The 121,896-nt window shown below is 32.3% G+C and overlaps 6 protein-coding genes across 8 annotated transcripts; 4 read left to right on the forward strand and 2 right to left on the reverse strand.

Annotated features, from left to right (window-relative positions):
* The first annotated feature begins 4,797 nt into the window (after nt 1-4,797).
* Tps1 (Trehalose-6-phosphate synthase 1) lies at nt 4,798-24,351 on the forward strand. The gene is made up of 12 exons (XM_088277194.1): nt 4,798-5,087; nt 17,165-17,321; nt 18,386-18,655; nt 19,445-19,562; nt 19,648-20,095; nt 20,609-20,851; nt 21,166-21,360; nt 21,474-21,663; nt 21,910-22,047; nt 22,176-22,362; nt 22,452-22,558; nt 23,675-24,351. Exons 1-12 carry the CDS (start codon nt 4,981-4,983, stop codon nt 23,933-23,935), a joined length of 2,421 nt encoding a protein of 806 aa, XP_088133320.1. The 5' UTR covers nt 4,798-4,980; the 3' UTR covers nt 23,936-24,351.
* Nucleotides 24,352-25,753: 1,402 nt separating this feature from the next.
* On the forward strand, nt 25,754-29,533 carry LOC148312535 (protein YIPF6). Its single transcript, XM_088277199.1, has 6 exons — nt 25,754-25,879; nt 26,292-26,414; nt 27,402-27,480; nt 27,584-27,758; nt 28,395-28,552; nt 28,632-29,533. Exons 1-6 carry the CDS (start codon nt 25,859-25,861, stop codon nt 28,745-28,747), a joined length of 672 nt encoding a protein of 223 aa, XP_088133325.1. The 5' UTR covers nt 25,754-25,858; the 3' UTR covers nt 28,748-29,533.
* Nucleotides 29,534-30,060: 527 nt separating this feature from the next.
* On the reverse strand, nt 30,061-34,789 carry LOC148312536 (uncharacterized). 3 transcript variants are annotated; one of them, XM_088277198.1, is made up of 7 exons: nt 34,772-34,789; nt 33,968-34,072; nt 32,654-32,843; nt 32,310-32,444; nt 31,280-31,466; nt 30,948-31,054; nt 30,061-30,702 (listed from the first exon to the last, which is right to left on the reverse strand). In XM_088277198.1, exons 2-7 carry the CDS (start codon nt 34,006-34,008, stop codon nt 30,568-30,570), a joined length of 795 nt encoding a protein of 264 aa, XP_088133324.1. In that variant the 5' UTR covers nt 34,009-34,072; nt 34,772-34,789; the 3' UTR covers nt 30,061-30,567. The 3 variants fall into 3 exon arrangements, with proteins under 3 accessions (XP_088133324.1, XP_088133322.1, XP_088133323.1); XM_088277196.1 differs by lacking the exon at nt 34,772-34,789 and adding an exon at nt 34,426-34,496 and having other exon boundaries at nt 33,968-34,195; XM_088277197.1 differs by lacking the exon at nt 34,772-34,789 and adding an exon at nt 34,426-34,490 and having other exon boundaries at nt 33,968-34,114.
* Nucleotides 34,790-38,183: 3,394 nt separating this feature from the next.
* On the forward strand, nt 38,184-41,230 carry lmgA (anaphase promoting complex subunit lemming A). The gene is made up of 2 exons (XM_088277202.1): nt 38,184-38,330; nt 40,805-41,230. The coding sequence occupies exons 1-2, from the start codon at nt 38,312-38,314 to the stop codon at nt 41,041-41,043; spliced, it is 258 nt and encodes an 85-aa protein (XP_088133328.1). The 5' UTR covers nt 38,184-38,311; the 3' UTR covers nt 41,044-41,230.
* A 4,843-nt stretch (nt 41,231-46,073) lies between these two features.
* On the forward strand, nt 46,074-117,125 carry LOC148312538 (uncharacterized). The gene is made up of 2 exons (XM_088277200.1): nt 46,074-48,750; nt 111,733-117,125. Exons 1-2 carry the CDS (start codon nt 46,711-46,713, stop codon nt 111,952-111,954), a joined length of 2,262 nt encoding a protein of 753 aa, XP_088133326.1. The 5' UTR covers nt 46,074-46,710; the 3' UTR covers nt 111,955-117,125.
* A 1,553-nt stretch (nt 117,126-118,678) lies between these two features.
* Ccdc85 (coiled-coil domain-containing protein 85) lies at nt 118,679-121,433 on the reverse strand. The gene has a single exon (XM_088277255.1). It carries the CDS (start codon nt 120,956-120,958, stop codon nt 119,579-119,581), a length of 1,380 nt encoding a protein of 459 aa, XP_088133381.1. The 5' UTR covers nt 120,959-121,433; the 3' UTR covers nt 118,679-119,578.
* Nucleotides 121,434-121,896: the final 463 nt, after the last annotated feature.

Raw genomic sequence — 121,896 nt, forward strand, 5'->3', positions numbered from 1 at the left:
GTAAGAAAGTTTGAATTTAAAAATGGAACATTTTCAATATTAACTGTTGTTTAGAAAGTTTGATTTTGAATATGGAATATTTTCACATTATAGTGCTATCAACAGCTTTAGTTTAAAAGGTTTGTAATTAAAAATGGAACATTTTACATTATAGTAATATCAACAGGTTTAGATAAAAGGTTTGTATTTGAAAATGGAATATTTTCACATTACATATAGTTCTATAGACAGCTTTAGTTAAGAAGGTTTGTATTTAAAAATAGAATAGTATAAGATTATAGTTCTATGGACAGCTTTAGTTAAGAGTTTTTTTTTATGGAATATTTTTACATTATAGACAGCTTTAGCTTAGAAGGTTTGCATTTAAAAATGAATAATTTTACATATACTGTCACTAACTTTGATGTAGCATGTTTTTATATAATAACATGTAAAACATCAAGTAGAAAATTATCAGTTGCCTCCTTTAAAAAGAAATAAAAATATTTTTTAAATGTTAGGAGAAAGTGCGAAGTAGACGATATATAAGAGTATACATATATATATATATATATATATATATATATATATATATATATATATATATATATATATATATATATATATATATATATATATATATATATATATATATATATATATATATATATATATATATATATATATAAATATATATATATATATATATATATATATATATATATATATATATATATATATATATATATATATATATATATATATATATATATATATATATATATATATATATATATATATATATATATATATATATATATATATATATATATATATATATATTTATATATAAATATATATATATATATATATATATATATATATATATATATATATATATATATATATATATATATATATAAATATAAATATATATATATATATATATATATATATATATATATATATATATATATATATATATATATATATGTATATATATATGTATATATATATATATATATATATATATATATATATATGTATATATATATATTTATATATGTATATATATATATATATATATATATATATATATATATATATATATATAAATATATATATAAATATATATAAATATATATATATATATATATATATATATATATATATATATATATATATATATATATATATATATATATATATATATATATTTATAAATATAGATAGATAGAAATATGTGAAACTTCATCCCAATAAAATACTACATATATTAAAAGTTCATCTGTTTTCATTAACGATTGAATACCACTGATCTAAGCAAATGCAATTAATTACCTCTTTATCACGTTGGTCCATGATTGATGCTGTAGGTATGTTGAAACTGTAATACATAACAATGTTTCTAAAACCAGTTTTTATTTCAAAGTAATATTTTATATAAATTACTTATTCATAAACATCACTATTTTAACAATGCTCCTAAAAAAGAATCCATATTTTATGTTTCTCTTTTTTTATATTTGCTTAGATAATTTTTAGTGTATCAATTATTATATAACATTATAACAGTCAGTACCAGGCTCGCGGAGATTCTCGATATGTTTGTTGTATGAAAATACTGTGCAAAATAGAACAATAATTTAATTGAGTATATAACGGCCGATAAACTTTTATTCCGTGATAAAATTAAATATAAAATGAGTTTATTTACCGTGGTAAATAAGTTGTGATAAAGCCATTAATAAAAACAACGAACTCGATACATAAATTTAATTCTTAAATAATCTACTGGATGTTTATTATATTTTTGTATTGTTTTTAATTTTAGCATCAATGATGATACGTCCATAATTTTATTTATATGTGGCTAATTTATACAGCACTTTTTTTGCAAAATATTATCTCAAGGGCACTTTACATTTTTCATTCTATTTTTTTGTCATCTTATCATAGATGAAGACCTCACATTCAAATATAAGAGTTTCTGCTCAATACAAAAAGATACCAATAGATGTCTCTAGTGAAATTCTAGTGATTAAAGTACAATGTTTCGAAATTTTATCATACATATAGAACTTTCAAGAAATTGAGTAGGGTGGTTGTCAATCATGCGTACAATTGGTGAACGTTACACGTGTGTAAAGAGATCACTTAAACCAGCCTATGACGGTCGTAAGCCCCGTAAATGCCCAGACTTCTTCACCAGAATAGCAGAAAATGTCTTCTTCATCGGAGAAGTAAAAAAAATCATATGAAAGATAACTCCCATTTTTAAAATAACGAATGTTCGTTTGAAAATGCTATAACTAGGAGAAAAAATTGTCACAATGATAATTTTTTGTGTGTTTTTTTTTAATAAAATACAACTTAGTGGACTCTTAAAAATCTTAGTTTGGTTTAAAAATTAATACATTAATCTATCTTTATTCAGTTGAAAAAATGGGAGATTTGGAAAAGTTGAGTCTTTAGACGTGATCGTAACTGGTTGGGATTCTGGATTATCCTCAAACGAGAAGACAAACGGTTCAAGGCATCAGGGTATACCAGTTCAAAGGCTTGGTCCCTAAACTTGGTGTTAAGTTTAGAATCCATACTTGACTCGGAAGCTGATCTAAGTATGGATTGTTAAGATTTAATATATTTGCCGACACATCAGACAGGCACCATTCTGATGATTTTGGTAACGACGAAACTCAATCACTGGTCAAATAAAATACATGGTCATTTATTTCTGTTAAATATGCATTTATGCCTATTTATTAATACCTGTTTATTGTTTTTATATTTTGCCTTGTTGTATTAGTTTTGGTTATTAAAAAATCTTTTTTGTTACTTCATTATTTGAATTCCAGTCTTGTTAACCTTAATCCCATGTCCCAAAATGAGAAATAGAAATTACTCATCGGGAATATTATATGTAAATATGAAATAAATAAATGTGGATAAAACTATATAGTTATTATTTTATTGTATATAATGCAATTCCACCAAAAAATGTCAGTACAAAAGTTGAATCTAATAATTTAAAATTGAGTTTAATGATATTCAAACTACATTTATTTGTTTACAATAATATTTAGATTTTTTTCTTGGAATTATATAAAAATGACGACTCAAAATGAATGGAAAAATACGTATATGTATACAATATATACATATAACGCTGATGACGTTGCAATGACTAATTTAATGTATTGGATACCTAATATACATTACAAACTATGTAGAGGTAAGTGAAAACAGTTTCAATAATTGATTCGGCAGTCACTTTGTGGTTTTATAAATTCTTTTTTAATTGAAGTTTTTCTTGGTAAATACCACTATTTATTGAAATCTATTATGACGCGTGTTTCGATGTAATCCGCATAATTTTCAAACACGGTGTTTAAGTAAAACTTAAATTTTAAAAAATATATAAAATTATTATATTATAGTTATTATATTATAAAAATATATATTATGTATTCAAATACATACCATTCTCAAAGAATATATTAAAAACAATTCTTAAGAAACGTTTTTTCTTAATATTGGTTACAAAGTGAGGTATACTCGATTATAATAATTAAAATATTTTAAAAATAAATATCTCTTAAAGTTTGTAAAGATAAAAGATTTATAAAATTTCTTTGATCATTTTTTTTACTATTTAAATTTCCTATAATACTCGCAGACATTAATTTTAAAATAACATTCAAAACCACATTTACAAAGTACACAGGTGTATACATATAAATATGAGTGTACATATGTATATTACATTAAAGTAAAGTATTGTAGAGTATTGTAGTATGTAATCCTATTTATTTGATATGATATGATAATGTAGTGAATTCGGTAAACAGAAGTAATTCGAACATTCTCGAAAAAAGTCGATAGCAACAATAATAGTGCTATTTTTAATTTGACATACTTACTTAGTTTCAATTCTTAAGTTTTTTTCGAATATTCGGGCAAGAAGTGATCCCAGTTATCTCCGAAGTAAAACATTTGTTCTGTAATACCTACATAGGTATTACAATGCATATTTTTTGTGAAATTGTGTTACGGTCGCGAAGAATTTGTATTCCTGAAAAAATGTTCTTTTTCACAAAAATTAGACAACTTGTAAAATAAAAACGAACGACTATATTTTAAAAATCGTGAAAATAACTAAAACAGTGCATTATACTACTAAAATTTTGTTAAAAGACTATAAACATTGAGTTAGTGAGAAATTTTGGAGTATCGTGCTGCACGCTTATTTTAATATCTACATCATATTTCCTCAGCTTCCTAAAGCATTAATTCGTTAATAAAATAGTTGATCCTCTTCATTTAGAGTTCAATCAATATTTGGAAGTATAAAAACGTATGATTGACGATGCACCTTGACTACCATTGCGTTTGGAGATAAATAGAGTCAATTATAAATTGGATATATAATTTTTGATAGCGTAGTACTTGCGATCGTTGAATTGTAAGTGTCTGACGAGGGACACCGCCTCCAGACCGACAATCGAGAAACGAGACAAGACGAGAGTCGGCGGCCGCCCCCCTACGGACCGGAGCCGAGACGGCGAACGAGGATCTTCGTAATTCCGGCCCGATAAGGCTTCTAGAAGCGGACGGATCCCCTTATCGCCGCCGGGGTCCAGCGCGCGGGAATTTTCTCGTTTGTTTTTCTCCAGCGAGAGATAACCCTATCGGCCGCCTGGGTCATAGCCGCTGCCGAACTTTGACACCTCAGTGCAGCCGAAGCGACCAGACGGAGAGGATCCAGCGTCAGCGGTCGCGCCGCCATATAAGCCATCCCCTCGCCCTTCGCTCGTCAGTGCCTACCAGCTCCCCGGCCGAACGTTATCGCTCCGGAACGCGCCAATCTTGAACTTGGAACACGTCGATCGCCGACAGTGTGCAGCGAGGTTTCCGCGGTTACGGTTCAGTTCGCGAGTCGGTTGAGGTGGGTCGCGGATACTAGTGTTCGCAGTAGTGCCAGGAGCGCAGACTGCCGCCATGGGTGAACTCAAGAGCGTGTGCAAGGGCAGCATGATAGTGGTGTCCAACCGCCTCCCTTTCGTGCTCTCCCGGAACGAGGAAGGCCGCCTGGAGAGGAAAGCCAGGTAAATAACGGGACCTTCGCATTCCTTCTTTTCTTTCTATCCCATACACAATTCAACATTTTATAAGAGGAAATAAAATAAACTGATATAAGCCCTCCGTAGGAAACTCACCGTACCTTATTACCTAATGTTGATGGGTGCCATACCTAATACTAATTCAACTCAAATTTCTAATGCCCTTCAGCTCAATGGCGAACTTCATGACCTCATTCGTAATTATTTAGTAGTACCTATGTGTGTTGACATATTAAAGATGTTTCAGAATAATTATTGGATCGTAGGTAACTTAAATAAACAAAAAAATTAAGTAAATAAATAAAACTTTTATCGTTATCATAAAAAGCACTATTAAACTCTTTAATGAGAAATTCAACATTCTTGTATTTCTTCTAATAAACAATTGATTTGGTTCAGGATTTTCACATAAAACTCATAGTTGATCAATTCCTAGTATTATAGTGAACGTATAAATAAATGTTCATTAAAACCATAATATGACAAGCTAACTTCAAAACATGGGATGCTACAATCGAACCTATAAATAACCAATTTTAAAAATAAATATAAGCTGTCAAAACTCGGTCGTTCGACTGATATTGATATTTTTCATCGTATTGAATATAATTTAAATACATATATGTTTTCCAGAATACATGTCAATTTGATAAACAATCCAAACATTTTTTTTAAATACAATAATAATAATAAAAATAATAATAATAAAATATAATACTTGTCTAACTTATTAAATATTGTAATGTCTTTAAAGGCTCGTTACAAAGAGTTCATAATTTATGAACAAAAAAATCCTTTATTTAGAAATTAATATTAAGCCTACTGTTTCATTTAAAAAATGCTGTAAAATTTAGTGAATAAATTACGGATTGAAACAATAATGTAGAACTTCTACTAACGTTTTAATCAATCAAAGTTTTATTTATCTTTTTTGTATTTTCGTTCATTCCAAAACACCATTGGTATGAATAGATTTTCTTAATTGATAGAAAGAATCTAAAATATATTTTTTTAAACACAAATATTTATTCGTACAGCCATATATACATGTAGTGAAATATAAAATATATCTCATTATAAATTAAAACAATAATATTTTAAATGTTTTAAGGTTCACGGAAAGTTTATCGACATAGTATTATAACGACTATATTGTGAATAAATAGTATGACGCAATTGACGCAGAGAAAACTGCGATAAGTAGAATAAATAACGAATTCTCAAAGGATACAAAAATATTTATTTAACGTTTTTAAAATACGCCCCGAAGAACTCAAATAAACCATTTCAATTTATATTCACTTAAACAATTTCCTAAACTTTATGTTTACTTACACACAATTAATAAAATGTACCGATAATTCATTGAAAAACATATTTACTCAAACCTATTACACTGGCCAACACTTTACAACTTTTATTTTGTAACTAGCTTGAGAATACCTGATCTCTTTGCATTTCGCATAGCTGAATTCAAAATCGAAAGCAAAAAAATGTAGCACTTTAGATTTTTTAGTTATGGATATTTATAATTCTGATATTGACTAAAGTTTATCTTATTATTTATGCATATATATATATATATATATATATATATATATATATATATATATATATATATATATATATATATATATATATATATATATGTGTATATATATATATATATATATATATATATATATATATATATATATATATATATATATATATATATATATATATATATATATATATGTATACAAACATATATATTGTATATATATATATATATATATATATGTATACATATACATATATATATATATATATATATATATATATATATATATATATATATATATATATATATATATATATATATATATATATATATATATATATATATATATATATATATATATATATATATATATATATATATATATATATATATATATATATATATATATATATATATATATATATATATATACATATTATGCTATCGTATTCAATATTAATAAGTTAATATATTTCCACTATTACTCCATAATTATCAATACTTTTTTAATCACTTAGACCTTAGACTAAAACATGTCTAGATACCAACCACTATTACGGTTTCAACGTATGGTGTCCATACAAACAATAATATGACTGTAACATCAAAACTTGACGTGATACAAGCCTTTCACTATATATACTTTGAATAAGAACGATTAACTTAGTCCAAATCAGTCATCAAAATTTCAGATACAAAATCATTGTTGGCAACTAACTTCTTTAAATGAGGTGTAAAAAAGTCGCTTTAGAAGGCAAGTACTAAATGACATAAATATGAATTCGAGCACGTGTATTTTTTTTAATTTATCTAACATTTCCGTTTATGTTTTATATGGTCATGAAAATATTTGGACAGACCAAATAATCTAAGTTTAAATTATTGATAACAATTTTTCGGTTGTTCGTTTTGTACATGTGAATTATTCAGAATATTTGCACACGTACAGAATTACAAAACCAAAAAATATTTTTATCCATGTAATGTAAAAACGTAATAATTGGATGAAAAAACAATATTTTCGAGTTCTCTTGAACGTGTTTTTGTTTGCGTGTGTAGGGGTCATATATAATATTGACAATACATTTTAAAGCTGACTAAACAGCATCTTGCTTATTTATATTATTTTTTTATACGATTAGATGTCAAAGAATTATTACGACGCTTTTCTTTAGACAAACGTTTCTATTTACTTCCGTCAACAAAGGCGCTCTGACGATTTTCTGACGTCACCTAAATTAAACAAGACAATGTCATTCGAATCCTAATTGTTTTTTTTTTCTTCATAAATATTGTAAAATATCTACTTCTTTTGATGATTATAAAAAAAAATATCGTAAATTTATTTATAGAATATTGATAATGGGTTTACTCTACGAAAAAATAAATAACGGGTTGTGGTCCGTTGTTGTGTGTCACTGAGTCAAATTTTCTGAGGTTGAATTCACTCTTCTACAATTTGATACCTATTTTTATTAATTAGACTGATGTAAATTAATGTAAATTTCATTATTTATGGTAATAATAAAAACAAAAAATATTTTTTTATAAATAAATAAAAAATCATGTACAACACAGAAACACACTATTTTGGTTAATTTTTGGACCAATTATTATTGTATTCTTGCTGTTTCTAAATAAAATAATTAGACAGTAAAATAGTTTTAATTTTATTACGATTAAGATTTTGACACGAATAAACTGACGATTCAAAAATATAGTTTAGTTTAGTATATATAACAAGCAATAATTTATTTATTCATGAATATAAAGATAAGACAATATGGGATATAAAAAGTCTATTTCATTTTACTAAATGACACTAATGAATGTGTTAACATAAATTTACTGTTATTATTCAATCAATCGAGAATTACGTTAACATTTTAAAACGGATCAAAGTTATAAAAATAATTGTGATCGATTTCTTGAAATAGAATTTATATTTACATCCTTTATTTTACAAATCATGTTTATTGACTTATAGCCTCGTGGCTTAGTGAGATCTAGGTACCAGATTAAAATTAAATAACATTTTGTTAATCAAAAACCATAAAGATAAAACAAATTATTATGTTCATAAAAAAAAGTTATAATTATTTATATTCGAAAAAAACAACGAAAAAATTCACGAAAGCAATAAGGATATCTAGAATCTGAAATTCAAAAGCATCAATGGTTACTAGGCACTTTATATTTTTGTTCTTATTTTATACACAAATACATAAATGAAATATTATTTTAACAGGCCTCCCTCTTCTTCCTTGCTCCATCTCAACTTATCGTCTTTGTAAACTATTAAGGTTAGCTCTCCTCGTTCTCAGGTTGTTAGTCCTTAAGTCATATACAACGTTACCAAGATCATGCCTTCGAATCATTTCTGTAGCATCCTTGATTTTTTTGGTCTTCATCAAGATGTCTTTCGATGAAGATCCATGGCCGGTTATAAGAAAATTAATAAATTAAAACATAAATAAAAAAGAATAGTTGTGTTACAGTGAGCCTGAACCTACAAATTTTCATTCGGAGGCACGACACTAAACTGTGGAACCACAATCTGACTTTTGACTCAAAAAATGGAATTTACTTCATAGAATTCCATGGAGATTAATTTATAGTAAAATAAAATAAAGTATCTGTAATGACACTCTTACAATCTGAAATAGATTATAAATAAATAAAATACATTTTTTACTCTAACATGTATTGAATATCACCTTAAACGAGCCTTTTTACCTGAAGCGCAAGACTGATCGATCACCTTGGTTTCATTTAATTAACGTCGATATAACGCAGTGCCCTATGCACCATTTGGTGCATATGAGGGTGAGAAAATAAATAAAAATAGTGAAATCAGTTTTTTTCATATTTAATTGCAAAGTGACCATTTTCGAGAAATGTGTGATTGAATAAATACTTTAAATTGACTGGTAAATACTGTCATTAGTCAATATAAAGCGTTAACCACATTTTTTATATTATTTTAAGTATAACTAAATTACCAAGTATACCTAAAGTATAACATTCTGACCCTTAACCCATAAAATACGCTTAAATGAGATTATAAAAATACACAGGATAAATATGAAAATGTACACCTTCCTTATAAATTAACTTAAAATTTTTATTTAATTATTATTGCTGAATCTCGCAAGTCGTCTTTTCATGGTCTCCATTTTTATCTTACTTACCAAACCAGAATTTATTCGGTAACACACATGAGTTTTTATTATTATTAAAAACAAAATACTCACATATTGTCCTTCAGGGGTCATACACCTACATTATATTATATTACTGCGATGATAACGTATGGAATTGTCAACATAAGGAACAAATATCTTCGACTAATATTTTAACGACTTGAACAAATATTTAATAAATCGAGATTCATTTAATAAGTATATTATTAGCTAATAAAATTATCTGTCTATAAGGTTTAGTGTACATGTATGATAAATAAAATCAAATCATAATTACGTACAATTTTAAGGTAATGTACACAACGTGATTTTAATTCAAATACATATAATAGTATTTAAACTAAATAATTATTAAGATCAAAGATTCCCAAACTTTTTGATTCGACGCCCATTTTTAAACGTCTATATTTTTCATCGCACCCCTTTTGGAAAACTTTCCTATTTCGTTTAAGCGTTTTTTTACTTCCCCAATATATTCATTTAACGTACATATTTATTTATTTATTATAATTTCACATTGAAAGTATGGTAAATGAAATAATTTTGAAGTGATTGTTTATATTTATTTGAAAAAATAAAATAAAAAATAAAAACAATTTTATAAAAAAAGATATGTATATCTTGAAAAATAATATTTTGAGACTGTGGATTACTTATCTAAATAGGTACCCATGCCTGAAAAAGGGTGAGGCTTGTAATATACCTTTAAACGCGTTTTATTTCATACAAAAAATATTTGTTTTAAACAAAATATATAATGCTCAAAAGATATTATTTTTTCAACAATTTGTTATAACCCATTTGACTCCTCACATCGCCCACCGAATTCGCCCAAAGCCATTATTGCCCACCAAGATTCCTTCATAGCCCACAAGTGGGCGAAATTGACCACTTTGGGAACCTATGATTTAGATAAACTTAATCTCAATTGTTTGTAGTATTATTTTATGGAAAAGTAAATGCATTCAGTGTGTAATTGTTTACGTAAATTATTATTAACGAGTATATATAAACATTTTACTTGTACTTACAAAACCATTATTTTGTTTAGTTTTATCCATACATCTAAAAAATACTGCGAAAACTGACCACGCCAAAAGGGTTTGAAATGAATTGCCTTAAAAATATAATTTCTGAATTGCGGTTATAAGCTCAGAAAAAAAGTTTTGAACCTAAACAATCTGTTACAATATAACAGAATTTAATGAACAAATTCAAAAACAAGATTCGCATCTTTTTTATAAATTTGAACAAGCTGTCATGTCAACATTAATTGACTTCATTGTTATTATTTTTTGATTAATCCTGTAATTGGAGATAATCCAGATTTTGTGAACAAGTATTTGGACACACTCAAAATGTTGACTTCATTGTTATTTGTCACTCACAATATACAGTTTCCGTGTTTAGTTTTATTGACAGCTTCCATAATAATTATTCTCAAAGCGTAAAATAATCGTCTTTTAATCAACCATGATGAATAAAAACGACTTCCTTATTTCCTTATTTAGGAATAGTAGATAACGTAATATAAATATTAAGAATTTATATAAAGCATTAGAGCATTTTTTAAAAATATAATGAAGTTTATTTAATTTTGGTATCATCTTAATTTCTAAAATAATTAAAATAACATTTTTACTATAATACGATGTTGATTTTACTTTTACAGTATTTTTTCGTATTCCTTGAACATTTTGTTTAGGACTTTTTTTGTAAATTCAATTTTTAATACCAAGGATTAGTAAATAAATTTCAATTTAGTTTCGTGTGAAACTTAATTGCCCTATCATATAATGAGGGATAGAGAACAAGTCATTATGAATTTGTTGTTAAATTACTCTTCATATACAACATCCAAGAATTGAGGCAATATATATATATATATATATATATATATATGTATATATGTATATATATATATATATATATATATATATATATATATATGTATATATATATACATATATATATATATATATATATATATATATATATATATATATATATATATATATATATACATAAATATATATATATATATATACATATATATATATATATATATATATATACATATATATATATATATATATATATATATATATATATATATATATATATATATATATATATATATATATATATATATATATATATATACATATATATATATTTATATATATATATATATATATATATATATATATATATATATATATATATATATATATATGTAGAATGTTATACGTAGTTATCTTGTGTTTAGTTATGGCCAGAATTCTGAAAATCACAATGCATAAAGTGATCACTTTAGCCAGCCAATGCCAGGTAGTAATCCGTGTGAACCCGTAGACTCCCACATTTCCTTTTTATATCAATGTAAAAAACATAAATCTCAAAAGGCATAGTCATTATACTCAGTATATTAACGGTACATGATTTATAAACATTGTCCTTGCGCAAGGTCGTAAGCCCCGTAAATGCCCAGACTTCATTATTCTTTTTCATCTATGTTGAGACGTAAAAAAAATATGTAAATTTCAATTTAAAAATTGTTTAAATCAAAATGGTAATACATTTCTTCTTATGTCTCTATCAACGGTTTTTATTGAGAAAAGAACTAAAAATATACAGACAACGTCAATATTATTTAAAAATAATAACTGACACGTTTTTAATCAAAATAATGTTTTTTTTAATAAATCACTAACCCTGTTTTTTTATGTTCTGGTTATCAGGATTTTTTTCTGTTATTCACCCAAATTATCGACACAATTTATATTCAAACAAAATTAATAAACTTATCTTAATGACTTAGCATTTTTACGTAAGCACAGAGTGTAATAGGTATTGCGGGACTTTCAAAAATAAATTGAAAAAATCAGAATACCTACTAAAATAAAAATTAAAAAATATTTGTAAACTATTTATGTATATTTATAATATTAACATATTTTCATTGGCTGTATTATTAACCTTGTCTATAATAGTGGATTCCTATACTTTTATTGCATTTACTAGATTAAAATACTAATTTACGGATATATTCATAAGATGTCGATTGTCACTATGCGTGAAATATTTCCATCACTAACGTCCTCGTCAGATGTCAACAGACTTGTTTACAAACATACACATTACAGTAGAGTAACCACTGTTTACAATGTCAAGATGTTTAGTTCGCATGTGTGAATAATAAACTGCTTCTTGGAGAAACCACTCCGTACCTACCTACTGCTTATTGATTGTTGTATACAAAATCAGTGCCTTCTAAATTAAACAAGCCTTGCGCAAGTTCAGAAATGTCGCGTTGGCCACTATTCCTAAACCGGTTATTACTTCATCTTTGATGAGATGTCAAAAAATAATATGAAAATTAAATCCTATAATTGGAGATAATCCAGATTTGTGAACAAGTATTTGGACACACTCAAAATGTTGTAAAAAAACTATTGTATTTCCAGGTTACGCCCGTAAATATGTTTTTTAAATTATATTGTTATTTAAGTAAAATAGAAAAAAATATTGAATCTATATAAAATAAACATATTTAAAGAAAATGCTATCCAGGTTCTACATATAAATTTATGCATTGTGATTACCAATAACATAAAAGAAAGTGAGACATTATTACATTATATTAACTACCAAGGTACCCAAACATAAAACTGATTCAATTTTAAAGAGATAAGCATTCAATACGATATATTTGCATAGGGCACTGCATGTATTGAAGTAGCATTGTACTGATTATAAACTAAATGAAATGATCAGAGGTCATTTTTTTAAGATTAGATCAGATCATACATTATACCATATTCATAATGGTAATACAATGCATGTGGTTAGATACCAGATTGCAAAATTGATATCTCAGGTTCTATTCCGGCTTATTGCAAATTAAATTCAAGAAATATTAATTTTCAATTGGGCTGGGTCCTGTGACATACTTTCACACTCCCCTTACCATCTTTCTCTCTTACAGACTTCTTCTTCTTTAGCCTTCTGTCCTCCACTGCAGGATTATCGACACAATTTATATTCAAAATATATTGCCCTTAGTTTCTACCCCCCATAACGGCTATTTTGTCAGCCCATCTTTTTCAGGTCTTCCGACTCCTCTATTATTCTCCCAATGTCTCCATCCCAAAATTTTAGGGGTCCTGTCTTGCAACATATCTATACAGACAAGCTTCTAAAACAGAGGTCGTGTAGAATGAACGTATATATGGTTAATAATAAAACCCTTATCTGCACCCCAATGGTGCATAGGGCACTGCTTCATATAAACGCAGTGTTATCTTGATTGTTTACACATGAAGGAAAGGTAATCAGCCCTCCGCTTCAGGTACCAGTCCAGGGTAGTATTGAATAAATATTACAGTGAAAAAAAGCCTATTCGTCCGCCTCCGTAGTGTAATGGTCAGCACGCTCGGCTACCGTTCTGGAGGTCCTGGGTTCGATAACCAAGGGGGGTAGAATAAATATAAATGATTTTTTCACTGCAATATTTATTCAATACTACCCTGGACTGGTAGCTGAAGCGGAGGGCTGATCACCTTTCCTTCATGTGTAAATGATATGTGGTTACCAAAACAATATTGTAACACTGCATTGTTTAATTTATTTTATTTTGTTTTGGAACTGTATAGCTTGTAGATTGATAATGATTAAAGCCAATTGAATAATTCCACATAACATATATCGCTCACTCCTTTCAAGAACGTCATAAATCAAAAAACTTGATTTTTCAGGAGAACATTTTTAAAGTTTAAAAATATAATACAATGTATTAAAAATAAATATCAAGCCGCTTATTGAACTTTTTACCGTGCAACAGATCTTTTTAGGTAAAACCTGAAGGTTTTTTCTCCATTTGAAAAATATTTAGTATATTTAATAAAAATGACTAAACAATACCTTTTCTTCAAAATGCAAAAACAACACTCTGCCCTGTAGCGGGTAAATATTAAGTTAAAAATATGCTGCTTTTGCTGGGATATAGTACATTTTCTGGGCATTCTGAAAACATGCACAACTGAAAATTGACGATTTTTGATTTATGACGTTCTTGAAAGGAGTGAGCGATATGTTATAAATACTGTTGTATATTAAGAGAGAAAAGAGAAGAAATCTACAAAATATATATATTATCTAGAAAGCACAATATAAATTGCATTCAGATCTCAGGTCTGTACTTGGCCTTCGAGCATATTCTTACTATATTGCGCATACAAAATTACTTATAACTTGTATACCGTACACACGTGTTAAGTATGTATCACATACTTCCTGAATCCTTGACTGCAAAGTTTATGGTTGTACGTATATTCTGCATTGCATGTGAACATTAATCAATCGTTAACTTTGCTTATCAGTAAACAAACAGTAAAAATATCCAATACATATATATTTTCTATATGTGTCACTTGAATAAGATAAATTTGTCTTTATGGCTTTCATTAAAAATAATTATTTGTAAGTGCTTTTCTAATTAATTTATACACCTCCATGATGTGATGGATAACGCATTTGACTACCAAGCTGGAGATCCAGATTTGATTCCCACGGGCATAAAAATAAATATAAATAATTTATTAATCTTACATTTACGTTTACAAGAAATAGAATCCAAAAAAACTTTATATATTCCATTAATAATGTTGATCTTAACTCTGTTAACACAATTCTAGATCTTGGAATTACTCTACACTCGCACTTCACATTCTCCAAGCATTTCAATAAAGTCAAAGAAAAATCATTAAAAATGCTGGGCTTTATATTTAGAATAGCTAAACCTTTTAAAAATCCAGCATCACTAATCTCTTTATATTATTCATTGGTTCGTAGTAACTTAGAATTTGGATGTGTTGTCTGGTCACCTCATTATCTGACTTATGTAAATATGATTGAGTCTGTGCAGCAGAAATTTCTTCGTATGCGCATGACATTTAAATGTCACCTAGGCCGAACTCTGTTATGTTATGAGGAGCGCCTAGAATATTTCAATATTGACAAATTGGAAATCAGGAGACAAATTGCAGACTTTATAATATAACCTATCTACAAATCTATCTTTATAATATAACCCATGGTAACATTGATTCAGCATTTTGTGTCGAGAAGATAGCAATGAATGTTCCCTCTCGGCGGTTAAGGAGGCACAACACATTTTCTCTCCCAGTATATAACAATAATATGGCACACTTTAACTCCATTTCTAGGATGCTAAGATTGTATAATAATTTAGAAAATACTGATAATGTGACCATCGACATATTTAATGATGGCACGGAGAAACACAAGAGGACTATTACCGGATTGATGAAATCAATTTCAAATTGGTTTCACCAATCTGGTGGAGTCTTGAATTTTGTACCTTATGTAGTGTACTTTAATTTCACTTTTAATTTTTACTTCTAATTTTTATTTTTATTTTTCTTACTTCATTACCTTTAATTGTTATTACCCTTTTTTTTACAACCAAATTACTATTCTTTATATATGTGTTTACCTGCACCTTTATTGTTTCTGTAAGCTTGTTGTGTTCCCATCTAATTGATGAAAAACATAAAAACTATTTGTATTGCACTGTATTTCGTTTATTGTAACATGTTTTTCATTGTTTGTGAACTGTAAATAAATAAAATAAATTTATTTATGACCCCGGACTGGTATTTGAAACTCGGGACTGAGCATTCATTGACCTTCATTTCATCGTCTTATAAGCACTTATAAGTTACTAACTAACCATCATGCCACTTCTCCGTAGGGGTAGGTAGAGAGAATAAAACGCCACACCAATCTGTCTTTACAAACAATCTTGGCCCTATCAAATTCATGCATCTCCTCATATATACCCACCGGTTATTTTGACTTCTTACTTGCCCATTTTCAAGTATTTGAAATTCTTTACAATGCCAAGTTTTCCTCGGTATTTCTCTACTTGTATTACCAATTACAGTCGCCTCATAAACTTGTTTCACTTTTCTTTCTTTACTGATTCCATTCACACGCCCAAACCATCTCAACACACCTTTCTTTATTTTATCAATAATGCTTATCTCAGGCTTGCATTCTTTTCTTATATCACCATTCTAATAACTAAACTAATAATAGTAATTAGTAACTTAATTAACAATTCAATTATACACATTCATCACCGTAAAATCAAATATTTACTCAGTCTGTAAGGAATCACATAAAGTCATACTTTTATTTTATTTTTCCTAATAGCTTTCAGATCATCACAAATTGTTGAAAGCGAAGATTGCAAATATTTTATTTCTTAGTTTTATTAATATCTTTTTCAGTGCTGGAGGACTGGTAACAGCAGTAGCTCCAGTGGTGATAAGCGGAAAGGGAATATGGGTTGGATGGCCAGGAATCCATTTGGATGACCCGGATGAAGAAATCCCCGAGTCTGACCCTAATGATCAGACACCAACAGCCGGGCTGAAGTCTAACAAGGTATGGAAATAATATTAAACCTGTAGCCATTTGCGGTTATCATATATGTTTTGTATTTTTAAATAATTACAAAGGAGCTTGAATTAAATTCCTGACATTGTTATCCATATTATAACTTACTTAGTATTCTTGTGATGTTTTATTTTTCTTAAAGAAATTACACAAATCCTTACATCTTTATACATATACCCCGGGCTTTTTTTTTAAACAAAAAAAGTCCCGGAACTCACTTCATGTCAAGCTTTTTACCAAAATAAAAATATATTAAAATATCAGTTAAATATTCGTTACAATACCATATTTTATCATTTTGTCGAATTTTATAAATACAGATTGTAATTATGTAAGCACAAACATTGTTTTGTATAATTGATTTTGAAAATTAAAAAAAAGAATGCTGTTCCACCATGTTACATGGCACAAAAGCCCTGCATATGCCATGTATGTATGTGTATGTCTATATATTTAGACAGGAATTACCACGTGACCCATTACTAACTTTTTGTGAAATAAATTAATTTAAATGAATTTAAAATCAAGTGAATTCCTCCTTTAATTATCACTATTTGTAGCCATGGATTTAAGGGATTTGAAAGTTGATTCGAAAATTGAATAGTTTTAAGTTTTCTTTTCTGTTGATTTACTGTATAATTTTGTATGCATGATATTTAAGGCTTAGAATTATTGTTAACTTCCATCTCAGTGACAAGTTGTTCTAGGAATAGATTTTTTTAGTATCTATGAATTACTTAACACATTGTTTGTGGGAAACGCTTAAAAGCGTCTTTTACATGCTGTTGGTAGAGAGCGGGAGACGCTTATAGGCGTTCTATTTGCTTACTTTTGGTAGAGTGCGAGATGAAAAAAAAACATTGTACAGATCAGAATAGGGTTTGAGGTTACTTTTGATTAGATTACTTGTGATAAGCATACGACTCTAATGGGGTCGGGGTTGATGAAAAAGCCACCTGCCAACAATGTGTTAAGTTTACAAATGGATTTTAAACATGAATATTTTGATAATGTTTTATAAAAGTTTATATATATTTTTTTCTGATTTTCAGGTCGTCGTAGTTAGTGCAGATCGAAAACTTTTTGATATGTACTATAATGGTTGTTGTAATGGTACATTCTGGCCACTATTTCACTCCATGCCCGACAGAGCCACGTTTATAGCAGATAATTGGAAAGCTTATGTTAAAGTCAATCAAGCATTCGCTGCCAAAACTTTTAAAGCACTGAATATGCTCGTAACCGAAAAGAAAAACGAACCAACACCCATCGTGTGGATTCACGATTACCATCTTATGCTAGCTGCCAACTGGATAAGACAGGTATAACATTTTCTTTATTGTATTATAAAATAAACTATTATTAACAACAGCCCTTGTATGTACCTAATGTATAATTACATGAAGGCAAGGTGATTAGTTCTGTGCTTCAGGTACCAGGTATAACACAGGTTGGTTTTAACCCTTTGAATTTTATTTGGAAAAAGGGCAGGAATAATTTATTTCTGATAATGAAATAATGCATTTTTGTAAGGCATCAAATAGCAATATTTTTCAGCATGGCAGATTTTATGATTTGTTATGTTTTTATTAAATGTTTAAGCCAAGAGAATTTTCGACAACTTTGAAAACTTATCTTAGATACACAAAGGTTTACCATTTAGTACTTCTAGCCCATAACTCCATTATAATCTACTACTTTCGCCGTTACTATGGTAAAGTCAGTTTGAGGTATTTCTTCGCTGGAGTGCCCATACCAAATATGGGCGAATCCGCAAAGGCCCTTTTTTACCGGTATGTGGTATGGGCAAATTGGGCTAAGGGTTAAATAAGTATTAAACTGAAATATCACAGATATTTACTTCGACTCCCCTGGGAATCAAACTTGAGACCTCCAGCAAAGTAACTAAACACTCCAACCATTTCACATAGATTAGGACAAAACACATATAAACAGCACAATATATGAACTTTAAACTTTTCAATATACATTTTCGCATGCGAATTTCTGCATGCGAATTAAATTATGTACACTATTATTTGTTAGTTTTCCATCATTCATTCAAAAGATTGAAAATATCTAACTAAATAATTTTAAATATGAAATTCTAGGCAGCTGAAGACAATAACATGTCTTGTAAAATAGGATTCTTCCTTCACATACCGTTTCCTCCTTGGGATATCTTCCGTCTTTTCCCTTGGTCTGATGAAGTTCTGCAAGGAATTCTAGGTAAGCTTTCTAAAAGTTATCACCATTCTTCAAATCATTTATTTCTAATTATTATTAACTAATAACTTCGGTTGTCTAATTTCAGGATGTGATATGGTCGGATTCCACATCCAAGACTACTGTTTGAATTTCATAGATTGCTGCCAACGAAATCTCGGATGTCGTGTTGACAGAAAGAATCTGTTGGTGGAGTTGGGTGGGAGGACTGTTCGAGTCAGACCTCTTCCCATAGGAGTTCCGTTTGACAGATTTGTAGAATTAGCGCAGAATGCCAAACCACTACTGCCAAGTAATCAGAAGTTTGTGCTGGGAGTAGACAGGTTAGACTACACCAAAGGATTAGTCAATAGATTAAAAGCGTTTGAAGTGCTCCTTGAGAAGCATCCTGAACACAGAGGGGACGTCACATTATTGCAAGTATCTGTCCCTTCTAGAACAGATGTGAAAGAGTATCAAGATTTGAAAGAAGAAATGGATCAACTTGTTGGTAGAATAAATGGGAGATTCACAACACCCAGTTGGTCACCAATAAGGTAATATTATATATCTCAATATATCTATAAAGTACCAGTGCTATTTTCCAGCAATATTAGGCTGAAACTAAATTCCTGTTTTTTTTTGTTCTGTTGTTATTTCATTCCCCATTAAAATACATTTCTGTTTTTCGTTCATCTTTAGTTGCAGTTTTTATTTGCTTTGCATGTGGTATACAAGGCTTATATTCAGTTTGAAAAAATCTAGCTAAATAACTTTGTGTGAGAAAGGAGTAGAATGGTCCGATGTGATCTATTCACGGGATCATCTTCGCATTTGCATTACTGGTGAGATATATATGTATACAAGTACCTCGAGGCAATTACAATCACCATGTTTTTCTTCCATGAAAATAAATTTAAATCCTCCTCTTCCTAAATATTAGAACTGTTGTCAGAGCGTTTACTTTTATTTCTTGAAAATAGCACTTAAAGTAACAAAGTGAAAATATTTAATTTATTCGACATCATAAATTGTCATATTAATTTGAAATATTTCCCTGGTTTTCACAGGTATATATATGGATGTGTTGGACAAGATGAGTTAGCAGCCTTTTACAGAGATGCTGCAGTTGCATTAGTAACCCCACTTAGAGACGGTATGAACTTAGTCGCTAAAGAATTTGTAGCCTGTCAAATCAACGTTCCCCCCGGTGTGTTAATTGTGTCACCCTTCGCTGGAGCTGGTGAAACAATGCATGAAGCCCTTATCTGCAACCCGTATGAAATTGATGATGCTGCAGAAGTTATTCACAGGTACATATTTAACCATCAATTACTTATCTAAATATTCAAAAAGGGTAGTATAGTTAAAAACTTTAATCAGAAGATAACAGTTCTGTGTGTTAATTGAGCTATTGATGACAGTTTTGCCCTCAACACACCGCATGTTGCATCTGAGAAGTAATGTCTCTTAGGCAGTGCCACAGGAATATTAATTACACCAACAACAAAAATATTTTAATCAATCAACAAGTATATGTCTGTCTCCATAGATCAGTGGTTAGCACATTTGGCTTCCATGTTGAAAGTCCTTGAAATGACTTAAATTTATTTTTTTAACATTTTAGAGCCCTTACAATGCCTGAAGATGAACGAACACTTAGAATGAACCATCTTAGAAGAAGAGAAAGAGTTCATGACGTTAACCATTGGATGAAAAGTTTCCTTAAAGCAATGGATTCTTTGGAAGAGGAACGAGATGAAATTGGAGCTACAACAATGCAACCTGTTACAATTGACGATTTTGATGACTATCTTTCAAAGTATGGTTTTTGTATTGTTTTTTTTTTAAGTAATAATTAACAGCAGCGTGACCAGTTGTGATTTTTTCATTCATTGTACTAAAATAATCTAAATAAGATTGTTTTCTTCGCAGATATATAGGGCACACACATAAATTAGCTTTACTACTGGATTATGATGGCACTTTGGCACCTATCGCTCCTCACCCTGACTTGGCAACATTACCATTTGAAACTAAAAACATTCTTCAGCGGCTTTCCAACTTATCCGATGTATATATTGCCATTGTTTCCGGCCGAAATGTCGACAATGTCAGAAATATGGTAAGTTATGTTGAAATTTCAATGAAAATGTATCAAAGTAAATAGATTTTTAAATAGTTAAATCTGTCCATAATTGATAAGTATGTATGATATCTCATACTAGTGAGTCCAATTTAGAAAACAGAGGTATCATTAATTTAATTTTGATAATACCTTATAGATTGAGAGAAACTATATTCCAATAACTATACATTTCAATAAATAAGAACTTACAAATGTTGAATTTATTAATATTTGCTGTTTTAGGTTGGAATAGAAGGAATCACTTACGCTGGTAATCACGGTTTGGAAATATTGCACCCTGATGGAAGCAAATTTGTACATCCCATGCCAGTTGAATTTGAAGATAAAGTCAGTGAACTTCTTAAAACTCTCCAAGATCAAGTTAGTATAATCATAAACTAATTATGTAAATAGTATTTCTACATAATAAAATATATCTAATATACAGTATGTTTATTTGTATGAACTGTTAGAAATATGCCTATAAAAATTTCATTATCTATTTACAGGTGTGTAAAGATGGTGCTTGGGTTGAAAACAAGGGAGCTTTACTCACATTCCACTACAGGGAAACTCCATTACATTTGAGAAGTGCACTTGCAGATCAGGCTAGGAACATTATCCAAAAGGCAGGATTTAAAGCAGCAGCTGCACATTGTGCTATTGAAGCCAAACCACCTGTACAATGGAACAAAGGTATATTTTATAGAATATTTGTGTGATTTTGTGCATTTTTTTCCTTTCTTTGTTATTCATTCAATTTAATTGTTTGTCTTTGTCAACAGGCCGAGCCTCTATATACATTTTAAGAACTGCTTTTGGAGTAGATTGGAGCGAAAGAATCAGAATTATATACGTGGGAGATGATGCAACAGATGAAGATGCTATGCAAGTATGTATAAATAAAATATTTTGGATAACTCAAAATAATGATATTTTATCAAACATACTTTCATTCGATAGAATAATAATACAACTGATAGAATAATAAAGCTCGATTCATGTATCTATGTTAACAAATTTGATCGTACTATTTTCAAAACAAATAATTCATATTTTCTAGTGAAAAATCTAAATACACAGAAATAAAGTAAAATTTGTTGGTTTTCATCACTGGGAATTTCAATGAAGTCCACTATCAGATTGGATTATTTAAGCTTATGATTGTACCTAACTTCTTTACATATATTGACTTGGTAAAACCTTTACCTTTAAAATGATTATCATGTTTGCTACCATGCTGTAGGTCCCGGGTTCGATTCCCAAGGATGTCAAATAAATATATGAGAATTTCCACTATAATATTTATCTCATTTTAGTCTTGATTTGTACCTAACGCTCAGGGTTGATACCCTTGCATTCATATTATTTTGATCAAGATGAAATTGTGTCATTCTGATGCAGTCCCCTATGCACTATTGGGTGTGGATATGACTTCTTCTAACCCTTATTCACACCCAATGGTGCATAGGGCACTGCGTCGTATTGATGCAGTGATATCTTGACCATTACTTACATAAAGGCAAGGTGATCACTCCTGCACATTAGGTACCAGTCCGGAGTAATATTAGTAGTAGTAGTAAACCCTTATTCGCACCCCAATGGTGCATAGGGCACTGCTTCACATGAACACAGTGTTATCTTGATCGTTTACACACGAAGGAAAGGTGATCAGCCCTCCGCTTCAGGTACCAGTCCAGGGTAATATTGAATAAATATTACAGTGAAAAAATCACTAATATTTATTTGACCCCCCTGGGAATCGAACCCGGGACCTCCAGAACGGTAGCCGAGCGTGCTGACCATTACACTACAGAGGCGGACAATATTAAATAAGCAATATTAAATAAGCGGAGTAATATTAAATAAGACTTAATATAAGAAAAATTAAACTTTCTTTCCGTCCATGGTGAAATATGTATTGCTCAAAAGGGTTGCAAAAACCTATCATTTTTTCTAATCAATTGTTTTAAAGTTATACAAACATTGTTTTCATTTTTTATTCAAGTCGTTGAAAGGGATGGCCGCTACATTCCGTGTGGCATCATCACACATCATAAGGACATCGGCAGAGAGAAGATTGCCATCAACGGATTCTGTTCTTACTATGCTTAAGTGGGTGGAACGACACTTCAGCCGAAGAAAGCCAAGAACAAATTCTCTCACATATAAAACTACTCGCAAACGGGATGTTGTAAAAATGCATATGTCTTTTGATATCAAGAATGGATTCAGCGGTGGCAGCTCAGATGATGCTGGTTCAAATTAAAAACTCACTTTTTTCTAAATAATTTTATTGGTTACTAAATATTTCTTGTATACTAGACACAATCAGTTGAATTGATTGCATATTCTTATATTTTTATTTCTATGACTGTTCCACAAAAAAAAATTAATGATTAAAACTGAAACAGGACAATTTCTTTATTATTTATCAATTGTGTATAAGCATAGGTTGTAATAGATAATATTATTGTCAGTAAATAATTGTGATGTTTTACTTTAATAATTGACATAGATTTTATAATTCAGCCATATTTTTTTGTAATATATAAGTCGGAATGTTGTGGAGCATAAATAAAATTGTAAATATGAATAATGAAGTGTAATACTAAACTTTTCTATATTTGGAACTAATGTAATGATTTCATTTCATTTTTCAAATAAAGAGAAAGAAAATTAAAACTTGTTTTTTTTATTGTGTGTATTTATAAATAATAAATAAGTAGTTTTAATATGTGGCAACACTTTTTTGAAAATAATTAAGTTATGAGTGAAAATTAAACAAATTAATAAAAATTTGTCATTTGTTCTACCTACTAAAAAAACTTTTTATTTATTCCTCGTAAAGTTTCCTTTGTACTGTATACAGTAAACTTATTCTCAAGATAGGTAGTTATATTTAATTATAGAATAAATAAAACTTGTGATGTTTTTTAGCTTTTAAGTAAATTAATATTTTCCTGTTACAATTTTTTTAATAATAAATTGTATCAAAAATGCATATTTAATATTCTTGATTTTTTATTTCAAAACAAAATCAGCATGAAAAAACCATGCTCTTATAGTATTTTCGTTTATTATTTTTATAATTTATTATCCTAAACCTGGTTATTCCTTTTGTCGGGTTGTGGTCCTGTAGTTAGTGTCGCAGACTGTAAATTCAGAGTTTCTCGGTTCGAACCTACTGCACAACTTGATACCTATTTCTAATAATGAGCCGCTTAGGCTCACAGAAATAGTAGAAAATTGAAATGATTGTGTAAATAACAAAAACACAAATATTTATCTTTTTTTTTAATTAAAACTATACAAACAATACCTACTTATGGTTTGATATGACCATGTACTAAGAATATATCTCCCAATTTTGGGTGCTTTGTCAAAAAAATAAGGACATATTCGTAAAGTTTAATATAAAATTTTAACACTTTCTACTTGCACATAATACATTGGGGAGTGCAGCCATTATTTTTGTTCACAGTGCTCCATAATATTTCAAATTAAAATAAATTTAACCAAATTATGAAATTCATAATAATATAAAATATTCTAAATAATTGTAATTATTATTATACTTGTTTATTGAGCAGTGGATGCAATACTAATCAGCTATTTTGTTTACAAAACATAATATTTTTAGTACGATAACACAATAAAATTAAACAATTTAAATAATAAATAAAATTTAACAAAAAACAGGAAATATTTTTTATCCATCCAGAAAACATAGTGCGATTAAATAATGCAATATTGCATTGCGTCAGTGCAAAAAAAAAGGATTTTTATTTGTATCCGTAAATCAAAAACTGTTTTATGGAGCATATTCATGAATAACCAAGTGATGGCTGAAAAGATTGATGAATTTGAAGCACTTTAATATAATAAGTAGGTACTGGAGTTGAATGATTGGTGCCCTGGCTGCCCTCATACGGGCGTCTACCACATTCCGTTTTACCTTTTATGTACCACGCACACATGTACGAATATTTGTATGGGGTTTTTGAACAAGAAATTTCGAAAGCGGAAAACGCCCGTGTACTTGGTACCTTAGAAGACAAACAATCCATAATCCATAGACAATATTTTCATTTCATACGACTGTCAAATTGACGTTTTGGTACATAATAGTGAGCTCCCACGTAGGAGTTTAATTACAATCCGTTCATTGAAGTAATAAGCAGAAATAATCATGAAAGAAGCGAAATTAGACGTGAGCTATTTTTATTTGTACATTTATCTTAATATATTAACTATATGAAATAAATTATCCATATTAAAAAAATATAATATTGCATCGCTACCATTACTGATCCTTCCATATCCACGTTAATCTAACGTTGATTTCAGTATTTGCGATAGTGTTTTTAAAGTGCATTACACATATTAATTTTAAAATATTTGAATACGTATAATTGTCAATATTTTAAAGTATAATAATTATTGTTTGTGCCTTCAAATTTGAGACCCAATTATGAAATTCGAGATAAGTAACAATTTTAAAATAACATTTATTGCAGAAATAATAAATATGCTGTCTCGATTCCTTCGTACCTAAACTACTTCAATACGTAAAATTAATATTTATTTCTTTTTTATTATGTATTGTTATTAATATTTTTTAGATGTTTGAGTCATTCTCTGGAAGTGTAGAAGGCGATATGGTAGTCCCTGGCTCACAACCTGTAATGGGGCCTGATGGGAAATTAGAATTCAATACCCTGGATGAACCGATCAAAGACACTGTGGTAAATATCTAAAGGTTTTCAATATTTAAATTCTTTATCTTCTGGTTGTTATCCGCACCCAATGGTGCACAGAGCACTGCATCCAGTTGGCAAAATATTTACTGATCATTAATTATTTCCCGACAATGTCCTGCTATTTGGGTATCAGTCCAGAGTAATATTAAAAAAATACTAGATTGAAGATTTTTTTTCCCTTTCTTGGAATCAAATTTAAAACCTCCATGATAATAGCCAAACACACTAACCACGACTCTAATGTCTCCGCCTATAATTATTATCCAACAAAACGATGTATGATAGATGTTTGAAAAGTGAAATAAGGAAGGAATGCAAAGCTGAGATAAGCATTATTGATAAAATTAAGAAAGGTGTGTTGAGATGGTTTGAACATGTGGAACGAATGAGAGAGGAAAGAACGGTAAAACAAATTTACAAGGCTAATGTAGTTGAAAAAAGAAGCAGAGGACGACTGAGGAAAACTTGGCACCATCAGGTACGCCAAATACTTGAAAGCGCTCAGGTTAGGAGTCGAAATAATCAAGAGTAATATCAATAATCATAAGAGGAGATGCATGAACGTGGAAGAGGCGAAGAATGTTTGCAAAGACAGAGGAGTGTGGCTTTCTATTCTCTCTGCCTACCCCGGCGCAAAGCAGCGTGATGGTTAGTTAGTTAGTAGTTAGTTAGTTAGTAATACAAGGTGTGTATTGTATAATTTCATTGAATACACTGTTTCATTTTACAAAATGGTTCTCTAAATTACGCTCTAAAATCCTCAAATTGGAAACAGTAGAAAATCAATTCAATACTCACCTGGCAGTTACTAGTTTAACTAGTTTCACCACTAGTTTTACCATTCATGAATATTCTGGATAGTCGCTTACGTTGGCAAGATAATTTATTTGTTTTTTTTTTTAATTAAAATTTATAATCTTTGATGTGATTTTTAGTAAAACATTTCATTTATCCTAACATAATTTGTTCCAGGTCAGAGATCTACGGGCCGTGGGAGTAAAATTTTTACATGTCTTGTATCCTAAAGAAAAAGCTAGTCTCCTTAAAGAATGTATGTATAAGTATTTGACGATTTTCAAAAATGAATTGATTGCAAAAAATGCGTATTTTTTTTACTTTGCCTGCATTAATTTGATTTTTAATAATTATTCCAGGGGATCTCTGGGGACCCTTGCTGTTATGCACTTTAATGGCCACCGTTCTGCAGGGATCTAGAGATGTCGCCGACAACTCCAATGATGGAGGTCCTGAATTTGCCGAAGTGTTTGTTATTGTCTGGATCGGATCAATGATTGTAACTCTCAATTCTAAATTACTTGGTGGAAATATGTATGTATTATTTGTATCATCGTCATCTAATATGTACGCATCTAATCTTCTGCCATACAACATGTTATATAAAATTTGTCTTATAATAAGCCCCCTAGTATGAACTGCATTCGTGGTTATTGTCATTGATGTTTTCAGGCCAATGAAATACAACTTTTTGTAAAGATTGAGTGATCAAAAGTCACTACCACTTTTACTAATTCCTACTTTGATATTGTAGAATGGCAGAGCCTTCATTATCCAAAATAATAGAGAATTAACATCTATTACGAGCATGTTTTATTAAACTATTATTTCACATATAAATGTTTACAGAAATTAGTTTAAAACTTGCTGTCTTTTTTGAAGCTCATATGTTGTCTTAAGTCAAACTCCTCCTTAATATTACCTGAATAATCACGGAAATAAGTCAAATAAAACCAGTATGGTAATGACAGCAATCATCATTCTTGTTTATGCTAAGATAACACAGGCTACGCCTAGAAATCCAAAATATATCCTATAAATTATTTATAGCATATATAGTTTATATGTATTTTACTATATAAATAAATAAAATGAATAATGTATCAATAATCCGTAATATCCTGAATATAAAGCCTTTTTTTATATGATTTTCTTTCTTATTTTTTGCAGATCATTCTTCCAGTCAGTTTGTGTTCTGGGATATTGTTTACTGCCAACAGCTGTTGCCCTTTTGGTGTGTCGTATCATACTGTTAGGAACACAAACTCCATTCTTGTTTTTCTTAAGACTTGTTATTACAATTATTGGATTTTGCTGGGCCACGTTCGGTAAATATTTAGTAATACATATCTTGTAGTATTTCTTACATAATGAACTTCTAAAATCAATTTATTGTTATTGTTTCAGCCTCGACTGCATTCCTCGGTGACAGCCAACCTCCCGGTAGAAAGGCATTGGCAATGTATCCAATATTCCTGTTTTACTTCATTATATCGTGGCTCGTTATATCGCACACATCATAGTTACTTAAATAAAAAACATTTATTTTTCTATCAATGTGTAAATGTTTGTGATGATAACTCTCTCTCCAGTCAAAGATGATATAAAATTAGAGCTACGTATTTCTCAAAAATTGTAATGGTAAGCTAGATATTTGCTTTGAAAAATAAAGAATACTGCAATATCGAACTTACCTATTTTACTGAGTCAAGGAGCTAAAATTGTGTCATATAGGTGTATTTTATGTGTAGTATAAAAGAGTTTATAAATTTTATTTAACCCAAATTGATAGTTTTTGTTTTTTATTAGTTACTCTAAACTTATCTTTATGGATTTCTCTGTTTTAAGTACATTCATAAAAACTACTTGCACAACATGGCCCAATGAAAGGCATTGCATTCATAAACTTTCTGAAATATCATATTATGGTGAATTAATCATGACATTTCAATAATAATATGACATGATCCAGTTTTTTTTAGAATTGATAATTCTGAATCTTGTAAAAAAGGGTCATTTTATATCATATAATGTCATTGGTGGAATTCAAAGCACAACACCACTGTTCTCTATATGAACAATCAATAACTACATATTTGTTTTATATGGTTTTCTGAAATTAAGTATATAAACACTGTATTTATTATATGCTTAAAACATTCCATTTTTTTACTTTCCTAAAGAATGTACATATATAGGAAAACTTCTCTCCCAAATCTGATTACAGCATATTTTTTAAAAATACATAATATAAGTACATTGTGCCCTACAAGTGAAACTATTAAAACCTTGTAACAATTTCTGAAAAATTATGTAATTTTTTTATCACCTTTAATGCATCCAAATACATGTGTAAATTTATTTATATTTCATATTATAATTGCCAATTTTTATTAGTAAAATTAAAATCATAATCTTTTATTATTATAAATCTGCATTTATTTAAATAATAATTTGCATAGTTATATATTTCCAAAAAGATTTTTTAATTCCTGTACCTATAGATATTTGTTATTTAATGTTAAATGAAATTAATCTTAGAATCAGATGTATAGTCATAAATGTTGTAGTAAACACACACCAGTAGTTAATGTAAACAAAACATTACAAATTACATGAAAATGTTTAAATACTTAATTTTTTTTAGATAACTAAATTAAAATAATATAATTTTCTAATGTAAAAATTATATCATATTTGAATTTCCCTTTATTATTTGTTTTTACAATAAAATAAATGGAATGTTTATATTGTATGTATATTAAACAATATTTAAACATTTTTGTAATTTACCAATAAGTATTTTATCTTATTTTTAATAAAGATTTTCTTTAAGTTTTTTTTGTGTAATATTTATGATTTTTTTCAACCATTAAATATAATGAGTATTATCATTTTATTTAAAAAATCTTATTTTCTCTATGACTTTATTATTGTGACATAAAATTTATTATTTTAGCGATATAAAAAGGTATCTGGGCATAGAATTTGATTAAGATACTATATAAGAGATATATTTATCTAATATTTATCTACATGATTTGCTATCGGGTGTACAAAGTGGGCCTATATTCAGCTTGTTGAACAAAAACACGTCACCAGGAGGATTTGATTTTAAAAAGTTCTTAAGAAATTTTACTATCATGCTACTTTATTTCTTCTCTCACTTCCAAATTTTTTCAACTGGCAAGGGAGTGGAGTTTTACTTACAAATTATAGTAACAGCACATGTGCAAAAAGGTAATGGAAAATAAACGCCTTTTATTATTCGTCCCTTAGTATTCTTGTTTCAACAGCCCCTATAGTAGATCCGACCCTATTTATATACAATTGCTTTAATTTACTAATTACAATATTGGTTCTCTATCCATTGCAGTACTGTGATAACTTCCTGTAGAGTAAACAGTTGAAAATCAGCAGCAGTCTTCACATCCTTTGAAGAGGCTACCCGGAATGTTGTTATCTTTCCTTTACAAAGCTGAAACATTTTATAAAAATTTGATCAAAGGACCATACAATATTGAAAGTCACCTAAAACTAATGAGAATAATGCTAGTACGTATATAACCAGAATATTCGTAAAACTTATGAAAGTTATTTTGATAGAATTAATCTGTTCAGTAATGAGTTAGCGAGTTCAAAATAAAACACAATTTTTTAATTACATAAATTTTCAAATTAAACTTAGTTCACTCAAAAAGAATAACAAATAAAAGTACGTACTTCCATTAACTTCTCATCAGAAATGTCATCACCAATAAATATTGCTTTCACTTTGTTATTCCAGTCCTCTCCAAATTTCTTTTTCAGTAAATATTCGCCAGCATAACCTACGAAGAATACAAATTAATCTCATATAATGCAATGGATACAAGCAAAGCTAGCAAAAGGATGATTTACAAGATGGTGCTCTTTAATTGCTACTCTCAATGTACTGGGAAGGATAGAGGCACTGCTCGTGCCTGACATCCCGCGAGACTGTAACTCTTAGCATTAACCAAGATGAAGAAAAAATCTCCGTAGTAGATAAATAAATATGGAAGCCAGTTCCTCACCTTTGTTCCATTTAATAGGTGGCTGAACCTCTACAGCACAAATGGCATCTGTGGGATTCAGTCCATGACTTCTAATAATATCCTCGGCTTGTTTTATTAAAGCAGGTCTAAGATCAACAGGTGTATCTCGATAGTGAAACGTAATTACTTTTCCTTTGTTTTCTACCCAAGCTCCATCTCTCGATACCTTAAATAGAGGTATCAATAATAAATATTTTGGGTGATTTTATATAAGAATAATGTCAACAATTCCTATTGTAGACCTGTTTCGATTTCGAAAACTATGAGCTTAATAGGTGCTCCAGTTTGCAGTCCATTCCAAACCACGATAATAATATTTTGGTCCAATTATGTAAATACTTCTAACCATTATAATTTTATTCCTTTCATACGGTTTCTCAAACCGTCTACAGTTCACAAGTGTAAATATTATGTAGAACAGTAATTCTCAAAGGAGGCCATACTCCCCTTTAGAACTACATATTTGTAGTCGTGCGACTTGAAGGCATTTATCAAAGATATAATTTATTGGAATTTCCTAATTCTTACCATGAAATATTTTGGATTTTTACAAAGAAAATTGATACAGCATCATGGATAAATAAATATGGGTAACATCATGGGTATTAGACAAAAGAAATGTGAAACACAGATATTCATGTTGTTCATTTGAATGAAAATTTATTTAAGTGCGCACTAGAATGGTGTTGTGGATAAAAGTAAAATAGACATTTGAAGCTGTATATCAACTGTGACTGCGAACAAGTATCACTCATTCCTAAGACGCTGTATTTGACAGTGATCTTTATTGGTAATTACGTAAAAGCAATGTGATATGTCCTACACTTCAGCTGGCAGCCTAGAGTACCACTATTATAAATACTGTTAGATGACAGTTGATCATCGCCAAATATTATACACTAGGTTGACTCTTCAAGTTCAAGCCTGAAAAGTAGTTTGAAACAACCACCTCTATGTCTATATTCATATTCTCTATTTAAGTATGTAGAACCCAGCATGAGATATTTACCTTTTTCAATGATTCCTGTACATTTTTCATTTTGTTTAGGTCATCTTCTGGCACACTGTGTTTGTATCTGGAACCATCGGTATAGATAATTTCAAACCCATGACTTCCTGCGTAAGTGAAATTATCAATACCCATCTGCAACATATTTGAATTTTATCTTTGAAATAAAATAAAGGTAAATTAATATTTATTTTACGAAATAACTACTCAAATCAATATCTCAGACTACAAGTATCCATCTTAAGAGCATGTACATACTTACCATGAAATATATGGTCATATGGTTGCAAAACAGTCCAAAATCGAAATGTGATATTTAAAATAAAAACAAATTGATGCCTAACCATTTGTTTAGCGTTATCTGCTTGCCTTCCAGAAATAATCGAACAGAAAATGTTTTCACATTTTGCAAGTTTCTCTAAAATCGATCTAGTCTCAGCTGGCAAAACTGCTAAATCTGGATGTGGTGATATCGGAGCCAGGGTTCCGTCATAGTCCAATAGCAGTGCCAATTTATCACTCCTTCCAATATTACTACAAAAAAGTACATGGTAATATTAAATATATTATTGGGTTTTCTACCCCAATGGTGCCACATCGGATCGGTATTGACTAGATCAATAAGGAAAATAATCTTGAATGAGGCAAAAGGTAATCTGTCTTTTGGTCCGGATTCTGGGATCTGGAGTGGATATAATACGATAAAATATAATTTTATAAGATACAGATGAGGTAAATGAAGAAGCTTTTAATAAAGGAATTATTGCTATTTTGAAAAGGAAATGAGGGAACAATAAAAAGTACTGAGTACACTGGTATAAGCTTGTGAAAATTGGACAAGCTACTGCTAATGTGTAAGAGTCCCTTGAGATGAAACTGATGTAGTTAAACAATTCAAGGTACACAAATCATGTTAATTTTGGTATATATATAATCTGATAAAACTACTCCTCTGCCTAGCAAAACTACTCCTTTGCCCTCGTGTAATTAACAATCAGAATAACACACTTCGATATATTGCAGTGCCTCATGCATTATTGGGAATAGAGGAAGAAAACTTTACTAACATATATCGCTCACTCCTTTCAAGAACGTCATAAATCAAAAATTGACAATTTTCAGTTGTGCATGTTTTCGGAATGCCCAGAAAATGTACTATATCCCAGCAAAAGAGGCATATTTTTAACTTAATATTTACCCGCTACAGGGCACAAAATGTTGTTTTTGCATTTTGAAGAAAATGTATTATTCAATTATTTTTATAAATAAATTAAATATTTTTCAAATGGAGAAAAACCTTCAGGTTTTACCTAAAAAGATCTGTTGCACGGTAAAAAGTTCAATAAGTGGCTTGATATTTATTTTTAATACATTATGTTTTATTTTTAAACTTTAAAATCGTTCTCCTGAAAAATCAAGTATTTTGATTTATGACGTTCTTGAAAGGAGTGAGCGATATGTGAACTAAAAAATTGGTGTAGAGTTACCATTTGAATGATTTTATTGCTACATTTCATCATAGTATTAATTAATAAATATTTTATTTTATATATTATTTCTATAGAAAATAAATAAAATGATACTTATTTTTCTATAGTTTTTAAACTGTCACAACAATATTCGGAATGCTCATGTTTAATATTGAAAATGTGACTTACTCTGACAAAAATTGTTGAATCTTTTTCGTTTGCTCCGACATTATTTCTGATTTGTTTTAACGATAATACCAGCGACGACGACTCACTTGAAAGTCTGCGAAGATACTAATCACAGACTACTAATTATATGACACTAATACTTATTTCCTTAACATTTAATAAATTACACAAATCAACATGATAAAAGCAATGGGCTTGAAGGACTATAAACAGTTTATTATTTATGTTCTATAAAACAGAGATAAGAAATTAATAGTACTAACATAAATTACTAAATTATTAATTACAAGTGTTAATATTTTTTTATCCGAAATAATAAAATCATTTATTCATAAGTTTGTACATTAATTATATAAAACGTAAATTTTGTTTTCCGACTTATATATTGTGGATATTTGATATGAATATAATCGCTATAGGTACGTTTATTTTTTTAAAACTTTTTGTTCATTATTTACCCGCCAAGCTATCGCAAACTATTAATTATTGCAACTACTATACCACTGCACGCAAACTCGCGAGTGATTTTTCAAGGTCATATTATTATGTCATGTCACTGTACTGCAATTTCATCACACGTCTAAAATCAATTTGTACTTTCGAAATAACTAATACATTAGGCATAATATTTATGAAATGATAACAAAATTGAAGTAACAGATATCAAATAAAGATTTTTGTTTGGTTGTATGGTAAATATGAATACATAAATCAAAATATAAGGCAACGTCTTTGGGATGCGAAGGCGTGGCGACAAAAGTAAATTCAGACGGTAATAACTCTTGTCAATTTTGATAAGATTACCAAGGAATGTACGACGACTGTATAACAATGCAAAAGGAATGTATGATAAGACCCCTTTCTCTAATCAGATGGTGCATAGGTCACTTCACTGAATGGACGATTTATCAGTTTGATCGCCAATCACACGAAAGCACGCTAATTTGTACTGCGCCCCAAATTCCTGAATATGGGATGAGAACAAATTCGAAGGAGTTAAAGGAAAGAACATTACTGCTATACGGGAAATGAAATGGAGGAGAAATAAGAGAAAAAGCAAAATTACAGGAACGCTTAGGCCACTCGCGATTGTATATCTGTAATCATACTAGCTTATGTAACCTAACACTGCTAATAGCATTAAAAAAAACTAACTAACCATCACGCCGCTTCCCCGCAGGGGTAGGCAATGAGAATAGAACGCCACACCACTCTGTCCTTGCAAACATTCTTCGCCTCTTCCACGTTCATGCATCTCCTCATACATACCCGCCGATTGTTTCGACTCCTAACCTGACCACTTATTTAAAAATTACCTGTTAATTTAAGCATTAAATTGACTGGTAATAATTATTAGCTACCGATTACTTGATGCTGATCATATTTTTCTTTGTATAAGTATTCGCACAGAGTATTATCGGCGAATGTGCAATGTGCATAAGTATATGTAAAATGTTGCATAACTAATGACGTAGAATACCTACCTCTAGACCTCAACACATATAAATTCACCTTTCACCTAGATATTTATAATTAAAACATACCAACATGCCTTTTAACTATCTCATAGAGCACTCTCAGATAATTTACCAGTATCGGATCAACCGGTAAGAATATTTTGTATTTCGAAAATCAATTACGTAGTATTTTGCTAAATTATTTTAAGAAAATGACATTCATCCGATCGAGAAAATCAGCTGGTGTGAAATAGTATTTTGTTGTTGTTTTTTTTTAAATAATAAATTGTATTATTCACATGCGAGATGAATGAAAAAAAATAATAATAAAAAAGCAACCATGTTATGTCACTCCTCTTCGATCTAATTCAATTTGTGTGCGTAACACATTCGTTTGACATTTTCAGTAAAACGATAGATTTTTTAACTAATATCGTAAAGAAATCCGAAAAAAGTTAAATAAATTCTAATTATTTGCACTAATAATATAAACTAATGGTCAAAGTGACTTTTCTTGAACTAATAAAAATAAAGAAATATAGTTTTTTTTAAATTTCCCATTACTGTCGTGTATGCATTGTTGTATCTATGTTGATGGTAATTGGTAACCTATAAGTTTTTGTGGGATATGGTTAAAGTGATCATACGTCCCGTTTTGAACGGGACCGTCTCGTTTTTAGATAGCCTATCCCGTTGTCCCCAAGTAAAGTTTCGGGACGTCGAAATGTCCCGTTTTCAAAAAAAGAGGAACACAAGGTAAAAATAATTTAAAAAGTGCAAAAAAATCGACGGTAGTTTGTAGTATAGCCGTTTCATTCGGCGGTGTCTTACTAGAAAATTTATGAGTTTTAAGGTAAATGTAGGATACAGGGGGTGAGGATCAGCCTAATTTTTAGTTTTTGTATGGACTTTTCATACAAGGTTAACATGATTTATAAATACGGTCTATAAATGTAACGATTTTACTGCATATTTATCCAGCGAACGATTTATGGCAGAGTATTGAAAATTGACAACTTGTAACTTTTATTTTATCGTCGGTAACGTCTTTTGTTTTTAGTTGTGACCTGTAACAATCAGTTTTCAAATGTTTGAATTCCAATAGGAAATTGAATTAATTAATCAAAATATCGTGTCTTTAACCAATTAGATTTGGTTTGCTTATCCTGTATATTATAGTTTACCTCAAGATTTAGTTTTAAAAAATATAATTATTAAAAATTAATTAATTTATCGTGTGTAAAGTGATCACTCAAACCAGCCTATGACGGTCGTAAGCCCCGTAAATGCCCAGACTTCCATATTCTTCTTCATCTTTGATGAAATGTCAAAAAATAATATGAAAATAACTCCTGTAATTGGAGATAATCCAGATTTTGTGAACAAGTATTTGGACACACTCAAAATGTTGTAAATAAATTATCTGGTCAAATTATAAGCTTAATAATAAAAATGAAAATGGTATTTTCTGGCGTTTCTCATGTGTGTGATTATAATCCGGGATTCGGATCTCACATACTAATATAAGAGTTTCTGCTTAATAAAAAAGCTTCTTTACATCTCACCAATAGATGTCTCTAGTGAAGTTCTAGTGATTCAAGAACAAAGTTTCTAAATTGGTTCATATATATAGAACTTCGAAGAATTTGAGTAGTGTGGTTGTCAATAATGGGTAGAATTGGTGAATGTTACACGTGTGTAAAGTGATCACTCAAACCAGCCTATGACGGTCGTAAGTCCCGTAAATGCCCAGACTTCCATATTCTTCTTCATCTTTGATGAAATGTCAAAAAATAATATGAAAATAACTCCTGTAATTGGAGATAATCCAGATTTTGTGAACAAGTATTTGGACACACTCAAAATGTTGTAAATAAATTATCTGGTCAAATTATAAGCTTAATAATAAAAATGAAAATGGTATTTTCTGGCGTTTCTCATGTGTGTGATTATAATCCGGGATTCGGATCTCACATACTAATATAAGAGTTTCTGCTTAATAAAAAAGCTTCTTTACATCTCACCAATAGATGTCTCTAGTGAAGTTCTAGTGATTCAAGAACAAAGTTTCTAAATTGGTTCATATATATAGAACTTCGAAGAATTTGAGTAGTGTGGTTGTCAATAATGGGTAGAATTGGTGAATGTTACACGTGTGTAAAGTGATCACTCAAACCAGCCTATGACGGTCGTAAGCCCCGTAAATGCCCAGACTTCCATATTCTTCTTCATCTTTGATGAAATGTCAAAAAATAATATGAAAATAACTCCTGTAATTGGAGATAATCCAGATTTTGTGAACAAGTATTTGGACACACTCAAAATGTTGTAATTATTGATTCATTAAAATAACAAAATTTGATAATGAAAGAATGTATAAATTAAGAAGCGTTATTGAACTTACACGAAAGTCATAACAAATTAGACCACTTTCAACCACTTAGAACAAAAATTATTTTAGATTTATAACAGACGATCCTAATACAAACTATAAAATATACCCCCAGTCTCTATTTACTCTACATGCCTAGTTAATATAAAGGCTTTTTAAAGTGTGCTTATTAAGAATCACAATTATTGGTATTTTAATGAAAACAAGTTGATCAATGAAAAATGTAGTTTATTTGAAATTATTTTTATTTTTACTTGCTTACTTACTTACCCTAATTTGTTTTAGGCTGGTACTTACTTACGAATTCCATATTTCATTTTTTCTATGGATTACGAAAAAATGACAGTTGAATGCTAAATCCATAGAAATGTTCGATTCCCGGATGTCTCGTTCACTCGTTTATGTTTTTAAATAACTTTACTTTCGCGTTGCTTTAATTTTTTTCAATGTCGTTACTTACATCAGTTTTATTGTTTAGCAATCTTATTTTCTATCATGAAAGTAAAAATTAAAAGTAAGTTTTCTTTTAGTATTACACCAATAGTCGTACAAAATACTATTTTTGACATACCACTAAACTGATTACTTATTATTCTTAATCTAATAATATATATGTACTGCCAATACCCGTTCACGTGCATTCATTAAAACCAACATTATAAACCCTATATTATTTTTTTTACCGACACTAACATTACGAATCCTGTACATATCCCCTTTTGACTTTGTCTTTTCCAAAACATCTACCATTGCGTACTTATAGTGAAATTTGTGATTTTTTGTGCAATCATCTGTAAAACCAACTTCAATTTTTTTATTTCAACCGAGTCTATTTGTTTTGGAAAAAGTAATGCATATCAATTGATTGTGATTACATTTGTATTCACAATATAACTACTTTTCATTCTCTACACCTTGTTTTCTTACATCTTAATCTCTCATTATTTCTGAAGAAAATAGTGCTTCGTTTAATCTGTAAAATGCTGATGATTAACATAGTTTATGTTTATAATGAAACAGTTTTTTTTTTACATAAAAAAAATATTTAACTAATATTTCCAAATGATTTACAATTATCGTCCATTCGATATAAGTCTGTATAAAAGTAAATACTGGCCTATACCGCATTAGTAGTACAAGGAACAAACTATGTTTTAAAAATATTGCCTTTTTAATCACTCATCAAAGAATATATATAACCATATCCGCTCCCTAGGTGGAGCATATGGAGTCCACAAACTGTCTCCAGGCTTTTCTGTCAGCTGCCAGCTCCCTTGCATCCTCCCAAGTCAGATCCGCGTCCCGAAGTTCTGACGAGAACTGCCGACGAATTGTCAGCAGTGGTCGTCCTGGGCGGCGCGAACCTGATGCCTTGTAAAAGAGGCAAGCTTGATTAAGGCTCTCAGGAGGCATGCGGAGTACATGGCCAAGCCAACTGAATCGCCTTTTCTTGACGACAGTTGTGACCAAGATTTGCTGCGTCCTACGCCTTATCTCTTCATTCCTCACAAAGTCAAACCACCGCACGCCTAAGATTCTCCGCAAACACCTATTCTCAAAGCTTAGTACACGGCTGCTCTGGGCCCTTGTAAGGTGCCTTGTTTCACAGCCGTATAAGAGAACAGGAGCATTGCAGGCATTGTATAGGCGGCATTTGGTTTTCACCGAATAATCAAAGAATAATCAAATGTAAAAAGAAAATTGATATAATGTGAGAATTATTACTGTCAAGGGAAATTATTTTACTAGCTCATTAACTCCACCTTCTAAGCAGAGAGCTGCGCAAGAGTATTTGTGTATGTTAATAAATTATGGCCATTCTTATCTTTTGCATAGTTTGGAAGGTGATTAAGCTACCTGTCCCACTGATAAGCACAAGTCAAATAGAAATACCCTTCCCGCACATAATATGTTAAAATGATCATAAAAATGTTACAAACTCATATTATGCTCCCTGAATTATAAATAAGCCTCATATGATGCCCTTCTGAAATGACTAAAAAAATAAATAGGTACCTTAAAAAAATTCAAATATTCTGCTGCTGTGTCTAATTACCTACATAAATTCCACGCTTGAGATTATTTATCTTCTTCTAACCCAATGGAGCATAAGGCACTGCATCGTATTGACGCAGTGTTAACTTGATCGTTACTTACATGAAGGTAAGGTGATTACTACTGCTCTCCAGGGACCAGGCTAGGGTAATATTAAATAAATATACAGTGTAAAATCACTAATATTTATTTTCACTCCCCCTTAGGAATCGAACCCGGGACCTACAGCACGGTAGCTAAACACGCTAACAATGACACCACGGAGGCAGACATAATCCGTGTTTAATTACCTACATAAATTCCACACTAGAGATGTTTATTTTAAAAGAAAAACACTTATTTTATTTTATTATGATGACTAGTTTTGGAAGCTTTGTTTCCATCTTCAAGTCTAAATATAAACTAAAACATAATAAATAAATTTCATCATGTCTTACCACAAAGTGAATACTGAAACAATAAATAAAAGAGATGTGTATACTTTTTTATTATTTTTGACATCTCATCAAAGATGAAGAAGAATATGGAAGTCTGGGCATTTACGGGGCTGACGACCGTCATACTGACGAACGTCATATGATCACTTTACACACGTGTAACATTCACCAATTCTACCCATTATTGACAACCACACTACTCAAATTCTAAGTTCTATATATATACCAATTTTTAGGAACCTTATTCTTGAATCACTAGAACTTCACTAGAGACATCTATTAGTGAGATGTAAAGAAGCTTTTTACTAAGCAGAAACTCTATTAGTATGTGAGGTCCGAATCCTGGATTATAATCACACACATGAGAAACGCCAGAAAATACCATTTACATTTTTATTATTTAAGCTTATAATTTTACTTTTTTTTAAATATATGTATTAATGAGAGGATGAGAGGATTAATGCTTGGCAAATAAAATAAAAAAAAATTCTTCCAGGCTGGACCGGAGTGGCGACGTGGCGGTGGATTGCCAACGACGACAACTGCGGCATCTGCCGCATGCCCTTCGACGGGTGCTGTCCCGACTGCAAGCTGCCCGGGGACGACTGCCCGCTGGTGTGGGGCGCCTGCTCCCACTGCTTCCACATGCACTGCATCGTCAAGTGGCTGCACTCCCAGCCCGTCCACCAGCAGTGCCCCATGTGCCGGCAGGACTGGAAGTTCAACAATAAGTGAACCGAATAAACTGGACAAGAAAGACTCCAGTGAAAAACATACAGTGAATTTTTAGTACATTCTACTATGTCACTAGATTAATAAATAGCTCAAGGGTAATTGGAATAGTAGAAAACGTACCAAGAATTATTTAATATAGTGATAAAATCATCTGAATCTTCATAGTGCTAAACAGTGTGTGCAAATTTTGAAGTAAGTATTATTGTATAATTTATATTTGAAGCACTAACTTTGTGATTTTCCATTTTATAATTGAAATGATTAAAGAAAACACTTCGTTTATTACCACTTGAGTTTTATTATAGACTACATGTTTCAGAAGTTAAACTTCCATCATTCAGGTCTGTATAATAACTAAAATATAAAATATAAAATTGTTCTATAAATAAGGAGAGGGTAAAGTGAGGGGAAGGGGTTAGTCAAGGAACGGAGTTTGAAAACAATTTCTCTCCTTATTTATAGAACAATTTTATATTTTATATTTTAGTTATTATACAGACCTGAATGATGGAAGTTTAACTTCTGAAACATGTAGTCCATAATAAAACTCAAGTGGTAATAAACAAAGTGTTTTCTTTAATCATTGTAACATGTCTTACCACAAAGTTAATGCCGAAACAATAAATATTATAATTGAAATGTTACCTTGTTTTAAAATCACTATAAATATTTAATTATGACTTAATTATAATGTCTACCGGTTTCGAAGCTAACCGCTTCTTTATAAAGACTGATTAATACTAAAACTCTATCTACTAAACAATATTCAAAATATTTTGACGGTTAGGGAAAAAAGCTTAGGTAGATCTCAAGTGGCTTTATTTTTTGCTATTTTTTATTATTTTATTTAAATGAATATACAGTAAGTCCTTTATTTACGCAATCAATTTGTTGCAAAGTATATTGAAAAATCGCAAAGATCAATCAAAAAAACTGTGTTTTTTTTTGTATATGGTATGTAATAATATGCGCTAGTTTCAAAAGATATAAGTACATATCGCTCACTCCTTTCAACAATGTCATTTTTCAAAAAACTTGATTTTTCAGGATATCGTTTTTAAAGTTAAATTTTAAAAAATTAAAAATAAATATCAAGCCACTTATTGAACTTTTTACTGTGCAATTTATCTTTTTAGGTAAAACCTGAAGGTTTATTCTCCATTTGGAAAATATTTAGTAAATTTAAAAAAAAGAATTATACAATACCTTTTCTTCAAAATGCAAAAACAGCACATTCTGCCCTGTAGCGGGTAAATATTAAGTTTAAAATATGACGTTTTTGCTAGTATATAGTACATTTGCTGAGCATTCCGAAAACATGCACAACTGAAAATTGATGATTTTTTATATAAACATATATTTTAATATTTTTGATATTGTTGAAAGGCTATAGGAGCGATATGTAAAAACTGAATAAATCTAAATGCATACATTTAATAAAATATAATTATTATTTATTCAGATGCGTACATAATTATTTATTTTATTAAAATTAAACACTTGAATATACCACTTTATCGAGTTTTATTTTTATTTACGACTAGTTTCGAAAACGACAGATGTTTTCGAAACTAGTCGTAAATAAAAATAAAACTCGATAAAGTGGTATATTCAAGTGTTTAATTTTAATAAAATAATCATGTCATTCCACAAAGTTAATGCCGAATCAATAAATAATAAAATCATTTATGTGTAAATACAGATTTACATACAAGTACAAAGTATGTACTTAGTATGTACCTCAGAGAGGGAGGATCCTAGTGCCGTTTCTCTCTTTCTCATCCCATCAACAAAAAAGTTTATGTAAACAAACGACTTGAGAATTTTTTTTTATGTAAGTACGAATTCAGAGTAATTGTCCTTGTCTCGGGAAGTTCTTAACAGCGCATCGAATGTCCTGATCGCTGTCCAATCTCGTATATTCCGGAACCTGGAGATCTGTCTTATACCCACAGCTCGTCGATCCTCTATTTGGTCTTTTATGATTAGATACAATAGCTCGTACTTCTCTCTCAGCACTTGCCCCAGATAGGACACCTTCCGGACTTAATATCAGTCAGCAACTATCTCCCTGCTCTTGCTCTTTGGAGCACATTTGCGTTGCTGACCATATCGGTCCATGGAATGCGTAGCATTCTGCGATGTAGCCACGTTTCGAATGCCTATTCAAACGCTTTACTCCAATTGACATCTTAGTACAGTCATCCCCTAAGTTTTTTTTACTACTATTTGACAAAAGTAATCATAAAACCGTAATTATAAAAATTTGTTTAAAATACTTTGCTTAAAGTTTGACTCCTACATAGTGTAGTGTGAAGCTCGTTCAGCTACCATGCTGGAGGTCCCAGGTTCAATTCACAGAGGGGTCAAAAAAATGTAAGTGATTTTCACTTTCATGTATATTTGATATCACCCTGGACTGGCACAAGAAGCGCAGGACTGATCACCTTCATGCAATTAATGATTAAGATACTCTGCGTTGATACAACGCAGTACCCTATGCACCATTGAGTTGGGATAAAAGTTGGACAAAAAATAATTATTAAATTAAATTTAGCCATACTCTCTTTATAAAATAATTGAGTAACCATTGTATATGATTGCATGTGATCAAAATCACACAACGCCTTTTTACAGGAGATGGTAACAGACAAATATCTCTGTTAACACACTTTGGACAGGAAAAGTGTTTTTACCCATTCGGTCGATTGATGCTTAAGGACAATAGGGTATTTTTACCTTCTGCGCCGGCCTCATTTCAAAGTCGAAATCGCATATTTAAGGTTTTCATAAGAATATTATGTTAGGTCTCTTTGTTAAGGTCTTAATTATTTGTACATAATTATCAAATCCTGTTGCTAGCGGTCTGCATGCCTAAAAAACACCTGTACTTAGTGTGTTGGCAAATCACGTAGCATTGCATATTTTTCATGTCTAATTTGAGAAACATATCCATTGAACAGGTTGTTTTTTATGTAAAATCTCAATTAGAGTTTGTTGGGCTGAAGTGTAATCTGCTTCATAATGGTTCGCGCCTATGCTATACTTAAGTATTTTCTAATATACAATTATCACTGCTTACATAGATTTAAAAATATTATATTTATGAAAAATAACCATTTTGTTAGTGAATAAAAATATTCAATAACATAATGTATTAAAATTGAATCATTTATTGATTCGGCATTAACTTTGTGGAATGACATGATTATTTTAATAAAAATTAAACACTTGAATAATCCACTTAATTGAGTTTTATTTTTATTTACGACTAGTTTCGAAAACGACAATTGTTTCCATCTTCTGGTACAAATTAAAACTTAAATTATTAATTGTTTTAATTTGTACCAGAAGATGAAAACAATTGTCGTTTTCGAAACTAGTCGTGAATAAAAATAAAACCCAATTAAGTGGATTATTTAAGTGTTTAATTTTTATTAAAATATTGAAATTGATATTCAGTCACAACATTTTGAGTGTGTCCAAATACTTGTTCACAAATCTTAATTATCTCCACTTAGGAGTTATTTTTACATTTTGACATCTCAACATAGATGAAGAAGAATATGGATGTGTGGGTATTTGCAGGAGTGATGACCTGTCTTAGGCTGGTTAATTGATCATTTTACACACGTGCGACATTCACCAATTCTACCCGTGATTGACAACCACACTTCTATTTTTTTGTAACTCCTTTCTATATTTATCAATCTCAAAATTATGTAATCATTGAAAATGTCATTAGTAAGGTGAATATTTTTTTAATCATGTTTGTTGCATAAAATAAATTTGTATTTACACATACATGTGCGAGTATATATATATATTTTTTTTTCTTAAAAAAAATCACATTTTTTGATCTTTTCAAAATAGTTTTCTTTTGTACCCAGTCACTCAAAAAGTTGGCGACCACTGGTATAGACCATTGAGTCGATAAGGTACTCAAAAAAGGTTTTCATTTAAAATTATTTTTACGCTTACTTATAGATTAAGATACTTAGTAATAAGTACTTTTCGAACCAACAATATTCTTAAAATCATCATCAAACCCTTATCCGCTCTCTAATGATGCATAGGGCACTGCATCATATAAACACAGTGTTACCTTAATCGCTAACACACGAAGGAAAGGTGATCAGCCCTCCGCTTCAGGTACCAGTCCAGGGTAATATTGAATAAATATTAGAGTGAAAAAATCACTTATATTTATTTGACCTCCCCTTAAGAATCGAACCCGGGACCTCGAGAACGGTAGCCGAGCGTGCTGACCATTATACTACGGAGGCGGACAGACACTGAAGTAGACATATTCTTAAAAAGAGAAAACATTATTTTATCATAAAGTATACATGTAATTTTATCATAAAGTATACTTGTCCGCCTCCGTGGTGTAATAGCGTGTTGGAGGTCCCAGGTTCCATTCCCAGGGGGAGCGAGTTAATAAATATTAGTGAGTTTACACTCTATTATTTATTTTACATTGCTCTGGACTGGTCCCTGAAGCGCAGGAGTGATCACCTTGCCTTCATATAATTAACGATCAAGATAACATCGCGTCAATACAATGCAGTGCCCTATGCACCATTGGGTGCGGATAAGGGTTAGAAAGAATACATGTAATATTAATACAATAAAATAAATTGAATTTCAAAAAAATAATTAGTAAAAATATATTATTTACATCGGCTACGGCCGTTAATTTTTTTTAATGGAGGAAAATCCCAAGCATAAATATTATTAACGTAAATTAGGTCAATTGCAATCCACTTTGGAGTGATATATCATTTTCTCAAAGACGTTCTCCTAATGGGTGCTATTGTGAAGTAATGAAAAAACCATAAGTCATAATATCCCATGGTGGGCTCTATTAAATAATCATATCGAATGGACGGCATACAATGCATTTGGTGACGTCAGATCAGAGATCTCGCGCTTCGAGGCCCGGAGTACCCGGGGCCCTCTCTGCAGTGTTGTGTATCGGTATTGACTCACTCCGTCCCTCGGCAGTCGGCACTCCGCAGTACCAAGTTAGTCACTCCGGCAGTCTGTCGGCGGGAGGTCGCGAGTCGCGAGTCAGGGTGTCGTCCGCCGGCTTTATTCCGAATTACGATAGTATCATTACGAGATACCGAAAAGGTGTCACACCTCCCAGGGTCGCAGTTCGATGTTCGTTATTTATTTACAATACAGTCTATCGTATCGTGATGCCGGCACATTGTCAGTGATATCTGGAAATCTTTAGTTGCAACGGTATACAATACAGAAGCAACTTTAAGTTTATAAACACGGCAGATTGCGATAAATGTTAATCACAACGGTAAAATGCAAGACGCAAAATAGTTTTCCTCGGCTATTGTGAACAGTGAACGAAAATTTATACAATAATTGTTATTGTGTCGTATTATATTAAAATCTCCCGGGGTTTTTTTGTACCTAAGGTTAATGTCGAGATTGTAAAAAAAACAATGAAACACACCTAACTCATTACTAAATTTTTACGCGTGACAAATTTAAATAGGCCTCGATCCACATCGTGATTTTCCGTTTGCGCAAGTACCGTCTCGTTTCGCCACTACAATCTAGCGATGGTCGCAGTCGTAAATCACTTAACTTAATTGATGGCGCTATCAAAACTGAAATCAGTCGAATTAAAAGCGTGATTGCGGCATGCTAACCATGCGCGGCGGCTCTCAAGTCGGTAATAACGGGGTGAAGATGGCTCGGCCGCCCCCCGTGCCCCCGCGGCCGGACAGGAGCCTCGTGGCGGACGCGCTCGCCAGGTCCCGCAAGGTACCCGCCCCCGTGCTGCCCCCCGGACTCCAGAAGGACATGAGCCCCAAGGCGGTCGACAATCCACCCGCACTCGAAACTCCCAAACCCAACACTAACAAATTGCCTTCGCCCAAACTCAACGGACTATCCCGGGTGAAGTCTTTCATCAGGGACGTGATGAACGAAAAGAAAAACTCGGACGATAAAAAAAATAAAGAGAAAGATGACGTATCCAATAGCAAAAACGGAGGCGTTAAATCTCATATTCCGGTCCCCCAGTCTCCTAAAAATAAAACGCTAGATCCGCTGTCTTTGAACTATCCCCAAGAGGAATCTGTAAAGAATCAATCCAGTCAGTCTGTCGTCAGATCTTTGTGCAGCGTTTTGATGAATTCCGATAAAGACAAGGCGGCGGAGTCTAAACCCACCGTGAAGGTGGTCAAATCTAACAGCTTTGCCGAGAAGGCTATCCCGGTGAGAAGAGCGCCACCTCCTCCTATTTCTCCTAAACCGACAAAAAAACAAATAGAGGATAAGATCGCTCGATCTCATGGCCCCGGAGATGGCTTTTCTTTGCGGAAACTTTCTGCTAGTTGCGAAGAACTGAATAATACGTCATCGCGACCGGTCGTTTACCAGTCCGCGGCTGCCGACAAATTGTCGAGCCCGATGTTTTTTAAAAAATGCATCCCCCCATCATTACCTTCCGGTAAACCACCTCCACCCGCCAAAAAGATCGGCAATAATAATTCACCCGTTACACCCGATTCTAAGATTGCTAGCGCTTTTTCTTTTAGGAAAAAGACCAGCTCCGAAGAGCATCTGAATAAACCTAATCAAGATGTTTTTTCGAAGAACAATCGCGAAGGTCTAGATTTTCGCGAAATCGATAAGAAATGTCTCACGGAAAAATTGATATCCGAAATAATATCTGCCAAAAATGAAGCGTTGTTACTCAAATATGAAAATGGAGGGAGTAATAAAGCGGAAACTGTAACGAAAATCATCGAAAATGGCGGGACTCTCGAAAATAATATTAAATCTGAAGAGATCAAAGTCGTATCGTCCTCAAACGAAGATCGAGTTAATTTTGTTAACATATCTTACGAAAATAATTCTTCGAAACCTCACAAAGATAGTGTCAGTAGTTGCGGTAGTGACAGCAGTGGATCGGCAACTGGAAAAACGATTTTATTCATAAACAGCGATACCTCTCAAACGCCGGATTCCATTTCTCACGACGAGTCCCCCGTTTTCCGTACCATCAATAGTATTTCGACCAAAACGAACAATGTTGAATCTCAAAAAAATCGACTTAACGATATCGCCAATCACGAGTTGCTCATCGCGGAATTGGAAGATATGAGACGCGACGCTTTCAAAGATCGCGTGAACAAAAGGCAAAGGCAGCCCTCCACCGAGCTGGGTTCGTCCAGCCCCGACAGCATAACTGCGGAGACTCAGAACATCCAACATTCGGATTGGGTCCAGGTGGAAGACAACGGACGGCAAGTCCGCTACTCCAGCTGCCAGATCGTTATCGAGGACCCCTCTTCTCCCGTGGACGACTCCGGGATTTGTCTGGAAGATAATAACTTCTATTCGGAGAGCTCGTATTCCCTGTCCCCGTCTTTGGTTTCCAGGCTGAAGGAGCAGTACTTCGCCAACCTGAAGATGTCCTCGCTGCAGGGTCTGCCGCCCCTGCCGAAGAGCCTGAGCGGGTTCAACGTGTCGGAGGGCGGGCCGACGCAGGGCGCGGGGGGCCCGCCGCAGGGGCAGCCCCCGCCGCCGCCCGTGCCGGCCCGCACCCCGGCCAGCCTGCGCTACGGCCAGGCGGCCAGGGCAGACCAGCCCGCGCTCAACGGGGACACGCACAGACAGCCGAGGAAGCCCACCACTCTGGATACGCAACTGGCCGTGCTCAAAAGAGAAATGGTAAGAAGCCTTTCACAATTTTATCAAAGACTTTTCGGCTGTCCAAACATTTTTGGACAATGTAGAATCTACTTAGTCCAAAAAAGCAAAAAAAAACATACTACAAAAAAAGTCCCTTACTGTGTTTTGAGTTTGGACAGCCGTTTTGTTTATTTAGACATTATTTATTGACGATACTCGTATAGTACTGATTACTGAAAATGAATTGACAACAAAATATAACATGACCATAAATAAAATAAAAACTTTTTTACGTTATTTTTTGACATCTCAACAAAGGTGAAGGAGAATATGGAAGTCTGGCATTTACAGGGCTCACAACCGTCATAGGCTGGTTTTAAGCGATCACTTTACACACGTGTAACATTCACCAATTCTACCCGTGGTTGACAACCACACTACTCAAATTCTTGAAACTTCTAGATATATTTATCAAACTCGTGACACAGTATGCGCGAATTCACAATACCCATCGATGGTGGGATGAGGAAAGCCTTTATATATTGTTCTTCATCTGTGTTGAGATGTAAAAGATTGGAGATAATCCAGATTTGTGAACATGTATTTGGACACAAATCTGGATTATCTTTATTATATTGAAATGTTGTAAACGAATACTTTAGATTGAGTCTGCATTCGTCTGCTTAAAATGTAATTAATCGTTGTTTACTACCTTTTTTAAATGCTTCTATTAATGGGTAGTAAAGATATATATTTCTAATATATTTTTTCTATTCGATGATTATTATATTACTCAAGGTAATATTACTTCAAAGAATGATGACCTTGTGCGTCATATATACCTTCAAACATAGATCTTGTTCACATTGGCTTTAAGTTCTCGGGTGAATGGAATTTATGACGGTTTATGAAATATCCGCGACATTTTATTTATTCAGAAAAACGACTTTATTCTCACACATTTTTATCTTACACACGTTTTACTCGGTATTATTATAACGACTTGAATATTATTATTACATCTTAATGCAAATAATATTGGGCAACCTATTCTTTTTTATAACCTGCGTGTGGAATGTTGTGCTGTCGGTTTTTTTTTTATTCAATATTAAAGAATGTAATCTGTTACACGTATTTATTTATAATGTGATGTTTAATTCAGTTATTAAAATACAATTTGAGTTTTCTTATACGGTTGATTACAATACATGTAATAGTTCGGATAAAATTCTAATGACTATTTTTCAAAACGGAAACATTTTCATCACTCACAATTATTTATTAATATTTTCTGGCAGATATATGGGGTATATAAAATCAAAACTCACAGACTCCACCAACATGAAATTAGGAGAAATCGAGAAAAACTGGCATTTTATCACAATCTGCATTTCTTTTTTTTAATAATTATTTTAAAGTGATAGATTTTTTGTTTTGTTTTTTTTTTTGTTGTTGTATTTATTAACATACATTTATTTAAAGAACAATTATAAACTTTTTTTAAAATTGCAGAGACCCACCAAGCCACCTTGTGTGTCTTGTAGGAGGATTTCTTTTTACATACATTTTTTTTTGTTTTTATCCATTTTAACCTAATATACACACAAAAAAGAGAGAAAAAATTAAGAATATAAACTATTTTACAATTTTCATAGAATTAACTCTTGATACATTTACCCATTCCTTTATTTTTCCTGATATTGAAAAATAAATAACACTTATTATAAATATTACATATTAACACTAACAAAATAATAGTACTTTTCATTAATTGATTCGGCAGTCACTTTGTGGTAAAATCTATCCATTTTTAATTAATGTTTTACTTAGTAAATACCACTATTTCTTAAAATCCACTGTGACACGTGTTTCGATGCATTCCGTATCACATACTGTGTTTGAAAATGACGCGGAATGCATGGAAACACGTGTCACAGTAGATTTGAAGAAATAGTGGTATTTAATATTAAAACATTAATTAATAATGGATAATTTTCATAGAATTAACTCTTGATACATTTACCCATTCCATTATTTTTCTATATATGGAAAAATAAATAACACTTATTATAAATAATATATATTAATACTACCAAAATAATATTTACATATTTATCTCATTTTTCATATATGGTGAAGTTTGTGAGTTTTTATTTTATACCCCCATATATATTTTCATCCAAATAGACTCTAACGTCATCTACATACATTTTTACAAAACAATATTTTTATTCATAAATAAAATATTCATTACTTTGCTGCATTACCTCATTTTTCAGAATTTAAACCTACGTGCTTGCATTGTGTACTCGGTACCTACATATGGTATCTTGCTAAAAATCTAAATGCTCTTTTCTTTGTGTTATAAAATAATAATAATTGAAATGTTTTTATTTATTTAAGTACAGTTATATCAATTTCACGGTAGTGGTTCTATCTTATTTCGCCGTAGACGTTACACATCAGACGTGGATCGTTAGTGAACGACCGGATCTTAATGACTCGTTCGGGTCCAGTGATTTGAGTGACCGGTTCTTAATTTTGAGTGAATCTCGTTCACGAAAGCTAATCCGTTGATAAAATTCGATTTAAAATTGAACCAAATCTGATATGATACATATTTTTTTTTAAAGAAAGAACGACAAAGTGAGTGAAAAGACCCCATCGTCAAATCGATTTGGTCTTAGTACTGATCCACTGATCCGCTTATCCATTGATCTTTTGAAACACGTCAGCGATTAGCACGTTAGATTACATATTAGCACTTTTTCTTTCAATTTTAAGTTGGTAATCACATTTATTACGTTTAATAAAAAACAAGCCTCTTGAAATGCATGTTTAAACATAGATTTTCGAACCCACTAGAGTTTGCAGCATTTTCCAATACAACTTTTATGTCTAAAACATCTGGACAATAACGTTTTGTGATTCATAAAAATTATCTATTCGGAAATACACATGTTTAATTCGTTATCAGCATCGTTGGTTTTTGACGATATTACGTATATATAATGCTAAAAAACATATAGATAGGTACGCATATCCTTATTCCGACTACAATATTCATAAGGCACCATATTTTCTACCTAAACAATACCACACCTCATATATCCTACTTGAACAAAAAATGGTATTGTAGAATTATATTCCATGATGTAAGATCACATATTTTATAAGTTTTTAACAATTGTTATTTTTTTAAGTTTTATATTAATGTTATTACTATAAACATGATGTATGGTAACTGTGTGTGCATTTTTTCAACCATTTAATATTGCGGCTTCAATGTTTTGAGCTGTATTCTTTAAAAAGACCTAGGTACTTTAAATAGAGTTTTGAAAAATATGTTTGGATAATGAGAACGTTTCTCTTAGTGGCTTCTCTTCGTCTCGTCCCTTCCACACGATCTCGAACCATTCCAATTCACTACCCCTCGGAAATTTATCTTTCAACCATTTGTACTCAGGCAATGTCCTACATCAAGGGTGGCACATCTTTTTTTTCAAATCTCACATTTTTTCCTTTAGTGTACACAAAACCAGCAAAAGAACATTCCATCGTGCGTAGTTCGTATCTGATCCCATATATGGGAGTATTTCACTATCCTGACGATTTCAAGACCCATAATGGCGTCAAGTAGCAACTATGTTGGACTTAAGAGAAGAGTTACAGAAGAACTGAGAAGTTTCTATCTTGAGAAGTATAACATTAAACGGCATTACGAGGCTAAACATGCAGATAAGATTGAAAAGTAACTAATAAATATGTTTTTATAAATATATATATATGTATATATGTATATATATATATATATATATATATATATATATATATATATATATATATATATATATATATATATATATTTATATATATATATATATATATATATATATATATATTTATATAAAATATATACATATATATCTTGTTTGCTTTGAATAAAAATATATTTTTTCTTTTACGGTCCAGTAGGAAATCTCATTTCTAAAATCTGGCCCGGCTACTGAAAATGTTGGCCACCCATGTCCTACATCCTACCCAATTACACTTGAACCCAGCGATGCTTCGGACGAAGCGTGTTTATAATATTTAGCATTGCCGCAGACCCATTCATTTCTTCTTTTATTTATACGTTATTCCAAACACACGATGTATACATACGTATTATGACGATACCTGCGATATTTCAGAGTTTTTTGTCCTGTCAATACGGTAGCCGAGGTATTATTTTGATTGAACATTACTCACGTTTCTAAATAATCGAGTCTGTTGTTGGTATATGATATTTCAGAATCCATGGGTACGTGCTTACATTTATAATCTAGAAAGGCTCTTTAGCCACTATTTCCTTTAAGCATTTTGTTGAATTTTATACACAAATGACAGCTTAACAATGATACAAAATTGGTTTCAAATAAGTATAAAGTAACCAGTGAATTGATTTACATTGTTAGCAATAACTGACTTTTTATAATAAAATAATTCAATTCTTTCACTATTTTCCTCGGTAATATCCGCTACAATCACCAATCATTGGCGCGTTATATATTTTTTTTTATAAAAATTTGGTAAATTTATTTTTACTCTCCGCCTCCGTAGTGTAATGGTTTGCGCGCTCGGCTACCGTTGTGGAGGTCCCGGGTTCGATTCCTGGGGGGGTCAAATAAATTTAAGTGATTTTTTCACTCTAATATTTATTCAATATTACCCTGGACTGGTACCTGAAGCGGATGGCTGATCACCTTTCGTCATGTGTTTACGATCAAGACAACACTGCGTTTATATGATGCAGTGCCCTATGCACCATTGGTGTACGAATAAGGGTTTGAATTTTTATTTTTATTTTTACTCTTGTTTTCATTATCTCAAATAGCAGAACTGGTAACTGAAGCTACATATTTTTAACCCTAGTTATGAATTTTTTACATTAAAAATTAAGGTAGTAGTATTTCATTAAAATGGCGCCATATAAATTATCCATAATTATCTACGTGTGCTGAAAACTATAAAATCACAAAATTTAGTAAGAATGTCAGATTATTTCTGTGTAACAAACGATAATATTTAATAACAGTGATTATATATTACTAAAATATGTTTGGTATACTTATATTATTATTCAAAATAGTCAGGAAAGTATTAAAAATATTCATTAATTTTCGATAAAACTTTAAACTACTTTATCGTATGACAAATTTACATGAGGGTTACGTACATGGAAATACAAAAGGTTACATTACAATGTAGAGAAATGGGTTTATTTTATTCACGTGCGCTGTAAAATGTACATTATTTTGGAAGGTGTCCAATGATATTATGTGCATTAATCTTAAGTTTTGATGGCAGTGCGGCACTTATTACCTGCCGGAAAATGCGGGTCGAGTGAGATCGTAACTGCTCACTGCAGACAATGTTTATTATTACATGTGGTACCATAATATCTAGTGAGTCTATTCCACCGCGTTCCTGCCAGATTCCCACGCGTTTACTGTTTTATCTAAATCCATCTTTTTTATTATTTTATAAAGCAGCATATACCTTTGTTGACAAAAATGTATTCTTAATATACATATATTCTTTTGATGCACTGTTGTTGTTCTTAAATTACACAAATCTTTTGTTTTCATCTCAGTGTATGGGATATTACCGTTGTATTTTTCTGTTTTACGCTAAACTAATTTTTTCATTCACCTTGCCCTGTTAACGTAATACCTACCTACTATATATTATAATGTCAAGTGAAGATTAAAATAATGGCCACTTTTTTAGTAATTACAACGCTAGAAGATTAGTGTAATATTTTTTTATACAAATGCTAAAAAAAATATTTTCAAGGAACTCTAGTTACTCAACACCTAAGCTTTTATCGTCATATTTGTGTCAAGATTCTTTATGGGCACTTTTTATAACATTTTTTTAAAATTTGTTCATAATATGATGTTTTGTATATAACATTTAGTGTGTGTATATTATAAATAATAGCGAAGTGAAGTTTTTTTTCTACGGAACTAAACCACAAATATTTCGCAAATGGTTTATTTGGGTCTTTTGACAGCACACAAAGGCAAATGCTGGGAAGTTTCCATGAATGGGGCCACACCTGACTATCCTATTTTAATAAATATATATATAAACCTTGTGTATCATGAGCAAGTCAAATAACTTAAAATAATAATTAATAAATAAATGATACGTACTCGCGCGACCAAGTTTATATCTGCTCTGAATTTAATTTATGTCGATATATTAGGAAGATGCAAGTCAAGGCATGGGCGTATTATTCGAAAAACCTAGCACTTAAAATATAAAATTCTTTAGTTTCTGCAATCCTTGAAATAAGCCATTAATTAAATCCTCCTGACTTTCCGATATGGATTTACACGTTATTTATTTTAAGTGAATGTCAGCCGTGCGCTATTGTTATATTATTATATCTATCAAATAAATGTACCTCTGCTCATACCGTTAGTCTTGAGGTAGATAACAATAATGGATGCCATTTTGCGATATGAATTCCTTTAAAGATAACACAAGGAGTATAATGCCGGAAACCGAGGAAACGCGCAACGAACAATCATTATTTTACACAATGGTTTTTTTCTTGGCTTGAGAAGCGACAACACAGAACGCAGGAGTTCGTTATACTGCGGATTTTTTATAATAATTGATTATATTGAGTGCTGGAACAATAAACATCCGACGATTAAAGTTTGGTTTTTAATTAATTAGAGTCTCGTGAACAATTCGCATGTAATGTATTTATTGATAATTTATTGTATTTTATCCATGTCTTAAAGGCCAAATTTTGCAACTGTATTAAAAATATTTTTTTTAATGATGCAGTATTTCCCAGTTCATCACTAGTCATGTAGTTTTTTAATTTCAATATTTATATTTGAAAAATATATAAATATCTCGGTTCAGAAAATGTTGAAATTTTCGCTAAAAACATAATATACATTTTAGAATTCTTCAATACAAACATTGAAATAATCCTCCAAAAAACACGTATTTCACCACGAAAACATACAGCATTTATTTATATTTGAAGAATGTATAGTATCTCTATTCAAGAAATGTCAAATTTTTCGCTATAAACATAATATGCATTACAGAATTCTTCAATACAAACATTGAAATAATCCTCCAAGAAAACAGGCTTATGAAAATAAAGAGCATTTAGCCTTTGAAATGTGTTTTGCTATGCGCTTGTTTTAAATAAACAATATACGGTTTATACGTTTTTCCTTTTTTTAAAGTGAATTTTGTTTTCTTTCAAATTTTATCCGCACTTAATGGTGCATAGTGTTTTGCATAAAACAGACGAAATTATATGAGGTCCTGCGCTTCAGATACCAGTCTCTTCAAAAAAAAAAGTCAGTCAAAAAAAAAAATGTATTTATTTTAGCGGTGGACATGCTCTGAAAGCATTCGAACAGTCCCAGGTCCGGTAAAGAAACTCTTGGTTTCCATTCAGACCTATCTATTTAAAAAAAACTATTTTTTTTAAATCTTTTATCGGTATTTAATCAATCATGCAAAGATTATCGCGAACAAAGATAAAAATGCTTACTAGTGCTTTCAAAGTCCCTATCACTGTCAGCGGGGCATGTAAGTTAATACTTACTACTGAGGCGACATACTAAGTGAAAAATACATCGTAATTATTTAATATCCTACTAATACATACAATGCCGTACGAGTTAATACATTTTGTTTCTTAATCGATACACCATGATGTTCACATGTATTCAACTTATCCCCCCTGTTTTAAATGGGTGTAAGGAACTCCGATTGACTTGCATTAGTCCATCAAATCCTAATGCATATTCTCGTCTCCATATTCTTGTGTCGCCTGTCCCCGCCCCTGGGTATTCGTCGTGTCACTATTATTAGAAGCTCCAGGGACCGAACCCTGTCACGGAGAGATATGCCGGATATATAATGTAGGAAAACCTCGCCTAGCGCTAGTTCGCTTTACGCGGTTATCAATTAGCGCGCCTAACCAAAATAATATCATTTCTCGCTTTTGGCGATTCACATACCTCTTTTTAGTCAAAACAACTTTGATTTACTTTTCAATAAAGTTTTACAACCTACTTCTATTTTCCATAAAGACGTTTAAAAAAGAAACTAAGTATAAAAGAGCTATTCATAAATGAAAATTGGAAGTGGATAGATCTGAAATAGATCGCATCATTCGGCCATAGCGTATTTGATTGCATGTTTTAAACAATTTTCTTTCATATAGTTATATACAAGTTTTGTGCCCCCGACACGAGATAACGGTGAAGGCGCATTATTCTAATTTGTATTATGTGTATGGTGAAATAGAAATGATCGGTCAAAGAAATAACCTTCCCAACTTTGTTCTTCTCTTTCATAATTTGAGAAATTTATTAGGCCCCCCAAGAGCTACGCTGGAATAATCGACTAATGGAATCGGCATTAACTTACGCTTAGTAACGCTTCTTAATTTATTATCATTTAATTGACTCGGTTAAAAGTATTACTAATTTATGATTACACTACTAGTTTTAAAAACTGGCAGGACTGTTCTTTCATAACTGTGCAACATAAATTATTTTTTATTATTACGTAGTTATTCAATGTAAATGGATTAAATCATGAGTAAAATGATATTCAACTAAAATGTCAGTGAAGTTACAAGGAATTAATACATTTTCAAGAAGTCAACTGCAAAAAAATAACAAATTTTTTAATAATTACGGAAAAGGTGTCGGAACTGGTCGAAAAAAATAATGCACTAGAGTAGAAAAGTGAATAATTCAAGCCCTGTTTGAACGCAATTGCTCTTACACTTTTTTTTAAGCGTTAATGATGTATCAAATCATTAGAGATCTACATATTCGACATATGTATCTTATTGTTTACCATAACGTGTATTTATTAAATTACAATATGGCAGATTCAACCAATCTAATTCGGTTATTTATAATATTCGATTTACGCGATTTCGGTTAGCGCGAGGCAGGTTATTTATTAGCTTAATTAATCGCGACGAACTAGGTTTTCCTATATGCAGTGGCCCGCCGCGTGACTCGGGTTACGACATTTCCTAACTACTCTTAGAACCAGATTCTTACACGTTTTAAGACGTGCCTTTAATTAATTTCATTTGGTGCAATTGATGCAACACTCCGTGATCCGTATGCATCACAAATGTGCAACGCCGTGGAGATATCTGAAATAACAAACTTTCTTGGTGACGATATATTCCAACATACAAACGCAATATTTACAAATTACATTCTCAAGTCAGTCACGCCAAAGAAATGTCATGAAAATCGCAACTCAAAGCATTTATTAGAAATATTGAACAATGATTAGATTTAGTTTGCAAATCAATTCTTACATAAGTACCTAAATTATTGTATGTACTAAGATATAAAATGCAAACTTGCACATAACTTATAAATGCCTGTACTGTCGGCATTTTTTTCCAAACGTATAAGAGATGTAAAAATTAAATAACTTATAAATATAAGCATATTTAAAATATTCTCACATCGCCGGCTTCGGGTGCAAAACTACCAACTTTCTTTTGCATTTTAAGCTTGCTTCTCTAAGGAAACCCAGAGGTTTAGTATTTTTGCACTCCGAGCCATTGGTAAAGTAAAAAAATAAACACAACAATACATTATCAATTTATTGAATTTAGACGATACCTTTTTGTCACTTTTGTCTTTTAATTATATGAACCATTCAAAATCTTGTTTAAATAAAATTATTATATTTCTTCTGGCACCTAAGAGGTGCATAGGGCACCTGAGTTGATGAAGCTAATGAATGATGGACTAGACTGCTTTTCGGGAAGAAAAAGAAAGAAGAATATTTACTACCATACTTTAGAAGAAGAAAAGGATGGCTAGCGCACTCGGGGTTACATACTCGTAATCTTTCTAACTTGTGTAAGCTACAACTGACCCTTATCGTATGACAAATGGATGCTATATTATGTTGATGGTTAATTATATTAAGGTAAGGTGATCAATCCTGCGCCTCAGGTCCAGGGTAATATTAAACAACTATTAGTGAAAAAAAAACTTATTTATTTTGAACCCCTGGGTATCGAACCCTGACCTTCACCTTGCTAGCCAAATGCGCTAACTGTACACGATGGAGGTGGTTATATGTATTAAGAGTCCCTCGAGGAGAAATAAAAATATGTAGAAAAAAATTGTTGTGGTGCATCAATATTAAACACTAAGAAGAGTTTTTACTGTTTCATGTTTTGACCTTTAAGCGCTTTCGCCCAAGAAGTCATTATCATAATAGCCATATGAACAAAAACAAAATGTATTGTCTAATCCGCGTTTCTATCCGCCTCCCGCACGCGACAAAATTTCTCATTAATATTTTATTCGAAGCCGCGTGTCGCAACGGTCGCGTCGCGTCGCGTCGCATCGCTATAATCGCGCCCTAAGCCGCTCTTGCACCGGATCTATTTTCGCCGTGGCCTTTGATGCACTTTATCTCGTTCCCTTTTCCGGCGTCACCGCGCCGCGCGCTCCGGGAGGCTGCGTCCCGCGTTATATCTGGAGCGGTAAGTGGTCCACCCGGTAGTGCGGTGTGCTCGGTACCTACCCCGATCTCATTAATATTTCGTGCACCTAGCCGGCAACAAGCCAAGCCTACCTGTGACAAATGGGAAAACACAAATATAAGCCTGTTTCAGGTCAAAAGAGCGCTCCGCGTTACTCGGAAGCTCCGGAGAATTCGTTGCATGGTAATTTACCTTCTCATAGCATTTTGGAAAGCTACGTATTTCATTTTCGGACGACAGGACGATACCCTATTGTTGAACTAAACGAAAGCTTCACAACATTTATCGCGTGTCCACTTGTTCACAAATCTGAGTTTCTCCATTTAGGGGTTATTTTATATTTTTTATTATCTCAACATATAAAGAAGAAGAATATCGATGTTTAGGTATTTACAGAGCTTGTTTAAGTGATCACTTTATACACGTGTAACATGCACCTTCTACCCATGATTGACAACCACACTACTCATGGTATCATATGATAAAAATAGTAAAGGACATGGATACCATAAACCAAGCTAGGACACAAAATGCCGAGCCCTCTTCTAGTGGAACGGAAGGTCTGTTGACGACAGTCAACATTCCGGCTTCTCCTGGGGAGTTTTACGCGGTTTCCTCCCAGCAATGAGCAAATGCTGAGATGTTCCTGACTAGCCCACACTAGATTATACCTCCTGTTCCCAACACAGCTTAAAATAAAACATATTTTTTAGTTACAAAAAACAAAGATCCACTTAATGATCTATAAACCTTGTACAACCTTGTAAGCAAGGTAAATAATAAAACTCCTACTTCAAAATAAACACACTAGTAAAATTTCCAATATGAAAATCCAAGACGATACACGTAGCACTGATTTAACCAGTTTCCTTCTGACGAGCCGTACGATATGTCAGATTCCTTTGATTGAACCACGTTTCCGCTATGAGTCAGTGTGTAGTATAAGGTCGTCACCTTTTGAATACCACATCTAATGAATCTTAAGTAACCTATCCATTAAATTGTATTGTGATAGAAATACGTACGACTTTTAATATTCGGCGGTAAACGTGGATCTCTATTCAGTCGGCAGATTCCACGATTATGTTCCGTGCTAGTAATATTTCTCGTATCGCCAAGTTGTGTTGGCCTATTTCCTCAATCATTTTACAACGGAAGTATAATTTCCTGCACTATTGGTAAGTCTTTCTACAAGGAACTTAGGTCGATATGACCTGTCGATTGCTCCTTTTCAACCATATACGGAATATGCAATCTCAACGAACTTTTCCAAATATTGTTAATTACTCTTCAATTCGTATATTTATTTGATTTTTTATTGTTGTTTTTAAATCGATTTTTGTAATGAAAACTGGATGAATAATCCATTTTTTTTTGAGGAAAGATTATGATTTTCCTGGGGCTTGTTAATTTAACCCCGATGAATGCAAGATAAATTTATTATAAGTAAAAAAATACACAGTGGAAATGAAAAATAACATAACTTTTTTTAAATGCAATATCGACCTTGAAAAAATATAGCATTGCCATATTTTTTTACCCTATGTGCAGTTAATATGGCGACACACTCGTCAGGTTATAAATATTATAAATAACGCCTTTTCAACCGATTTCGAATAAAACAAGCATATATTCCTTTTCTAGATCCAAAAATACGAAACGACTGATAAAAATACGAAAAGACTGATAATTAGCGATGAATTGAAGAATTCATGAATTGATTTGGTAGTCACTTTGTGGTAATATCTATCAATTTTTAATTTATTTTTTACTTGGTAAATAAATACCACTATTTCATGCAATCTATTGTGACACGTGTTTCGATACATTCCGCATTATTTTACGATGTTTGAAAATGATGAAAAATAATAAATAAATAACCTAATAAAAATAAGAAGCAGCTCCTACCCCCTCTTCAACCTTCAACATCCCAAGGACACAATATTAAAATTTAGACCTAGTTTCACATACGGTGTTTGAAAATGGTGCGAAATACATCGAAACACGTGTCACAATAGATTTTAAGAAATAGTGGTATTTACCAAGTAAAACTTGAATTAAAAATAAAAATTATCTGCTGCATTTGTTTTCTATTTTCCCGCAGTTTGCACGCACAATCGCTCGGCCTTTTTTATGGCCATTTGTGCAGCTAGTTGTGGGAATAAGCCAGGGAAACCTGTCAACGATAACCGTTTAGCTTGAATCAATCACCCTGATAGAGTTGTTTTGGAATTCGTTGTATCCGGCACCCGTTTCGTACGAGCGTGACTTTTTGGCCCATTTATTTTGATCAAGAGTTGTTATCCGAACCTAAACAAGTTTCAAATGGTTCCACGAATTCTATTCGAACGCAGCGCTTGGCGTGGCCATGGGGCCAAACTATATTTATTGAGTGATTCAAAACATTTATTAATGATTATATTAGTACTCGTTTTTTTCTTATTCATTAATATGTAGTATTACCAGTTTAAAGCCTGGTACAGTCATAAAGAAAATATATATTGTTATTATCATTTAAAATATTTATATATATTTTTTATTATTTATTTAATATAGCTACAAAAAAATACACTCCAATTCATTTTCTAGACATTTCTATGTACTTTTAACGTGTCTTATACTAGTTACGCTGTGCCCCTCCAAAAAAGACAAAAAGCTCTTGTGCTTGGAGAGGGACTTACACACTATGTTTATTATTTAAATTGAATTAATGTCGTAGAAGATTTTTTCTTTGTATTATTTTTTTGTATTTTTTAGGGCATTAGCCTTGTAGTCTGACATTTAAAAAAAATGTTAATTGTATGTTATCACCGGTTTCGAGACGTACTCGTCTTTTCACTAGGACAATTACTAGGTCAGTGTACAAGTAACGCTATACCCCACTATCACACAACTGTTCACACACACACACACACACGTGTGAAAAATATTTATCATGTGCTTTATAAGTCGGTCTGGAAAGCAACATGCACTAATGCTAAATATTTGGTTTTGGTGTATGTGAGTTAATATTGCTTGGTAGTGGTGTATAGTGTTGTTTGAATGCTGGTATAGTGGTTGTCCTGAAGAAGAGACAGATACTTCTCGAATCAGGAAGACTTATAACTAACATTTAGTGAACACATTTTGACCTGCTTGACTTGATAGCAAAAGTATTCAATCCATTCATGACATTTAATTTGGTATTCAATACAAATTTATTATGTTTTAGCATACAGTTAGTGCTTATTTAAAATCGAAGTACGAATAGAAAGTCGTTCTATTAATATTATGTACTTACATTACCTTTAGGTTAGGTTCTTTTCCTACCATTATAAAAATTACTCCGTGTTTCAGTACCTAATACAATTCGTTACATTCGCTTTTTCTCACGATATTTCAATACCGTCGATACGCAATTTCATATACATACTTGCCTACTTCTTGTATTTTTCAATAATATTTTATATCCCCGAATATTCGAAATAAATAGTTCATTGTTTAAAAAATAAAAATAAATTGATTTGGGATTACCTTTGTGGAATACAATACCATGATGATTTTAATATAAAAATAAAAATAAATCTGTAAGACCATTTTTTAGTTTATCAATGTAAACACGACTAGTTTCGAGAACTACAGATGTTCTCATCAACAGGCGAAAATACAAACATTTAACCATTATCCACATATTCCGTGGAAAAAAATATGCCCTTCTATCCCCAGGATCGTGTGAAGTTTAAGGAGATGGTCGCCAACCTCCGATAGGAGAAGTATGAGAAGATGAAGAATCGTTTGCAGTTCTCGAAACTAGTCGTGTCTACATTAGTAAACTCAAAAAGTGGTCGTAAACAAGTGTTTTGTTTTTATATTTAAATTAATATGTTTGCTTAATCCTTGATAAAATCAATTTTATACTGTTTTAATAGCAACCAGTCCAGATCTATTTGGCAATACTTTGACCGACCGTGAATACTGCATTGGAAATCACATTTACTGCGGGCAATGCCAGACGTTCTCTACGAGCAATTCGTATACGATTGCCATAAACATTTCATAATTTTAATTCATCAGTCTAAATGTACACACGACGCATGTTTTTATAATACTAAAATACACATATCCATTATCCAACCTTCAGTTGTTGCTATTGGCGCGTGGGCGGGACAGAGAAACGGGCGCGCAGGATAGTCGCCTCTTGCATAACGATTCTCGATGGGGCTTCCGAAAGGAAAACAATCACGTTGTCCGGATTCGGAACCGCGAAGAGCAAAGAGTCGCCGCCTTTCTAAATGCCTGGTCGGGCGGCTTGGTGATACCGTTATTCCTGGAGGTGTCAACTTCACAGAGAACAGCCGATCTCGCTACATAATTATCGGCCGAATCTCAAGAGTTGACACCTCGTAATACGATACATTTGTCCGTCTCCATGGCGTAATGGTTTGCGCGTTTGGCTACCATGCTCAAAGTCACCAATTCCCAGACGAGTCAAAATAAATGTGTATTATATCATTTATTGATTTGGCATTAATCTTATGGAATGACGTGTAAATTATTTTTTAAAAATTACCTGATCATCTTGCCTTCAAGTGTTTAACGATCAATGTAACTCTGCTTCAATGCGATGCAGTACCGTATGCTCCATTTGGTACTGATAAGGGTTGGAAGATGAATACGATGCATAAACTTTTTACTCTTGTTGATTTATCCTAGAGAAGTGCATAAGATGGTTGCATGTATTTTATTATGATCGATATATATATATATATATATATATATATATATATATATATATATATATATATATATATATATATATATATATATATATATATATATATATATATATATATATATATATATATATATATATATATATATATATATATATATATATATATATATATATATATATATATATATATATATATATATATATATATATATATATATATATATATATATATATATATATATATATATATATATATATATATATATATATATATATATATATATATATATATATATAAACGGTAACGGAAACATGAATACTTGAAATGCATTAGTGCAAGAGTCGTTAACAACTTATCATAATCCTTTTTCGTCTGGCCAGATGCACATTTCGTGACCGTTGTAACAAAATATAAAGCTTATCATTCTCACAATGACGTCAAACTTTACCACATTTGGCAAGCACTAAGCGAAAGACCTGAATGTAGCCCTCCAGTTTCTAATATACCTAATGGGGGCATAAATTCCTTGATAGCTTTTATTTTCCTTTCATGTTGTATTAGTGCATTTGAATAAATGACTATTATTTATAGATTTCATCTCATGTATTTTTAGATTTTTCTCTTCTTTTATTTTTGTTGAGTCCGCCTCCGTAGTGTAATGGTCAGCACGTTCGACTACCGTTCTGGAGGTCCCGGGTTTAATTCCCAGAGGGGTCAAATAAATATAAGTGATTTTTTCACTCCTATATTTATTCAATATCACCCTGGACTGGTACCTTAAGCGGATGGCTGATCACCTTTCCTTCATGTGTTAACGGTCAAGATAACACTGCGTTTATATGACACAGTGCCCTATGCACCATTGGGGTGCGGATAGTTGTTTTATATGTATATATTATTTATTATTGTTAAATGTGTGAGTTACGAGTACTTTTTTTTAATTCTTATATATTTTTGTTGTTTTTTTTTGTAAACTTGATTTATTTACCTGATGACAAACTGCTTGAATTGTACTTTAAAGGCATTTTTGTCTGTGATTTAAAAAAAAAAGTAAAAAGTGGAAATACATATTGATCATCCTGTATATAGGTTTAATTACAAACGATTAAGCGTTAATCGCAAGAGACATTTTCCAATACACTATCAGGTTATGTCATGAATTCTTCGTTACATGTTTATCTTAAATGGTCACTTTCTATAGTATAATTTTCTATGTAATGTTCGATTTTCTTGCTTTCTAAAATACCTGATTTGATGTTTTGTATGGTGAAAATAAACAAGAAAATGACGTTATCGTTTAATGATATCATGTAAAAACACGCATATATTATTATTTTAGACGAATATCCCGCTAAGAGAGTATGCATATTTTGAAACACATGAGCCTATTCGCAATTGGCCTTAAAATTTGACATTACGAATTCCATCTGCTTTCGCTATTGGTTTTTGACATACTTACATACCATTGGTACTGAGCGCCGGTAATTTGTTAAGGAATATGATGATTTATACTGGATAATGGTAGGATACAAGAGGTGCACGTTGCGCGTGGCAATGAGAATAGCCAAGAGCGACTGGTTGTGATCGGTAGCCTGGAGGGGAGAGGGAGAGGAAGATCCCCACACGATGCACGGTGCGTTATATTGGCAATCTAGCGGAACTTATTATTTTTTTCGATGGCTTATATTTTGAAAAAAATTTATTCCAATAGAAAACAAACCATTTTACAAAACTGTTTAATTATTTTTAAATTAAGTCATTCCGAAAAATACATAATCGTATCGGAAACCCGAGCTTCAGCGCGCCGTTGGGGGTGAGCGGTTTTAAACGAATGCGCATCAGTCGCTTGAGTCATCATATTATAAATTTGTGTTATGTATGTGTAATATTTGTTTTTATGTTTATAGTATTCATTTATCAAGGTATACTGTACGTGTTTTTATTTGAGTAAATATTATTTCACTAGCCTGCAAAGTCTTGTTGAACTTATAGCTCGTAAATATAAATTATAATTGTTTTATTCCAATTATAACTAGGCTTTTAGTATGCCATACCCTAAAATACCGTACTATGACAGTATTTTTATAAAAGCTTAACTTATATTCTTATTAGCATATATAATAACTTTTTGCTTAACTTGCCATACCCATACATTTTTTTCTCAATTTCAGAATGACTACGTAAATTTCTCGTCAGGCTATTTTTGACATATGGGTCGTAGATTCGAAACGCGTGAGAGTTGAAGCCATAATTGCATATATTTTGGAGCAATTTAATATGTTTTCAGTGTTATTTAAGATTTTGACTAGTTTTAAAACAAAAATCAGAAGTGTTTGTCAAAAAATTGGGCAAAAGTGGAATAAATCGGGTAGATCTCGAAAACAATTCTTGAGTTCAAATTCTTTATAGATTATTCAAGGAAATCTTATGTTTTCTAATATTTTTACTCAAGTTCTATCAAGTACTTTGAAAAGTAGCTTAATTTGTAAGCCTTGTAGGTTTTTGAATCGTGTGCATCGAAGGTCAAAAAACGAAAAATACAAAATCATGTTAAATTAACAACCCAACAAGAGTTGTCCTTGGCCACAGTAATCAAACTGAGAAAAACTGGAAAAAGAGATTCTGCCGCCTTCATCAGAGTTATCTTCTGCCTTCCTTACAATAAAAAAATATCTCAATAAAAAATAAGCCGAATTATCTGCGGATTAAGCACTACCTATAAAATAATCTAAAAACCCATCAGTATGATATCATAAGGCAACAAATGATAGATATAAATAGGAAACAATATCCACCTTACTAAGCGAAAGAATCTGTGAAATTCTCCAGCAATCACCATCAACGAAATTTCAGCTGAAATTCCGCTTTAGTCACTTAACGATCCCAAGGTTCAAGAAGAAGTGCTTGAAACTCTTTGTTACTCGAAAAACATTAGTTAAAATAAAATTCTAAAGTGGGTCTGTCATGGTGCCGACAAAATAGGTACCGACAAAATTTTCAGAAGACCATCATACAGACAAAAAATTGTTTAGTATTACTATGATGTCAATACAAATATGTATACTTATAGTGGAACTGTTAAACACAACAAAAAATATATTTGGCAAAATCGTGCACCATTGTCGACTAGATATTGGCACCCCATTTAATTGGTTTTTATTAAAGAAACGGTGAACACAATGACTACAGAAGTTGATGAAAGAAAAAAATTTGAATGAAATTACGACACTTTCTCCAACAAAAATACTTGTGAATTAAATAAAAATGCACGTGAAGCTTACGATGAATTTTGTATGATAGACGGTAAAGTATCCGATGCCATGTGATCATGTTTATCTATTCAAACAGAACTTAAAATATGAGTTTAATGAATCAGAAGAATATTTAAATAATAGTGATTCTGAATAAAACATAACTTGAATATTCTCCATTTTCAAATAATTCCTGGCCTCATATACGAATATATACCTTTCTTTTACAAACATTGGTGATGACGTTTTATGCATATATGCATCTACAACAAATATTTAAATAATATTAATATCTGCCAAAACATTTAAGTGTAATACAAACACATTTAACTGTGACCTCTTTTCATAAAGCATGAAAGTTGTTTTAATACCCATTTTATCATATCTTTCTAGAAATACTATAAGATAAATACAAAATGTTCACTCAATAATGTATTTTATAAGTGATAGTATCCAAAAACCTACTAAAACCGATATATTTTAAGCGTAATAATAAAGTACCCCTAGATTGCCAAAATAACGCACTGTGCGATGGAGCGATCAGGTTAAGGCAGAAGCAGGCACCTCGGTGGTTGGAGCGCTACATGCAGCGCAGTCAAGGGATAATTGGAGAAGAGTCTTTGCTTCCACAAGGATCACAATCCTCAGTAATGAGGACTAATACGGAGAAGAAAAAAGATGTGAAGACCAAATATTATCTTTTTATGCAAAGTTTTCCTTTCGAGGTCAAATTTTTACACGATTTTTGAATACGGTTAGTTAAGTATTAAAAACTACTACACAACATACTTACCGATTGATTTGAATTCATTTTTTAAATGTCTCGTAACCGGCATAAGATGAAACCTAACAGATCATCTACTCAAACACTTTTAATATCTTCCTGCATATTCTTTTTTTATCTCTTAATTGTTTTTATAGTAATTATAACATAAATGTGGAATTGTTTAATTGGCTTTATTATTATTAATGTAACTAATTTTTTATATTATACTTTTTAATGTAAAGCTGTACAATTCCCGAACAAATAAAACAAAACAAAACAAATATCAAGTATAAGAAAATATATATATTTGAATTTGTTCAAATTACGAATTGTAATGAATTTTGCGTCACTGCACATACTCCTGCATATGTTACATGTGTAGTTACATAGCAATTATTGCAGGTAGTAAACCACCTACATACATCTGCTTAATTGAAGCAGGGCGAACTGTAAGTTGACTCTGCAGAATCGTTTAAACAACTTATCTTAGTCTACTTTGATCTCTAATCAGGTGAAATTAGTTGCTATATTAGATTGTACTCTATTCGTGGCATGCCCCGAGACCTTTGCAGGTTCCTATCGCAACTTGAAAGCAAGAACTGAACGCTCTAATCAAGGACAGATGTAAATAATGCGTTAGGCAGCTTGTGCACTACACGGAATTTCACCGTCTGGCAGTCCGGTTTTCAAAAATAAAAGCGACTACGACAGTTTAGCGTGATCGAATTTACGCGCACCGTGATCACGCGCCGATCGAGCACACCGATCCAAAGAAAGAAAGACAAAAGCACAAGCCAATCCAAGCCAATCATCCGTTTTAGATACTAACTGAAGTGCGGACGGTAAAATTCCGTGTAGTGCACAAACGCCCTTACGGTTATAAAACTGACTTCATCGCAAACCGATTGTGTTTTTCTTGCTTGACATTATCTCAATACCAATATTTTAAAAAATATACGTTTATTATAGTAAAAAATGTTACAAAATAAATTCGTATTTAGGTAGGTGTATCAATTATATATTTATTATTATTATCCGGTTCAATCGATTAAACCTGTCGCAGTACCTACTTGCCTCCGGCTCACTTAGCGGGAAACTCGGTTTCTGATCAGTTTTTCCAATGGATGCAATCTCATTCGACTAATAACTATAGTTTTGCCATAATGTTTTAAACTTTCGGTTACCAAAAGTCTTTAGGAGGTATCTATCGTGATATTGTGTTTGTTTCGATTTATTGCGATCACGAATACTTCTGTTTGTGCCCTCGCTAAATTGTTTTAAACATCCAAAGAAATAGCTTATGTATGTTATGTATATTATTAAGTCTGCGTAATCGGAGGGCATGTATAACTAGATGTATGGATGTGAAGGAGGCGAGGAGTGTATGTCAGGCCAGAAAAGTGTGGCGTTCCATCCTCTCTGCCTACCCCTGCGGGAAACGGCGCGATGGTAGTAGTAATAGTAGTAGTAGTAGTAGTATATTATTTGGTGAAATATTTTTTTTAATTTTTAATTTATTTAATATATGTAGTTAAATTTTTTATACAATTTCTATGCATTTCTACTTAATACAATTTTATAATTTTAGTTGCGCTGAGCCTCTCCAAAAAAGAGAATTAGCTCTTGTGCTTGGAGAGGGACTTTTTTTTCTGTTGTATATAGTATCATGTTATTCATTAAAAAAATATGTTTTACAGGGGAACATGTATATTTACGCGGTACGAGGGAGTTATATTGATTAGTTTTCTATTGTAGTCGGTATATGTTTGTAGTGTTCGTTAAGTTTCTTTTTTAGAGTGTTTGTGTCTTTTATATTTTTAATTATATTAAATATATTGTATGTATTTATAAATCTATAGGTTCCCATATACGATTATGTTACTTTTCTCTTATTTAGACCGATGATAAGTGCTTATTCATTTCTAGATCCGTATTCTCATTCGCCAATTTATAATATATAATTTCTAAAGCCAAATACACAATTTCCAATTCTATTTGTGTATATTTTTTATAGTTGTATGTTTAGTATAAAATATTATCTTTAGCGAGAGTTTCTTTAATGTCGTATACATATTACATCTGGATCGAATTAACAGTTTAGCCTTAAAGAGCGCGCCCACAGTATATGGCCGATTCCGTCGCATAGCCCACTTATTATTTGCTTTATTATCGTAATTTATTCAGAGAACGTCCAGGTAAACAGTGTCAACTTGATTTCACTCTTCGTACTAAATATTTAAATGGTTGTACCGTATTGTATGAGCATCAATGTATACTTGTTAGAATCACAGTACGTACTATGTAGAGTGTGGCTCATAATGTTTTTTTTAGTGTTCCGGGAACACGCGTTTCAACACTAATTCAGGAACTATCCTCGGTAATCCAGTTACAGAGGTACTTGTACGTAATGGTCCTAAAATATATCTGTATGTTTTTTTAACTTATTTTTATTTTACCATGCTAAAAAATAGACATAATTTTGACTAAATGGGAAAGTAATAACTAGCGTGATTATTCTTCTTATTCAAATGATGGTGCATAGGGCACTGCTTCATAAAAACGCAGTATTGTTTTGATCGTTAACACATGAAGGAAGGGTGATCAGCCCTTTGCTTCAGTTACCAGTCCAGGGTAATATTGAATAAATATTACAGTGAAAAATATCGCTTATATTTTTTTGACTCCCCCCCCTGGGAATCGTACCCGGAGCCTCCAGAACGATAGCTAAACACGCTTACCATTAGACCACGGATGCAGACATTGTACTATGCTAAAAAATAGATGGAGAATTGTGACTAAATGGTAAGGTTATGATCTGCGTGATTATCATACCTATATAACATTTAAGTGTTCTCGTGTTCGATGTATTCATCGGATACGAAAATCAACAATTATCGCAAAATCACTAGTAGAGTAATAAGAGTAACTAACATACATAATGTTACATTTTTGCCAGTCATAGCGACAATCTTATGACTCGTTTCGTAATCCGTGTCCAGTGAACGGTCCGCGATGGTGAATCACCACCTCTACTGTCATCGCTTCTCCAACGCCGCTTTGGCTCTCAAAAAACACAAACACATCACCGTCTGAGGTAAAGGCACCAATGCTGGACCACTACTAATGTATCATCTTACTGTTTAGCGCCTCATAAATCTTGAAGGTGCAAATTTTTTTCGACGATATTAAAGTGTGAACATTTTAGATGTAAGTTGTTTGGCTAAACAGTGAATAGATTCGTAAATACACTAGAATCTCAATAAACTGGGACTTCAGAGGTTCAGAACCTCTAGTAATCTGATACTAATGGATCATTGTCAGACGGGAGAAATATCTAATTTAACATACTCAACTTTTAAAGGATTGTATTGGACTCTATTTGTGTTTATAACTGCCGATATAATCGATATTTTCATTCATCATTTTCTTTTCGAAAATTCACCTTCGTAAATACGTTGTTTTCGTAAGTTGGTAATGAATGACGTCACAGAAACGATGGACTTATTTTGACACTGGTAACATTGCTAAATTATTGGCGGCTCTATTTGTTGATGTCTATAGTCCACCCTCCCACCTCCACCCCTCCCCTCATATTTGTATAACACAAAAGGTAGTGTAGTGGTAAACAAACAATCCACACTTCCACTCTATAAACCATAGACAATAAACCATAAAACGTTCGATGACGGAAATTTGATGACGTATGCGAATGCGCGTTTTTCGTTTTATTCAAATAGTTTAAACCTTAATATCTCCCTTAGTTCTCTACAGATTTCAATAAGAATGTTATCAATAGTCTTGTGATTTTTCATATTAGTTTATTAGCCAATAAACCAACATCGTGACAAAAATGTACAGTATCTACTCAATGAATTAGGGCCACCCATTATTTTTTTGAATACTCTGAAATCTTTTGGATTATTATATTTATTTTACATAAATACTTTAAGTTTTCTATCGACATCTAATATCATGTATATTACCTTCAATAATATGTAAAATATACCTGGATTATTTAAGCCTTTACAAAATTTAAAACCCTTTTTCTGAGAAAGGTCCCTAATTAGCACAGGTAGACAGATAGTTGAAAGTTCAAAAATTAGTCCTATCTTATTTATTAGTGAAGTTTCTTGAGTTCTGGTTATTGTTTTGTTCAGAGAGGTTATATAGTTATCGTGTCTTGTGAAAAAAACTTAATTTTTAATTTTAGTTCATAAAGTATAATTTTTTTTTGTAAACACAAGTGTTTTTTTTGAAAAAGACAAAATGGGAAAAAGTAAAGACATTTCTGAGGAAAAAAAGTCTAGTGTTATAGTGCTACTGAAATTAGGAATACTATCTAATAGAGAAATTTCAAAAAAAGAAAACGTTTCTCATCAAACAGTGGACAGAATTTCAAAATCAATAAAAAATCAGTCACCCGCCTCCAGCAATCGGCGAAAGAACTGTCGTAGGATTAGAAAATCAACACCGAGGACTGATCGAAAAATCGTTCAAAGTGCGTTAAAAAACCGTAGTGCATCAGTTAAAACATTAAAAATAAAATTGGAAGAAGAGGGTATAAATATATCGGTATCAACACTGAGGCGACGTCTTTACGAAGTAAATCTGAAATGCAGGCGCCCTGTAAAAGTACCAAAATTGACACCACGAATGAAAGCGGATCGATTAAAATGGGCCAGGCTACATCGAAATTACTCGGTAGATGATTGGAAAAAGGTATTTATTTAAATTGAATTTTCAACATATCATTTTAGTAAATAAACTTATATATTTGAATTAAACTTAAATTTTCATTATTTTTCAGGTCGTCTTTAGTGATGAGTGCCGGTTAGAAGCCGTGACAGAGAGCCGTCGATTCGTCAGGAGAGCACCAATGGAACGTTACAATGAGGCCTGTGTGGTAAAAGTTATCAAACACCCCCCTGCAACAATGATATGGTCATGTATTATTAACAATTTACTTGGGCCGTTGTTTTTCGTGGAAGGAACAATGAACCAAAATTCCTATAAGCAGGTCCTCGAACGAATTTTATTGCCCTTCTACCATACACTCGACCCAACAGAAGGTCCATACACCTTCATGCAGGATGGGGCACCTTGCCACCGGGCTAAATCAATAATAAAAATTTTGTCTAACAAAAATCTGCCTTTGCTCCCCTGGCCTGGAAATTCTCCGGACCTTAATCCTATAGAAAACGTATGGAGCATGTTAAAAAATAAGGTTTACTCATTTCCAAATCCGACAGTAGACTGTCAAAAAAAAAATATTCAAAAAAATTGGTCAGAAGACGAAGAAATAAAAAACATAATAAAACAGTGCATTTTAAGTATGCCAAAAAGAATTGAGGCAGTTATTTCTGCCAAAGGTGGAAATACTAAATACTAACTATATTCATATGAAAATATATGCATAATTTAAGCGTAATAAAGTGTTCATGTGTAAATAAAATTCAATGTTGTTTTATTTAAGGTTTTCTCTGAGTTATTCCTGTTTGAATTGAGAAATTGCGTGAAATTCTGCGTGGCCCTAATTCATTGAGTAGATACTGTATTGTCGAAATGGGATTGGCGAGTATTCTGAAAAGCAAGAATTGTTTAATCTAGCTGAAAACTTGTTTTTAGTTGTGTAATTTATAATGTCCTTAAATGGGCCAACGTCCGACAATGGTTCCTATACCCTACATATGTAACAAAATAAAAATACACAATTTCTCTGTTGGTTTCTTCGTATCCATAGTGTTCTATCACTTCACACTCGGCTGTCCGTGTGGCCCTTTCAGTCAACTAAGAATAATGCGATAAGTGGTCTGATTCACGGTAGGGGTACATCTGCCGGTTACACGTCAGCTGACGTATTCCGAGAACGAAATTATTTACGGCGTTCGTCGATCATAAACAACGCTACAAGTATACTCGGGATGGCCCATTCGTTTAAATCAATGCGAAATGACAATTAGCTGGTCCACTTCCTATTTATATATTTATTACGTAGATTATACTTTATAGCAGCATTAAGATAGATATACCAACTATTAATATCAATTCTACTTGAATTTTCATAAGTATGTGAATGTAAAATGCTTTTTTCTATTAATCACTTCATGCTATATTGATCATAAACTAACTTCCTTAACAACATTTTGAGTGTGTGTCTAAATACTTGTTCACAAAATCTGGATTATCTCCAATTACAGGAGTTATTTTCATATTATTACTTTACTATTTCGGAAAATCGGGAGTGTACTGTATTTTGATCATTATTCCTTGCTTGTAAAAAGCCTTCTAGGTATTTGCGCGAATAAAATAAGCAAACAAATGTTTCGGATTGTGCCTTTGTGTACTTTGTGGTAAAGTAATCACTTAAACCAGCCTATGACGGTCGTCAGCCCCGTAAATGCCCAGACTTCCATATTCTTCTTCATCTTTGATGAGATATCCTTTGTGTAAAATCTATCCATTTTTAATTTAAGTTTTACTTAGTAAATAGCTCTATTTCTTTAAGATTTTAAGCTAATTATAATTTCAAACCCTCCAGCATTGCAGATAATAATAATTGCATTGTCAGTACCTCGAAAAAATCTTTTTTTTTAATGAAGAGAATCATAATTCAGTCAGCCTTACGAATGATTAGGCCTTCGACGTTGAAAGGATTTTTAAGTATAAACAAAGGAACATTGAATAGTTTGTTGTTGATTAGGTAGATATACGTAGTATGCATGCAAATGCATGGCTTGCGTAAATATAGCGGCACCCACTGCAGAAACTGCAGGTTGACTGATTTAACCTGTCGACCTGTGACTACAAGATTCCGCATTGCCTGCACCGCTCCGCAAACCTACTCATGGAGGCAGGTTTTCTCTACATTTAGTTTGTCATACATTGTTATTAACGCCATTTGGTATCTTGCAATAAAAACAGAACATTCTTATTTTACTTGATGATCTGGCTTTTAAATTAAGCAGTTATTTGTCGGGATTCACTTGGCGCGTGTTGTTCGTTGACGCTAATCCAAGATCAACATAAATAACTTGGTGAATTCCGCCAAGCCAATAATGGCGTTTCCATGACTAAATAATATTTATTTTACAAAATCTGTTGGAATAAAGCTTTCACTATACGCCAAGGAAACAAATTAATGGTCAGTTGTCTACAGAAAGATTTTCTACGGTGGTCTTGCATTTCGCACTAAATAGCAGTTGTTGCGCTCGGATAAGCGCGAAATTATGCAATATTATTATTCCGTGACCGCCATTGTCTGTACTTACTGCCAACCTGCTGCTGTCTTCATCTCTCTTAACATTCTCCAGCGTTATATTTCCTTATGCCAATGTATCATCTCTCCTAATCTCTATATCGTCGATTGACATTTATCTAAACCCACGATACAACCAATTCACCATAAATAATATCTCTTCTTAATATAATACAGGTTACCGATATACCTAATCGTCACCTGTAACTGTTTTTGAAAGATGAATAAAAAATTTCTTGAATTTGCATTATATTTTTATTATTTATTAGATATCTCTATGATAACATTTTGAGTGTGTCCAAATACTTGTTCACAAAATCTGGATTATCTCCAATTACATGAGTTATTTTCATATTATTTTTTAACATCTCATCAAAGATGAAGAAGAATATGGAAGTCTGGGCATTTAGTGTGTAAAGTGATCACTTAAACCAGCCGATGACGGTCGTCAGCCCCGTAAATGCCCAGACTTCCATATTCTTCTTCATGAGATGTTAAAAAATAATATCTCTATGATCATTTGAGTATACCAATATTTTCTGGAGAGAGTTCCAATTTGTAAGGAAATTTCAATCCGGTTTCTTCATCGAACTAGAAGTTCTAAAAATATCATTTGTGTTGAATACCCAGTCTAAATATTTATATGTCATTTTATTTTGCGTTTTATTGAAAAGTAATATAATATCTTGTTTGTAGTACGTACTTACAATCTGTTTATGAAATATTTATACAGATTTATCTCAGATGCGTGCAAATATGATTTTAAGACATTTTTTCTTTTAAATAAAATATGTAACATTTTAATTTTTAATTCAAGTTTTACTTCGTAAATACCACTATTTCTTAAAATATTTATATATAATAAATAATGATATTAATGTAATATTTCCATTACACTACTTTATTGCGAACAAAGTTTTAGGGATCGAATGAAAAATAAAACATTTAGTGCCAAGGAGCAAACACTAAAAATTTATTTATCATGTTGTGCTTTTCAGGTACTAATATATGATTATTTAAATGACCTCATTCACAACAGAATACGTATCTTTTATACATGATTTATCGTTATTCAACCGCCTCTACGGTGCTTATATCGTAGTCGTACAGGAGAAAGTGACCAACTACCAAAACGTAAAATGTTCAGGAGGGCCATTTAAGTCACTTTTGCTTGGCAAGAAAATACACATCAATGCAGTTAGTCATTTTTACTAAGTCAATATATTATACTTCCAAGTTTAAAATCCTTTGGAATTTTTTCGGGGCAATATTAAGCTAGTAAGATAGCAAATAGTCAATGATCACGTTTTTGTAAAACAATGCACTTGGTCACTTTCTCCTGTATGACTACGATATTTTTAATATGAGAACTATTATAAATTGTTACGTATGTTATAAGCAGTATGAATGCCGTGTTCGTTTTTAAAGCAAAAACCTTACTAAAATTATTGATGTTTTTAATTAAATAATTAAATTTAACCGTTTTAAATTGGTTACTTATATTTTAACCGTAAATATATTATAATCGTCGAAATTAATGTTTATTCATTTAATTTTAGCATATAAAATCCAGTTATTTATTCTTTAAATGTTCCTTTCGATTCAAGCTTTATCACTCAAACGGGCACAAGCCGCAAAATCGGATTAGTGCGTAATGTGTCTAACTCCACCGTGCTTAGTCTGCTAGAGAGTAGAAAAATTAAAATTTTACCATCAATTGAATTAGTCTATTTAAAAAAAATGTACGCAGGAATAAAATTGTGTTTTCAAATCGATGCATTCCTGCGTTTAATCGTTTCATGATTAAATCGAACGTTTTTTCTCTCTCATGTAAACCAAGCTAGAAAGGAGTTTACGGATTAAGCCGACGACATGTAAGATATTTATAAACCTTTCTCCACATCTGCAGGCGAAGACGTGTCGAGCAATTATTATCAACGGGTATTATTAACACAGGGTGACCCTGAACTATGTGCTCCGTTGTCACTTTAGATCCCACGGATCCATCCGCTTCATACTCCTTTTAGAATAATGGCCGTGTCCGCGAGACGCTATTGCTAGTGCATACACCTACTTACTTCCCATACAAGTTTGTTGCACTTTGTCCAAATTATGTGAACACGTCTAGGCACTACAGGTGGGTAAGATCCGGTCATTCGTAAGATCCGGATCTGTACCGCCTCCTAAGTGATCCGGTCATTGTGACCGGATAAATAGGACGATAGATCTTCAGATATTCTGTCATTCGTGTCATATCATTGACCAGAAAAAATTTGACTGCAAATTACAGCCAAAAGTTGAAATCAACGAGTCAGTTAATCAATGATCCGGTAACTTAATCAATGTATCTGAACAGATCATAAGGATCCGGTCATTCACGAACGACTCCCGCATGGTGAGCACTCAAACATTCGGTATCAGATATCATAAATTGAGCTATGCACTAATGAATATGTTATTTTTGCATAGATCAAAGACATCAGCCCATTGTTCTCTAAATCAGTCATTAATGTTTTGTACTGACATTTCTTGTTGGAACTGCATTTTATGTAATAAAATAACAAATATAAATATTACATAGTTTTTTTCACCGTTCAAAAAAAATAAATATGGGAAGAACTATATATATTACAGTTGTTATTTTATAAAAATTCTAAAAATATATAAAATAAAACTATTAATGTAGTTGTTTTTTCAGAGTGACTCTGGTTTTTATAGTATAATATGTAGGTATGTATTTGTCTTCTTGTGTTTGTTAAGCCGCGCATTCTAAGATATACAGATTTACAAGCCATGTGATTGAATTTTACTAAAAAAATATTAATGTATCAAAAAAACAACATAATAAGAGTCGGAACAAATTCAAGCATAATGTATTTTTTTCGCTCTGTATGAAGCCATTAAATGTCTCTTCGCGACCCGCCGTTAATGATGGCAGAAACAAATTATTTATTGCAAATTCGACAGGAGAAATGTTTTATGCTGATGACTGTTTTCTAAAGCTTTCGTAATAAATGTACTTTTTAACGTAATTAAAGGTGAAAGTACATTATGACGAGAATATTAGGCATTCATTTTATTTCACAGTGTAAAAACAAGGAAGCCATGGAACACGGTGCGTCTTCGTCCAATTAATACACAATGTAATCACTTATTATTTTAAAATTTGTTAAATGCATAGTTTATTTCATTATGTTACTAAATTGGGTACCTTTGTTCTTCTTTTATCGTGTTAACATTTATTTTCTTTATCATAATGAGAGAAACCGTACAATTTTTTTTTTTCGTAATGATTTGCGTTTAACATTTAATTGAATAATGTTACATATACAGTATTGACCAGATTAATTGAAACAAAACTTTTCTCTTGTATTTTCGTAAAAAGTATTGTAAAATCTTTTGTTTATTAGTTATATCACAAAATAATATTCAATATTACCTCATTTGGGCTCAATCAAAGATTGTACTCTTTTTCGTCTTGAAACCATACTTAAATTATGGACTAAATGAACTTTTCCACCGTAGTGCAATCGATTTTAGAGAGCCGATTCTTACAGATTGCCGATAGATTTTCAATTAGGTTTATGTCTGGCAAAATTCTTGACCAGTCGATCACAGTTTATTGTTTTTGTGTGAAGAATTTCATCATTTTGCATTACATTACCATTTGACCTTCGTTTTTGTATCTCTGGTAGTATCTTTTCCAGTAGAATTGGGTGATACTTCTCGCTATTCATCATCTTAGTCACTGAAAGAAGCAGCCCTGGTCCATAATACGAGGAGTACCCCAAAAAAATTTTTTAGAGGGTGTTGAAAATACGAATAAAAAAGTTTAGTTTCAATTGATCTGTTCGATACTGTAGGTGATTGTGAAAGTCAAACTCAAAGTGCATTGATTTTTTCTCTTATCTTATATTTTTCTTACTTTTAAGTATTTTTTAGGCAAACTGAATAAAAAGCATCATTAATCAACGAGTATGCATGAAAACTTAGATGAAATGCTATCACTAATTTTCCCGACATAATATTATATATTACGATTATTATATTATTAAAGTGTTTTTGCGTAAATTTATAATATTATTTACATTTTCATTTCATCATAGAGTTTATATTTTGCTCTTGTTTTTTTAATTAAAAATAATCCAGTATATATTTCAGTCGTTTGGTGCACAGCGAATTTCATTCATTCGAACATTAATGACATTACCTTCCGTAAATATGTTTAATTTAGGATAATTTATATTGCACCATTTTCGTTTAATAGTATTACCTCCAGAGCGCTTTAGACGAATTGCGAAATAAAAATCTGTGATTAAATTGTAATTAAAGGTAAAGTAAAATAAAAGCTGATCATTTGATTTTTATTTTTAAATTCACTTAACCATGCAGTAAACAATTTTGTCATTACTTTACTTTATCGACTTTGCCTTTGTCAATTGAAATTTTTATTCCTTCAATAGTGTCGTGACGATATTCTGGTCACGCCTCATGGTGGATGCAATTGTTTATCTACAACCATTTCCTACACTTCGATGTTGGCTACACGTTCGGCAGATCAAAAAAATACACTAGCCGGCGCATTAATTCTGAGACAAGCTGTCAAAAAGGATGTTTCTTTCGAGTAAAAGGTTGTCAACTCAGAGTATCTAGTTTGACATTGTTATTCATTTGTTTGTCTTAAGTCTAAACATATATTTGTTCCTTTGCTGTTTCTTTTAGTGTAGGTACGTTGGTCTGTTTTAATTAAAAGTCTGTGTGTTGAATGACAATCAATGAAGATTAATTTAAATCGACTCCTTTACTGAAGGGGTTTCAATCTGTCATTAGCTTTTGCTTCAATTACTCCTAATATTTACTTATTTTTAAGTGAGCGACTAATTTTCTTTTGTGTTTACTCATGCAATGGTGTTTGGTTCGTTTAGACCGGCTGGGTTAGCGTGACCGACTGTCCGATGTTTTGTTCTTCGTAGTCCATTGTTTTAGGGTTTTCTCGAGCCATTGTCGGAGACTCCACTGAGTCGTGAAGAAGGAGTGTCGCCTTTCTAGTCACTCTCATTGAATGACTTATGGAAATCGGTTTACTATTTATGATATGTATTTTGGAGCGATTGCTGAAGATGGCTTTGACTAATAGATGTATTCTGGTTTGCACGTTGAATAATCCATGCTCATTCATTTATACGTCGACATATTTACATACTGCTACAGATTTTGCTGTATCTGCCATAAATCATATATATCGTAATATACATTCCTTTACAACATTTTGAGTGTGTCCAAATACTTGTTCCCAAAATCTGGACTATTTACAATTACAGGAGTCATTTTCATATTATTTTTTGACATCTCATCAAAGATGAAAAAGAATATACACCAATAGATTTCAGTGAAGTTCTCTAGTGAAGTTCTAGTGATTTAAGAATAATGTTCATATATATATAGAACTTCCAAGAATTTGAGTAGTGTGGTTGTCAATAATGGGTAGAATTGGTGAATTTTGCACATGTGTAAAGTGATCACTTAAACCAGCCTATGACGGTCGTCAGCCCCGTAAATGCCCTGACTTCCATATTCTTATTCACCTTTGATGAGATGTCAAATAATAATATACATTCCTTTTATCTTAGGTACATTTCAAATCCCCTAAGTATTTCTTTTTCATGATTTTCTTTTATCAGTTATAAAAACTCAGATCTATCTTTTGTTTTTGTGTCACCTAAAATGAATCACGACTACTTTGAAGTGAATGGAAAATTACTTTTATATCATATTTATTAATTTAATCAAATGGATTTTTTATAATCTATGCTAAAACCACTAGCGTGCCACACATCCGGCTTAGCGATCTCTAGTCATGTTTATACTTGTCGAATGTTTGTATTTTGCATAAGAACCTGTGTAACGTGTGTGTATGTGTGTGTGTGCGCGCATATATTAAGTTCATTTATAAATGATTAACCTTTCAATTTTAATCGAGTCACGCTTTGCTGCCGTTTACATCGAGATTTTCTGCCCGTAATTTGGACCACATTACAGACATCCTCCATTACCAACGTAATTTGGCTTAATTTAGTAAGAGGAGTATGAGGTGTGCCTTCGTATAAACCATAAAAGTGTAATCGGCCAATAAGTACCCTTTTTAGACGTATTTTCACAATGGATAAATATCACGACGTGTGATTTTTGACTAATTTCTACAATTTGTGTTATACAAATATGAGGGGAGGGGGGAGTGTGAGGGTGGACCATAGACATCAACAAATAGAGCCACCAATTATTAAGCAATGTTACAAATAGTTAAATAACTCCATCATTTCTTTGACGTCATTCATTGCCTACTTACGAAAATAACGTGTTTTCGAAGGCGAATTTTGCAAAAGAAAATGATGAATGAAAATATTAATTATATCGGCTGTTGTAAACATAAAACGAGTCTTATACAATCCTTTATAGGTTGAGTATGTTAAATTAGATATTCCTCCCGTCTGACAAAGATCATTCTTATTAACCCTTCTTATAACCATCAATATCTCTATAAATTATATTTATAGAGATATTGATGGTTATTAGAAGCAATGTGTACAAGGTACACAACACCGGGAAGGGAGGGTTAAAACACGCTACATTTCCTCACACATCCTCACTTTTCTCTATCATCAAAGATTGGTTATTCCGTTTTACAAGAGTCGGTACGAAGATAATTTGAAATGTGTAATCGCTGTTTTCACTTTGTCCATTGGCGCTTTTATCTGCCACCCGAGAACAATGCGGCTCTTTTCTTTTGAACGCCAAAGCGTGAGATCATTCACAATTTAATTCCAAAGGAATTATGTATATCATTTTACCAAATTACTAGTGAAAGCGACTTATCCATTTTTTAGAAGCATCACCATGTTTACTTTATTTTAAATCCTTGTCGGTTAATATTCCAAAAAACATTTTTTTATTTTTTTATTTTATTTATTTCTTAAGTTAGCTTATATTAAAACTAATATAAACTATTATATACATTTACATCATCTTTATATATTTACATTTCCTTACAGTAACTTAGACATTTATTTTTAAATTCTTTCAGACATTTTTCATTCTTCATACATTCAGGCATCTCATCATACATTTTTAAACCCTTATACATCAAGCAATTTTGCGACTCAGCTCTTTTCAATAATGGTAGTCTTATTTTATCCTTTTGTCTAGTAGCATATTCATGACAATTTTTGTTTAAGACAACTTTATCCTTAAAATATTTTGGTAATTTATCGTCAAAAAATTTATGTATAAATATCAACATATTAAATTTAAGTCTTCTTCTTACAGATAACCATTTTAGTTCATCTCTCATTTTTTTACATTGCTATATTTATTTTTCTTAAGAACTATTCTCATCGCTTTATTTTGTATAATTTCTAGTTTATTTAAATTTCCTTCGTTTGCTAAAAATAATATTTTTGAGCAGTAATCTATATGTGGAAGAATGATTGTTTTATGACAGAATTAAAAACGAAAAGATATAAGAACGAAATGAAAGGTTGAACTGGGGATAATTGAAAAGATTAAAAAGATTTCTTTAAGGGGTATGGGCATGTGGAGCGAATGGAGAACGAGAGAATGACTAAGAAAGTATATTTGGCGAATGTGAGCATAGGAACAGAACGAGGACAACCGCAAAAGACTTGGCACGATCAGATCAATAGAAACCTAAAATCTGGTGGTGTCAAAAGTCTGCCTAATCGGAGGGTATGTATGACTTGATGTATGGATGTGAAGGAAGCTAGAAATGTACGCCAGGAGAGAAGAGTTTGGCATTCCATCCTCTCTGCCTAACCCTGCGGGGATTGCATGATGGTAGTAGTAGTAGTAATCCAAAATATGTGACGATCTACGTCTATGAGGCCACGAAACTAATAAACTATGAACATTATCGATCGCTTATCTGAGTCACTACCAAGTACACAGGTAATTATATTTTCAGATACATACCTGTAGCAATTTCGTTGTAATTTGAGGAAAATCGCTTGATAAATATTGAAAATGACTCATCTGCTGTCCTCGAATAGCTCAGTGGTGGAATCGAAGATGTTGATTTACTAATTTGCGTCACTAATTTGTATGATTTTGTATTTTCTTTATTTAATTATGATATAAAAATATATGTAGGGAGGACAAAAGTAATCACTTTATAGCATTTGTCATTAGTCACAACATTTTTGGTGTGTTACAAATCTGGGTTCCTCCACTTATAAGCCCTGTAAATACCTAGACTTCCATTTCTTTTTTTTTTAAGTTTTACTTAGTAAATACCACTTTCTTAAAATCTATTGTGACACGTGTTTCGATGCATTCCGCATCGTTTTCAAACACCGTATGTGAAGCTAATTCTAAATTTTAGAGTTGGGTTCTTGGGACGTTTCACATACGGTGTTTGAAAATGGTGCGGAACGCATCGAACCACGTGTCGCAATAGATTTGAAGAGTGGTATTTAAGTAAACACTAAATTAAAAATGGACTGCCGAAACAATTGATGAAATTCCATATTCTTCTTCATATATGTTGAGATATCAAAATGTTAGTCATTAGTCATTAGTCATTAGTCATTACCAAAAACGCGAATTTGCTATAGTTACGCCAACACTTCATCTTCTTCTAGCATTCGCGCTCCTGCATGGCCATTGGCCCCTCCGCGTCTTTACCGGGCGCGCTGCCTACGTTCAATAGAAATCGATGCTTTTCCATCTTCATTTTTCAGCGAACAAACCGATCCGCTTTTACTGGCTTCACCAAGTTTCCTTATCCGAGAAGGCCGTTGCGCTCTGGGATTTATACAAGAATGTCTGTTGCCATTCCGACACTAAAATCGTATCTTGTGCTCTCCGAGATCATTGGAACTTTCTCCGGCAAACGTGGGCATTATCGACATTGTGATTTAGAAATTCATATTTTATCTTAAAGTGTTTTCAATGTTATTTTCCGTCCCAGATATGTATATGCGTTTTTGTATCCCATGCAGATGAATGGAGATACGCACAAAAGAATAATACAATATTTATGACTGGAATACGTGTCATAATTTATTCACGTTTTCAGAGTACGTTCTCTTTACTAATATGCTCTAGAAAAAAAATATTTTAAGTGTAAATTATGTTTTTTTTTGTAATATCAGTGTTAAAAATTTGCGTGAATTGGATTAAAATAGCCACATTTTTCCCCATTAGTAAATTGCGATAAAGGTGTGTTGAGATGGTTCGGACATGTGATTCGAATGAAGAAAGGATAGTTATTATCTATTACCAACCACACTCGCCTCATAAACAAATTTATGATGCGAATGTGGTTGGTAATAGAAGCAGAGGAAGACGGAGGAAAACTTGACGTAACCAAGTATTTCAAATACTGGAAAGTGGTCAGGTCAGGAGTTTTTTTTAAGTAATTTGTTTTTTGTGATTCATTTTTTATACTGTGAGACATTTTTATTGGGAGTGGAAAAATTAATCAGTTACCTCTCTGTATGAAATAGAAACATCTGATTAGTTTAGTTCTTAGCATGCCGGCAAATTATTATAATTATGATAAACCATCTTTTATCCGTTAGTTGACTTCCGTTACCACCATCAGACGCGGGCGGTACTGTTATAAAATGTTCATTTCTGTGTCTATTTGCATTTATCGTTAAGTAGGAATTATTCCAGTTAAATCAAACATAATAACCTTTATCACTGTGATTTTGAAATCGTCACAAAATGATTAATATTAACGCTAGAGCCAGTACATCGTTATCAATGTCTCTATCAGCTCTTATTTGACGGATTATAGAGAATCAAAAAAGTCCGAATACATGTATTAATTTTAAATCAAACACAGATTTTTTGAGTCTACTAAGTTGTATTTTATTAACAAAAAACACATAAAAAATTATATTGTGACAATTGTTTCGCCTTGTTAGGGCATTATCAAACATTCGTTTGATAATGCCCTAACAAGGCGAAACAATTGTCACAATATAATTTTTTATGTGTTTTTTGTTAATAAAATACAACTAAGTAGACTCAAAAAATCTGTGTTTGATTTAAAATTAATACATAAATTAAAATGGAGTTCTACAAATTAAACGCTAAATCAATAAATAAAGTCCGAAAACTTAATTATTTTGTAACCTGTTTTTGTCTTTCGTTATTTATTATAATTCTTGTATGATGCGAGTAAATCTTTTGTTTGGTCAATGCAAATTTGTAATCTTTTCCCTTGTTATCTATATTTCCTTTTTTTACTCAACGATTGCCTCTTAAAATCTTCGTGAATGAATTTCTGCATATAACAAGTCTGCGTGAAGTATGTTGAAACACTGCTGAAACATTTTAGTGAAAACCTTCTGCTACGTTCTCTAATGTTGATTCTCGTGCGTTTCCTCGCATTTAACTTAATCAATACTCTCCTGAGATTTTCTTGACATTCACACGATATACTTAACTTTCTTTAGGGGAGTGTTCACTTCACATCGATTACTAATTATTACTGCGTACTATCCGAACGTGCCATTACATCTATAAGCGCTATACTTAGCTGTAACAAGTTCGATCATTATTTCTCCTGTCTTGATTTGTCTACCATTAATTATATTGCTTTCACGAATAAATTCCCTGTATTTACGGGCATTTGTTTGCTGTCACTACTATTTTAATGAACGTGATAGCTCTAATATAGAGCGGTCATCATGACTGGAACGCATAGCTAATTTTCCCATACCTACCTGTATTCGTGCAAAGTTCAATACTGTTTCGAAAATGTTGGTTTGATGCTTGGTCACCATAAACAATACATCTTACACTCTGATCTGTACATGTACATTATTCTGTACATGTTGTTGTACACCGTTCGTACATTGTACCTTCTACTACTGAACCGGGTCGCCCTTTTGTAATCCAACCAGCTCTGTGAACGTTTTCTTGTAAAGGTCACTAAAAAGCATTTTCCCACATTAGGGAATAGCGAGATGTGAAGAGAAGTAAATTAACCGTTGTATAATTAATTTTCAGTTTATCCGAGACAAGATTTCTTCAATGTAACGAGCGCCTCAAAATGTATCATTGTTTCTTCGAAAGTGTTTCGCACATTTTGATAATGACGCATCAATTATTCTCGAGACATTTATTATATCCATACCTATTGTGACGACTAAATTTTCATAATTACTACCAATATAAATAATACAGGTAATTACAAAAAGTCTCGATTAGTTCATAATAATAAAATAAAAATTAATCATGTATTTTTGGTACAAGTTAATATTCCTTGTATTATCATTACATTAATGTATTTTTTAATTTATGTTTTGTGATTATCTACCTGCACAGTTCCACGTTATGCATGCTCTTTGAACACGCACGTTGATCCCTGTGTATCGAGTTATGGGTAGACAAGCGAAACCGATCGCAAAGAAAAAGTTGCAAGGACTCTTCAGTCTTCCATAACGCGTTCATTGCCATCGACTATCCGTCCGGTTTCATTACCAGTTTCCTCAATATCACCAAACCCGACTCGTCCTGTCTTCTGCGGGCAGTCTTCGGCAGATCAACGCTTCTATAACGAAATGCAATCAATATATCGCTCATTTGGTGCAACAGTAGCGTAATTACACTTTTAGAAATATTACAGCAGATGCCATTCAGACGTTGGAGCAACAGAAATGGCGCCATTTTACTCAATTCTACAATGACACTCGCGCCATCTCGCAGTATTTCACCACAAAATCAATTCTGACGATGTTTCTCCCGTAAATAGTCTTTCCACACATTTTGACATATTCAATTTGTTTTTTTTTTATAAGTGTAATTTCGTCATGTTGCACCAAATGAGCGATATGGTATTAAAACAAAGTCTGCGTTCCATTTCACTGTTAAAATTTTAAACACTCGCTAGTATGAATTCCACGTGCCCAATGCACAGCCAATACAGCGACAGCAAAACACTTCCTGCCTGTTTAGTTAAGACGGTGGTTTTGCTTTAGTTAGCGGCGAAGTTTCGCTAAGTCAATTAGTACAAGGTTCCTTAGACCGCAGTGGTTATTCAATAGTGAATTTATAAATATACTGACCAGCGGTGTGTGATTCCTTCTCGGTCCCTTCCTTCCACACTCGATCCCGCCACGAACCGGGAAACCTCAATCCGGTCTCGTCGGGTTAACATGTGGTTTCGGTCCGCATCGTACCAGATGCAGAGCTGAAATATCCGTTTTGTGATTACCGAACGCCACTGGCACTACTGAGTCATAAAATAATACGTTATAATCGAGTGGATTTCTGGCAATGTCTATTTCATATATCTCTGCTAATCTAATTTTAATAACCGGCAGTGTTTTATACTATACAGTAAACCCCCCTATTAACGTTGAGATAGGTTACGCATTGTCGGAGGGAACGTTATAAGGGGTTAATGTTATAAATTTTAATATTACAAACCAGCAGATATGACTGAAATGAGTCAATATTAAATTAAAATGCAATCTAAAAACATTTACCTCCTATAACGTTCCCTCCGATAACGCGGTACCTATCTCAACATTATAAGGGGGCTTCCTGTATTGATGTTGAACATGAGTTGTAATCTCGACGAAACGAAAAAAAAACATTTTCTTATTTTCTTCTTATCTCGATTTGGTTAGAAAACTATGTTATGCTTTTTTTTCATTCGGGACTCTTCAAATGATTTTTTTCAGTATAACAACCCATAGTTTGTACGACTTTTTTTATGGATTGATGTAAAGCTGTGTTTCAAAATTTTGTTTTAATTATCATAAATTTGTATCTGGCTATGTCTAAATACACATATAATATGTTTGCACAAATCGTTCTTATTATGATATTTTACGCTAACACGAATACAGTTTAGTATGCTCTAAAAACTGTAAAGACGCACGTATATTACCATATTCTTTTTTTCCTAGTTTACCTCAATCAATTGCATGTCTTATGTAATTTTGCCATAAATGTGTAATGTGTATCGTAACATGTGCTAGTTAGTGCGAACCAACTCATTCTCAGTAGTTATTTTTAATTATTTTTTTAAATGACAAACTTTATTTAATAAAATAACAACTATTGTTTTTTTTTTCAAATATATTCCACAGATAATAGGTATATGGAAAAACTATATAGTTGTGATTTTACTATACGAAATGCAGTTCAACTAAGAAATGTCAGTACGAAACTTAAATCTGATAAATTTTATAATTAAATTTATTTATTTTAAATTTACTGACACTAGCCCAAATGAGAGACTGCAGTGCGGTCAATCAGCAACGTATAACATTGATTATATTTATTTATTAACAAAAATACCTAATTAATAATAATCTAGTTGAACGGAAGGCCTGTTGATGACAGTCAACAGTCTGCCTTTTTCTGAGGAGTTTTATGTGATTTTCTCCCAGCAAAGAGCAAATGCTGAGAAGTTCCTGATTGGCCCCCACTAGGAGGTCCCTCCTGTTCCCAACACAGATTTAAATAAAAAATCTTTATTTAGTTAGAAAAAAAACAAAATCAACTTAATGATCTATATACCTTGTACATAATAATCAAGGTAAATAATAAATGCAATTCCCATCTAAATAAATAATTTCATTTATTGATTCGGCAGTCACTTTGTGGTAAAACCTATCCATTTTTAATTAAAATACGGTGTTTGAAAATGATGCGGAATGTATCGAAACACGTGTCTCAGTACATTTTAAGAAATAGTGGTATGTACTAAGTATTTTTTTAAATTAAAAATAAATAAATAATAATTATTATTACCGCGTGTGTATAGTTTTATATGCAAAGTATGCAAGTATCCCTTCCTTCCCACTTCCTAATGGGATTATTTACTGTCGTCGAGTAAGTTCAAACTTCACACACAAACCAATCGAAGAAAACGTATCGTTGATCGTTTTAAAATCGTGCATTTCTAGGAATTTTCCATGTATGAGGCTTCGGTCACTATCGGTTTTAATCGCCGTGCAGCCATACATAATATTAGACACATTAGCTAGATGAGAATGCCTGCTCTAACACGTAAACAAATAATTTGTGTAGTATGCAGGTTCGTAAATGTATTAGAATCGTGTTTGTTGATTAATTTTTGTCGTTAAAGCGACCTTATCAACGAAGCAATAATATACCTGTTAGTGCGTATTTAACTCTAGAGGTGGGCGCTCATTTTAATGTTTAAATAATACAGTGACCATTTCTGCAGCTTAAACTTAACTCGGAGAAAAGACAATCTTTTTGTTGATAAACCATTGCGATCGGATATTGCATTCGATGGTTTCACTGATAAAAACGATTTATACACACTTTGATTTAATAAAAAAAGGGATTTGGTCATTTAAAATCTTGTTGTACCTACTTACTTTTTATAAGATTATTCTCGCTGTCCCGTTTTGCGTCACAATGTTTGTATAAAGACATTAAATACATTTCTCAGACTTCAAAGCAGAATCTATTAAAAATATTTGTAGTCGCCTTGTTATCTCGATACGTCCAAATTATATTTTGTACTCGCGTTAAAAATAAAATCGAATATTTTGCATTTTTACACCATGGTCACTTTGCAAATGGCAGCACCTCTACCTACCCGTTAAATGTAAATTTGGTACAAACTTTATCTCCTACATAGCTACCATATATCATTATTTACATTTTATAATTGCTCATAAATTCCAATTTGAATGGTTCATAAATGGTGAAAAAATACCCTGACGTGAATTATGTATAAAATTATTATGTGATATTATTTCTTATAAATCCTCGTGCCATTTTTTGTCAATATTCCGCTCTGGCAGTATTCCGTACTCGAAAACCAATTTATCTCAAAATCAGATTACTTCGCGGGAAATATATTTTACCTTTTCATAACTTTTTATTTTTTAAAGATAGCCATATTCTTTTATTTCATTTATTCAATAAAGACTCTTTTATCGGCGTTTGAATAAAGGAATGTTATTCCAAAATCGATTAAGGTTGGCTCTCCGGTACAGATTTTTTTTCTTGTATCAAGGTCACTTTTTATACGTTTGTATGATTATTTGTGTTATTTTAACAATTCAATCTGTAATTAACTAAATTTGATAAAGTTGAACAAAACCGCTGAATTAGTTCTCTTACATTAATAGAATTTAAGTTTTGAACTGGTATTTCTTGATGGGACTGCTTTTTATGTAATAAAATAACAACAACAAAATCCGCATATATTGTGGAAAAAATATATATTAAGTATATGTGTGGAAAAACTCGAGTAATTTTTTTATATGCAATAGAATATTGTTTTTACGTATCGTCAGATCTTTCATGAATTTGTAATATCTTAAAAAATGTAATTGAGCATTTCAAAAAACAAAATATTCAAATGCGCAATATTCGCTTATTTTTTGTTATTGTTTGTAATATAACATAAATAAGCGTGCATTGTATGCAGCTCAAATGCGTTCATACTTTACACAAGTGTGAATGCCTCTTGGATTATTTACATAACACCGCTGATACTCTCCGTGTCAAATTACCGACAGATCGATATTTAGCTGTCAGTACTATGGTCTTGCTGATAATGATTCCCGTTTTTGTTCCATTCACACCGTACCGTAGTTGGCTCGCAACTTTCTTGCACAATTCGATCTTTTACAAGCGGGCGTGACATTTGAAAACGGGCATTATGTAAAAACAGTGCATGTTTGTTCGGCAGTCTATATCATTTACCGTTCATAATTATGGGGCATTCAAATCTTTCAACTAGTCGTTACACAAAGCACGATGTAGATATTATGTTTCGAGAATACTCAATATACCTGTACCTGCTCATTATTTATTTGAAGCATTACCTAACAATACGGAAATAAACTTCTAGCCATTTTATTTTGAAGTAATGCTTAACATTGAATTTGCATGTACATTTTTCCTTTGATGCTATTTTTATGAATTATTATGTTCATATATCGAGACAAAATAAAGAGTTCACGCATTCGCGGAAGCCTGGGTGTAACTGACATCACTAGTAAGGTAGGGGAAAGGCAATTGAGATGGTATGAGCACATAGACGTAGAGAACCAGAATATGTTGTAAACCAGGCGATCGCCATGAATCTTCCTCGAAAGACATCTAGAGGAAGACCAAAAAAATCATGTATGCTACGGAAAGATAACACGATTCGAAGGCATGACCTAGATGACGTTTTATATGACAGAAGGACCTACAGCCTGAGGACGAGGAGAGCTCACCCTAACAGTCTACAAAGACGATAAGTTGGGATGGAGCCAGGAAGAAGAAGTGGATATATATTATATCGTTAATCTGCAAATTAGAATGTGCGACTCTAGCTTCCAAAGCCCAGAAGTCAACGGTACCAGATTCTTTATCTCTATTAATATTTATTAATTTGTAGTTCTCGATCAGTTTATTATGCGATCGCATGTAAAAAAAAAACTAGTGTAGCCTCTAGTCACGTATAACGGTTTTGGTCGGTTCTTCTCAGTTGCTTGGAGTAAACTCGGTTACGTGAAGTTCTCGCTACCGGTGCCGGTGGTGAAGCGCAAATGAATTTCGCAAGATGATCTCATTTTGTGCTCGAAGACCATTCTTCTCGGACCCAAATTCAATAACAATTATACCGTTCGGGCATGGAATTATTAACTCGTTAATTCCTCTCGTCGTGGCATTTCGGGAGGTGTGTGAATAATGTACGGAATACACACATACGCGGCCCTGACTTCTGACTTATCTCCGCTGTGTGCGTATTGAATAATAATATACGGTGAGTTTGTAACTCGTTACTGGTTTTGGAAACCCCTTCTCCTCTTCGAGTGTTTGACATTCCACAACCGATTCAAGATGCATCATACAACATTACAGTGCATTATAAAGTACCCGCAATTCGTACTACAAAGCTACGGAAGGCACGTTTGCGGTACGGAGGTACTAAAGGAATAACAATTTGTAACAAATTGACACAGTTATCTCCTTGATTTAGCTCAGTAAATGGTTGTTTATGTGCGACTTTTATTCTTTGAACGAGTGCATTGTTCTCTTGACGTGCTGAGAATATCTACACAGTATATTGTCATTACATTAACAAATTAAAAACAAGTAAACGCTTCTTGTTTATTTATTTATTTTTTAAATACTTATATACCTCGCCCCATTATGGCTTCCACCATGACTCGCGTAGTGATAAAACCTTAAATAATTGCCCGTTTTCCCCGATACAGAAAGTTAATTTACAGCAATTACTAGACATTAAGATAGATAATACTGTTTCATCACAGTTTCCCCTTGTCTTGGGGACAATACAGCCAGACACCAGACGTACTCGGTCGGTTACCCAATAATTGATTGGTTCGACCACCTGTTGAACACAGCGAGTAATACGGGCAGCCCGTATTACATACCAGCAAATTAACTGTTCAATTTATTTTATATTACCGATACATATCTTTTTATCTGTTTGGCCACGTCATTATATCTATGTACCTCGTATAGGAATATCTCTCTTCTGTCGTCACCTAATGTCGGAAATCACCTGAAATTTGGATGTTCTTAACATGAGAACTGAGGTACAGAAAACCCCCGATAACATTGAGATAACTACCGCATTATCGGGGCGAACGTTGTAGGGGGTTATTTTTTTAAAAATGTATTTTAATTTTATAATGACAAATTTTTAGTAATTTCGGCTGGTTTAAATGAAAAATACAATTTAAAACAACACTCCTTATCATTCACCGTTCACTTTGTGTAATACCACTTGAAAAAAAAAACACTAATTTGTGACTACCGGTTTCGGAATAATCATTCCATTATCAGGTCATTAAAAGTAAATTGACACGTAATAATCGTGAACGATAAATGATAAGGAGAGTGTTATATTACCATACCACAAAATTATTACTTTTAATATAATAATAATATACAATTTAAATTTTTTACCCCTTATAACGTTCCCTCAGATAACACGGCAACTATCTCAACGCTATAGGGGGGTTACTGTAATTAAATATTATCATCGGGGTTATTTTGGGGATCTAGCCAGAAATGCGTACTGGTGATAACAGCCAAACTACGGAACCAACCGAAAAAGGAACCTTCCATAGAGTTCACGTATTATCGATGTCGTTATCAGTTTTATTTATTTATTATACTCGTATGTTTACACTGACGCGTATTGTTACTTTGTGTGGTCTGGTTGGTCTGCGCCCACTTCAGTATTATCATATTAGATATTATCTCATTTTTTAGTGAATGCTTTGCATATAAATGGTTCATTATTGCTATTATACTTTGTATTATTTTATTGTAGGTAGAAGTAAACCATGCATAATAATATTATGCATTCTCACAATAATACATACGTGTTTTAGATAAACTTCCGATAAATATCCATCGGGGTTCTTTGAGCGTACATATTACTGTATTTAATATTTAGTTGACTTAATAAAATGCCCGTAGAAACTATAAAGAAGCAAAGGTTTAGTAAGATACCAAATATTTCAGACAATTCTCGGTTGATTTGTGTGCGTTTCAAATTTATTTTGAAATTCTCCTTTAAACATGTGGAACGTATGAGTGAGGAAAGAACGGTTAAACAAATTTATGAGGCAAATGTAGTTGGGAAAAAGCAGAGGAAGACCGAGGAAAACTTGGCACAATCAGGTATGTTAAATACTTGACAGCGGCCGGGTCAGGAGTCGAAATAATCGGCGGGTATGTATGAAGACATCTCTTCATGAGATGCATGAATGTGGAAGAGGCGGCGAATGTTTGCAAAGACAGGGTGGTATGGCGTTCTTTTCTTTCTGCCCACCCTTGCGGGGAACCGGCGTGATGGTTAGTTAGTTTTTTTTAGTTATTTTCTCTGATTTTGATATACATAGAATCTCTGTATTTTGAAGGTATCTAAACCTTTATTTTGAATTAAGCTATCTTAATAATGTTTTACTCATAGCGAGCACTAATGTTTTGTTGTTTTCGCATGATCAGCCCACAGGTATTCGTTCAAACTAAACTACTACTAATCACTAGCACTACTATACTTGTAAGATTATGATTATATTCTAAACTGGCCACACGTTACACGTGCCTCAGCTTCTAATCTTTAGTCTCAGGTATTCACTTGGACTTTAGCAAACTCGTATTATGCGCCACAAACCTAATGAACCATGTCATGAGGATTTGCTTACTGAGTCACCAGCTATCTAGCTCTCTAAGGCGATATTCTATGAAAATTGTTAGATGTACAATACAGACAGTGCCCGCTAGTGTGGCGAAATAATATTTGAATTTCATTTAATAATTAAATATTTGACTAAGCATTTTCTGCAAATGTCTTTGCACTGTTCCGTGTCTGTCTGCTGTGCTGATGGGGTTGTGAAGGCGTCTGTGTACCGGCCAACGTTGGGTCGGAATCGAATCTAGCTGACGCACTGATTTAACTTACTACTAATCCCTTTCACTGCCTACACCGGGGCACTTCTAGAAAATTTGGTGGTGGTTTTACAAACTTGTATTTATTTAGATTGACAGTGACATTATTATTAGTTATTTCACATTTTCTTTAAGTTTCGCAACTTAGTTCATTAAAAAAATTGCTTTACAAGAGATGGACTGCCAGGAAGCCTAAATACTTCTGTATCGGATCTGGGAATATGGTGGGACAGCTTTCAATAATTAAATATTTTCATGATACATATTTATGCCTTCGTTCGTTTGCGAGTGATTTTGAACGTCCTTGAAATATCACCTGAATTTTTTTGTGATAAAAAAAATGATAAAAAGAAAGTAATAAATTACGGACTGTAAATTTGATGTACTTTTTCAAATCTAAAAATACAAAAAAATATGCCGGTACTTTTATTAATGTAATAGAGTGCGGCATCATGGCTCAGTAACATACATTCTCTAAAACTATTTACTGTCGGTACACACCTAACAGCCCATCCCTAGAGAGTAATTGACCAAAAACATGAACAAATAATATTTTAGAACTAACAACACTACAGGGATATATTATTACGGCTGTTGAAATCGTCAAACAATGCTCTCGACTTATCGGGAGATTCCCAACCATTGGATGTTGCTGGAAGCGGATGTTACCGTAGTAGATGACTTAAAAACAAACATCCATATTCATTCATACATAATATAATAACGCACATACGACATAACCGTTTTCTGTATATGTAATGCACTGAGGAACGGGACTCGTGTTAAAGTACTCGAGAGAATATGGGTGGAACCAACGATGCAACTACTCGCGTGATCAACTTAGTCATTTTTTTCTTCGCCAATGAAACACGTGAAGGTCACGAGTGTTGTACAATAATATAACCACACTAATTACGTATTATGTAGGTGATATTTTCTTTATCGTGTCGGCTGTAAAAATAAATGAAATATTAAACATATTTCATCACATATCGTGACAAATTATGACTCAATAAGAATAAATTCCAATGCTCAACAAAATTAAAATCTTCAAATATACGCACGTTTTTCTCTTGTTTTTTACTAATAACTTTTTTCACTTAAAACTGATTTTCGTATGGTATTTATTCTTGCGCGGAGAAAAAATGTCAATTTATTTATTGTTAAATATATTTAATATGGTTACAAAAGTTTGTTTTTTTTTTATTCATTTTCTAGACATTTCTACATTTATAATCTTAAAATTAATAACGCAGTTCTCTCTAATAAAGAGACTAATATCTTGTGCTTGGAGAGGGACTTACACTTATTATTAATTGTTTATGTTTGTTGATAATATAATTTATTTTTATTTTACTTTTTGTTGTGATTTTATGTGTTTTTGTTGGGGTTAACATATAATTGATTTAATTGTTTTTTTATTTCAATGTCTTTAATTTTTAAATATATCCAGTACTAGTCGCGTCAGGAAATCATCTTAAAAAAACATAAATATTAACATTAAAAATTTTCATATAAAAAATTTTACTTGCTTCGTAAATACACCTGTTTTGTTTTAAAAGCCCACGGTTTCTTTGGACTTGGGAAAAATAGCGTTGATAAAATTCAGGCAACTGTTTTTAGTTTAGGTTAGGTTTAACAGGTGTAACTTTAATCGCTTTAAATTGTGAGTGTATGCGGAAAACAGGTCAACGCAGCTTTTTTTTTTACTATCGAGGTTGAAATCCATTAACTCTGTTATTACGCCTTTAAAATCCAAGAATCTATTCTCATTATATTATTTTTAATTAAAGTAATCTTTAAAAATATTATTTTTATTTTATCGTACACCATAGTTAGTTGTATCTGCTTTGTGGTCGGAAATATGTTTTTCCTATTAAACTCAGTCGTTAAATGTATTCATACTTCACCAAACAGCTGCGCCACGTGCTAGAGACTTGTGGACGAATGATGCAGTTCACTCCAATAATAAAGGTTTATCTTTATATTATACCTTTTCCATTTGGTCAGCCACACGTTTACATAGCATAATAAAAAGTATATTTTTACTATCATTTGTTATGTAAATTTACATTGTGCAACCTCTTTATATGTCAAATATTTTCTTCAGTCAACCGAGGCATTATTCTACACTAGAAGGCACAGAAAAGAAACAGCAACAAAAATCTGGAAACAACTTTTGTTAAAATTAAACACTTGAATATACCACTTTATCGAGTTTTATTTTTATTTACGACTAGTTTCGAAAACGACAGATGTTTTCATCTTCTGGTACAAATTAAAACTTAAATTATTATGTTTTAATTTGTATCAGAAGATGAAAACATCCGTCGTTTTCGAAACTAGTCGTAAATAAAAATAAAACTCGAAAAAGTAATATACTTATATGTGTTTAATTTTAATAAAATAATCATGTCATTCCACAAACTTAATGCCGAATCAATAAATAATATGGAAACAAGTTAATCGAAAAATACGATAAAGCCGTCGACTGCCAAAATTCAACATACCCTCTTATTTAAATGGAAGATATCTAATACAATTTATATTTGAATCACTAACTTTGTGATTCTCCATTTTATAGTTAAAATTTTACTTTGTTTTAAAATCACTATGAATATTTTATTTTAACTTAATTATAATATCTACCGGTTTCGAAGCTAACCGCTTCTTTATCAAGACTATCGATATCTTTTCTAAACAGTATTTATTTTTCTCCTGATCTGCTTCTCCTATCATCCCTATTTGGTTAAGCTTTTTTTTATTTGCGTATTACATTCTAAGGTAGAAGTCAATTACACCAATTTAATTTGATTCTTAATATTAAATTCATAGTAATAGATTTTTAAATATTTAAGTTTTTTTTGTTAAAAATGTTTCTATTCAATACTATTTCAGGTAAGCCTAAAGGCTTGTGTTAGTAAAAGTAACAGTTGAGTTGTGGTCGACGGGTAGTTGAATCTAAACCCTTTGACTCAATAGTCCGCGACACTAACCATGAGACCATAAGAACGATATTTTGTTATGACTTTGTAATACCTATTTTATTTATTTTATCTTTTTATCGAGTCGACACTCTCAGTAAACACCGATTTAAAGGACATAAAAATATCGTAGTCGTACAGGAGAAAGTGACCAACTACCAAAACGTAAAATGTTCAGGAGGGCCATTTAAGTCACTTTTGCTTGGCAACAAAATAAACAGTCATTTTTACCAAGTCAATAAATTAAAGTTTAAAATCCTTTGGGATATTTTCAGGGCAATATTAAGCTAGTAAGATATCAAATAGTCAATGATCATGTTTTTGTAAGAAATGCACTTGGTCAATTTCTCCTGTATGACAACGATATATACTCAGGATTTGCAAAGATAAGTTTTACGTTTCATTTATTTATCGGGCAGATGTTTTTAGCTACTTTGAAACAGCTCAATGTCAAGATTCCTCAGATACAGATGTGTGCCGTCAGCCATCACCTGTCTCTTCCGAGGCAAGCGAGACGTCAACGCCGATACTAAAAGGGTTTTTTAAAGTCGCCCCTATACTTGCGAGTATAATGACGCCCTATGACCACATACCACACGCGAGAGTAGCTAAAATTAGTCTCGACTCTCGACAATATGTATCATTTTAAGGACATGGGAGAGTGACTTCTGCCGTTACATAAAATTATATCTTTGCCATTTGATTATGCAAAAGATTTATGAATAAAAAACCTGTAAGTTTCATAATATATTTACACTGTAATTAAGTTTTTATAATCACACTAGTTCTACATTAACAGACTATCGAACAGAGAACTTCGAAATTATTTTTTCGTAAACCAAATGGTTTAAAATAAACCACGGTGATTCTGTAAATAACTCTCGAATGAAATAGTATTTTATTTTGGTAGTAATTTTATGCTTTAGAATACGATGGGATTATTCTTAAATATAATAGCTAGGCTCTAGTTTGTGCATTGACTTCCACCGCTCCTTGTCCAAATCTGGGTTTTAAAGATCTTTGTAGGATATTATGTCTCCCTTCTTTAGCTGTTCCACGTAGCTCCTTGGTCTTCCCCTTTCTCTCTCCATTTCTATTTTCTCCTCTATTATGGGAGCGATAAGATCGTCGTGCCACAGAATATATCCGATCCTCTTTCTTTTTCTGTTTTCATTTTTTTAATACGGCTATTTTTTATTTCACCCTTCAAACTCAAACGATTCTAATATTTCTCGATCCTCTTAGTCATTGTCCAAGTTTCGCTACTATAGAGTACTATGCTTCAAACTTAGGTTTGAATAAATATCTTGCAGACTTTTTTTTGCTATTCGGAAATTGGAAATCGTTATTTGCCCATTAAATGCTTGTGTATCCATACCTGGCCTGTTTAGCTACGATGGCGTAATAAATCAATTTTTGAAATTTTATTCATCGATCTGTCGTGCCGAACCCGTCCTAAATATGATTTTAACCCCCCTTCCCCCCGTATGTCTATGATATAACGTTGCAAGGTCGTCCCAAACCAATTTACCAGCCGATATCTCTCCGTAATCCATTCCAAACAGATCGATATTAATATCTTTCAACAATCTGCATGAATATTACCGAATATTTTCCGTAGCCAAAGCGTCGATTCAGTTTTTTTTTCCCATTATAATATACAAATCATAAACTGGATTTGTTGTTCGCCATTTTTAGCTTTGAAGCGCATGGACGTCGAGTGTGCATTATTATTCATCCACTTTAAAACAACACGAGTACGTAGCTGAACAAGAATGCGTTCTACACGACAACAGGTGAATATTGCCTTGGATCGTATTTGCATGAACACGTACTTAGCGAGTATGTATTACACTTCTCTGTCGGCAATCTTACGAGTACCATTGCGTAGGTTTCCATTATTGTACCTTCGCATCTAGCGTTGTATTTCATCTTTAGATATTCACGTGTTATATTTTATATTATTATTCCGCGAGACAATAGTGTGGGAAACTGTATATTCCATAACTGTTTCCTTGGCGGATCGCTTTCATAAGCTTACTCTTCTTGAACTTTAAACGCGCGATCTTGTGTAAGTATGCATCGATGAGTTAGGTGAATGTACAAATTAATTTCCGATGTCCTTCGCCTATTTTCCTACATAATGCGATAAAATATTAATTATGAACAACATTATATTTTAACAAATAGCGTTTCTTTTGTAATATTACTTCACGTGAGATAGTTCCAAGATTACGCGGATTTAATATTTTCATATTAATCCGCTTTTTAGTCTTCTCCGCGGGGCATTTTACTACATGAAATTTATATGGAAAATCTCGAGTTCTTGTGTAAGACGTCTGTCTTTGTACGTATTGTTAATTATTGTGCATTTCTTGTGATACGCACAGCGGGTACGATAGTAAATTATACCTCACCAATCACGTAATTGCAAATTATCAAAGAAACTTCGTCTTGTGTTATATGATAGACGCTGAAAACGTGAGAAACGGAAACGGATGACACGAGAATAATAATAATACGAAGATGATGATGATTGTTGTTATTATGACAAAGCAGTAAATCTCGACCATCACGAATAAGATCTTTAACAAACGGCTTTGACGCAATTTTGGTGTCTAGCGAGAGTACAGAGATAACTTGTGACGATATTCCTAATGCAATCATTATTTTCCCGTGAAAATGCGACAAAATTGCCATGCCGCATTGTTGCTATAATTCGAGTCAATTTTTGGTTCTGGTACGTTACCTACGCTGGTGTTCCATCATTTTACCACTAAACAAAATATAATTATTCTAGAGGCGACAAGGCGTGTTATGAAAGGCTTTCATTTAGTTCAACAATAGGATATCGTTATCTCGTCCGAAAATTATCGTCATACCCAACTTTCCTTCTCTTATACAAAGTTTTTGAGAACTTAATACAACAACATAGTGCGAGCCTGATTCTTAAGAATGGGAATTAATCTTAATTAATATTTTCTAGGGATTTAAATCCTTTTCTAGGGATTTAAATCCCTAGAAAAGAGCATCAAATATCAGCTCTGGTTTGATGTTTGCCTGCGCGTATATATAGGATTGCCAACGTAAACATACTTTCATCGTTTGACTGTCTATGTCTTTGATACATAATAGCTTTCATCTAAACATCTAAACCATTAGCATTGTGCAGAAAAAACTACGCGTTTTGTAAAAATTCAAAAGTAGTAAATGTGAACCACATTATTTGTGTACGTAATATATATATATATATATATATATATATATATATATATATATATATATATATATATATATATATATATATATATATATATATATATATATATTTTTTTTTTTTTTTAATTTATTGGCAAAGCACCCAATTTTGGGTGATACCTGATACGTAATATATGTACGAGTACATTTATTTAAACTGATGATCCGATACGTTTCACTTGCGCACTGTGTAAAATATTCGGAGATCAAGTTAGGTGATGAATTGTGTGTAGGTATGTGATAAAGTTAGAACGCTATGTAGCCGATGGTGAACTCCAGTGTCATCAGCCACTGCCGCGGTGCTGCGAAGGCCACCGCCTACATTTTCTGGTTTTTCAATTCCGACTCTTCTTCAAAGGAGACTTATGGTTTCTAATAAGTATTCCATCCACCTCCGCAAATGTTTCCCAAATAAGATTATTGACCCCAGAACATAATACCGGAGCAGCGATTCTTTAGAAATCTTCCTTCGAGCTAGGTACTATTGCCGGTACCTACCTAACATACCTAACGTCGGATCGAGTGACACGTGAATAAAGTAAATTAACATCTCGAGCGGAGGTTTCAGGCTGACATTATGCCATTACAAAGGAAATAAGAGCCGTGACAGTGAATTTATAACCCCCTTTAATATGGTCGCTGTTTAATCGTTCGTCTATTATTTCCTGTAAACCGGACCTGACCAAAAATGACTGCTAACGACCAAAAAATACTGTCGTTTGGCATCAACGATATCGTTATTACATACAAATACGAATAAATGAAAAAAAACGTATTCCTTTTTTATTATAATTTATGTATACTGAAAATATCGCAAACATACAAAAAATGTACACAAGTAATTTTTCATTAGGTATTTTATGGATAAAAATGTCGTATCCTTAAATTTAACGATTTAAAAAATATGTATTTTATGATAACAAGTTTAAATTTTTGCCATTTATACTGTACAAATTTGAAATATCGATGAAAAAAACATGACCATTTTTTCTTGTTTTTTGTTTATTAAATTCCTTTTTAATTTCCGCCGTATTTATTTATAGGGAATTAAAGCCTTGTCTTAGTTCTCTATTCAGTTAACCCTCTCCTCATCATTCATCGTTTACTTTGTGTAATAGCACTTTAATAAACACTAATTCGTGACTACCGGTTTTGGAATAATCATACCATCATCAGGTCATAAAAATAAAATTATTACGGTTTGAAATTATTTGTACAAAAATAAAATTCAAAATGCTTTTAATATACAAAATACTTTATGAGGTTGACCAAAAAATTATACCAATATGTATATTTTATTTCATTCTGTTCATTACGCCCATGCATACACATTTTAGTAAATCAGTTTTTCTTACTGATCCAAATACATTGGACCCATAAATGTCCTTTTACGATAATGGTAAATTAATTTAACGCTAAGTAGGACACCGCTTGTTTGCTTTGCATTAAGCAGTATTTAGGTCATCAGGGTCAGTCAATATTTACAGCTATTGACAACATGAATACGAGACGCTGGAAACAATAATTCCACCTGATGCAAGTAAGTACTTGAGTATGAAGATTGGTTATTGGTACACATAGAAACGCACACATTGTGTACTCTTCAAGTACTTACCTAACTAATCTATGAGACTTTTCTTTTAAAATTGCAATTACTCACTATAATAACACTACAATATTTGAACATATTTTTTAAATATGTATTTATTATTTACTAATATATTAAAACCAATATTTTTAGCTTTTCCACTTTATTTTTATTTGACCAGCGACCGGGTTTCGTCGTTACCGACATCATCAGACTGGTGGGACCCACCAGTCTGATGATGTCGGTAACGACGAAACCCGGTCGCTGGTCAAATAAAAATAAAGTGGAAAAGCTAAAAATATTGGTTTTAATCTAATAATATATTAAAATGCAATTCCATCACGAAGTGTCAGTGGATAATATAAATCTATTATTTACTAATTTTTAGAAACAGTGTTTGCATTCCATGAACTTTAATATTTTTTTATTATTTTATCATTCTATATTTAATAATATTATCATGAGCTGACATTGACACTACAATATTATTAAAGATAACTGAAAAATGTAAGCAAATATTATGCGTAATTTATATAATATTACGATACGATTATTGATCATAATATTTATGTTGTGGCGCCTATCAAACCTATCCAACTTTAAAGTAAACATTGCATACAAAATATCTACTTATAGCTTTTTTCATATTTGCTCACATGTCTTATCATTTGTAAAGAATTTTATATATTTTTTTTTAAGTTTACGCCTACATGGAGTAGTCATTTATAATTGTGTTTCTTTTTAACTTGTGCAAATATAGATTATGTCTATTGTCGAGTAGAATTAACGCCCAAATAATGCGAGTTACATCCGACTTTTTAAAATCCGAATATTCGTTTCTTTTTTATCAATATTTTTTAAATGATTTAAAATATGGTCACATGTATCTCATTATATAGACTTTCCTCACACTTCCCTGCCAATTGCCAATGTAACGTTACTTGAACGCGCGAAAATGTATAAAGAAAATGCAGATTTTTTTAAAATTTCCACTTATTGTCGTTAGAAATTTCGCTACTCATAAAACGAGTTGCTTTTGTTTTGATTTTAAACACGCGGGGTACAGGAACGATGGTAATATACTAGGAAAGTAATTATTTTTAAATTGATGATATTACGGTCCGTTTATTATGATCATTTATATGGATTTTTCGTTTCAAGGTCAAAATTTTAACAGTAATAGTCAATTCCACCATATTTTGTCGGAGTTCATTACTATTTAATGTTTATGAAAGGATTGACGAACGTCTGAATATACCAAACCGCATAATTGCCCCAAGTGATCAAAACTGCCAAATTTTCGTGAGAATCATTCTTATTCCTAGTCTCTAATGTCCGGTGTGACCTCCATTGTGCAACGGCCTGTTTCTGCCGAAATAATAAGACATTTGATATAGCTTATTATATTTCGTACAAAACCTTTTATATATTTTTTTTTAATCTGAGACGTTCCGGTCCCAGAGTCGCGAACGTTTTTGTTTCCATTGTATTGTAATACTTAATATATATTTCATTTGCCTCCGATAAAATACAAAACCCATTTCCATCTCGAATAAAATTTGAAAAACCTCTTTGCATTATGTGTTACTCTCAGCTTTGATTATATAATCCTACGAGATTTGTTGTTTAATAGATTTATTCTGTAGATTGCATCACGTTTTTTTTTACTTAAGTATTTTTTTTTCTTCAATTAGATTCGCTCTAATTGCAGCGAAGCGAAATATGAATAATGATTTACACCTACTTACGGACATTATATTTTTATTTGTTCATATGTTATATTCCTAGTTAATTTTACCTAATCCAACTGTACATCATTACAAATTTATGACGTGTAAATATTATTATACAGATTTCCATCAATATTTTCATTTAGATGCCAGTTTTAAATGTATTGCCACCTCATTTCCCATCTGCTATGTAAGTTACTAGTACAAAATAATCACAACTTAATGTTATGACAATTACGTAGTGAGACCATTATTCTACTTTACATCTCGACACCGACTCGGTAGTATGATGCACTAATCGCTAAATGAATATAGACACGGTAGCATGTAGTCAGTCACGCACCACGCACTTACGCATGCAATCATTGGCTTATTGGGGAAAATGCATCGAACGATCATTTCCTCAATAGTGTGGAAACTTGGCAACCCAGATGCATTCATTGCAGATAGGAGAAGAGCAACGCTCATCGTGCATAATCCATGATTGTGTTCATTCTGTCTCAATGATTACGGTAATACTCGGCTCTTTATAATGCGGCAGGTACGTGTTCGTATGTTACGGGTACGATGAAATAACCGACTCGTCGATTCCGGTTTATTGATCACTTGCCGACCCAGTTATTCGGTGTTTTTTTCATAAAGCTTAGTTGTTATTCGAGTAAATGATTTGAAGCAAACTTGATTTTGTGCCTTTTTGAGCCCCGGCAGATTTTCTAGATTTAAGTTCACTGTCTGACAAAACAGGAATCGTCAATCGATTCTAACATTCATATTTTTTAGATTATGGCGCCCCGCCCATCTATCGTTTAATGCTTTTTGCCAACATATCGGTTTATCAAAACAATTAAAATTGAAGGGATATCTTCAAAAATTATTGACTGGATAAAGGTAACTTCACCGGGAAACATTAATACAACCTATAAAAAATAACGTAACCTTTGTTTTACGCTGGATTCTAAACAGCTACGTGTAAATTATGGACTTCAGGGTGTAAGATTGTATAGGATGGAAATCCTTTTTTTAAAAATCCTACTCTGAACATATTTTTAAATTACACACGTCATCGCTGAAGAAAAAAAGTTTTCGTTACTCTCAATCGATATCGAAATGTGTATGTTATCGTTTCGTTGGTTTAAACATAATTAAGATTTATTTTTCACAAGTCGGGAAGACAATCGCGTTATACAGACTGATATGATCATTATAAGGTCACTGACGTGTAAAAATAATTATTCTTCCAATCATTTTTAAAACTTTTATCACTAACCGATGCTGGTATTAGTTGAACATAATATGTCCAGTATGTTTACATTCCAACAAGCTAATGTCAAACTTTGTGGATCATGACTCATAGCCAGGGTGCGGACGTCTCGTAGCAAAAACGGTGGTCAGCATTGGCGTAAATCGAGGGTAAGCGTATGAGCCAAATATGTTTAGTAATTTATGTGAGGCTTCATAGTATAAAACACATTTTCAATCGTATGACTCTCAAAACTTGCATTTGATCTTTGCCTACATACAATAACAACAACAACAAATTTAATATGTTTGCCTCCCGAAACGGCATAAAGATTTGTCATGATGTAAAATTATTTTCCGGAATTAAAAATGTACGAAGTACACGGTATACTTAATTTTTATTAAATTATATGGTTAGGTCGGTATAATAATACAAAAAAGGAAACAAAATGTAACTTATTGTAGAATAAGACAGAAGTAGACAAACAATCCAATTTTTTATTATTTTTATGATATGTATATCATAAAAGTAGACAAACAATCCAATTTTTTCGTTATTATTTATATGTATATTAGTGCCAAAATACGAAATGTGTATAAACTTTAATTTAATACAAAAGTTGACTAGATTCGCATTACATATATTTTAAAAATATGCTTACTTTTTATCAATTTTATTGCATTTATCTCAAATCGACACTGGTAGATAAAAAACGTATATTAATATTTATTGATAGTTATTATTATAATCTTTTACTTTTTTATTTATAAAAAAAAATCATTTAAAAAAGATATTCTTAATCCACCCTGTTAAATTAAAATGTATCGAGGACAATTTACTCATTAGTAATCCGGCGATATCTCGACCGAGTTTTTTTACAAACGAAAATGTCTATTTTATCAGTACCGGAAGTGCAAAGTTTGTGCTTGTATTGTCTCGTTATGTATTCCGCAAGGTGCATGGTATCCGAGATCGAAAATATACGATAAATTATTTCGTCGCCATTTCTCACGCAGACAAGTGATTTTTTCTACTCTGGATAATCATATCCGGTGAAGCGTTTTTCAAATGGTTTCAAATATTTGAATACGCAAAGTAAACTTCATTTGTTGAATTTGTATGTGTTTCATTATTTCGATTTGAACTTTTTCTAAATTATAATTTATATTTATTTTATTTTATTTTAACTTAATTGTAATGTCTACCGGTTTCGAAGCTAACCGCTTCTTTATCAAGACTAATTAATACTAAAACACTATCTACTAAACAAAATTCAAAATATTTTGACGGCTAGGCAAATGAGCTTGGGTAGATCTCATGTGGCTTTATTTTTTTGTGTTGATTGGCAGTCACAGTCGAAAGGGATCAGGGATGATGATTGATTGGAAACATATAATAACGGACTCATAGAAAAATCATTTACTTATGTATTTATTAATTGTGAATTATTATTGATTGCCTTTTTAATTTCTAATATTTCTAAGTAATCTAATTTTAGTCCTCTGTTGTTAAATTATTCACGACTTGCCCTTTGTATGTGACTGATTGTAATAATTTGATTGTGTTTGAGTCAAACGAGTAGCTAGTTTCCATAACGTGATTCGAGAACTCTGATTCTGAAAAATAATCACAAGTAAGTCCACGTCGATGTTCTTTGATCCAAATTTTTAGATTTCTCGCAGTTTGGCAAGTATAATTTTTTTGCGAGTTGTACGTTGTACCTGTTTGGAATTTATTTCTATCTCCCCAGATTCGGAAAATAATGATGGACATTTCATAGTGTGCGCGTGCGTGCATGACAAATGTTTGTTAACGGAAATGTATATGGATATAAAATTAGTATTGTGTGGCACTATCAACTATCACAATAACCTCGACACGGATAAAACTCTGTTCTAGCTTTGACAGATCTATTCCAAAATTGTCCCTTCACATTTTATGTTTCGCTTTATCAATGCGAATGATTAATTTTATACTTTTATGAATGATTTAGAAAAATATGCTACATATAATACTATGATTATTATTATCTTCAACCTCCTATTTCGGATTCACTCATGATATTGTTCATGTTTTTTTTTAAATAATATTTATTAGTTCCCTAAGAAAATTCTCCTCGCCTATTATGTCGTCCGCCTCCGTAATGTACTGGAGGTCCCGGGTTCGATTCCCAGGGGGTCAAATAAATATTTTGTTACTGTAATATTTATTCAATATTACCCTGGACTAGTGTCTGAAGCGGATGGCTGATCACCTTTCCTTCATGTGTTAACGATCACGATAACACTGCGTTTATATGATGTAGTGCCTTATGCACCATTGGGGTGCCGATAAGGGTTTTGATTGATTAAATTCAAGAATTATTAGCATATTCAGTTTATATATCTTAAAAATTATATCGAATGTGTATATAAAATAATAAATTAATAAATTTAATCCCTAAAAACAATCCAATATATACAATATTATAGATACAATGTATTCAATATCTTATATCAATCAAAAATTGTCACTGATCTTATCGTCTTGTCATATTTTCTAAATAAGACACCACTAAATATGATAGATCTTTATGCCCTATTTCCTTATCAATTTTCGTCAGCTGCATACCTTCTTTCGCACAATCTGTTTCCAATATAAATCTTTCTTTTTAAAAAAATGGACATACCACACACTAAATAAGGGACATCTTGTGATGATTTTGTTCAAGTACAATATTATTGATCGCTGTTACAAATATTATAAGGCTTACATATTGTTTGGCCCGTGTCTCTCGTTATGAAAAGTCGTGCGGAAAAACTTAATCTACGAACAATAGGTGGTTTTTAAACTAGATAAATTAATTAAGTATGTTGCTTAATTTAATCTAATATATTAATATCTTTTTTAGATATGCATCTACCGCGAGTTCAATTATTTTTATTTATAAATACGTTACAACTTACAACAAGCGTTAATTAAATCGATCGTGATTCATTTAAAATTTGAGAAATTAAGTAATCGCGAAATAATGTATTAGTTACAAGCTGTACCCGGCCATGCGTTGCTGTGACTCAGTCTGTTTAAATGGAATATATATATAAAAGAGAACCACACATTTCTAATATGTTTAATTTCACAATGTTTGTGAAGCAATGAAAATGCATATTATAAATCTATTAAATAACAACGAAATCGAAAACATGGAAAATGCTAAGTGACAGCAGCTATCAAGAAGCACGCTGTCCGCCATGAGCGATGTTAAGTATTGCGTGTGCTGCTGTTACGTTTAACAGATGGCGCTGCCATTGCGTTTTTCAGCTGATTTTTTTAATGTCATCCGTTACATATTCATTTATTAAAATACATATAATGTAACACACGCGCATTTAATGTAACGTTGTGTAAAAATTTCACAGTAATCGGTGAATAACTTAAGGAGATGTGAGATTTCGAATAAACGCACATTTACATTTTTATTTAACATAAATGTACATTAATAATATATCAGTCGGTTTGGCCTCGTGTTTTTTGTACATATCAAAAATTGCATAGTTAAGTCGCTATATTTTAATACTATTTTATACGAATTGGCTCAAATACATTATACGTAATTAGGAAATACAATAGTCGTACATAGGTTTGGTCACGCTACGTTGCGTTTCATATCGAATCCTGTGCAAGCCGCGCGGTAATTCGTACACTGTGAACGGTGCCGCTTTGGCCTTTGCTGTCTGTTGTAGGTTTGTACCTACTAGAAAAGCGTTGGTAACTCGAAATATCTTGCTGGGAAAGGTCTCATTGTGCCTCTCGGCTAGTGAAATCACGAATCACCTTCCTCGCCTTGCTGCAGGGACGGCTCGAGAGTAGATGGCGTCATTTCTTGGTAAAGATCAAAACGGTTAGATTACTGCGAATCGATATATCGACTCTGGTATATGGTACGTTACCAAAACCCTAGGTTGTGTTGCAGAGTGCGTTTTTGTAAAGCGTTACTCGCAAACATACAATTCAGTAAGCGGCCGGGTGCGCGAGGGGCCACACGTCACTCCACGCCCAATTTTTTTAAGAATATTTATTGAAAAAAAAAATACTCCTTACCTTTCAATAACTCTTTTATTTTCAAAACCATGTATTTATTTCGATGAAAAACTTTTTTTTTTTAAATAGAAAAGTTGTGTTTTAACCAAAAAAATATTTTCGTTAAATGTTACCTCGGTTTGAAGAAAATTAAGTTGCGGACTATTGATTATTGGGACTTGTAGTTTTTTAGTGAAAAGTGGAAAAAAAATTTAAAACCTATTGTTTTCGCCTTTACAATGTTCACTAAATTTGATGCGAACCATGTTTGCAATAAAAAAAACTTCAGCAATTTGACTTAGATTTTCTAAGTCAACTCTGTTAACGGACTCATATTGCGTTTAACAATTAGGAAACCTGTAGTAGATACATACCTGTTCCTCTTGCCTACAACATAGTAAGATTCATTCGAGTAAAATCTTGAATTCACAAATACTTAATAACCTGTAATATTTTTGCTTAAAAAAAAATCCAACCCAAAATTTGAAAAAAATCCTACAAAAATTTTCGGAAGTCTTTATTTTTCAATATCTGCAAAAGCATGTAGGTTTTTTATTCACACATGCATACACAAACACACAGTCTGTTAGGTAATGTGTTAAAGATTAATCATATTTCTTGTCTAAAAAACTAGCTATTGCAACATTAATGACCTAATAATTTTCAACATTTCATATAAACTTATTCATTAAATTGAGTGTAATTATGAATAATTTATGTATGTAGTAACAGTAGGAGCCAGACTGTGGCATTAAAAGTCCATAGTATTTTGCGAAAATAATTATCCAAATTTTTTGGCATATTATAGATTTTTCACTTATATTATAAAAATAAAAACCTATCAGCGGAAGCTAAACTGGCAGTGCACAACGGAGTCCTGGTTCCAACTCTAATGTATGGAAGTGAAACATGGAGTTGGCAAAAGAAGGATGAAAGTAGACTGAATGCAGTCGAAATGCGATCTCTCAGAAGAATGTGTAACAAAACGATGTATGATAGATGTGCGAATAGTGAAATAAGGAAGGAATGCAAAGCTGAGATAAGCATTATCGATCAAATTAAGAAAGGTGTGTTGAGATGGTTTGGACATGTAGAACGAATGAGTGAGGAAAGAACGGTAAAACAAATTTATGAGGCGAATGTTAGCGGGAAAAGAAGCAGAGGAAGACCGAGAAAAACATGGCACGATCAGGTATGCCAAATACTTGAAAGTGGTCAGGTTAGGAGTCGTAACAATCAGCGGGTATGTATGAGGAGATGCATGAACGTGGAAGAGGCGAAGAATGTTTGCAAGGACAGAGTGGTGTGGCGCTCTATTCTCTCTGCCTACCCCTGCGGGGAAGCGGCGTGATGGTTAGTTAGTTAGTTAGTTTTAGAATATGGAATTTATTGGTTATATACAGGGCTTGTCAACGCCTGGCTTGAATGATCCCTTTACACGTTTGTGTAATATGCACCATTCTACCCATGTTTTTGAACATCCATAACACTTCGTCCTTAAAAAATCATACTTATATTGTTATATTCCATATAATAAAATAACAACCATATAGTTTTTTCCGCATTAATTTTATTTCACCAACAACCAGGTTTCGTCATAACCGACATCATCAAACTGATGTCGGTTACAATGAAACCCGGTCGCTGGTCAAATAAAATTTATGTGGAAAAAATTATATAGTTGTTATTTCATTATATAAAATGCAGTTCCACCAAAAAAAATTCAGTACAAAACTTAAAATTCCAATTTTGCCACGAGTAGCCAATTAATTGCATTTAACTTTTAACCATTTCAGTGACATACATTTTCGATAGAACTATCTAAATGCACTAAATGCTTTTTGGCACTAAAACAGATAAGTTTAAAAAGAGGCATGCGCTGTGGTGTAGTTGGGTAGATGCTAGACTGCGAAACTGGCATCGCGGTTTTGATTCCCGACAATTACAAATGAATTAAAGATAGATTTATTTTCAATTGGTCAGGGTGTTTTTGATGTATTTTTCACATTTACTTTCCAAATCCTTACTATTCTACCTGCATACAATCAATCCTCTTAAAGTAGGGGCTTTGCGAACTATTTATTTTTAAAAAAATTAAAAGGTAGTAAACTTTTGTCCTTTATATCTCAATAATGTAATTTTTCTATTGATTCCAGTTGAGTCTACGGCAGTTGGACCTCTCGCTGCTGTCCCAGCTGTGGTCGCTGAACGAGTCCATCCACGAGTTCCGGCAGTACATGGGCGGCGGCGGCGGGCAGGGCGGCCCGGGGGACGAGGACGAGGAGGGCGAGGGGGATGGGGACGCCGAGGGGGAAGGGGACAGCTCCTCGGGGGAGGAGTCCCGCCCGCCCCCCCACCGGGGGAGGACACCTATCTAGCTGGACAATCACTAATGTTAGGGTGGGGACTGACCGGAGCATTTCGTCGTAACGTAACGACTATCAAGCATCCGACTATGGATGGAGCACTCGGCTCGCTGTACTGACTATACAAATGCTCGCATCGTAACGTGTTACGTCACGACGAAATGACTCCGGTCAGTCCCTACCATTACACATCCTGTATATAGACACATACAGCCAAAACTGAAGGGAGAGCGATTCAAAGATTTAGCTATAATTAAATGTCTTCTTCTTCTCTGCAAACCCTTATCCGTACCCCCAATGGTGCATAGGGCACTGCATCATATAAACGTGGTGTTATCTTGATTGTTGGCGCATGAAGGAATGGTGATCAGCCCTCCGCTTTAGGCACCAGTCCAGGGTAATGTTGTATAAATATAGGAGTGAAAAAATCACTTATATTTATTTAACCCCCCCTGGGAATCGAACCCGGGACCTCCAGAACGGTAGCGGAGCGTGCTGACCATTACACTACGGAGGTGGACAATTAAATGTATCAACATACTGACACATTTCAGACTGGTATTTAATACGCCTGCGGACTGCTGGCGTCGGCATTTGATAATTATGTGCATATAGTTAACACCTTAAAACACTAAGAGCGGGAAAGGTATTTCTACCCGTTCTGTCTATCAATGCTTTAGGACGGGAAGGGTATTTTTACCTTCTGCACCGGCCTCATTTCAAAGTCAAAAATGAAGGAATTATTTAATGTTTTTATATTAATATTATGTACCAATCTCTTTGTTACGGTCTAAACTATATGTACACAACTATCCGATCCCACCGTCAGTGGTCCGCAGGCGTAAAAAAACACCCGTCCAATGTATTGAATGTTAATGTGATAAAAGTAAATTGTCCCTCATTTATAATATTTCTTTACCCATAAGTCATTGTCTTAACCCTAGATTACTTAACTATCCTACGAGTGACATTGTTATGAAAAATACGACATAGAAATAAAACAGGAAAAAAAATACATAGTAAAAAAATATATATTTAAGAAGTAAAAGTAAGATTTTTAGGGTCTTTGGGATCACGTAATAGTGAAAAAAAATCAATGGTACATTAGGAAGGTAGTGTAAAGCAGGTGGCACGGGAACAATGCTAAAATTATTTTTCCAAGAATTGTCATTTTACCGTCGTAATTTTTACGATAGTTAAGTATTCTAGGGTTAAACATAGATACCTCATTTAACACATAATAACTAAGAAGAAAACGGTGTTCAAAATTATATATCTTGTCACACTTGAGTCAAACAAATAAACTTCTTACAACTGGCATGATATAAATCCAATAACTACCCTAATTCCAGTATCATCGGGTGTACTTATTTCATTGCAATATCAAATTCTTAATAAAACTGGTTTCATCTTTAATTTTTTTGTTATAGGTATCTAAAAATGGTGTTTTATTAACTTCTTTTTTAACAGACATAGCCGTGAACATGTTATTAAAACACATCAAAATGTGGCACTAAAATAAACAAGACTAATATTTTGGAGACATCAGACTGATATTTTGGAGAAAGTGTTTAATTATTGTCTTCTTAAAACTTGATTGGTATTTTAGCTTGTTTCGGTATTGTCATATATCACTTTTGTTTAAGGTCTTATTATTTACGTAATCTGGTAGTATTAATAGTTACGAATCTCAAAATATAAAATACAAATGTCATATCAAATATATTCACAATTTTTTTTTTATAAAATCTTGATCATCAACTGGTACTGCAAACCTTCTTCCTCTTTTAACTAACTTATTTATAACTATACAATATATGCTTGTAATAATTGAGAACCAATCTTAAAATAATAACTTCCAATTGATATTAGTGTGTGACTCATAAATAATGGAATTATGCGGTTGAGTGCTTACAGTTTAGGCTGTGACTGAATGAAAAATAATCTTGCAAAATGACAGTAAAAAGTATCTCAGGCTTTCCCGTAGAGCCCCAAATAATTGTAAATACTTTAACATTTTATGTAGGTGTTCTAGATTTAAATATAGCCTAATTCTATTTTGTTTTAAGGGTTTTAATCTTTTACATAGCCGCGTTGCAGAACTGCAACTGACCAAACAAGTCCATATATGGGATCCATTCTACAAAAGTGGTCAACGATTAATTTATACATAGCAAAAAATAGTTAAAAGCATATCCTATCTGCCATTGATCTATGATTTTTTTTGGCAAAGCACCCAAAATTGAGTGACACATAAATTTTTACAATTATTCTGATAGGTATTGCGTGCTCTTGACATTTAAATAAATAGTATTTTTAACAAAAACCAGCTGACATTTTTGAAGCCGTTGAAAGCATCAAGTGCAGAAACAATAAAGTTTTCCACAAAATTTCAGTATTTCATTTAGTTCAACTGGTTTGCGTTTGAGTAGTTTATAAACCACATGGGTCCTGAGCACCGGTAACCTAGGAAACACAATTATCTCAAATGGATGAGGGTAGAATACAGATATCGGGGATCCGCTTAATCTATTTTTGTATACACTTTTCGTTACTAGGTCAAACTTTTCATAGGCCTTGTAAACTTGAACATACTCGTATATCAACAAACCAGTTAATTTGTAAGTACAAATTTAATCTCTCAAATTTAACCAGACCCATTTTACAATGTTTAACAATTCAATATTATATAATGTGATTGTAATTGTAAGATAATAGATGTAAGTTTTGTACAAATTAATTATGTCATTGCATTTAAATGTGTAATAATTTTATACATTGTACACTGGTCTAAGTTTTGTCAAATTCTTTTGACGAGACATGCGCTTTAATGAATAACTGTTAACCACAATACTAACCCTTAAGTGAGACTATAAATGTTTCAATATTTTAAATATAATGCTAACAATAATGTGTATCGTAACATTCATTATTAAAATAGCATTTAATATTCACATACATGCATTTTCAACTCATTAATTTACCCACTCAATTTTTTTACTCTCTTTTTGTTAAACGTTACAATTGCCATATTACCAAATTTTGTTTAAGTGTAAGGTATTTAATATATTACATGGAAAATAAAGTGACTGGTCGCATTGAAAATCTATGAAAGCATTAATTCAATTCAATTCAATTCAATTCAATTTATTCAATAATTAATATATACATTACAAACAAATATTTAAGGCGTATACATTAAAAAAACAAATAAAAAATTACACAAGAAGACTCTTGTTAAATGTGTAGAAGAATCTCGCTTCGGAAAACTCCTTCGGACACATGGAACAGATCAATATCCAATGTGATATTGTTCAACATAGCGGTAGCTCTTCCTACAGGCATAACCATCGGCAGGTTGGTCCTGTGTATAGGAATCTGAAACAATCTATGCCGACGCTGTCTTAGGTAACTATCGGGAACATACAGACCAATGCTCTGGATAATTTCAGGATTATCGATCATACCGCGCAACAATCGATAAAAATGCGTAATCAAATACGCATTCCTTCTAGTCTCTAAACTATTGTAGCCAAGCATACCCTGGAGAAACTGGGTCGGGTAGAGCCAAGGATAATAGCCGTACTCTCTCATGTAGAGATACCTCAAAAACTTCTTTTGGACTTTCTCTACCATAAGAGAGTACTTAAGCTCGTGTGGCCCCCAGATCATCGAGCCACTCTCGAGTCTACTTCGCACCAAGGAGTTATAAAGAGTTCTCAGCACGCGGGTATTTTCGAAAACCCTGGCAGTACGCAAAACAAATCCTAGCATTTTCAATGCATTACTACTGACTGCCTCTATATGATCGTGAAATGTCAGGGTGCTCACAAATCTAACGCCCAGATCCCTAACATTCGATGCTCGCATCAGATTTTGGTCGTTCATTTTGTAGCGATAAAATAATGTTTTTTGGGCCCTAGTGAAAGACGTGATCGAACACTTGGAAATATTAAACATTAATTTGTTTCGTCTTCCCCATTCACATATATTTGATATATCTGCTTGGAGAAGACGAAAATCGTCAAAAGTTGTCACCTTTAAGAAAAGCTTTAAGTCATCCGCAAATAACAAAAACCGTGAGTTTAAAATTACATTCTTGATATTATTAATGAAAATAGAAAACAATAATGGACCCAGGTTAGAACCTTGCGGGACACCCGAGAAAGTATTGAAGCATTAACCAAACTGTCTCCTGTTTGATTGTCCCTTTTGTTTGGGGAGTATGTTAAATTGTGAAAGGAAAAAGCTGTCACAAAAATCAATTGAACAGAATCAAATAGATGACATTAAATAATTACCATATTTTTAAATACAAAATTATAAGTTTAATGTTTTGTTTCATAAAACACATGGTCTTCATAAAAAATGGACTTTATGCTATCCCAACTTTCTGAAAATACCTCATACAGCCAATAGTTGTATTTTGTCCATTTTCAAAAATCAAAAATAAACTTTTAAAATGTCAATCTTAATGGGGCGATTATTTCATTTATAAATTACTTCTTTAGTAAAAAAGCTACATTTTTGCACCCCGACATTATTTTTACTCTTCTTGATAATGAAATATATTTTGTTTCATAATATCTAACCGTAGCTGGTCTCAAAAGATTGGAATAATAGACGAAGAATGTGATTTATATATACTTTTTATTCAAAATGTGTAACAAAAACAATGATAAACGGTTGTTTCCAAACATTGGTAAAAGTATAAAATAATACAGAATCGCAGCAACATCCTTGCCAGATTTTAAAAAAAAACAGTTGGTATGTAATTTATCCAAGATGAATAAGTAAAATACAGCTTTTCCTTTGAATTCTCAAAATGTATTTTGCTGATTTAATACACATTTAGATTTTCTGCTCTCTTTTTGGACTTGATTAAAACAAAATTCATCAAATTATTGTCAAAATTCATTGGAGATTCTGCATTAATATTGTGATTTTTAAGCTTCACATCTAAACTATGGTAAGATGTATATATAATATGATAAATGAGGTGTATCAAATTTTCGCAATGTATTCTTGTGTACTGTAATATGTGTTTTACCATATCTTAACTTATGTATTAGATATATGATGCATATTTTATTATTTCTTATGTATGTAAATATTTGGAATTTCTTAGAAGTTTGTTCCTAACATTGTTAAAAATATAAAATAATAAATTGATTAAAAAAGTATTTTTCTTATTTTTATTTCACATCTCCCAATTTTTTTTCTGGCGCCAAATGGTAATATGAATGGTAAAAACAGGATATTTAACACATTGTTGTCGGGCGGTTTTTTCATCAACCCCAACCCTAATTAACATTCTAATTAGGGTCGTATACTAGTCACAAGTAATCGTAAACCCAATTCTGATCTGTATGTTTTTTGGCGACTTACGCTCTACCAAAAGTAAGCAAATACAACGCTTATAAGCATCTCCCTCTCTCTTCCAACAGTATGTAAAAGCGTTTTCCGCAAACTATGTGTCAATTACTCAGTTAAATTTATTTTTCATTTTTCTGTTTGTTTTCAAAAGTATATAAATATTTACTACTGTGCTTACTTTCTAACACAGAGATCTCACATTCTGTAATAAAATAGCCAGAGCCGCCCCATATACCTACAGTTACACCTGATCTCTCTAGCAGCGCATAATGCTCAGTAATTTGACTTACTGTAAGTACTGAAGTTGCCGCATTCCTCTCCTTTCCCTTATAAACATCTTAATTCTTACCTGTATCGTCTTGAATAGTCACACGGGGAAGCTGGGAAAGAGATAAATCCTCCTTCATTCTATTACCACTCCTAATTACTTACATCGCAACATATAAAACCTACTAAAAACAATGTAAGCAATACATGTTTGGTACTAAAGGGTTACATATAAAGGGTTAAATAAATATGTATATGGTTTTGAAAAGAAAAGAGTACAAAAAACCCACCCTATAACGTTGAGATAAGTACCGCTTTATCATAGGGAACTTTATATAGGGTTAATGTTAATTTCCGCTGGTTAAAATGTAAAAATACAATTTAAAACATTAACCCCTTATAAAGTTAATTACCCTCCGGTAACACGGCACCTATCTAAACATTATAAGGGGGTTTATGGCACTTTCTGTCAAGTATTGTGAGACCAGCCGGTCAAGATGTTATGCTATGCGGCTCTCCTCCACACGAACCCACTGGCCACCCGGACAAGAGACTGAGAAACAGCTGACCACGCTGCCTGAAGAAATGCCTAAATCTGTTATGTGTCTAGCTGACGTGCGATACAGGGATTGTTCATAGTCATCCACAGGGAGATGTCATTCAGAATTGACGTTAGGTGTTCAGATGTGATGTGTCGCTGCTGTGCATCATAATGTTAAGGGTTAATTTGTCAAAAACATCATGTGTATTAGAGCCTAGTTATTTTATGTGAACCCAGCATTTATATTTTTTTTGCTTTTTTCATTTTATTCTGAAATATAATAAACCTCCCTATAACGTTGCAATAGGAAACGCATTGTAGAAGGGAACATTATAAAGGGTTAATGTTTTAAATTGTATTTTTACATTTTAACCATCAGAAATAACTGAAATGAGTCATTCGAAATTAAAATACATTTTTCATTAATAACCCCCTACAATATTCACTCAGATACCTTGCGGGAAACCCGCCTGGCACAGCGCGGATGTAAACTGTTCACCTTCAAGTTGAGCTTAGACTATGATGTTCTCTGCGTTAATATTCACTCTGATAATGTGGTACCTATCTCAGCTTTATAGGGGAGTTTACTGTATTAGTCATTTAACGTAACGGGTAGATTGGCAAGTTGAATACGTTAAAAATTTATTGAGATAAAAACAGATATTAAAATATATGTATATCGTTTATTCATACACAATAGAAGGTATAAAAATATTAATTTGTGAATCTATATAAAGATTTTTTTGCAAAAACATAGCTTTAAAAGAATACAGGTCTTAAATCTAAGAATCACTTAATAAGTAATTTATTGTTTGGAATCACATGGTGGGAAATCATGGCAATGATAATATTATTTGTGGATAAGGAACATAATTCACATGTGGCAAGACGGAAAACAGTTTTCTTTGTACAGTATTATTAATAATTAAAATATATAAATATTTTGTACCTTACTTACAGGCAAAATATTATAGTTTTTGATTCCGTTATAAACATTACAATAATTTATTTAACTATTAAGTAATAAATATATTTGTATTTACCATCAACCTTAAAATATTAGCATTTAAAATTAATGTATATAATATAAATGTAATGTTTAAAAATTATAATTCATCCTTCGAATCTCACCGAATAGCCTAACATAAGTGTTAATCACATAAAGAAAAAAAAAGGAATTGAAAATGTTAAAAAAAACTACATATTCTGAGTCAAGTAATCATAAATCACTTTTGAAAGTACGTATTTTTAAAAGTGATAATACCATCATTTATATTTAAAACACTCGCATTACTAAATATTACACAGGCATACGATTTTAACTTACTGAAAAATGTAATAAAAATTAAATAAATTAAATGCATATAATACTGATAAGTTAACAACTTAACACAATACAAAATCATGGAAACAATCCTTATAAGAAGAATTTCTAGATAATACAAAGTATACTTAATGTCTGCCAGATGGACCATCATCTAGTTTACGCCAAACTACATTACACATCTCTCTGACGAGTGCTTTCTCGCTATCGTCCATATCTGCAGAGCTGTTGTCATCAATATTAGCGTTAACTCCCGAGGCGCGAGAGAATGTTCCCAGAGGATCCTCCAGAACCTGGAATGCTCGCACCACAGCCTCGGGACGACCTGTCGGCATCAACTCCGCTATATCATCGGAAGATGTAGGATACTGAGATAATTTCGTTTGCAAAGATGTTTTATCTTCCTCCAACTGCTTAATTTTTAATTCTAAATTCCTTACATATTGCATCGTTTGGTCATTGAACGTACTCCTTTGCCGAGATAAGTTTTCATGGAGAATCCTTTCTCTGCTAGCCGATCGCCGGGGGACGTTAGCGGGAGTTTCCGCAAACTGCTGCGGAATTCTTGGCTCGTCAGCATTAGTACTGGAACTACTACCGTCTCCGTCATCCCGAAGACTGCCGCCAGTATTAGCTCCGCACGAGGTACACACGCCGTTTCCGCCACGTTCTTCGTCTAAATATAGGCAGAGTTCTTTCAGTTCCAAATTGTCCTTGATGAGCTCCTGCTGCTTATTGTCGAGTTCTCTTAGTTTGTTTTGGTACGCCGAAACTTCTTGCCGCATGACGCTCGCTGTGTACCTGCCGAAGCGCTGCCACTCCCGGGCGAGCTTTCTTCCCTTTTGTCGGTCGTCATCGAGGAAGCAACACAGATCTCTCAGCTCTTGATTATCTTCGCTAAGTCTCTGGTTGGATTCCTTGAGGGCTCTAACTTCCGCGATAAGTATCTGCATATGTTTATTTTGCTCCACCACATACCTAGATGATTCTGCCTCGGTCTTCTTGACAAACTTTAACATTTCAACTGATCCGAGTCGCATAAAATCTTCATCGGATATACGCACTTTGTTTTGAGGTTGGGAAACAAAACGAAGATGTTCTTCTTCTGATGATTTCACATGATGTTGGGGTCCTGATATCCTGTTAGCCGGATCCTGCGAAGGTTGAGGCTGTAGTTTGCATAAATTCTCATCGCTGTGGCGTTGTACCGGTCTTTGCTGAGCGCCCGCATATGAAAATTGCTGATGCGTAGACAACGGATAGAGTTTGAGATTAGGAACTGTGGGGTTCGCCGGCTGCTGAGGAAAAGGCTGTTGCTTGATTAATAAGGGATCGCTAGCGACTTGACTAAACTTGCCGTCTTTAGTCAACAAGTTGGAATTATACGGTTTGAGTATTCCTTGGTTTACCGCTGGCGGTTGGGGAGGTGGCTGATAGCGAGGAGGGGCCGCCACTCCATCCGACAGTTGAGGTTTCAAGTACTGAACTTGTTTTTGCTTACTTGACATGTTAAAATGGTAAATTATTGATTCAAAATATTTGTCATTCAATTCTAAAAGTCACCATCAAATATCTTTACAGAAAACCCAAGGCACTGTGTGTCGTAGTAGATAATTTAGGTCAATTATCATATTTGAAAATGAAAACAGTTTGCACGAGGAATCACGTGGATAAAATCGTAGCCAAGAAACTTTCAATAAATGCGAATGTTTCGAAATGGAGCTGTCACTGAACAAATTTGACAAGAAAAGTTATCGCGTAGAAAAGCTCGATAAGCAGCTTCCGACATCATAAATTGTAGATATCCATAAATTCACCCTTTAAAAGTCAAATACCTCACATAATTTACATGGTAAAAAATAATAGTAATACGCAATTCACAACGTTAATAAACAAAACGAGAAAACTACCAAAACATTGAAAACTTTATCGAACATTGACGACGTGAGAGCCGATCCACGATCTAAGAAATTCTTGGAGTAAGCGAGACACCACGAGAAGTTCCGCGCTTAACTTTTTTGACGCGTTGAAATCTCCGCAACAACTCGATCCTTTTCTGACATTCTAGGGCTACCACCGTTTTACAATTACCGGTAACCGGTCACCATAGTTCACCATAGTTGTTATCATGACTTGGTGATAATATGACATTAATTAACGTTATTAAAATAATGTTCTAATTTAACAAAATGTAATCCATTTAACTGCATGTTTTTAAATATCTTTACGATTAAAATATTTAGTGTACTAAAATAATAATAATATAACCCCGTGTGTAGGGTTTTTCTAGGCTATTATGCTGCGCATTCGTGATATTTGGCACTACTGTACTTATGGACGTTCGAATTTTATTGCAATATTCATCACCCAGACAAATAATGTAGCGTACCCATTTAAAAAAAAAATCGATACAAGGATAAATTACGATTCATGTCTTAGTAAAGAA

Source organism: Brachycentrus maculatus, unplaced genomic scaffold, assembly GCF_059751285.1.
Source record: "Brachycentrus maculatus isolate JH-2025_06_01 unplaced genomic scaffold, ASM5975128v1 h1tg000039l, whole genome shotgun sequence".
Classification (NCBI taxonomy): Eukaryota; Metazoa; Arthropoda; class Insecta; order Trichoptera; family Brachycentridae; genus Brachycentrus; species Brachycentrus maculatus.

Coding starts and splice junctions, on each gene's coding strand:
- Tps1 (XM_088277194.1), top strand. CDS start 4,981: ATGGGTGAACTCAAGAGCGTGTGCAAGGGCAGCATGATAGTGGTGTCC. Junction 21,664..21,909: donor TCGACAATGTCAGAAATATG/GTAAGTTATGTT, acceptor TTGCTGTTTTAG/GTTGGAATAGAAGGAATCAC. Junction 22,559..23,674: donor CAGATGAAGATGCTATGCAA/GTATGTATAAAT, acceptor TTTTTATTCAAG/TCGTTGAAAGGGATGGCCGC.
- LOC148312535 (XM_088277199.1), top strand. CDS start 25,859: ATGAAAGAAGCGAAATTAGAC. Junction 25,880..26,291: donor TGAAAGAAGCGAAATTAGAC/GTGAGCTATTTT, acceptor AATATTTTTTAG/ATGTTTGAGTCATTCTCTGG. Junction 27,759..28,394: donor AAATTACTTGGTGGAAATAT/GTATGTATTATT, acceptor TATTTTTTGCAG/ATCATTCTTCCAGTCAGTTT.
- LOC148312536 (XM_088277198.1), bottom strand. CDS start 34,008: ATGTCGGAGCAAACGAAAAAGATTCAACAATTTTTGTCAGA. Junction 32,844..33,967: donor ATTCAACAATTTTTGTCAGA/GTAAGTCACATT, acceptor ACTTTTTTGTAG/TAATATTGGAAGGAGTGATA. Junction 32,445..32,653: donor CAGATAACGCTAAACAAATG/GTTAGGCATCAA, acceptor AATATGTTGCAG/ATGGGTATTGATAATTTCAC.
- LOC148312538 (XM_088277200.1), top strand. CDS start 46,711: ATGCTAACCATGCGCGGCGGCTCTCAAGTCGGTAATAACGGGGTGAAG. Junction 48,751..111,732: donor CCGTGCTCAAAAGAGAAATG/GTAAGAAGCCTT, acceptor TATTGATTCCAG/TTGAGTCTACGGCAGTTGGA.
- Ccdc85 (XM_088277255.1), bottom strand. CDS start 120,958: ATGTCAAGTAAGCAAAAACAAGTTCAGTACTTGAAACCTCAACTGTCG.